Consider the following 144,179-nt stretch of genomic DNA (forward strand, 5'->3'; position numbering starts at 1 on the left):
CAAAAGCCACGAAAAAAACAGTAGACAGCATTCAGATGGAGCTAATAGCAATCAGAGCCGAGCAAAGCAGAGCCAATGGCAGAATTGACGAGGCAGAGAAGCGAATAGGCATGCTGGAAGACAACGCAAACATAACACATAAGGACATGGGGCTTGTGATAAAGAGAACAACGGCACTACAAAAGGCCATGGCGGAGCAAGAGGACAGGAGCCGCAAGGGGAACATAAGACTCCTGGGAGTGCCCGAAGAGGAAGAAGATACACCGGGAGCATGCGCCCTGATGCTGGAGGCCTTAATACCTAAAATAACGGGACTCACCTTCGACAAACCGCTGGAGATCACCAAAGCGTACCGCATACCGGCCAGGAAGCAAATGAACAGCAACGCCCCCAGACCCATAATATGCAAACCACTAAGAGAAAATCAAACAGAGGCGATATTTGCGGTAGCCAGGAAAGGCCGTCCGATGATGATAAACGGAAGCAAAGTAACCATCACCCAAGACTTCTCCAAACTAACAGTCAAGGTGAGGAAAGGCTTCCTAGCCCAAAGGGAACATCTGCGAAAAAAGAACATTGCATTCACATTTGCAGGTCCATCCAAGATGAAAGTGACAGATAAGCACGGAAGCAGAATCTTCGATGACCCCAACGACCTACACCGATACCTACAAGGTCCGGAACCAGAAGAGATGGAACTACCGAGCCCTGGGGCAAAGAGAAGGGCATCCTCTGACGAAACACACGAAGGAGGCGAATAAGAAGGAATGTTTGAAGTAGCACGCATGTGCAACCAAGCTCCGACACTCGGAACCTAACAATCTGCCTCAGACAACCATATACAAGAACAACCGCAGCCACCGAGACTCTGATCACAACGAACATTAGGCTTGGAGTAACAAGCATGCGCAACGATGCATGGACACTCTGACATTGACAACAACAACCTACCTCAACAACAACAACATCCTACCTCAGACAGTCACAAAACGAGATAGACCACAGCCACCGAGACACGAACAATATGCCGCGAGCATTCGCACAGCAAGAACAACCATACCTACCTCAGCAAAGCCACCGCGTCCACGGGAAGAACAGGCAAGACACCGACGACCATATCCTTTTTCTTTTAAGCAACCGCGAGGGCGGAGGGTCGGCTAACACTAAAGACTCAGGAAGAACTTGGGGGGGGAGGGAGTGTGAGGACCCTTGCTGTCGCACACCCGGTTTACTACTGATGGGGGGGAGGGGGGAGGGGGGAGGGGGTCGGGCTAGGGGGGGGAGTGAAGACGGCGGACAAGACAGTACATGGCAGAGCCGCCGTTTGTGTTATGAACAAAGGACCTAGAATGTTGCCTTTCTCCACAGGCACCCTATACTTTTTCTATCTCTCTATTCCCATCCAACGCCCCGGGGGGGGCCGCAGAACGCAAAGCACAAGCGATGCAACCAAACCACCATGACAGACCCAACAAGAACGGGCCTGTCCACTGACCTGAAGATAGTGTCCATGAACGTTAAAGGACTGAACCACCCGGTCAAACGAAGGAAAATCCTGGACTACTTGTCCAAACTAAAGGGAGATGTATACATGCTCCAAGAGACCAAGCTCTCAAAAGATGAGGCGAAACTACTCAAAGCTAGATGGATAGGGGAGGTACTCTGCTCGCCGGCAAAAGGGAAGAAAAGAGGAGTCATAACCATCCTGAGCAAGAAGGCCAACCTAACAACACTAGCAGTGGACACTGACGAAGATGGCCGCATGCTCATAGCAAGCGTCCAGAGAGGAAGCGACACAATCCACATGGTCAATATCTATGGTCCTAACTCGGAAGACAAGCAATTCTGGCAGGGAGTGGACAGCAAACTATCAGACCTCCCCCAGGACGACCTCCTGATCACAGCTGGGGACATGAACAAGACAATGGACCAGGCAACAGACAGACACCCAAACAGACCAAGCCATAACTCCAACAATAACAACAACACCCTGAAAGACCTATGCGCTAAACAACAACTGGCAGACCCGTGGAGGCTCCAACACCCGACAGCGCGAGAGTACACTTTCTACTCACACCCACATAACTCCTACAGCAGGATTGACTACATACTGATGTCCAACACACACACGCACCTCATAGAGGAAACGGAGATAGCCCCAATCACCGTCTCGGACCACGCCCACATAACACTCACTCTAAGTGGGAAACACAACGAAACCCCAACGAGGAGGTGGAGGCTGAACGATGACATCCTCCAGAACGGAGAGAACGTCAAAGAAATTGAAGCCACAATCAAAGAATACCTCGGACACAACGACAATGGCGAAGTAGGGAAAGACACCGTATGGGACGCCCTCAAAGCGACACTAAGGGGGAAACTGATAAACATCAAAGCCAGGATGAACAGAGGAAGAAACAAGAAAATCCTTGAGCTCGAGGAGGAAATAACAGCACTGGAGAGAGGTCACTGCGCAAACATAACGGACAAAAACACGCTCACCCTGCTCACAAAAAGGAAATACGAGCTGAACAAGATCCTAAGCGAAAGAGCGGGTTCCTGGCTGACGAAGTTCAAGTCAGTCAACCTATGCGCAGCAAACAAAGCAGGGAAGCAGCTGGCGTCCTACTTAAAGGCAAAACAAAGGCAACACACAATAGCAGCAATAACTGATCGCACGAACACATCCCAAACAACGAACAAAGGAATACTAGAGGTCTTCAGACAATTCTACCAAGAACTGTACACTGAAGATCAAACCCTAAGCAAAGATGCAGGACGAGATCTACTCAGTAAAACCAATCTGCCGAAACTAAAGGAGACGGAGAGGGAGTCGCTCGAAGCCGACATATCGGAAGAAGAGATTGAGGCAGCCATATGCCAACTGAAACGGAACAAAGCGCCAGGACCGGATGGCTACTCTGCAACATTCTACAAAACCTTCAGCGAACACATTAAGACACTGATGGCACAAACATATTCCACATGCATCCAGAACGGGAAGATGACGGAGTCCATGTGCGAAGCCAACATCACCATAATTCCCAAGGAGGGGAAAGACCCACAATATCCCCAGAACTACAGACCAATATCGCTAATAAACGTCGACTGCAAGATCTACGCAAAGGTCTTAGCCAACAGACTAAACAGGATCCTGCCAAACATCATCCATACCTCACAAGTGGGATACATAAAAAACAGATTGTCGCAGGACAACACAAGGCTACTGTGCCACCTGATCAACCACACAGCAAGTAGCAACGAACAGGCGGTCATGATAGCGCTGGATGCGGAGAAAGCCTTCGACAGAGTTTCGTGGCCCTTCCTGGGTAATTGCATGGGAGCCTTTGGCCTAGGCGGGAAGTACACGGCAATGGTCATGGCCCTCTACAACAAACCGAAAGCAAAAATAGTGGTAAACGGGAGCGCATCCGAAACGCTCACGCTGGGCAGAGGCACCAGACAAGGATGCCCCCTCTCCCCCGGACTCTTCCTGCTCGCTCTAGAACCCCTGCTAGCCAGAATCAGGGACAACACAGAGATAACGGGCGTAAAGCTCAAGAAGAAGACCGTCAAACTAGCGGCATACGCCGACGACATCCTAATCACAACAGCAAACCCCTCCACGTCAATAAAAGCTCTGATGGCCACAATAGGTGAATACGCAGAAGCCTCAGGCTACAAACTCAATAAGGAGAAATCGGAGTGTAAGCCAATGAATGTCCACACCACAAGAGAAGTCCTAGGCGAATCCGGCCTGGCATGGCAGACGAAACCACTGAAATATCTAGGGCTCCACTTTGGGAGAGACCTCACGTCAACGCTGCAACACAACAAAGACCTCACGCTGAAGAAGATAAAAGAGAGGCTGGAGTTATGGTCACCAAAGTACATCAGCTGGTGGGGACGCATTGAAACGATCAAAATGATGATAACACCGGTAATAAACTACACGCTAACAATGCTACCACTCCCAATGACAGAGATATTCCACAAAAAACTGGACCAACTCATAAATATCTTTCTATGGAAAAACAAGAAACCAAGGATAAGCCTACAAAAACTAAGACTGTCAAGAGACCTCGGAGGCCTTAACCTGGCGAACTTCAAGACATACCAGACGGCATGTCTGGCGAGACAGGGTATCACTTGGGTAGATGCCACACAAACGTACATGCCAGTATGGCTAGAGGTCGAGCAGGACATCCTGGGAGGGCTCAAGCCAATAGCACTCCTAACCGCGAACCGGCACCCACTGAAAGCCAGCGCCATACTAAAACACACGAGAGACGCCCTGCTGAAAGTGGACAGGCACATGGCGCAGAAACTGAAAGGCACAGCATGGGAATCCATCTGGTTCAACACTAAAGTGACCTACCAGGGAGCGACATTGCATAACGACACGTGGATTGGGAAAGGCATCAGCACACCCAGCCAAACGGAGACCAGGCAAAGACCGCTGACGTTCCAGAACCTACAGCAGCTACATGACCTCCCGAACCAAGAGTTCTATAACTTCCTAAAAATTAAGACAGCAATAACAAAGGCCAACCTAGGCGGAGGAGAGCCGGGAATCATCAAGTACCTGCAGCTCCTCAACCCAACAGGTCACCAAACGGCAAAGATCTATAAGCTCCTGAGCCCATCCAAGCTGGCGCAGAACAAAAAAGCTACTAACACATGGGAGACGCTCCTGGGCAGGCAACTGAATGAAACGGAGCGAGCAAAAATGTGGAGCTCAGCGACAACAAACAAAATTACCCCACAGCTAGCGCAAACAAAATATTGGCTACTCCACAGCGCCTACTGGACGCCATCCAAACTCCACAAGGTCGGCATCGCAGACTCAGACAAATGCTGGAACTGCCAGAAAGAGGAAGGCACCCTCGAACACCTCATCTTCACCTGCGTGAAAGTCAAGAAGTTCTGGGCACAAATCAACACTTTCTTGAACGATATGCTCAAAACAGATCTGGAAATCAGCTTCGTCAGCCTGGCGACTGAGCACCTAACAGCGAACCTAAAAAGTAGAGAAGAGAGAGAACTCCTAGACCTACTCCTCACAGCAGCCCTTAAAATAATCCTAACGAACTGGAAAAACACAGCCAAAGCAAACTTCAAAACATGGATCAACTGGGTCACCTTCCTGAGAGGAGCCGACAACATTACAGGCACTTTCTCAAAAGAACATAAAGCCAAGCTGCACATGTGGGACCCGCTCGACGAGCTCCTGAGGAAGACCCAATAAAGGACAATAAAGGACAATAACGTGCGCACCCCCCCCCCCTCTCCTCTCCTCTTCTTCTTTCTTTTCTCCTCCAGTGGAGGGAGAACAATCGTGCTGCCACGAACGGACTGTCATAGTTGTACCATTGTACTCAGACCTGTATGTATATATTTTTGTACGACCTTCTTTTGTATGCCAATAAAAAAAATTAAAAAAAATTCTAAATAAAAAAAAAAAAAAAAAAAAAAAAAGAAAATCCATCATTAAAATTCCTCATTAAATCTACTGCCGCCACTCCGCAGCTTGGGGCAACAGACTGTCGAGTGACCTGTTCTAACATAGACTGATACTCTCAATGCTGCCAAACTTTACTACACACCTGTCCCCACCCCAAAATGGCCACCTACTAGATCAGTGAGGTCAATCTGATCGAGTCCAGAGTCGTGAAAAGCCAACCCTCGCCATTTCAGCTGCCAGCAGTCTGGGGCAAACAAGCGCAGCTCACCTGCCAGACTGACTCGCCTGTACAAAGGCTGTCAATTTCGAGCAATGCTAAGTTCAAGCAATATGCCTGTCCCGAAAATGGCCGCCAAAGAGGACACCGGGGAGAAGCTACCTACAACACTTCGATCTAAGGCTGAATGCCAACCCTCAGCAGGACTCATGGGACTATGATATTTAATTTCCCAACAGCTATTAACTAATAGAGTCCCAAACCAAGAATAGCCAGCAACAATCAGAGGCTGGTGCAACAACTGAATGTGACGTGTGCTCGTTCTGCATAGACAGCAAAAGGGTCTTATGCAGCGAACAATTAGCAAGCAACAGAGTTGCGTGCATCAAATTAATCTGTTACGCTTCCCTTCAGCATAGACAGCAACAAAGGACCAAACAAGCGATCACACAGTACTGCCCAATACCAAGTCTAAATCAGCTCTTTACAAACACACACCCCCGTATTACTCTCCCCTCTCCTACGAGAGAATCCCCTCTTTAGAGACAACCCCTCTCCCACCTCAAGTAGCAATCCCCCTCCTCATCTCTCTTCCCCCCAGCCGAACCAGAACTTATTCCCCTCTCGTCAACAGCACTCCTTCCCATCTCCCTCCAGTTTAAACTCGACCCCCAAAATGCCACCGAACACGCATCCTGCTGCCACCCTGCTAACTACAAACCTTCTAACTCCCCATGGTCCAAACTCTTTTGCAATCACCTTCCCCCCAAATCTCACTAGTAAAGCAAAGAAAATGTTCAAACACAGACTTCTCAGACAACATCCCGAGACTCTATTCGCTGACACCTACCACTGCATCTCTAGAGGGCAGATCAAAATGGACCTTATTTTCACACAGACTGGCCGGACTTCTGGCACTCCACTCTAAACACACATCTTAATATCTGCAAAACTACCACCACTCCCTTGAGTTGCAAATTGACGACTTCCCTCCCGAATCTCCAGTCAAAAAGCGGATATATCGCCATCTCTATTTTCACGAATGTCACAGTCCTAATCCAGGCCAAAAACGCTCACCTAGAGAGCTTCGATTCAATCATTCTTCCACTAAAAGAAGCCTCCTTGTCCTCACCAGGTCTCGGATTCACCCCAGCCTTTCTCTCAGATAAGCAACCACGACAGGAGTCGATTCAGATCCCCTCTGCAGCTGCCCAGACATCCACCTCGGCTTCATCACAAGGCTCCCTGCGCAACTCCATTCTTCCTTTCTCCGCTCAGTACCAGGTCATTAGACAGCATCCAACCAGAGTCCCCCACTGTAACTCTTCCCCTCTTCCTTCCACTTACCCTCCGTCATCCAGACTACCTGGACACCCAGGCTCCTCCTCACCTACTCTGCTGTCTCCTATGATGGAATTCCATCCTCCAGCTCAGCCCACCCTCATCCCCCCGCCCCTGATTATCTCGGGATCTGGCTCCATTCTCGAGACAGCATTCCCATTGAGTAGACTGCTTGCCCATCCATGCCCCTCCTCCCCTCCTCTACCAACCCCCAATGGGGATCATCACCTTCCAGCTCAGCCCACCAACCCCCCTCCGTCCTCTCGTCACCTGGGTCTCATCACATGCCTTGAGGCAGCATTCTCCTCCCCATTTACTCCTACTACAGATTATCTAGGCAGCCCCCTTAATAATAATCTTCCTGAACAGGACTCTCGTCCCTCTTTAAACCACCCTGACCCACCCTCAGTCAGCAAGGACATTATGGCCTCTGACACCCTTCTTCACCCCTTGATCCCTCCTCCCTTAGTCCCTTCCCCCCCCACCCAATACCACTCCGGATTCAGACACCCAGCGACTCTTCATAGACAGCAGGCCGCAGCACCTCTCCTTACTTGAAACTCAGCTGGAAATACTGGTTCGAGGCCTGAGTGAAATTCTATCCTCCCTAACCCTTACCCGAAAGCCCTCACATTCACCCTCAGAGCAAGCCGATCTCACCCATCCAAGCATAGATAAGACAACACTCCACTCCGAGCCACAAGCCCCACCCAGACCCAAAGTCAGTTCCCCTAGTAAAGAGAAGATCAGCTCCTTGGACACACTCTCTAGAACACCCTCCTCACTCTCCTCACAGATAATGATTCTCCCTGAGGCACCGCTAGACCTTCTGCTGAACTCGTCCCCAAAATCGACGGTCCAAGTATTCACGGGCTTCAGAAGCAAACACCCTTCCCCGAGAGCACCCAGACCCCCGTCCCACCTTGCCCTCCTTCCTAAAGCCCAACCGAACGAACACAGAGAAGAATCCCCCATCAACTGCATGCTCATAAACTGCAGATCAGCCTCTAAACATACATCCGAACTTTCAGAAGCCATTCTCTCCCATGACATACAGATAGCATTCATAACAGAAACCTGGCTCAACAACCTCTCCTACCCTATCATGCACATGTTAGTTCCCCCTGGTTTCACGATGACAACAAGGATAGGCTAGGGAACAGAGGAGGGGGCATAGCAATCATCCACAAGAACAACATCACCATCACGGAAATCTCCTCTTGCGCTTACAGCTCTTTTAAATGCCTCTCAGTCAACATCAAAACTCAGGATTCCAGACCCACACTCTGCCACCTTTTCTATCATCCCCCGGCAATTCTTCAGAATTCACGGTTCACCTTTCATACTTGATTGCCCACTGCGCACTAGGCAACTCTAACAACATAATCCTGGGCGACCTCAACCTAAGGTGGAATGAAACCAAGAACCCACTCATTCAAACCTTAAACAACCTACTCCTAGCGAACAATCTGACTCAACATTGCTTAGATGAAACTCACCACAAAGGAGCCATCCTTGACGCCATTATTGATGAAAGCAAGACTATCACCATCGATCACATCCTCCCAGTCGACTGGACCGACCATCACTTAGTCCTCTTTCACATCAACCTTTCAATCCTGGACAAAACAATTCTAAAACGAGACACTCCCAAACGGGTTAGGAACACAGCTCAAATTCCACGAGCGGCCCTAGAAGAAAGAATCAGTCTGCTGCTCCCCTCTGCCACTGACCACCTCTCAACCAACGATATCACCTCTCTCTACAACACTAATTTGACACTTACCCTTGACCAAATTGTTCCCATTAATCTAAAGAAAGCTAGGAATATTCCCTCTAGAACATGGTTCACCTCTGACATCAACGATGAAAGAAGACTTTTAAGAGCCGCAGAAAGAACATGGAGGAATGATCCCTCAACACTCCACCGTGATCAACTCCAAGCAGTCCACAGGATGTACAAAAATCATATCAAGAATAAAAAGTCAGCTTTCTTCTGCTCTGCATTAGATAACGCAAAATACAGGCCTAAAGATCTTTTCAACATCATCAAGAATCAGACCTCCAAACCAATACCCCCCTTAACTCAAGCATCCAAAGCTCGGTGCGACAGCTTCGCAACCTGCTTTAACGACAAAATCGTCAAGATAGACCTAGCATTGGCATTAACCCCCTCCTCCCTCAATGAGATAAATACGCCCAAAACCCATGTCAACGCTTCCATGAAATCTCCACAACAGTGGTCATCATTCACTCCCATCCAGGCAGCAGAGATAGTCAATCTAACCTCCAAAGCCAAGCCCTCAGCACACGCCCTGGACCAGCTACCGCCTCTTCTGACCAAAGAACTAAAGCGAGTCCTAGCTCCAATATGGTGCAAGATCATCAATAGCTCTTTGAGCTCTGGATCTGTTCCAGACTGCCTCAATGTAGGGCAAGTCACACCACTATTAAAGAAGCCAGGTCCAGACACAAAAGATCTAAACAATTACAGACCGGTGTCGAACCTTCCTTTTTTGGCTAAAATCATGGAAAGATGTGTTCTCCCTCAGCTAACCCTTCACCTTGAAAACATCAAACTTCTAGATCCCCACCAATCGGGATTCAGAAAGGGATGCAGCACTGAATCTGCAATCCTCAACGTCATAGACGCCCTACGCAAATCACTCGACTCAGATCAATGCTGCCTTCTCATCCTCCTAGACCTATCGGCTGCATTCGATACAGTCAACCATAATCTACTGCTAAGGGTCCTTCAAGAAAGAGCTGGTCTACAAGAGATAGTCCTTCAATGGTTCTCCTCCTTTCTTCACAACCGATCACAGAGAATAAAAATCAAAAGCTTCGAATCCGACCTCCACCCGCTCATCAGAGGTGTTCCTCAAGGGTCTGTACTCTCCCAACAACTCTTCAACATCTATATCGAACACCTCACCTCTCTACTTAGACAATCCAACATCCCCTTTCACCTATATGCGGACAACACGCAGCTGTATCTGGAAACAACCTCAATTGAGGACATCCAGAGACTAAACAACACGCTCAAGGAGGTTCAAGCCTGGCTCCCATCCAATCACTTGAAACTGAACCAAGATAAAACAGAAATACTACTTATTTCCAACAAAGATGATAACCCTCAAATCATAGAATGGCTCAAAGCCATCGATGCCCTCAATGGTAACCTCTCCCTAGCAGACTCTGTGAAATTTCAAGGGATCCCCTAGACCCAAAACTCGACATGAAGAAACACATCTCAAGATCTGCTAAAAGTGCATTTCTCAACCTTAAGCTACTATACAAAATAAAACACTTCCTCTGACCCAAGGACCTTCAACAAGCCACCCAGGCTCTAGTCCTCTCCAGAATAGACTATGGAATTGCGACCTTGACAGGGACAGCAAAATCCCACCTTGCCCCCTTTAAGACGAAACTCAAAGCAGCATCTAGAATGGTCACCAGAATTAAGAAATTTGAGCACATCTCTCCAGCCCTCAAAGAACTCAGATGGCTCCCAGTGGAGCTACGAGCCAGTTTCAGAACAACCTGCATCACGCACAAAGCCCCGCATACAGGTAAACCAGAATACCTGTCCGCCAAACTCAACAGGGCAGGCCAGTCCAGAAACCTCAGGAGCTCTAGCTCTCTACTGCTCATCCTGGACAAATCTCGCAAGCACAGTACTACAGCCAAATCTTTTGCTGGAAACGCTCCCAAAATCTGGAACTCCATTCCTCCCCACATCAGAATAATCTCCTCATTTTCAAAATTCAAGAGGCTCCTCAAAGACTTCTTCCTCGACCGCACTTGAGGGATCTGAGAGACCCTGGACTGCCCCATATTCTGTCACTCCAGCTTTACCAAAATTCCGAGTCTGACAACAAGGTCGCAGACCAAGATATATTCTGGATACAAACATTTTATCAACAGACTCTGTATGTTTGATTTTCAGTCTGCTCACTATTTTATTTGCTGTATATGTTGTGAAGCGCTCTGATACCCTTTGGTCCAGCTAGCGCTATATAAAACAACTAAAATAAAAATAAATAAATAAACACCACACATGCATTTTCTGATTCACCCACACAGGCAGTCATCTTTTCTTTCTCCTCCAACCATCTTTGCTTCAAGCAGCCATGCATCTGATTCCTTCCTATCAGCCACCTGTGCCTGCATTCAAAAACACGTATCATTCTTTACAGTCATAAATGTTATGCCTCGCTCGTCCTTCCTTTCACCCTTCTTTCCCTGTTCGTTCATCACATCCCTCAATTTCATCTGATATGACTTGGCTTCACGATAAAAGTTTCCCAGCTGAGTTGAAGTCAAATAGAGGGGTCCATTGCTTACTCGAGAACTATCGCCGCTAATGCTATTGCTAAGTCAAAGGTGACTGTCTTCTCCGTGATTGGCAAAAATGTAGTTCTAAATTAGTAACTGTTCTTAACAGTACAGTGTACTTGTACTAGTGTACTGTCTACTGTACAGTACATCATACACTCCTTTGCGAGCCTACTCTAAAATGTCAATCAGTAAGGAGTATAATAACTTACCACCGTCCGCCACTGCTGAGCCATCCCCCACAGCTCCTCCTGGTGGCACTTGTGGCGCCGCCGCATCAGCCTCTGGAGTAGTGGATGCCTCTGCGCTGCTGGGTCCAACACTGGTGGTAGGAGGTGCCGCATCAGATGTTGTGATGACGCCTAGAAAAAACATGTCATATTTTTAGATGCCATACACCACCCCCTATTTCGTCTCGTAATGGAAGAAAAAAATGTTAATAAATAACCAATTTTTCATTATTGGGAATGAAAAAAAGTGTCGATTTTGGGGAGGGTGTTAACCATTAGCCATTGCATGCTACACTTTTTGGCACAACAGATGAATGCTTGCTTTTTAACGTGCACCATTTTTCTAATTACAGACAGAAGATTCCATTGCCCTTCTGCCAACAAGAGCTTTTCAATTCGCCACCTACTCCTCTTCACCACCAGTACTTGAAAGTCAAACATGGTGAGGGCTCCCGCACAGTTATTCTAAGATTTAGATGTGTTAAGTTGAAGTATATTGATTCTAGGGAAGGGTGTTTAAACTTTAACAACATCTATCACCACTGCTCGCTCGGAATACTGCGCTACTAAAAATAAAGAATTTTTTTTTTATTTCTTATTTGAAAATAAAACCTTAAAACTAAAAAACACTGCGTGGTTTTTGTTCACGAGTGAGTGAGTGGGAGGGTTTGCACTACTGCACTTTGCAGGCATGCTTCCGTGACTCTGATAGATCGGGACTCGGCGATAGTCTTCTTCTGTTCTTCTGGGTCGTATAATCATTGGTCAGACACACTGGATAGTCGGTCAGGGGATTGGGGGTTCAACTTCTATTCGGACTGAGGTATGTGGAAAGTCAAACTGCACCTATCATCAACAATGTCCTATTTCTTTTGTCCATACTTCTGTATGTGCAGAATAGTCCCTGAAACACTAGCGGTATGGTATGTGCTCCTATCATATCAAAAAAGCCAACTACTAGCTTATTCTTGGTGGACACATTGACATTTTGTTGTTGGAAATTGTCAAACCACTTACATTGAGAAAACTGGAATGGACAGCAAGGCCAACCCTGAGGACTGCACTCAGTGCCTAGAGCTATTGCTGGATCAGAGTTTTGTTTAACACCGTTTGACGACTGGGCAAGCTTAGCTACCTACACAGACCGAATCATAATTAGGGCTCCCGGTTTTCCGTTTAAACGGATTTTTACATATAAATACAGACAGAAAACAAGTTTTCTTTTATCTGTATTTATATGTAAAAACGGGAAAATACTAGTACTTTGTGTCATTGGCCTCAAAGGATTCACACCTCCAACCATCTGCTGTCTCCCCCTCCTTCGAGGCGTCAGCCCAGGCTGAGACAGCTCCAGGGCACACACACAGCCTCACCCGAGTACTTCATAGGTCTTTGAAAGACCGTTTACTTGTTAATGAGGCTTTATTGTTCTTTCACACCTCAGTCCCTGCCTCTTCACTCTGATGATTGCACTGAAGGTCGCTCGGCTAGCTGCGTGCACCCCAGCTGGGCCTGCTTCGAGGCCGCATTTACTCCTCTACATGAGCACACAAGGATTGTTTCTCTCGGCTGCACCTTCGTTTGTTCTTGCATTGTGCCATGTGGATTGTGCGTGTTTGCACTCTGCATAGCGCTCAATGCAGCAGTGTTCTTCTAACCACTGTAAATAATAGGTTATTTTTACTCAGTCCAGGATCTATTCACGTCTGTGGGGGGGGGGGGGGGCAGCCACACTGACCTGCAGGTCACACCAGAGGTCAGCAGAGGGTGCTGCGCCTTGAAGACTTGAAGATAACATTTGAAGCGCCAGCATCTTTGTGAATCCAGCAAAATGTTTGTACTGGATCCCTCTGGAAAATGTCAGCATTATTTCTGGGTCTGGGGGTGTCTCCCCAGCAGGTTTATGTTTTAAACTAGCATGTCCACCACTGAATACCCGTTTTTTCGGTCTGACTAGAGATCCCACTAGCAGTAAGCCATGTCTCGTGATGGCAAAGAAATATACACAGAGGGGCTCTTCCTGTTGACTTCAGCCCTTAACGTCTTGTGTATTTTTGAATTGGTGAGGCAGATTCAAAAAGTAGATTTTGTACACGATTGCTCCACAGAGCTGCCTTCACGCAAACGCAGCCCCTGGTGTTGGTTCATATTTACAGCAGTAACAACTATGGCAGTGACAAAATCTCTTTTCCTTGCTCCAACCGATATGGATAACCAAAGCAGCTGCTGTGTGGCAGCTGTTGCGCCTCTGGTCACTGCCGTTGTCCCTACAGTGGTCGCAGCTCTGGCATCTTCTGTATTTCCTGCTCTTGTAATAGAAACATCTTATTTGCAAAGTTCTTCTTCTTATTTACCACAAGGTGTTAGGTGTCCCTGTCTTCTGGTTTTTGGGGCGGGTGGCTATGGTCCGCGACGTGGCCTGTCATTGGCAGGTCAGGTGAAGGGTCATGAAGGCCACAAGATATTTCCTCACCAGATTCCCACCAGGAATGCGGGGGATTAAGAGAAGTTTTCGAGATAGGATTTTAAAAAAATGAGAAACAAACAAAGAGCTTTATTGTGCGTGGGCTGAGAAAGGAGACAAGAGGCAAGTCGGTTTAAACACCACAATGAAATGGATCCAAAAAAAGAAGAAACACTTTTGCTGCAAATGTCTTTGTCTGACATTTTTCTACTCGACAACGCAGCCTCAGGAGGAAAAAAAAAAGGTTTTAAAATACAAAGAATAAATACATAAATAAATAAAGCAAGACAGAGTAGTCGCAAAGTGGCCAGATTGGTTTCATTTACACTGAAACACATTACAGGCACCTTACAGATTTTGCCAGTGAAGCGCTCCTTTTTTTTCCTTGTTGTTAGCTTTTCAAGCAAAAACACGCATTGATTTCTGAAAATGATGATGGTAAAAGCTTTAAGTTGTATTCCCTATAAGTGTTTGCTTTTTTCCAGTATGTTGTTACTTTTTTTCAGGCAGCATATTACTGTAGTCTAGTGCATAATTTTAATTGAATTACTTCCTGGTGTTTAAAGCGCGGCACAATTGGGTTGCAGCTGAAGGCAGTGTGAGTTTCTCTCAGTGGGGCAGTATGGTGTTCAGTGGGGGAGTGGATGTGTCACTCTGCCAAAGACAGAAACTGCAAGGCTCTGATACAAATGGCTTGTGATAGCTCTTTTAAGCATATTTGGGACATTCAGCAAATGGAAAAGTTTTCAGATGAATGTATAGTGTTGACCAATAACAACCAAGCGCATCTGTGCATTGTCAATTTAAATAAATGTGGAAACATACTAGCTGTATCGTTGTCTTTTGCTTGTGGCAAAAATAAATGTGGATAAATACAGAAAAAATGCCCAAAAAATAAATATGGATAAATACAGACGGAAATGGAAAAAAATAAATACCATAAAACCGGGAGCCCTAATCATAATACTAGTAGATAGTAATAGCACAGAGAGTGATAGTAGAGGCAGGATAAGAATGTAGAAACAGTCTACAAGAAGATCAAAGACTATTTAAAAAAAAAAATTAGGAAACAGTTGGAATGAATAGGTGCTGTAACAGTTAGGGAAGTATAATTATTAATATTAATATTAACATTACAACAGAACAACTTACTGGGGCCATCAGAAGAGACCTCGGAGGACTGATCCTGCCCACCTTGTTCCACCGGCGTCGCTGTCGTCCTCTTGCCCCTGAGAGTTGCTGCTGATCATGAAATAAACAGAAACATGGATGATTGTGTTTTTGAAATATTTGATTTCTTTGAACAAAGTCTAAAATTATCTTGGGGAAACAAATTACCAACAATTGCACTACATGTATTGACCTATCTGATCTGGTCAACTAGGAGGATAGTACAGTATTGCTGGATTTACAGACCGTCTACTTGGAAAGTTATGGAAATCGCTAACTAAACCAACAACAAAAAGGTTCTACTATGACTGCCAGCACTCAGCAGCACACGTGACAGACACAGTCCGTCATCATGATTGCAGCCCACTGAAAAATGTCCTACTACTAATAACAAGTCATAATATACTCAACCTATCAATCCACCACTATCTCTTCTTCTTAGTGGCAGCAGGAGTACAAAGGAAGGACTAGACTTGAGTCTGTAGTCTCTCTAGCATTACGCAGTTCTGTAAAGTACTAATATCATACATAATCAGACCAAATGAGCACAAAGTTGCAAACAAGTAAGCATAGTAGCAATGCCACTGAGCAGGCGAGCACCAGGCTGCAATCACAGAAGCTATAAACATTAATTTACCTGCAATGTAATCGAATCGGCAGAATTCTTGCTCTTCGCGGAAAAACATATATTAGCAATATAATAACACAGAGCAGAAGAAAACAAAGTAGTTATTAAATAGCTACTCACCAAGCCCAGGGATCTCCACGCCTAGCAGGTCGAGCAGGTCCTGCTCCCGGTCAAGGAGGTCCGCCCACCGGTGCGTAGCCTGATGGTAGGTGCGCCGGACCCCGACTCCCTAAACATGGCCTGGCACACCTTATCCCAGAGCTGGGGAAGCTCCAGGAGGCCATACCCTGCACCGCGCCTGCCACCTGCTGCGATTGTATTGGGGATGCGGCGCTGAACATAAAAGATAAGTGCGGCCATCTCCACGGTGCTGAAAATCTCCCGGGCCAATACATCCTACCCCTTTATTCGGCCGCAAGGGAGCAGGGTACCGGGTGCGGGACCCTTCCCCCTGTTCTTCCCTGCTCTCTTTGCCATGGTCCTGGACAGGAATGGAAATAATAAAAAGAGAATAGGGAAAAAGTAAATATAAGAAAAGAGTTAAAGAAGTAGTTTTAAAGTAACCAATAGAAGAAAAAAACACAAAATATAGATGTAGAAAAAGAGAGGGATAGATAATGAGTAAAAAAGATTAAAAAAAGTTCAAAGAAACAAAGGATTGCAAAGATTAGGGGAGGATTGAAAAAGCATGCCCAGAACCATAGCAATGAATGAAAAACAAGATGGCCACGCCCATTGAGGACCGCGTGGGTAAGTTTGCGTGATATTTCCCCCGCGAGCACGAAAAAACGCATGTGACCATGTAATCGCGCCCCGCACACAATGCAAGCATGCAACTAGCGCCCGGAAACGGAAATACGCAACGCGAACAAGATGGCCACGTGGGTAACTTCGCGGTCGGCCCTCGAACACGCAAAGCGCCCCGCGAACACGCAAAAAAAAAAATCACAAATTTGCGGATTATGTGGAATGCAAATTCGCTTTCGCATGAATTTGCATACCGCAAATTCGCAAATTTTGCCCATACTTAGTTACACCGCACATAAAGCTGGGTCAGAAGCCAGAGACCCAACATACATGGAGCCTTTACCATACACCCCGCCAACTGGCGCGTTCACTGACATAGTGCGCTTCAACCGGCGGTATCGCTTCTGGTGGGGACCGAGAACACCGATTTATTAAGAAGCACTGATTGGATGTCCTACGGCCTTCTATCTACCCCTCAGTGAACTGCTACTCCGACTATTACAAGACAGTGCTGGGGCTTGCCTGGTCCTTGGGGGCCCCGGTTCTCGTGCAGTCGATCTCCTGACTGGGCTGTGGATGGAGAGCTAGACATTGACAACCCGGCCCGCCAGACATAGACCTCACTTTCTCCCGGCCACTAGGAGCCACCTGGAAAACTGACAGGCCGGCGGTGGACAACCCTATTCTCCGTGCAGGCGGTGGCCTTTACAGGTGTGCTCCCCTCAACAGCGGCGCCAATAGCCTCAGATATACTGCTAATGGCTAACAACAGAGGCTCAAAGACTCAAGTTAAGAAACAACTGACTAAGTTTGCCTTGACTAAGCAAGGGGCAGAAAACAACATGGTGTCTGGCGATGATCACAGGGCTTCACAACCACGCCCCCCAGCTAAAACCCCTACTCTGGAGGACGTGATGGAGGCCATAGCAGGAGTGCGGTCGTCCTTGGTAACACGTATTGACTCAGTGAACATCGAAGTCACCCTCATCAGAGCTGACTTTAAGAAAATGGACTCTTGAGTTAAAGAAATTGAGACTACTATGGCGGCCCTAGTGTCCGACACCTCCAGCCTTCAGGACCAAGTTGCGCAACTACAGAGCCAACAAAAACAAATGGAAGAGGTCCTGGATGACTACGAAGGAAGGGCTTGAAGGAACAATGTTCGTATCCTCGGCGTGCCAGAGCGCATGGAGGGGCCTGCGATGGACCTCGTTGTGGAAGACCTAATCCTCAACAAACTTCAACCTAAACGGCTATTGACCTATTTCTCCATCGAGCAGGCTCACTGGGTCCCCGGGGGATGCCCCAAACCTGGAGCTCCTCCACGCCTCATAATCGCTCGAGTGTTTAATTTTCGGGACAGGGATGTCATCTTACAGACAGCTAGAGCCGGACCTCCGGTGGAACTCTATAACGCAAATGTCACATTCTTCCCAGATTTCACAGTTAAAGTCCAAGCACAATGACAGAACTTCACAGCAGTCAGAAAAGCCCTTTGTGACAAAAACATCAAGTACTCCATGCTGTTCCCGGGCAAACTGTGGGTAGAATACGACGGCGAAACCTGTTTTTTCCTTTCCCCGGAGGAGGCCTGGGACTGGGTGGAGGGATGACGCAGAGTTGGGAAACAGTCGGATGGAGGACACAGTAGCGGTCGGTGGGGGGCATCCAGAGGGGGACCAGGATGATGTGAGTTGACTCTGATCAGGTGATCACATTGCCTTTGCCTGATTTTGGTGGGTGGATCTACACTTATTGGATGGACCACCAACATTCCCAAGGTAACGATTCTCTGAGCTCGTACAGACTTTTTTTTTATAATTGAAGTAGACCGCCATAATTTAACACGCGCCTCAAGGTCTTGAAGCCAGCGTATAATGTAATGACGGATTGCACTGTATTGAATAATGTTTAATTAGTCTTTACAACATTATGTTGAAGGGCGGAAGAGGGAGGTGGCTAGCCGAACACCTCACATCTGGGAGGAAGGGCGAAAGGCACTCTGACTTGATGGGGAGTTGATAGTTTAGATTCCACTGGCAGGGGGGCGGGGAGGGTGGTTCAGGAGGGGGGGTAGTTGGGAGTTGGGTTGTTATGTTTTCTTTGCCCAGAACACACATGTAGGAAGATCTTTACTGGTCCACATGGCCATACAGCAATGCAGGATGATAGATGGGTGGATTGCTATAGTGCAGTTCCCGCCATCACTCTGGCCATGTGCCATTTCACACCATTAACTTCACTGTCTATGCCATTGTCAACACAGCAGGGCTCCGCGGTTGTTTCCTCTAATCACTAGCCATGGCAAATTCTAAAGGTGTTAAATTGTCCATCCTAACCTAGAATGTGAATGGACTGGGCAGCAGAATTAAGAGGGCATTGTCTTACAATTTCTCAAGCGTCATTCGCCAGACCTGGCCTTGCTACAAGATACCCACCTGGTGGGCAATAGCTGCAAAGTTCTCCACCGGTGGGGATACAAACTGATGGCCCATGCGGGGTTCACTTCTGGTTCTAGAGGTGCTGGTATCCTTGTCAGTAAAAACCTGGCTCTGACGCCTACCTGTGTCTGGGCTGGCCCCCAGGGACGATTCACATTCCTGGAGGCGACCTGGGAGGGCAAGCAACTGAACTTCGTTTCAGCCTATCTCCCGCCGACATTAGGTAAAATAGCACTACAAGACCTAGGCAAAATAATTATTGACCTCCCCCCAGGCACTCTTAAACTGGGGGGAGACTTCAATATGATAATGGACGACACACTAGACAGGTGCTCCCCAAAACCGCTCTCCAGGTGTAATACCTCCTTAGCAGATTTCACAAAGGCCTTGGGATTCATAGATATAGGGAGATCACTAAATCCCAATAAATCCTACTTCACTCACTATTCCAACGCTCAAAATAGCATGCCCCTCATCTCTTTAAGTTCTCCGCAGACACTGGGCATTTCCGACATCCTCAAGGACTCTCACGGGGCATCTCTGATCATTCTCCCCTAGGGATTGAACTCACTTTCTACCAGCTCTTAGCCGAGGCCCTATAATTATAAACCTATGGCTTCTCACAATTCCCGATATCAAGGAAGACCTTCTAGAACAAACAGAATACTACTTTACGGAAAATATTGGATCCGTAGAATCGGCAAACAACATTTGGGAGGCCAATAAGGCAACAATTAAGGGTCACACCCTAGCTTTGAAAATGGGGTATCTTCGAAAACAGAGCGAAAAGCTGACCCAGATGGAAAGCGACCTCCTCCAGCTTGAGACGGCGCATAACGCCTCTCCCACTGATGCCACGGCCCCGAACCCCCGAAACAAGCAGTCGGAGTATAACGCCCTCACGTGAGAAAAAGCCCAAGCCCGGCTGCTACAGACACGCCGCAAAGTATACGAACTTGGAGAAAGGGCAGGTAAGATGCTAGCATGGATAGAAAGACGAGTTCAGGAGGCAAGATGGGTTCCTGAAATACTACTAGACTTTGGAAGGCAGTTGACAGATCCTCAAGATGTAGCGGGGGCATTTGCTGATCAACTGGAGATTGTACATACCTCTAAGACTACCTACTCCTCCAGGGACTCTCGTCAGCTCTTGGAGGAAATGAATTTACCTACACTATCCGATACTGACAGAGATGCCCCAGATGCAGATATAACTGCAGAAGAAGTCTGCAAGACTGTCTTTGCTATCCACTCAGGGAAAGCAATGAACCCCATTGAATTCCCTAATGACGAAAGTAGAGAGAAGGGCATTCTTCCCTTAGACCAATGATTTGCCTCCATAGTCATTCACAAACCAGGCAAACCAGGGGCGTATCGTGGTTCGTACAGACCTATCTCTTTGATAAGTTCAGAGGCCAAAGTGTTCGTCAAACTTCTGGCCCATAACGGTACTCCCATCTCTGGTTCATGCTGACCAATCGCGGTTTATACCGGGGCGGAACACTGCCCTCAAAATATTCAACGGGTCCACAATGTCCTAGGTAGGCAGCCCTATCTGCAAGAAGATGTGGTATTCCTGTCCTTAGACGCCACTATTGCGTTCGACTCGATAGAGTGGCCCTTTCTTTTTGAGGTCTCAGCGAGGTTTGGCTTTGGCCCACGCTTTCGAGAATGGGTGGCTATGCTCTCTACAGACTTGTTGGCCCACCTTAGGGTGAATAATCGCACTTCCCGTACATTTGCCCTGCAGAGAGGAACAAGGCAAGGTTGTCCCCTGTCCCCCTTATTATTTGTGTTGACCCTTGAACCACTAGCTCATTGGATACGGCGAGATAAATCTATCAGAGGATTGAAATGGAGCGTAGAAGTAGAAGACAAAATATTGCTCTACGCAGATGATATGCTTATATATCTGGCATCCCCCCGGGCCTCCATTAACAGTTTACTTAATGTTTTCACTAACTGGCAAATATGCAGGATACACGTCAACTGGTCCAAATCGGTACTGAATGTACTACACGCTCCCCACCTCGTTTGCCCCGAGGGCACACAATAGAACTAGCCACAACAGGTTTTCAATATCTGGGCGTTTTTATTACCCCCGATCCCAAAGTGTTCTATGAACGTAATCTTCTGAGCCCCCTTAAACAGCTACAGGAAGATGTGAGACATTGGAAGTCGCTGCCCCTGTCCCTCTTGGGTATTTCAGCTCTTTTGAAAATGCTAGCATTGCCCCGATTTTTATACGCGCTCCAAAACTGCTCATTTGCTGTAGATGATAACTATTTCACCACCATAGAGGGGGAACTCCGCATCTTGCTATGGGATGGGAGGGCACCCCGAATTGCTCTACAGAAGCTTACTAAGGGGTGGTATGACGGCGGTATTGCCCTTCTAGACCTACGCCTCTATTAATATGCCTCGCAATTGGTAGCAGTCAACTACTGGATCTATGGGTCCCCGACAAACCCGGCATTCCACCTAGAAAAGTACCAAACCAGATGAGAGGGATATTTGGGGGCCCTCTACAGTAAGGCGTGTAAGGGCCGATACCTGGGACCTATGTCACAAATAGTAGATATATGGCATAAGGCGAACAAACGCCTGGGTTGGCTGAACACACTCGCAAAAGCTACACCACTGTGGTCATCGCAAACATTGGGGTCCCTCTGTTTCCAAGCAGGATTTGATAGATGAGACACCATCGGGATCTCTACTATAGGAGACTTGGTCAACAAAGGGAAGATCCTCACCTTCAAGGAGTTACAAACTAAATACGCTCTTGCACAAGGAGAGGTTTTCTGATACTTACAGGTCCGACACACCATCCTCACAAATATCCCGATTTCCCCTCCCTGCCAGACACTTCCCCCATAGAAGATCGATTACTCACCGAACCACTCTTGACTAAAGCAATCTCGTGCACTTATCGTAAACTCTGCAATAACTTACCAGACTCCTTTCAGGCACTTCGGGACTGATGGTACACAGACCTGGGGTTAATAGAAGATGAGGACTGGCAAACAGCACTAATGTCCCCCAGGGAGATGGCTATAAACCACCGCTTTCGCCTTATACAACTAAAAATACCCCATCAGTCCTACATCTCTGGAGTACTCCTGGCCAGGATAGGCAGTCGAAGTGATCCTCTATGGCTCAGGGGATGCGGCTATAATAGCACCTTCCACCAAATCCTTTGGGAATTTCCCTGCATACGCCCTTTATTGGATAAGACTACAAAGAAAATGATCAACACATTGGGTAAACACATTCAGTTAACACGGCCAAGGGGGATTTTGAACATATGGGACCCTACTGACTTGACAGAGGTGGAACAACAATGAGTAGCACTAGGATACCCATTGGTGAAAAGAATCATAGTGAGACATTGGGGATCCAATCGATTGCCGCTAATAATAGGGTGGGTAGCTGAGATGGACAGTTGCGGAGAAGGAGGTTTACAAACACAGAGGCTGCCCTAAAAAGTGGGATAAAAAATGGGGAGGTTGGAATGGCTACAGAGGGAAAATCTGTACCTCTACAACAGCAGATATGGCAATGCGGCGGACTGATCATGGTGACCCCTTACATCCTTAGTAACTGTAATAACAACTGACATAACAATGTACTGTATAACATTTGATTCAGAAAGTGATAATGTAATGTTGATTCTGTGCTTTATGTTTAATACAATTTTACCCCAAAAAAGTTTGCTAGAAAAACTATCACAGGATTCAGATGATCTCTCAAATGCAGAAACCCATGATCCTTTGAACAATATTAGAAGCCCATTATCTACTACAATTACTGGCCTGTGATTTCATCCAGAAGTTACTTAGTAAGATTTCATTGGATACACTTTGCCTTTAAATATGCTTACCTAAAAACCTAACCCATTCTGCCACTTTAAAAAGAGTGGCTGACAAGGCTGCACATGAAATTATGGCACTTTCTTCTGTGTAATACAATTGCAGTTAGGAACTTGACTGCGCAATATCCACATGTTGGACAGCATGCACTGACAGGGTATTTGGAGCTGATACTTTTGGTTATGTTACACCTGACGTGCAAAGACAATACTTACGGTGGAAATAAACCACCACCAAGGTGTGGCTTCACATCCTGTTGATCACACAGGAACATGCAAGGCAGTTACAGCAAAGGTGAAGAACATACAGACAGAAGAAGAAAGGACAAACATTTAAAGTAATAGAAAGAGAAATGATAAGTATTGTTTTGCCCCAAATAAGCAAACGTCACGTTATATTCCTGGAAGCTAAGGCAACAAAGATAAAAAGGCATTGCATAGGCAATGCATGTGGAGAAGTGTGGCTCACTGGTTAGAGGAGGCAGACCTGGAAGCAGAGGTCAGCCCGGGACCAGGGTTCAATTCCCGGCTTGGCGGGGTCTTGAGTCCTAAAATGTCGATGGACTCGACAATTCTCGCTCTGGTGCCTACTCGATTCACGGGTTCACACTCTGCGACTCTGGGCAATAGCTTGCTTAATCTCCACAACGGCCCCTCGCGGCGGGATGCCTGGCTTTCACCTTGCGGTTACCCTGCCGGGGTTATCTCACAGGGGAATACCAGGACGGGTTCCCTAAGCAAGCGCTTAGAAACCGCTTGGTGATTTGCGCTATATAAATTCCTGTACATTTACATTTACATTTCCTGTACATTGGGAACTCTGGACTAAGGAACAGCGAAAAGTAGCAAGGACTGACCCAGGTGTAGCTACAGAATGCTGTCAGAGTTCAAGGAATCAGATTGCACTGAATAGTTAGCTCACGCAGCAGGTAACACTGCAAAACAGTGTAGGCTTGGTAAACAAGACTAAAGTACAAAATACTGCAAATTCAAAAAAACTAGGATGTGCTGCAAGACAGTGATGGTTCAGGAAAGAACACTACTCTGAGCAATCAGGAAACAAAACTACACTGCTAGGCAGTGCAGGTTCAGGAAACAGTTTTTTAATAGTCTAAGAATTGGAAACATTGGAAGATCTTAATAAGCAATTGGAAACCTACACTAAAGAAATAAGTGTAAGGAAAATCAGGAAATTTAAAAGAGACACTATTGATTACAAACTCAGAGAGGTTTACAATTGGGTGGATGTCTACGCCCAGAGGAGACAACAGAGAACGAATATTGGACAATTTTCAGATACAGATGCTTCCTCTTCAGATGACACGCAGCAAAGAGATCAACCATCCACAGGACAGGGTAAACAGAGACCTGAAAAAGAAGACCTCTACACATCAGGAAACACCAATGGTAACCGGCCTTTTTTAGAGAGAGGCCAAAAACCACTGGACGAAGCAGGAGGAGAATCTCAATAAACAAAACAGCAACCAGTTGTGAAAGGTACACAAAGTCAGAGACTTTAGTTATCATCATTTCAAAACATCAGTTAACTGACTTTCAAATTACAACTTTACAAAAAAGGATTGTCTTACGTACCGACTTACCATTCTAACATTTTGGAATCGGAAAACAGTTTATACAGATTCATGCGAACATTAAGACTGCAATATTTTTTCACAAACATGGCAGAGGAGAATACACGTCCACAAACCAATACCGTACTAGGATTACGTAACAAAAGTACATTCATCGCTCCAATCAGCAAAAGGTGTTAGGTGCCTTTGAGACAGTGGTACAAAAGGATTTGCGTCACATCTTCAGAGAAACCGAATCTAAATCTTATAACTCTACACAAAAAGAAAGATAAACCTTATCACAAATTGCTTCTAACCCAGAGGATACCAACAACTACATGATATTGATGTTTGATCCCACCAAAGAGTTTCTCCAAATTCTTTCAAAGATTATAGAAGACACAATGGATAAAGGTTCAATAACTAGATAAGACAAGACCTACCTCATTAAAGATAATCCTCCAATACCATATAGATACATGATCCAATAAATTCATAAACATGCCAATAAATCTCCATTCAGAACCACTGTATGTACTGTCAACTCCATACACGAACCCATTGGCAAATATTTGGACAAACATCTCCAGCCTCTGGTACATAGCATGACCACTTACATAAAAGATACCACTGATTTTTTAATAATTTGGAATCAAATAAGACTGAGGTTACCACGGATGCCATTATGTGCACCACTGATGTCAAATCATTATATACCTCCATTCCTCACAACTTGGGTACCTCAGCGGATGAATCATTCCTTATAAACTTCGAAAAAGATGAGCATCTGAAAATCTTCTTGATGGAACAACTTCACTTTACATTATTCCACAGCTACTTCAGATGGATGGATAACTTTTATATTCAATCTTCCGGAACATCTATGGGCAAATGTGCTGCGCCGACGTATGCCGACTTCTTTATGCACAGATTCGAATTGGATCACATATTGAATCAAGAAACATGGACGGAACATCTCATTATATATAAAAGATATATCATTGAGATATTTGTATTATGGAAAGGGTCACAAACAGAGTTATTGAACGTTATTGAAACCCTTAACAAGGTAGATGAAAGAATCAAATTTACTTCATCGATAAGTACAGAACAGATCACTTTTCTGAATACATGTATCATTAACAAAAACAGAAAATTGATTACCAGCATTTACACCAAACCAACTGATCTGAATATTTTTTTACATTTTCACAGTTTCTATCAACCATCTTTAAAAAACATCTTCCAAACTCTCAGCTACCTCAATTAAAAAGGATTTCATCCAATGATGACTTTTATACTGAAAGCATGGTTACTTGCATAAAACAATTCAAAGAAAGAAGTTACCCAGATCCCATACTTCAAGACGTGATTGCTAATGCCAAAGAAAATACAAGGGAAAGTTTAGTAAAAAGTACTAACCGAAAAGAAAACTGTAACAGAATGGTAGTTGTGTCCAGATGTTCAACTCTCAGCCATCAAATAAAAAAAACTGTATTAAAATATTGGCCCATGTTGAGTACGGAACCTGACTTCAAAGGCATTTTTGAGTTGCAACCAAGATTCGGTTACTTGAGGACAAAAAACCTGAAACAGATCCTTAATAAACGGATTGACACATGAGAAAAAAATTCAAAGGTACACTATATTGTCTTAACTGTGGGAATTGCAATTCCATCATTAAAGGTGACACAGTACGACATCCTAATGGAGGAACCTTAATGAAATTAAGGGTGACAGCCACATGCAACAGTCACAATGTGATTTACATGTTAAAATTACCATGTGGCTTAGCTTATGTGAGTAAAACCGAGCACAAAATCAGAGTGCTCCTCAATGAACATAAGAGCAACACACGTTGTAAAAATCTTACATCCACGGTTGCTGCGCAGTTACATTCAATGAATCACAATGTCAGTCAACTTACATTCTTAACCCCATCGCTGCTACCGACGTTCAGCGGACGTCGCGTGCACAACCCCGGTAGTGCTGCGCACATCCGTTGAACGTTGCGGCCCTGCCCGTGAATTAGAACGTTCAGCACTAGCGCGGAACGTTCAGGGCAGGCAAGGGGTTAATTCTTGAACAGGTCCTGATTCAGCAGGGATGTGACAACACCCAATTTCTACCTCAAAGAGAGAAGCACTGGATAATTTTTTTTGACACTCTTACTCCAAAAGGATTAAATAAATGTGTGGAATTTAGTTGCTTTTTGTGAATTAGCATCTGCTTATATTTTCAGATTGAACATACTTGGATATTTATATGTGTCCAGACACTTTCGTTAAGATATATGGTCATGTCATATTAGATTAAGATTTTATTTTTCTTCCGAAATCGGTGCTCCATTATTTGATATATGCTCAATGATTTAGACCGCATTCGTTTCTGGGAGCTTCGCTCCATGGTTTATACATGTATGATTGTTTTGAGATATTGTGTTTTGCATAATCATTAAGGTTTCATTTACTTCCCATGATCATTTTCATCCTTTAAGGGAATTATCTTGTTCAATTTACTATTTGACAATTTTTTATCAGTGCTTCACGCCTTCACTGACAATATGTGAGTTTGTATATCGATGTTTGACTTGATGTAACTTCACTGGTTCGCATCAACGATATCTTTCTTTCATTTCTATTGCTGTAGAAGGTTGTGACTTTGTATGCTAATGTATGATAATGGTGAAAGTTATCTTCTTTCAGTAACATGTTTTTGTTTTTATACACGTTCGTATTTAGGAAAAATGTGGTAATGGGTTGCACATGTATTGTACATACACTCCGTATATTTATTGATTGTTTATTTCTATCGCACTCGTAGTGTGTGATTACTTGTTGCACTTCCGGGTCTTTGGTTCTTTAAATCATACACTTGTTTTCCGCTAATCACATTCACGCACAGGGATTGGCTGCCCACCCCAAACTTAGGGGCAGATTTGCAAGCCCCTTGCGCCACTTTTGCATCACTTTTAACATGGGAAAAGTGACACAAAAGTGGCGTAAGGGGCTTGTAAATCTGCTCCTTAATGTTTAAATGGGTAAGCGTTGCTTGCTCGACTTTTTTCCCTATTTATTTGACCACATGTTAAAAGAGGTCTAATGTTTTCTTTATGAGTTCACTAATTTCCAGTTTTATCACATTTCGGATTAGCCATTTGATGCAGTATCAAGTAAGTGTGGTTTATACATCGACTCTATGCAGTTGGGGCACTGGTATTGTACCACGTTTACACTCTTTCAAATTAGTCACTTTATTTTCTTGTGCACCTTCTTGAGTATCCTATTTTTTTTAAACTCTGGTTCTGATTGTGTATATGTCTCATTTAGGATGAGTCATTTCATTTTCTTTGGCACTGTCTTGTGCACCTTCTTGAGCACCCTATTTTTTGAAAACTCTGGGTCCAATCGCATATATGGCTTGTACGTAAATTTTCAGCTCACAATATGGTTTCGGATACTCACAGTCTTCACGATTGAGGCACCTTGTCACTACTGTTTGCATCTCGCACTTTCACCATTGTTAACCGTCAGACTATTTCAATGCTCACCATCTTTTTGCTGAAGGCGCTATCATTCATCACTCGTTCTAAAATCAGGCAAATGTTCTGTTTTCTCTTCATGTCCCCACACAGATTTCAGGATGGATTATCATTTTCTTGTATTCGAAGATATGACAATTTATTTTATTGTTTGGTACTCATGCCATCATATGTACTGAACCCAGACTTTTCTATATTGCAGAATTTAGCCCCTGATTAAGGGCAACTGCCCGAAATGCATTGGGCATATGTAAAATTCAGCCTATGTTTCAAAAAAAGACAAAACATTGTTATGGGTGAATAGCGAATGAAATTACCAAGAACATTTAATGGATCTCAATAAATTTCACTGAATACAATATCAAAAAGTGGTTAATTCAAGTACTATTTTATTTTGAGTGCAAGTTGGAGACACACTGTGAGGTCAGTGCTTTTAATCAGTTCTTCTACTGTCAGTCGAACACCATCAACGATTTCTACTGTGATTTCACTGCCCTGGTGAAGCTACCTTGCACCAGCATCCACGGTATTGAGACACAGACCTATGCATTTGGATCTACTTTTGGGCTGGCGTCATTAATTTTTGTCATCACATCTTACATAAAGATCATCTCAGGAATCCTGAAGATGAAGTTTACAGAGGGAAGGAGCAGGCATGCCCCACATGGGTCTTCCTCCTCTCTGTGGTTCCTTAATTCTTTGGCTCTGTTTGTCCTACATACATGAGAAATTTTTCAAATATAAGAGAACAAGATCTGGTCTTTGCTGTACACCGCTCTTCCTACGTTGTGCAACCCTATCATATACAGTCTTAAAAACACAGGGCCTTGTTTATCAAGGGTTATGTCACTTTTACACCATTTTGCGTTGAAAAGCAATTTACCAAGCCACACAAGGCGCCGCCTTTGCATGGAACCGAGTGGCTCTATAAATCTGGTGTAATGCAATGCAGATAGTTTATTTGCATTACTCTACCCTGGGAAGGCATTCCATGGAAATTGCCTGGTTTGTCCAACGCAAGACCCATGTATTTCGATGCATTCCCAGATTTACCATTCCTGGTAGACCTGGAAATGCACAAAAATGCTACGCCTTCCAATGGGAGGCTTGAAGAGGAGAAATAAATGTATTTCTCCTTTTACTTCCTCTTTCTATGTCTGCTGCACATAGAAAGAGGAATGTACCTCAGGGGATTGTTTTTGTGCAGGAAGATGCCCCTTCCTGAAAATAAAACATCCTGCTTGCAATGCAGGGACCTTTGCATGATGGTGCTAAGGTGCCCGAGTTGGCGCAAGGCAGTACATTGTGCACCAGGTTTGGTCAAAGGCAGGAATGTGCCATATTGTGATAAATGCAGCACATTATTGCCCTTTCCCCGTTACACAGCACAGCAAGGTGACTTGCTGCGCTGCATTACATGTTACTAAACATGGCCGATATGGATTAAAAATGCTCTGAGGAAGAATACTGAAAGAGTATAGACAACAGAACCGTAAAAACTATTTTCCTGATGACAATATTTTGGTCATGATTGGTCTAGCTGGAATAGCCAGAGGTACATTTTACAATAAGCCTCAATATATTTGGGGGGGCATGGGTTAACAATTTATTATTTATTTTATTTTTTGCATTTGTATGGCGCTCAGCTACCCAACAAGGGTTTCCCGGCGCCGTGATGCTGCAATGTTCCTAGTCAAAGTTAGTTTAATAATTTTATGGCTAGGGCCTTAAAGGAGCATATGTGAGAGTGTGGTACCTCCAACAGTACCCCAGATACCATAGATGATGAATATTTAGAACTTCAAAACTAGCTTGAAGAGCAGCTCTTAAGGCCAAGATGTTAGTCATAGAAAAAGAAAGGATTGAGATAAGCCTAGGACCCATCTCTGGTGAAAGCAAAAACTTAAGTAGGGAGAAGAATGAAACTTTTGACCCTAAATCCCCAAAGAGATTGTCCTAAAATATGTAGAAGATGATCAAAACACCAAGTGGTTCACAGCCTTTGAGAGGGCTTGAAGAATGGGGATGCGTAGCCAAAACATTGAGGTTCTCTACTTTGGGAGCTGTTCTCAGGCAAGTGCAGGGAGAGAGTCCTTACACTTAGTGAGACAGATGCTGATCCAATGAGCACATGAAGGAGACCTTGATTGAGGGCATTCAACTCAACATTGAAGAATATAGTATTACGTTCAGGGAGACTCAGAAAACCTTGAGTCAGACCTAGGATGATTTGGGGGATTTTTCATTCAAGACGCTAAATGGCTGGTTAAGGGGTAACAAGGTGCAAGACTATGAAGAGACCTTCAATTTGATTACAAAGGAGAACATATTAGCAAACTGTACATCAGAATGCTACATCAGCATTATGGAGAAGTGTGGCTCACTGGTTAGAGGTGGCAGACCCTGAAGCAGAGGTCAGGCCCGGGACCAGGATTCAAGACCCGACGCGGCAGGATCTTCGGCAGAGTGTCCGTGGACTCGATAATTCTCGCTTAGGTGCCTACTCTAATCATGGGTCCCACTCTGCAACTCTGGGCAATAGCTTGCTTAATCTCCACAACGGCCCCAACAACGCTGGGATGCTTGGCCTCACCTTGGGGGTGCCCAGGAGTGGGCACTTCACAGGGAAAGCCAGGATGGGTTCCACAGCGTTATGCGTACCAGCGCTTTGAGACCCCCTGGGGGTGATATGTGCGCTATACAAATACAAATAATAATATTAATGTAGACACATTCATTTTTAGTCACAACGAGCTGGATATAAAAGCTAATGAATGGGCCAGGACTAGGATTTCCAAGAAGCATCAGCTGGGAGAGTCCAAGAAAGGGGGGCTAGACCCACAGAAGGAAAATTAAGGAGATTGTAAAGCCTCCAAAGAAACTATTTCTGATAGACAGGCCACTAACAAAAGTGGATGGTGCATCCCACATCTAGTGCTAACCAGAGCAGTGGGAACCCTAAGCTAAGAGAGTTCATAGACAGTAGACCCTGCTTTGATTGTGAGCAGGTTGAGCATTACAGAGGGGACTAAGCTTGTCCCAATAAAAAAGTGAACGCTTGGGGTGCCAGTATAGCCTTTGAGGAGGACTTCTCAGATGAGGACATCCTTTTAGCATTTGACGGGGAAGGAGGTCCAAAAAGTGAGTTGGCGATGCAAGAGGGAAGCAGGCACTTCTATCACCTCAAACTGAATGGAATCCCAATTACTGCCCAGAGGGATACTTCTGCCTGTCATGCCAATATGCATGACATGTTGGTATCCCCAGATCATACGAGTAAGGGATGTCCCAGGTGATGTTACTGTTTGGGCTGTGGCTTTAGAATCCCTAGAGGTAACTGGGTCCCGTAGTTGGTAAAGAGTGCTAGTCAGTCGCAGCCTATTCTTGGAAGTGACCTCCCAGTGGCTGGTTGGAGCCCAAAAGGGGTACTGGTCCAGTGACAGTCATCTCCCAAGGACTCTGATATGCTGAACATACAGTTAGTAAAAGTAGGCCCCATAAAAAAGGCAAAAGGAAGAAGTGTAGGAATAATGGGCAACTTTCCAGAGAAGATCCAGTGTACCAAGGAGATTCTGCTCCAGTAAGAAGGAACTCCAAAGTTGGCACTAGTGAAGCCTTAACTGCCCCCAGAAAAAGTCCTAGCTAGTCAGACAACTATTCAGCAGAAGATTGTGGCCCCTCAGCTAACAGAAGACAGAGTGGAAGGCAGGGGTTTGCTCCAAGGTGTAGTATCCCTTCACTCCAAAACAGCAGAAGGACTCTCTGAACCCAAAGAAACCTATTTGCCCATCCACCTGTCAGTGGTGAGCTAAAGGTATGGTTCTGGATGTAGACAGCTGTCAGTAGCCTTTGTTGGGTGTAGGCCTTTATGGATGCACTGTCTTTGGCACAGTGGGTTGACCCAAGTCAAGTAGTAGGTTTGGCTCTGCTGACCCTGCTGGTCATGTTGAGGTTACTCCTGTTCTGGGCAACCACTTCGGTTAAGCTGGGGGTTGCCCTGTCTAAGATAAGTTTAGTAGAGGTAGATACCTCACACCCTAAGTAAAGAGAAATGATTAAACCAGTCAACTCCAGTTTAAAATGGGTCCATTACTGTTGGGGTAGGTCAGCTGCCCAGAAGCAGTGACCTGGACAGAAGAATGTGAAGCAGAGTAGGCCCTATAACTATGCAGTCTGTTTCCTTACTACTTTCCTTGCCTGACAGATTAGGAAGACAATTCCAGGTTGTTGCTGAGTCTCCTGGGCCGTCTCTGGGGGGAGGGATAGGGGGAGTATAAAAAACTGGGTTTTTGTTGGTTTGTCCCCCCATTTTTTGCTCCTTTTTGGTAACTGGATGCTTGTTTTTGACTGACAATGCACCCAGGCCTGCTAAACAGACCTCAATGCCAGTGCTATTTCCTTAAAACAAGGTGATGTCTAATTGTAACCCGATTGGCATGGGCTTCAGTGACCCTGTCAGTCCCTTTTAATTGGTACACCAGGAACCTAGGGAATGGGTACTAAAGAGGGTCCCAAAGAGCTGCACCATATCTATATGCTACCCTTAGATATCCACACACAACATTCACACAAACTAACATTTAAGGCTGCGAGACATGGTGCAAACCCTGAGTGAAAAAATTAGTGCAAACATGCTGTGTGCCAGGTCAAAATCACTGCATTTATTATACATAAGTCACCGCTATAGCAGGGCTTTGAGCCCTGATGCAGGATGCATTATATGGTATGTAAATACATATCTTCATGATCCGATATGCCCCTTTAATATCTAGTTCTATTGCTGGATATTACACGTGAGCAGGGAAGCCACCTTAAGGTATGTACTGGGCACTTGTCAAAATGAGTTTCCCAGCTACATGATACTTTTACTGAAACATATGGTGTTTGGTATTAAATACCTTGTATTACTAAACCCAAACTGATCCAGTAATGGATTTATTAATACATGTACCCAGAGGGCACCTTAGAAGTGCCCCCTTAACCCTACTAGTCCTCTAGTGTGCTGGCTGAAAGGTCCTGTCCGGACTGCCTCTGACACCCTAGGAGGCAACAACCCCACTCTTACAGGTCAGAATCAATGTCTGCTCTGTCAGGAGGTGTTTACAACTCCTCCAGCAGGAAGGCTATTAAATCATCATATCAAGAGAGCGAGCTTCAAAAAGCCCTCTGCCTTCGACATGCGAGCCTGGCTTCCCCCATACCTGGAGAATACCACGCCCTGCTAGTAGGCACATTTGGCACCAGGACAGGTGGGAAATGTGCAGGAGGCGTGATGCACCCCCTGGCTAGTCACACTACTTATGTGGGCTACTTGAGGAGAACAAGAAATTGTGGCATTCACCACCTTGGTTGTGGTGAAATTAGGAACTCTGTGAAAGGGTGATGCCCACTCCCAACATAAAGAAGTTATCTAGGGGGTGTAGTAAATTGAATTGAGTATTTAGGTGATTCCCTGACACCAAAAATAATGTTGATTTGTCTGCCTAAAGAAGAAAGAAGGACAAAGAAGAGCCCACAACACCACAACATATGAGCAGCGACTGACTTAGTGCCATCCCTGCCAGCCTGTTGTCCCTGACAATTGCAAGGACTTGGCTCATCCTGAAAGTTGTAAAAGTTGTGTCACCTACCAAAACTGTGGAAGAGTGACCCGCAACTTTACCTGGCTAGCAAAATGTGCCTTAGATCAGAGGAGCTGCTTACCTGCAGTTTGCAGGCACCAAAGGACTGAAATGAGAGCCTCTGCCAGAGCAACCCCCCGGATGAAACAGCACTGCACAGGAGCCCCCGGGCCCGAATTGCTGTGAACAGACAGGGCAACTGAGGCATAAAGACCCTCAAGAGCTGAGCTCCTTTTTGGATTCCACCACACTGGCACCACATTACTCACCTGCAGACTGTCTTGATGGACAGCAGGAACCACAAGAGTCTTGGACTGTGAAAACCCGATTGTTGAGCCCAACAGCCTGAGGAAAAGTGGACCAACAGTGCAAATGGGTTTCTGAGACCTGCAAGAGAGTTTGGCCTGAACGGTCCTCCAAGCCTCACCCACAGCCTCTTTTGCAGGGCCTACCTACAACTGGGAGTGCCTCCTGCAGTGCGGCCCTGCTGGAGAAACCCCCACTGCAACTCAGCCTACCGGCCCGAGTTCCAGTGGTCTCTCTACGTGCCCGAGCATCTCAAGACTTAGCCCCTTGGGTTCAACCAGACTAGTTTCCCAGGCCCTGCTTATAGCCTCTTTGTGATCAGACCATTTTCCATTGACTTAGATAGGGCACCCAATGCTGAATTACACCTCTGCACCCGGATGTCCCTGAGATGCCTGCAGTGACCTATTGGTGCTGCCTTGGACCTTGCACCATACTTACCTTAAGTCCTGAAGAACATTCCTGTAAAGTACCCGTATGCAGTTTATGTTTCTTTCCCATACGCTAACATTACTCCTTCAAAAGATACAAGTGCCAGTGCACTTCTGTAGACTGAAAAACTGTGATCTCACCCAATGCAAGTGTATTTCTTTATGCTTCCAAAACAGGGATATCTCGAGGCAAAGTAATTTCCCCATTATGAAGTTGTTGTTGTTGTTAAAAATATATATAAAATGTGTTATTTCTCAAAATTGGTGTGGATCTCCTTTTTGAGTGTGTCCCTCAGTTATTGACTATGTGTACAACAAGTGTCTAACACTCCTTGAAAAGCCTAAGGCTGCTCGACCACACTACCACTAAAAGCAGCACCTTGGGATTTTTAAAACAAGCCTTGTCCACTCATAAGGAATACCTGAACTCTCTACAGAACATACCTCTTCTTGGTATATTGTATAAAGAACCAGCTTCCCACATTACCACAATCTTTCCCTAAATTATTTTCTCAACAACCTTTTCCATCATTTCAGTTGTGTTGTGTTGTGCAAGTCACTCTTTTAGTTAATGACCTAAAACATTTAGAAATACTGTCTTTTCCTTTGGGTTTTGTGACTTTTTTTTGAGAATCTTGTTACCTTCCAAACACTTTTCATGTTTTACTGATTCCCCTTTTTTTCCTGTGGTTTGTCAGCTTTGACAATTAGCCAGCTGCTTTTTATTTGTTTATCATTAAGATAGTAGTTTCAGAGAACCAACTTTCTGAATTCTCCCACAAATAACCCATTGCTTTTGCTGGTACTCCAGTCACCGAGCCACCCTGTGATTGGTCACCTCTCTGTTCTTTAAAGCCTGAAGCTTTTTGTCATTAAAGTTTGAGACTTAGTGGCCATTTAGACCTTCCTTGTCGATCTACGCCCTACCACAGTTGTGCCCCTGATCATGTGCCTAATGTTGATTAATTGATTCTGCATCATCTATTGAAGAACTATACTTGGTGGCGGCTGCACACTGCAGCACAGATCCTCACAGCCACCGACCATTCTTTACACCTACTCCCAGAAGCAGTTGACACATACTTACCCCCTCCTTATGGGTGGCCCGGAGTTTGGTGCAATTTTTATCACACCTGATAAATAACAATACCTTGGAGGTGCAATAATGTCTCCATTTGCAAGTTTCTTCCAAATAATGGGGAATACCATGAAGACTTTTAGTGCTTTTCTCACCAAAATCCACATAGCTCAGAGAGTAAGAGGTGTTTGTTTCCCTAAAGGACTGGCCTGGGTCATTCCGCTGGACTCTTTTTCTGCACTCCATCTAATTTTGATGTGAATGGTGAGGAGTTCCCACATGTAATGGAATGTACCAGCTCCTTGTCATGAGGGGTGTAGACTCCTCTGCAGACAGCAGTGGTCATTGTCACAATTTCCACATTCATTTCCCTCCAATCTGCTGAGTGAGGTGCACCTCATTAGACAATATTGCCCTTTTTGTCCACTCTAGTAAAGACTCATGTTTTCAAATTGTAAATACTTTTTAATGATCAGCTAACTTTTAATGACTTCGTCTCTGCACCTGTGCAGTTTCTGTGCTGTGTTCATCTTTGCGAATCATGTCCCAAGGGACCGTGTGGTGATGGGAACCAGCTTATATCAGGCTGCCTGTGAAGAAGCAACATAGGAAGCCTCTTCAGGAAGGTGAACCGTCCACACACCTGTACCTGCCTCATTTACTGCATGTCCAGCTCCTCTGTCTCCCTGGGTGTATCTGAGGTTGTTTCCCACTCCTCTGGGGCTGCAGAACATGAAATCCACTGAAGTCAGTCCGTGGACACCGCTGCCAACATCTGTCTTCAAAGACCCCGGCTCTGAGACCCCGTTCATTGCACTTGTGGCCCCCGCTGTGAAAAAAACCCTGCTTTCTTCTTCTTTCCAAGGTGAGTAGCCCCGCTTACAGTACATAATGCAGGATTACACGGAACTCATTCACATAGTCAGTGGCAAAGAATAAAATGTGTGCCTAGAAGCCGGAGCCTCGTCAGGTCCCAAACCCCAGATGCGCAGCCGGAAATAAAGAATTGACTGTCAGCAAAGTTCAGATGCAATCTTCCTTGTTTAATCCATTTGTTATCCAATTTAATTTATACTTTTTCATGCTTTTCGTTTTTGCACAATAAATTCCAAGGTGCCGCTCAGGCTTTTCATCAAAACAAATGGAGATTGCTGTTCTTCATAATTCCAAGTGATAAATGTCAAACCCAATGCATTTCGGACACTGCCCTTCCTCAGGGGTCACTGTGATACAAAACAACGACACGAGCATCAAACCCAGCTTCAAACATACTGCTTGTATATAGCTTAAAACTGCAGTAGTATCATCTGAACTCCACCACCTGCAGTCAGTGAATGAATGGCCACCAACACATGCAGGAATTAAAAAATAAACTACGATCAAAAATAAAGCTACAAGATTTACACAACATCAACAACAGGAAGTTGAAACTAATCATCAAATTTAATAGTGTACCTTCATATTTACGTAGGGCATTAAGTAAACGTACCCTGTACAATATATGAATGAAAATGAATTAAACAAGGAAGATTTCATCTGAAGTTTGTTGACTCTCACTTGACGTTTGACAACTGGAAATCTGGGGCCTCACTTATGAGGCTGTGCGTCACTTTTACGCCACCGGTGCGTCACTTTTTGTGACGCATCAGTGGCGTAAAAAATGCACCTTGTTGCATCATATTTACAAAGTGATGCATCTAGATAGATGCATCACTTTGTAAACCCCTGCACCACATTATACCTGCGCCAGGTATAATGTATGCAAGGGGGGCGTATTGACGCAAGAGAGGGTCGTAGAAGTGGCACAGTGAAAACTATGAGATTTCACTGTGTCACTTTTAGGACATGGTTGCGTCAAAATCTTGCGCCTGCCTCACAGCAGGCGTAAGACTGACACAGGCTCTTTCACATGGGGCTGGCCTCATGTGAAAGGACGCATTGCTGGAGTTGCGTCACTTTTGTGACACACTCCAGCAATGCGTCACTTTTGTGCTTACAGATACGTCAGAAATACTGACGTATCTGTAACTCATACATTTAATATGACGCATCAGGTATGTCGCAAGGAGTGTGCACTGAGAAGTGACGCATCACTGCTTTCACGCAGCGATGAGTCATTTCTCATAAATGAGACCCCTGGGTTTGGGGACCTGACGAGGCTCCAGCTTCTACGCACACACGTACGCGCATGGACAGAACACGCCCTAACTACGCCCTCGAGCATCATAAAATAGTGTTTAGGACTTTGCAATGAACATGATTTACATACTACTGCCTTTTTTTAAAGAGCAAAATTTGACATGTACCAGTGTTGGACACCCCTGACGTACACCCCCGCGAAGGACAGTTGTGTCTCTTGTGCCAGTTCTTTGTCCCAAGGCTGGAGATCCCACCTCCACCCACTGCCTGCTGACCAGGACTGCATAGTTCAGACCCCATCACACGTCCTGACCTATGCCTCAACCACGATAATAATACCAGACACAGCCTGCTTCAGCAGTGAGCGTTGAAAGTTACTACTGCTGTTTAATCATGCCAAGAATGTGTGTTGATGAGGCAAGAGTCACCCTCCAGTGGAATGGAATGATGTCAGGCTGCAGCATGTAACTGCAGTGTTAGCCAAACACAGTGCACGTGTCAATTCCCTCAGGAGAAAACATATAATGCTGTGCTTACAACATCTGTGTTAACCTCGTAGTACATGCCTGCACTTACAGCTGTGCTACAACAAAGTGAATGTGTTCATTACATGAGGAGAAAACATATAATGTTGTGCTTACAACATCTGTAATAATCAAGTATTACATGCCAGCACTTACAGATGTACTCGAACAAAGTGCGTGTGTTAATTCCCTCAGCAGAAAGCATTTAATCTTACAACATCTGTAATAACCAATGTATATTATGGAGAAACTTTGCCCAGTTTGCCCTTCATCCTTTTATTGCACTTTATTTCACTGTATTTCACATAAAACACGGGTAACCATAGAAAAACCTGTTTCCCTACCAAGCTTTACTCAGGTGCACAAACGTAATGATTTCCAAGATCAAATCCCTTTTGCATGTGCTCGACCTGCATGTGATATTTTGCCCTAAGGGTGTAATACTGCATGGGAGTAAATCTGCTTAGGGTTGGGGGTGGCCATTCCAGGACAGGAGGCCCTGGAGAATGTGTGCACACTCACAAACACATTCGAGTTTACAGTTATTAACAAACTGTTTTGCATCCGTTTCCAAGCTGAGAACACTTGGCGATTTGCTCCTCTCAAACTGAGAAGTCTTTTTTCCTAAGGGGGTGATTAGGCAAAGGTGCAATGTTTAAAAAACATTTACAAATCCATTATGGTTCTTTTTTAAATTACACATGTACATGTGATTGCGGTTTCGGGTAGATGAAGATTTTCAGAACTAGCCCTGACATTTTTGGAAAATTCCAAATAAAATGAAGTTTTCGCCCAAGCATAGGAGTAAACCTTGATTTATTAATTTTGCACCATTTCCTCCTCGTGCCAGAAACTGAATATATGTGCAGTGGTAGCGTTCCAATAATTCAATGTGTCTTATAAAGCATGTTGAATATGTGTAAGGCTGCCCGGGTTGTTGTCTTGTACTGTATACAAGGCCCATCTCACTCAGGGTTCTGTAATCGGGCACTAACTCGACCCCCGAAACACCCCCCCCAACACTCTCATGTCGTAAGAGAGAAGGGTCGGTAATACATTAAGGCTCTGATTACAAGTTGTGTGGAGTGAGGGAGTTTCCATAGTGAGCTATAATTTACCCGCTTGAGTGAATACCTCCTGTTCTGAGTCTTCAGCTAGGAAATGAGGCATAACCACCAGAGTCAGTACATACGCTTAATTTGGTATGTTTTTACCTTTTATCCCCCGGCCTTTTCTCCCAATTAATGTCAGTGGAAAACAGCGGGAGTGAAAATGATCAGACTTCTGAGTAAGTACAGACTTCTGTTTACACAGGAATAAGAAATTAGCCAAGAATGAGGTGCAAAATGCTTACTGTGAAGTGCTGTGCCCCCCCTTGAAAGTAGAACACTCTCAGAGGCGTAGCTAGAGCTTGTGGCACCCGGGGCTATCCTTCAGATTGCCGCCCCTCTGGGGGGGGTGCAGGGGAAAAAGGACAGCGAGCACCTGAAAGAGGTCCAAGAGACACGTATTATCGCCGCTAATAGTTACCTCGATCATGCAAGTTACATGAATATATATGACACGGGCCAGGGCTAGACAGCCTCCGTCCCCAAAACAGTGCCGCCTAGGATGGACCGCCCCCACCTAGCTGCGGCGATAAAGGAATAGCAGAAGGAAACCCAAAACTTATATCAGTTCTACCTATCCTGTTTGTGAAATCTCACTCATAACATCACAGCTTGTGCAGGACCCTTGTCCCCTGTCCCCCATCCAGGACCTCACTAATGTCTGCAGACCGGTCCACCACACTGGGTTTGACCACGATTGCCCTGGCAGCACCTTAAGGATACTACAGGAGACTCCAATGCACCTGATCACTAGACTAACTTGAGCTCTGCAGATGGGGCAATACCAGGCCGGATGAGGGGGAAGAGGGTTGGGAGGGGCAGTAAGTTAAAAACAAAGCTGGAAGGACAAAATATATTTATTCTGTCCCAAGTTTCGATTGTCTTCACCTTCAGGTACCAGCATATAAAATAAAGGCACACTGTATGTTTAAAGATAAATCCAAGTTAAAGTAATCGGTAGGAAATGCATTTGTTTGCATTATGATATGTAATTGATTAATTCAGTTACTACAGATGAGTGTAACCAGACAGTAAAGGAATGGATTCCTGGTGGTGGGTAAGGAGTGGTGGTTAACGACGTCTGTATTTAAAGTGCTACGATGTCCCAGCCTATGACTTAAAGCACAATGAATATGCAACTCATTATTTTAACACAGTATAAAATGTTTTTGAAGTGTCACATTTCGCACTGGAATGTCTTTCATAAGTCTGCATCAATGGAAATGTCACATTAGCAATGCGAATACTTGACAGCTATGATATTAACCACCTGCACTACCTCACACAAATGAAACCTGCCACTAGATGAAACTCCCATCTCTCTCCAGCAGGTAAATGAATCACCAGAGTTTACTTGACACTATGTGTTGCCCGAAAACTGCTCAATATACAAGGAACATTGTAGTACTTTTAACACCTCTGAATGATACAAAACTCCGATTCCGAAACAAAAGTTCCTTTACTGAAGAGAAGAGTATTTTGAAGTGCAGGCCCATTTAAAATACTGCCCCTGTTACTGTGCCGGTTTGTCACTGTGTCCAAGGCCAGAGCCTGCAACCCACTCCGTCTACACATAACAGTGAAAGCACCATAGCTGCCAAGGTTTCAGACGGCTATGTGTGACGTTTCAATGACAATGAGTGACATCCTTCACGAGAGTAACATTAAGTAATGAAAACAAGAGAAACACGCTGGGGTTGAAAAAAAATGCAACATAAATGAGTAGAAATGTTTTTTCCAAAAGCTAACTTGACTTCAACCGTAATAAAAATCATTAACCCCGAGCGGTCCGCACCCACCCCTCCCCCAGTTAGGGAACCTCTATCTGCCCAAGACACATATCACACCATGACCTCCACATGCTGTCAAAGCTACACTAGACTCTATTGACTTAAGTGACACATTGTGGCTCAGAAACCCCCAGCGGCCTATCATGATTTTAGTGCGGCTGCATGTGGAGTGGCACGTCTCGTGAAAAGGAGGGATTCAACAGACACAGGCTGTGAGTGACTGCAAAACTACATCTTGTAACAGAGCAGGCAGCTGAAGATAATCATGACTGTGCACTAGGCGCTGCTAGTTTAAAAGGCAAGCACATCTTTAATTTTATGAGAAACTAGCAGAGTGAGAGATACCATTACTTCACGCTATGCAGTGACTCGAGACGTGCGGCAAGTTGAAGGGCTTTCAAGTTGCCCGGCTTGAAAAGGTGCAGCACGTGCTACCTCGCAATGTCTGACACGGTTCACAGTACTTCATGTAAAAGTAGAACCTGGCTGTAATTACTCAGACAGGCAGCACTGGATGAAGTTAAACAATATGTCCCACAACCCTCTGGATGCGATGTTCACTCCCGACATACCCTACACAATGTGCTAAATTAAAAAGCGATTTCCTTGGACACATACCTCACAAAACTACAAGGCCATGTAAAATAGAACAGAATATAATGCATTGCATTTAATATGGAGTAGACAGGACTTCATATCCCAGAATGCATCTTGCATCTGTCATAGAGCGTAAATATGTTCAGAAGCCTGGGTTAGCATCATACACAAGGCAGCAAATGACAAGTCATAACCTGACACCACATACTACATGACGTGTGAACTCTCCTTTTCTTTGAGTCACATAATTATTACACCTCCTCTGGCTGTTAGGCACTGCCCTGCTTTGGTCAACTAAGCTCTTTTTCTGAAGTTGTGTATGGAAAGGTGGAGGCCTCAGACGGACACAAAACACAGGGAAGCTTCAGGAGGCTTGAGAATCCTCCTAACATGGCCATTTAAGGGGTGCAGATGGAGGGAAAGGGTGAGGTCTAGCTGCAGGGGCTTGGGGGAATTCCAGTGGCTCGAGACGGCCACACTTCAGTCAGACTCTGTGCTTTATGTCCAAGCAGCTTCACAAAATCGAGGGACCAGTGGAGAGGTAAACTGAGTCCTAGTGAAAAGCACTAATAAATGTGTGTGGAAAGTGGGGGTGATGAAAGCTCCAAGCCATGGTGTGGAATAAATATGTTCTAGAGCAAGGAGACTTCTTTCAAGTCATGAAAATAATAATTTCCGAAACAAGCATCCCCTATCTGGGTCCACCATGCTCACGGGCAGCTCCGCGCATCACCAACGCACCCTGGCTGTGTGTCCTTCGGCACCGGTAGTCACCGAGTGCATCAGGCGGGCGGTGGTCGGTCTCCCATGCCAAGCAAGCAGCCCCAGTCCAGCCAGAGAGACCGAAAGGATCTGATGCCCACACTCCACTGGGAATACAGCATGGCCGAGTGCCCAAGGACCGCAGCTAATCAAACAGGTGACCCGGGTGCTGGCCTCGCCATCTGGCCTGCCAGGCGACAAGCACAGGCCAGGGCTGGACTTTCTGCTTGTTTTTGCCAACACCCTGGGCAGCGCTGCCTTAGCTGCCAAGGTTTCAGATTACGATGCGTGGCATTTTCAGAATTTCAGTGTAATTATGAGTGACATTTCAACATCTATGAGTGACACTTTCTCAAGCGCAAAACCAAGCAATGAAGATGAGGGAAACATTTAAATAACACCTATTTGAGCAACCATAAACTCTTATGACCTGGTCCTACCTGGCAGCCAAGACATGGAACTCCCTCCCCACCCGCCTACGGCTGACCCCGGACCATCTCTCCTTCAGGAAACAACTCAAGACCTGGCTGTTCAAGCAGTGGCGACCCCCCTCAGCGCCTTGAGACCCTTATGGGTGAGTAGCGTGCTATACACATTTTTGTGATTTGATTTTTGATTTGATGATCATTTTAAAACTGCAGCAAAGCACCAGAAATGGAGGAGCTTGACATCATGGTTTTAACTAAGTTGGCTGAAAGAAGGAGGGGTCTCTTAAAGGGGCATGCATGGCTTATGTAATTAAGGGTATGGCTTAAACACAAACTATATTCCTCCACTGGCAGCACTTTGTAGGAAGAATTACTTCTAAAACTATTTTATTGACAGCTTATATAACACTCCACAACTGAGCAGGAAATGTACATGGTGCAATCACAACAGAATGCCTAATTTTCAAGAAATGCTTAGAAATTCTTGCAGTGTCCGGTGGCAAAAAGGTTACCTCTTAACTACCATGGTCTTCAACTCTTCCTTATGAAAATTAGAGAATGAATGAACATGTCTAGTTCACAGGAGTTTTAAAGTGATTACTATCTACCCCATTTTACTCAGCTGGGACACCAGCTGGCACTGCCCCTCTAACAAAAATCCCTTTTGACATTAAAAAACAATTTACTGCCAAGACAGAAAAACAGGAGGAGGGGGGATTTTTTATAGGGCTCAGTCTATTAGTGTACTAGCCAACAAAACGTTACCAATCAGAGGGGTCAGGTGACATTTCTCTCACTCACTCGAGGTGTCCAGTACTTATCACCAGCTTAGATCAGACCTTAGTTAGTTTTAAGATATATGTGCTAATATAGAGGTGCAGAATTGAAATATTAAAACTGTCTACTTTTAAAAAAACATGAAGCACTATCCAGGGTATAGCATGGAAAAGCAAAGCATGTTGTTTATGTCTCATTTTAATCACTCGACTATTGTGACAATAGTAGCCTCATTTATGTCAAAAGGGTAATTTAATTAAATGACACAGAGTGTCAAACCTCAGACCGAGAGAGCATCAGGTTCATATCAAAAAGTCGAAAAGTGGTTTGTTACTTAGTCTATTGACTGTTCCCCGGCTGGTATGCTCCAAGCAACAATATCACCTCAAGTAAACCACAAGAGTGAGGCAGAAGCGAGTGCCTTTCTGTTGTATTTGGGAAAGACACGCTATGTCAAAGCAGTTTTGGCTGAAATGCTTCCATATCTGAAACCACATTTTAAGTACAGATTGGAACACTTTTAGTTTCTAAATGCCGGAGTGCTTTCCGAAAACAGAAAGAACCACATGCTGGGGGTGCGGACATGTGCAATGTAATGCAGCTTTTCAAGCGATATGGCATTTTCGAATTATTAAAAGCATGTTTGTCGAGCAATACAAATCTGGTTGTACATAACTCAGTACGATAACACCACTCAAAAGTAATTATTTGAAATTAACCTGCAGAGCCTTCGCCGCCACAAGGAAGCCCTCACCTGGCAGGCTCGAGCGCGTTTGAGGAACTCGCGAGCTTCCGTAGTTAACCAACGCGCGTGGGAACCCTGGCCCAAGTCAAGTTGGGGTCAGGAGAGGTGCTGCTCGAGGGCTCCTGCTATGACGTGCGGTGCTGCTGCGCCTGCGCAGAGGAACAGCATGAATGTAACCGAAGCACAAGCATTCTAGAGCAGCGCTTGCAAAACAGCGGCCGCGCGGCACTTTCCCGTTGCGGCGGCCGTTATAATTTATTTACAGAAGTCAATGTCCCCAAATACATTATAAAGGCCGCCACAACGGGCCTGTGCCGCGCAGTCGCCGCCCTCAAAACAGTGCCGCCTGGGGCGGACCGCCCCCTCGCCCCCACCTAGCTACGCCAGTGAACACTCTACATCAGATGACTAAAGTAGGAGAAAAAGAAATGAAGTCATTGAAAGTGACTTGGATTGCGTTGTGCCAGGAAGGTGTTCACTATTGAAGGAATACAACATTGAGACTGTTCCCAGCTCAGGAGTTACCGAGGGAGTCATAGACAGCAGGACAGTGGCAGTCAGAGACAGCAGTGGCAGTCAGAGACAGCAGTGGCAGTCAGAGACAGCTCGCCAGTGGCAGTCAGAGACAGCTCTCCAGTGGCAGTCAGAGACAGCTCGCCAGTGGCAGTCAGAGACAGCTCGCCAGTGGCAGTCAGAGACAGCTCGCCAGTGGCAGTCAGAGACAGCTCGCCAGTGGCAGTCAGAGACAGCAGGACAGTGGCAGTCAGAGACAGCAGGACAGGGGCAGTCAGGTACAGCACTGGCAGTCAGAGACAGCTCACCAGTGGCAGTCAGAGACAGCAGGACAGGGGCAGACAGATACAGCACTGGCAGTCAGAGACAGTTTTTCAGTGGAAGTCAGAGACAGTAGGACAATGGCAGTCAGAGACAACAGAACAGTGGCAGTCGGAGACAGCAGTGGCAATTAGAGACAGAAGGACAGGGACAGTCAGGGACAGTCAGAGACAGCTGTGGCAGTCAGAGACAGCAGGACAGTGGAAGTCAGAGACAGCAGGATAGTGGCAGTCGGAGACAGCAGTGACAGTTAGAGACAGAAGGACATTGGCAGTCAGAGACAGCTAGCCAGAGCTGTTTGCACTGAGGACAGAGACAAGCATGAAATTAGTGTTGTTGTGTTCGATTTTAGATTCCGGTAGAATTTTTCGATTCATTGCCTTATATGGGTACAATTCGCGTGGCCCTTATATAGGCAAAGAAATCCAGTCCTTATTTAGGCATAGCCCATGCAGCCCAAATACAGGCATTTCTACTTCCATCCGTTCATTTACGTCACAACGATTTCTTGAAAAAACAGACTCTTAAGCCGTTAGGGAGTTCCCCTTGCCTGGATTTCGATTTCTCCAAGAACTCATTTATTATGCATGAACATCTATTCCTTAGGGGTTCATTCATGACGTTCATATGCCCGATTTTACATCCAATCTGGCATTCCTAAACAACTTCAAGGTATAAATATACCTTCACTTGCTATGGCAAAGCACATTGTGGTTCGGTGCAATTCGAGTACCTAATTGCACGACACAGCTCACTACAGCAAGTTCCGAAGGAAGCCAACTCTCAAGCTGACGCACTGACAAGAAGCTGTCCTCCTCCGCTGAGATTCCAGCTCCAGTGTTTCTGACTCCCCTTGCGGGGTGTTGGGAAATCGAGTCCATGAAAGAGATACCAACCTCTCTCATTCTAAGGTATGGAGCTCATTAGAACCTAGAAAAACCTTTGGCAATTCTTGGCAATAACTAAACCTATGCTAAAGATCGCACTTATTTCTTCCCTCGTACTAGACCTAGGTTAGGTACATTGGGGTAGGCGTATTTTAGAAGCACCAGTTGAGTATTTTAGTCTGTGGTATTTATGTATGTATGTTTATATGTCATTGCAACAGACAATGCTATTAAGGTATTATTTTATATTACTTTTTACGTACGCATTATACTTTGCATTCTGTCTAACGATTGTAGCAGTTCACCTCTCTTGCATGAAAAAGAAGACTGTTCAATAAACCCCTGTTATTGAAACGCCCGTCTCTCTATTTTCTGTGCAACTCTGTATCCTGGCTGATGAGGGCTGAAAGCCCGAAACCGGTCCTAGGATGCTTGTTTCCAGTCCAGGGAGGACCTGGCTTGGCATTTCGGGCTGGACTGTTCCCATGGGGCACAGGGTGAAGACTGATTTGCATATGGCTGGGTTCAAATTGGAAAGGCATGGTGAGCAAAAAAACAATGGTTTTACGCCCAGATCTCTGCACTGGGGTGAATGTATGACATTGTTCTGCATTCTGTCCATCCACTCTTGTTTTTGGATTTGTCACCCCGAGTGGTACGGGTATGCTCGGACATGAGTCCCGTGCTCTCCATGCCACTGGAATCAAGCTATCCTGGCTGATGAGGACTGAAAGCCCGAAACCGGTCCTAGGGTGCTTGTTTCCAGTCCAGGGAGGACCTGGCTTGGCAGTTCGGGCTGGACTTTTCCCATGGGGCACAGGGTCAAGACTGATTTGCATATGGCTGGGTTCAAACTGGAAAGGAATAGTGAGCAAAAAACGATGGATTTATGCCCAGATCTCTGTACTGGGGTGAATGTATGACATTGTTCTGCATTCTGTCCATCAACTGTTTTTTTCCACTCTGTAGAAACAAAGCATGCAAGATTGACTGAGTAAAATAGATATCTATTGATTCCACGACTATGAAGATACTTTTTTATTCTTGGGGAAACAAAGTTGTCATGTTTATGCAGTTGTCAGAAACGGATCCCTTCTTGTATATTCGAGAAAGTTTCTAGTGACCTCTGAGCTAGCTGGCACTCACAATTTAGTTTAGTATACTCGATATAGACATATTGACATCAGTCCTATGTCAAATCGATAGTGTATATTATTCCAATGCACAGAGCCTATTGGCAATATAGGAACTACACTACATGGCACCCAACGTTTGGTAAGGCACTAATTTAATGCTAGATACTGGAGTAACTCAGTCGTGCTTTTTTCAGAGACCCCTTTTTTCCGTAATTCTCCATTATGTGCCTTGAGTGGGTAAAAGCATAATATCCGCCATAGCTGAAAAATTCCTATGTATTCGTTTTTGTTTTGTTATTGTGCACCGTATCTTTGTTTCCTTGATACTTGCTTTGCAAACTTTCAGTCAACAAAATGGCCGACGAAGATAATCCTGGGGCCAGTGGAGCTGCGGCTGATCCAGCCGTTGCAGCTTTAAACTATTCAGGTTTCCAGGAAACCGACGAGGAGGCTATATGCATTCCTCTAAATTTAAGTAAAGCCTTCACTATAAAACTTATAAAACATGGCCTAACATCAAGACGTGGTAGGATAGTTTTTGTGATAGAGGCACATGAATATCACCAGACAGAGGTATTATATTCATGGATAGTCTTCCCTGAAGCGAATCCAATAACACATATGTTTCACTTCTACAAAGAAGATGATCCACCAGGGGAAACATTCCTTTCAAGGATATTGAAATTCCACTAACATACCAGGAGCATGCACTCTGGTATAAAGGCACCCTAAAACATTTAAATCACATTACCAGGCTCGGTCCACTAGGTAGACCAGGAGCAACATGGTCAGCTTTAACTAGCTACATACCTCACCCTGACATTGAAGCAATGTCGGACGAATTGTTACGCAGTAACAAATTTATTTATTTGTTTATTTATTAATTGAGCTTATTGAGCGCGACAGCTACAAAAAAAGGTTTTCCCGACACTGGATAGGCAGGGTGCTTGAAAGACACCTGACTCCGAATTTTACTGATACATTATAGGTTGAAATTTATTGGTCGAAGAGCCAAGTCTTAATGGCTTTATGAAAACGGGCATAGTTGGTTTCAGTTCGTATATTCGGAGGCAGAGAGTTCCAAAGTGTAGGGCCTAAGTAGGCAAAAGACCGGCCACCCATTCTAGCGAGTCTGATTCTGGGCACAGAAAAATAAGCCAGGGAGGAACGGAGGGTTCGTGGGGGATTGTAAGAATTGAAAAGGGATTGAAGGTATTGGGGAGCTGTACGTGCTTTGATCTTGAACATATAGCCCAGGGTTTTGAATTTATCCAACTTTCAACCCTGAGCCAATGTAGTTCTCGAAGGGGACTGGAGATATGATTGGATCTGGGGATTTTGCACAGCAGTCTGGCGGCGGCATTTTGGACTAGCTGAGGACGTCTAGTCACAGTTTTGTTGGCCCCTAGGTAAAGGACATTGCCGTAGTCCAACCGAGAAGTAATCAGGGCATGGATCGCGTTTTTTTGGGTGTCGGTGGGCAACATCCAGATAATTTTCTTCAGCCAGCGCAGAATTGTGAAGCAGATGGCTGAAACCTTGTTAACCTGATGTTGCATAGTCAAAGCGTTATCAATGGTGAAGCCTAAGTTGCGAACAGATTCGGATAGGCGAGGAAGGGATCCCATCTCAGAGGGCCAGTGTTTGGAGCTCCACTGATCCTGTCTTTGGCGCTCCAAACACTGGCCCTCTGAGATGGGATCCCTTCCTCGCCCATCCGAATCTGTCCGCAACTTAGGCTTCACCATTGATAACGCTTTGACTATGCAACATCAGGTTAACAAGGTTTCAGCCATCTGCTTCACAATTCTGCGCTGGCTGAAGAAAATGATCTGGATGTTGCCCACCGACACCCAAAAAAACGTGATCCATGCCCTGATTACTTCTCGGTTGGACTACTTTGGCCCAGAATTAAAACTTCAGTTTTACTTCCGTTCAATTTCAGAAGATTATGGTTCATCCAGTCTGCAATTTTTCTCAGACCTGACTGAAGGAGGGATGTAGAGCCTTGGTCAGATTGTGAAAGAGAATAAGCGATTTGGGAGTCGTCGGCGTAGGTAAAAAGAATAAGACCTTCTTGTACTGCTATTTGGGCTAATGGTTTGAAGTACAAATTAAAGAGGAGGGGGCTAAGTACCGAGCTCTGAGGTACACCATAGGGAGACTTGTGGGTTTTGGAAGTTGCTGAGTTAGAGAAGATTTGGAAAGTGCGGTTAGTGAGAAAAGAAGCCAGCCAGCTCCGAGCCGAATCGCCTATGCCCATAGAGGTAAGTGTCTCTATGAGGATGGTGTGAGAGATGGTGTCAAATGCAGCAGAGTTGTCTCGGTGGAGAAACCAGGACGGAAGCCAGATTGTGAAGGGTGAAGTATTAGATTTTCCTCAACAAACTGGGCAAGATGGGAATGAACGTATTTTTCCAGTATCTTGGAGAAGACAGGCAAAAGAGAGATGGGGCGGAAATTGGAGGGGACCTTGGGGTCGGCTGTGGGTTTCTTCAGAAGAGGTGATACCATAGCATGTTTCCATCTAGCGGGGACGGTGGAATCCCGTAGGGAAAGATTAAGGGTTTTGCAGATATTGGAAAGTTGGCCAGTGTCAAGTTGTTTAAGTATTGAAATGGGGAGTGGGTCATTAGGGGAAACTGATTTTAGACTTCCTAAAATCTTAGTAAGGGTCTCCAGATTGAGGCTTGGCCATGCCTTCAGGGTTTCCTGAGTGTGATGCACAAGGGGAGATGTGAGGCAGGTCGCGAGATTCAGTTTCGGTGATTGTGGAAGCTGAGTAACATACAAAACTTAATAGAATTATACATTCCAAAGTCTTTACTAAAAACATTCCTACTCTTTTTAAAAAGAAGTGGGAAAACACTAAACAAACTTCTAAAGAGAAGCGTTCTCATTCCAGAGGTAGGTCTCCTCAAAAGGAGCCCTCTGAGAGGAAGTATAACCTCAGGAACAGGGATAATTTGAGAAAACCTGATAGATATCAAGATACTGATACTCGTTCCTTTCGTACCTTTCAGACTTCGTCACAGAAATCTGAAAGAAGAGGACGGTCAGAAAATAAGGAAGAACGCGTGTAGTCCGAAGACGATAAACACGTTCAGAAAAGCAAGAAACCTCAATTCACCAAAAAGAAAGTAGCAGGTCTAAAAATCAGACATACCTAGGATCTTGAGGGCACAACTCAAGAACGGGGAATGGGCTCAGCCAATGTTGGATAGCGCAACAGAAGTCACCATAGCTCGCAAGAACTTGAAGGATCATCTGGAGACAGTGGACTTGAATGAATTCATTCAAGTTGAAACCACAGATACCAGGGTTAGTTCTCCACATAAGTTATATGAAATAACACTCTGGATGGAGGGAGACATACCAAGAAAAGTGTGAGCACTCTTTTGGGAACAGCTTTCTAAGGGTTATGACATTCTTCTCGTTGAACAAGACTAGTCACCAGAATTTGTCAGGGAGTGCCCACATGGCGATGACATCATTATGCCATCCTTCTCCAATCTTATTCCAATTCATTTAAAATATACCTAAGCAAGGAAATGGGCAGTCGCCCAAGCTCCAGCTTTATACAAAATCATGTAGGATGGGATGAGGATTCCCCTCACCATAAAATCCAATAAAAAAATCAACCGACTGCACAAAGGCAGTATCCAGTTAAGCAAGAAGCTAAAAAAACAGGTCAGGGAGATCTTAGATCAACTTGAATATCAGAGGGTGATTGAAACATGTACCTCGTCCATGAACAATCCTTTGTTTCCTGTCTCCAAACCAGACAATACACATCGTCTAGTTTTGGATTACAGACATTTAAACTCTTGTTGCAAAACTTTTGCAGTACAAAATGCACACAGTGCAGCATTAATGAATAACATTGTGCATAAAAAGTACAAAACAACATTAGATATTTCTAATGGTTTCTTCTGTCAAAACATTGCACCAGAAAGTTGGCTTTCTCAAACATGAGGACACAGCATCACTTCTGTCGTCTCCCTCAGGGATTTAAGAATAGTCCTGGGTTATTTTCAGCAAGGGTAACAGACTTACTACAAACATATGATGATGAGGCATTGTCATATGTAGATGACATCTATCTGACAGACGATGACTTGGACATGCACTTGAACAGGGTAAACACCATTATATTGGGCTTCGCCTCAGGAGGGTACAAATTCAATTTTAAGAAATCAAGAATTGCCCACCTCAACGTCCTTTTTCTAGGATATGAGTTATCAAGTGAAGGCAAAAGCCTGGCAGCCAACTTTTTAGAAAACTGTGCCCTGCTACAAACTCCAAAACGCTGAAAAACTTACAGTCCATTCTGGGTTTCCTGAACTTCGGAAGAACATACATTCTAAATTACGCAGTAAGGGTTAAACCTCTCTACGAATTAATCAAACCTGATTTTAACGGTTCATTGGACACAAAAACACACTGAAATTTTGCGTTCACTGCAAACAGACATTTTAGCAACTAAACATTTGCAAACACGCGTAAACGTACGCAACTTAGTGATCCGAATCATTCCAGGACAATGCGGATTCACGTACTTAACTTTTAACGAAGGTGAAAAAGTATCAATAGCTTACAAATCACACTTGTACACACAAGCTGAAATGACAGAAAAAAATCTGACAGCTGTTCAAACTGCTGTAGCAAAAGAGAGAGACCTCCCATAGGGTAAGCGCATTATGGTCGTTACACCTGTACCTGCTTCAGAGGCAGTGATGAAAGCGAGCATTCCAAATGCTAAAGCTTTACATCCAAGATGGATACAATGGGTTAATTTTCTTGCTGCAACAGATGTTGAATACCTGTTCGACCCGTATTTGAAAACACAAGAATTTCTACAATATGAACAAGAATGTCCTTTGCCTACTGAAATTTTGCCTTTAGAGCAGTATGAATATATAATTTATACTGATTGATCGGCTCAACCCGCTACAGGGGATAAACAAGCCTATATTGCGACATGTGCGATCGTTAAAGGTCGTTGGCGTGTTGGTAAATTCCGACCAATGGTAACTAAAACGTAATTTCTAGGAGATTGTACAGCTCAGCGAGCTGAACTACAAGCATTCAAGATATCACTCATAGGGGCCGATTCCGATCCTGGAAAAATGCTGTACAAAGCGTGGTATAGAGCGTTTTCCCCATACAACTCGTACTTGTAAGGAGGCCCTTCAACCTAGGAAGTACGATCCGTACAAATAGACGCACTCCATGCAAATTGTAAAAAAGACCATAGTACTCGTATATACAAGCGATTCCGATTCGGATTGCTCTGTACGCGACGTTCCCATGTATTCCTGGTAGCAGTTTACAACCCGGCAAGTACGATTCGTACAAACAGCACTCTGTACGGCTCTTTTTACAAGAGCCAAAAAGTGCCGGAAAAACCTTGTACGCCCTGAAAACAGTACGAGACAGACCCCCCATGTATGCATTGTACACCCACTTGAATACAGGGGTACGGTGCGGATGTACGGTGCGTACGGCTGACACGGAAAGTGGGGTACGGTGCATACATACGCGATTAAGGGGTACTGGTCGTGTACGCACCCTACAAGCACCGTACCCCAAAATGGCCTGTGTACGCACCGTACCCCAAAATCGCGTATGTGCGCACCATACCCCAAAATCGCCTGTGTACGCACCATACCCCAAAATCGCCTGTGTATGCACCGTACCCCAAAATAGCGTATGTACGCACTGTACCCCAAAATCGCCTGTGTATGCACCGTACCCCAAAATCGCGTATGTACGCACCATACCCCAAAATAGCCTGTGTACGCACCGTACCCCAAAATCACCTGTGTACGCACCGTACCCCAAAATCGCGTATGTACGCGTTGTACCCCAAAATCGCCTGTGTACACACTGTACCCCAAAATAGCGTATGTAGGCACCATACCCAAAAATCGCCTGTGTACGCACCATACCCCAAAATCGCCTGTGTATGCACCGTATCCCAAAATCGCGTATATACGCACCGTACCCCAAAATCGCCTGTGTACGCACCATACCCCAAAATCGTCCGTATACGCACCGTACCCCAAAATCACGTATGTACGCACCGTACCCCAAAATCGCGTGCGTACGGTGCATACATGCGTGATGTTGGGGTACGCACCATCCACACGCCGCGCATGTGGGGGGACCCCTGTACGCCTCATACCCCTATATGACCCGTACCCCGGTATGAGTCGTACCCCCAAAACGAGTCATACCAGGGTACAAGGCGTATAGGGGTCCGCTTCGTTGCCCGGTATGAGTCATTCCCCGTATACAGGCCATTTTCCAAATTGTATGGTCTTTTTTACAAGTCCGTGTCGTACAGCTTTTCCCGATCCGATTTGTAAGGATCGGGCCGATCTGTATGTATTTTTCCCGTACGAATCGTACTACACGGGTTGGAAGGGACTTTTACAATTTGTCTGGAAAAAAATACAAATCCTATTTGTATGGGAAATAAAAATCCAGGATCAGAATCGGCCCAATAGTGTGCGACTCGTATTATTGTGTCTAATCTTACAATGAATACTTGCAAAACTGGCTTCAGAACGGTTACAAAGATGCAAAAGGTGGCACAATCAAGCATAAAATGCTTTGGGAACAAGTAGTTCAGTTATGACAAGGACTACAAAACACTCACGTGATACGTACGCTGAGTCATCACTCGTTCAAAAACGATAATAGACGGCGAAAAAATACTAGCTGTCAATGCTTCAAGCAACGACAGTGGTAAAAAAACATTACCGAAAGGGTTTCCACTCAAATACTCGTATATAACTGAGGCGAACAATGTTCCTTTTGCTCGAATCCCTGGAGTGGGGGATAGAGTCATTCCAAAACATGGAACATAGATTAGGACTAATCCTAGCAGCATATAAAGGCTTTGCCTCTGCACATGCAGGTGTTTCCACCACAGTGTCATTATTAATATTAAAACAGAGATACTGGTGGCCACGCATGAGGAAAAAAAACAGAAACTATGTTTTGGAATGTGAAATATGCTAAAAGATGAAAATCTCTACTGTGAAACGTTGTGTGCAGATGCCCCATTAGCTTGCGTTTACCTGAACCACTGCGGTCCCTTACAGAGGGATGGTAACTATAAATATATCATGGTCTCAGTGGATTTTTGTCCAAGATTCATTTGGATGTGGCCTCAGCGCTCGGCTGACGCTCAAACTGATATAAAAGATTTGCGAGTCTTTATCGGCACATACGCAGGCGGCACGCTACATTCTGACCAGGGTCCTGCGTTTAGCTCTTGAGCTTACAAGGAGGCCATGGCCAATCTGGGCGGTGCATTGCAGTACTCTAGTCCATTCCATCCTGCGGGAAATTCGGTTGTGGAGAGAAAAAAACGGGATATAAAGCAATCTATAACAGCTAGGGTATTAGGTTCGGATGACGGGTGGGTCAAACATCTAATAAGTATCCAACATAGTCTTAACAACTTGCCAAGAAGTACTTTAGGGGGTATCACTCCATATGAGGTCCTTTTTGGGAATAGGATGCTGGTTGCGGATCTTGATTGTCAGACATCAGTTGTGGAACAAAAATCATTTGATATCAAAGATCGTTTGGCTGTTTTACAGGACTTAAAAGAAATAAGAAAGAAACAAAGTAACGTGATCCTGAAACCCACCACCACTGAGGAAAAAACAACCGTCCCACCAAAGCCTGTCTGGATCCCAAGGCTTGGTGATATTGTCAAAGACAAGATTTCGGACAAGAAGGAACTTAAGCCTTCTTACAGAAAAACAGTACCTGTCCTAGAAATCCACGGATCAAAAACAGCATTACTGCCGCCCCTTGCTGGTAAAAAGGAGAACAGGTTTGTGTCTATCGACCTGGTCAAACCACATCTTGTGACCGATAATAAGCAGTAGGCCAAGTGGACTCTGCCAATGTAGCAGACGCCCAGCTCTGGCTACTATCCAAGAGGTTCAAACTGAGAGACTCATCACCTTTGAAGAATCTGCAGTGCGAAATGAAGGACTAAGCAACAAAGCCATGGAACTTGTACCTCTTGAAACCCAAATAACAGTTCGTCAAGAACGCCTGTGGTTCCAGCAATTTCAACGAATCCTGATGCAATCCCAAGAATTGACAGAACTGCCTCTGGCTATTTCATTAACTTTGATACATTTTCCGAGGACCCCAGCGAGCCGGAAACAACGCCAGTAAAGAGAACTTTGAAAGAACAAGCAACAGGCCTTTTTCATCACCTGGAAAAGACTTATCTGGTTTCACCATGGATTGAACATTGGATTGTGTAGGGTGTAATTTTTCTTCTGCTTTGGTTGACTCTGGTAAGAACTATGTTAATGCTGATCAATGTAAGATATGTCAAAATGGACACAGCAAGTAAGAACATCAATTTACTCCTGAAACCACACAAATCATCCCATCGTGAACAAAGAGACTTGTCATCAGTGAATATCACAGCCGTCCCTATACCTGGTGGTATAGCTTGGGACAAAAGAGATTATATTTACCAAAAGAGAGGGGGGGGACCAAGGAGCTAATTAAGGTCCAGTGTCCGCGCTCCTTATAATAATCAAAAGGAGGACAAAGTTCCTATGCCAGGGTGCAAAAAGTCACTCATGCATCAGGGTGCAAAAAGTCACCCATACAGTGAAGGAGTAGAAGAAAAAGAAAAGTAAGTAAATCCTGGGTATAGAGGACCCATAACTATGAGAGGAAAAGTCAGTCTACATCCTCTGCTGCCCTCACACACCCCGAAGGGTGTCATGCTTCATCATCGGGCGTTTGCTCCTCGTAGGGCCGGAGCTGCAATTCCCTACGGGTCCCCCGAAGGGTCACTTTGTCGGAGATATTTTTGAGGATTGTCGGATTGTGCATGCAGGTGTGTGGGGAGTGGGTCAAAAGGAGGGTAATACCAATTGGTGCAAGTGCTGTAGAGTAAAATTAATTCAAGGGTAAACATGTTATGTTATGTTATGTTATGTTATAAAGGAATTTGTATCGCGTACTGCTACTAAAGAGAGTCCTGGCACGTGGGGGAACAATAACATGGGAGGCAGCAAGGGCTAGATGGATTTTTTAAAGAGATGAGTTTTTAGTCGCTTTTTAAAGGTGGACAGTTCCTTGGTGTGCCGCAGATCATCCGGCAGAGCATTCCACAGAGTGGCAGCCTTGACCGCAAAGGACTTCTCCCCAAGAAGCGCGCTCCAAAATATGGGGATCACCAGCCGTCTTTGCGAATGGCTGGATTCAAAAGTATACCCTTGGCAGTCAATACTGCTAAAAATTATTGACCCTAAAGGCCTACTTTGCCTAGGTGTCAATGATCAAGGCCAACATGTTTCGCTCTTCTGTTGCCCAAAGGTCAAGAGCGCTTCATTAGGACCATCATGTTAAAAAAATGTGAAGTGCACGTGAAACAGTGAGTGTAAATATGACCCTCTTATCTCAATCAGGGCAGGGCAGAAACCTGTATACCCTCATTGTGGTTACAGCTGCTAAGTTGAAGCCCCTCCTGAATGATACCACAAAAAGACAATGAAAATGGGGATGGAGGAGCCAAATAGGAGAGGAAGCACACCGAATCAGAGGACTCCAAGAGGATGCAGCAAGGGGAGAACGCATCCAGGAATAATAACAACATACAGTGTAGGGAAGTTCTGTCTTGATTGGCTACATAGATCAACACTTAAGGATGTAAAACAACACTTATCTTTACCTAAAGATGGCGCTGATCCTAGAGAATTCTTGCTAGGATCAAGAACACCGTGTCATAAACGTTTTATATATGCCAGTATCTATGCTGCTTATAATGAAGCATGGAAGATTACGAAGCAGAGACTGCAGAAAGAATACGAGAAATTGATTGTATTCATTTAGAGAAAACTCCCTCTGTGGTTAACAATTGGTTAACGACTCTGTCGTCCTGGATATATACATTGGACCGCATAGTGTCTTCTGCCATAGACGCCTAAAAACCACATGCACAGTCTACCTAGCTCTTAAAAGGACAACCGGCCTCAGGAACCCCAAATCACCATGACACCCGCACCACCTCTGGCCCATGGCAAGACTTGAGCAGCGGCCACCCATGCCTCCGACAGAAGAATGAAGGTGCCTACCCACGCTGCCAAGCTCATCTGCACCTAAAGCTCTCCCAAATTGGGCCTTGAGAGCAGGCTCGCAGGTCACACCAGACCACGCAGCATCCAGGCGGGTGGCTGACCTCTCCACCTAAGTTGGCACACAAGGCCTCCCCCAAGAAAAACCTGCATCCCACCATTCCCGAGCCATGCAACATTTGGACATCACGGGGTGAGGCACAGGAGCAATGTGCATCTGAAACCTGTAACCCTATGCTCCTTTTCGTTCTGGAAACCAGATCAGGAGGCTGCAAGTTGGGCATAGTTTGAGGGTAAGGGGCAACACAGGGGCAACAAACTAAAGTCTTGCTGCCACCCCAGGGATTAGCAAGCCGGGGAGGGGGCCTTTCCCCCCTCCGAGGCCTGTGGATGGTTGCAGTCCCAGGTGAGGGTGAGCCTTGTGGCACCTGCAGCTCTCTCCTCCAACACGACATGGGGCCTGCACGGGCTAAGCCCTGACCGGGCAATCCCCGTGGCAGTGCCAGTGGAGAAGGGGGTGGAATCCTTGCCCTCCCCAACCCATGCAATATCCAGCTAGAGCAGGCCAGAGTCCGGACCCGACACTGCTGAAAATAGAACAGCGGAGGGGATCCTGGTTGCTCTGCTATGACCCTGCAGGGGACACTGCTCCATACGCCCTGGGAGCTGACTTACCCACCCCCCAGACAGACTGCAGCCAAGGCGATGGCCGGGACCAGCAGCCCTGCCTAAGGGGAACGGGGGGTGTGGGGGTGGGCACTCACCACAGTCAGCTAATGAGATCCCCCGGGGCACGCCAAACGGTGTCAAGGCAGCATAACAAGAGGGCGACCAGTGGGCGGGAGAGGTATAAGTACCTCTCCCCTGCCCCCTCCTGCCCGGTAGTGAGGCAGGCATGGGGGACCCTCAAGGGTCCCAAACACTGGGAGGCTGACTCGTGTGCCATCCTTTGGCACTAAGGTGAGCTGCCCTCTTAGGAGGGCCCCCTTTGTGGGCCAGGGGCAGCCCTGCATTGTCGCGTCTACTCATCGTGGACTTAGGAGGCAGTGGTGGCTCCAGTTAAATTGTCTGCTTTACTTACAGCTCTGCTCGAAAGAGTTAGAAAAGTAGATTTTCCACTTTGAATTGCAATAGAAATCCTGGAAACACGATGCCTACCTGTAAATGTTCAAATTATTTTCTAGTTATAAGAAACGTGTCCACTTACATTTTCATTTAGGCAACAGTTCTTTGCAGATGACATGGGGGCACTAAAAGAATGACCCTTTAAGTGATTATCAGGCCAAACCCCACTTCTGTATTCAAATAGAGATGAGAAATAAAATATATAGCTGTGTAGATGTGTTTCTGAGCCAGAATAGATCTAACTAAAAAATTAAAGGTTTGTGGTTAAGTGTTTCAAATATTGTTAGTGATTAACAGTCATACTCAATTTACCTATCGTCATATATTAGGGGAAAATCAAAGGTAAATAAAGAGACATGTGGATGTTGGTGCCAAAAGTACCAAGATCCGCCAATAAAGCCCCTTTCGGCAGTAACCATAAATGAAAAAATACTATTTATTGCGCCTGATCAATCAATCAATCAAGCATTTGTATAGCGTGCTACTCACCCGGAGGGTCTCATGGCGCTTGGGGGCTCCTCTACTGTTCGAATAGCCAGGTCTTGAGTTGCTTCCTGAAGGTGAGGTGGTCTTGGGTCAGGCGGAGGTGGACGGGGAGGGAGTTCCACGTCTTGGCAGCCAGGTAGGAGAAGGATCTTCCTCCCATGGTGTCTCTTCGGATGCGGGAAAAGGCTGCGAGGGCGTGGCTGGTAGAGCGTAGCTGGCGGGTGGGAGTGTAGAAGGTCAGGCGGTCGTTGAGGTATCTGGGGCCTTGGTTGTGGAGAGCTTTGTGTGCATGGGTGAGGAGTTGGAACGTGATTCTCTTGTTGACGGGGAGCCAGTGCAGGTCTCTCAGGTGTCCGGAGTTGTGGCTGTCTCGGGGGATGTCCAAGATGAGTCGTGCTGAGGCGTTCTGAATGCGCTGGAGTCTTTTCTGGAGTTTGGCTGTGGTTCCGGCGTAAAGGGTGTTTCCGTAGTCCAGTCGGCTGGTGACGAGGGCTTGGGTGACCGTCTTCCTGGTTTCGGTGGGGATCCACCGGAAGATCTTTCAGAGCATGCGTAGGATGTTGAAGCATGACGAGGAGACGGCACTGATTTGTCTGGTCATCGAGAGGGAGGAGTCCAGGATGAAGCCCAGGTTGCGTGCGTGGTCCGTTGGTTTGGGTGCACTGCCGAGGGCAGGGGGCCACCAGGAGTCGTCCCAGGCGGAGGGTGATGATCCCAGGATGAGGACTTCCGTCTTATCTGAGTTCAGTTTCAGGCGGCTATTCGTCATCCACTCGGCTACGTCTTTCATCCCTTCGTGTAGGTTGGTTCTGGCGGTGGCTGGGTCGTTGGTGAGGGAGAGGATCAGCTGGGTGTCGTCAGCGTAGAAGATGATGTTGAGTTTGTGTTGGCGTGCGATGGCCGCGAGGGGGCTCATGTAGATGTTGAACAGCGTGGGGCTGAGTGAAGATCCTTGTGGTACGCCGCAGATGACTTCGGTGGCGTTGGATGTGAACGGGGGGAGGCGGACTCTCTGGGTTATTCCGGCGAGGAAGGAGATGATCCACTCCAGTGCCTTCTCCTGGATTCCGATGTTGTTCAGGCGCTGTACTAGGGTGCGATAGCAGACCGTGTGGAACGCCGCGGAGAGGTCCAGGAGGATGAGGGCCGCTGTTTCCCCGTTGTCCAGTAGGGCTCGGATGTCGTCGGTGGCTGCGATGAGGGCGGTCTCGGTGCTGTGGTTGGCCCGGAAGCCGGACTGTGAGTGGTCGAGGGATCCATTCGTCTCGAGGAAGGTGGCCAGCTGTCTGTTGACTGTCTTCTCGATGACTTTGGCAGGAAAAGGAAGGAGCGAGATGGGACTGAAGTTCTTGAGGTTGGAGGGGTCCGCTGATGGTTTCTTCAGTAGCGCGCTGAGTTCGGCATGCTTCCAACTCTCCGGGAAGGTGGCGGTGTCGAAGGAGGCGTTGATGATGTCCCGGAGATGGGGTGCCATGGTGGAGTCGGCCTTGTTGAAGACGTGGTGAGGGCAGGGGTCGGTTGGTGATCCGGAGTGGATGGAGTTCATCGTGCGGATGGTGTCTTCGGTGTTGACCGATGTCTAGGCACGGAGGGTGGTGGTGGGGGGCGTTGGTGCGTTCGTGGGGTGCGTCGGCTGCGTGCTGCAACTGTTGTGTATGTCTGCGATCTTGCTGTCGAAGAACGAGGCGAGCAAGTTGCAGAGTTCTTGTGATGGGGTGATGTTGTTGTTTCCGGCGCTAGTGTTCGAGAGCTCTTTGACGATGTTGAAGAGTTCTTTGCTGTCATGGGCGTTGTATTCTAGTCGTTCCTTGAATGCGGTTTTCTTGGTGGTGTGGATCAGCTGGTGGTGTTTACGAGTGGCGAGCTTGAGGGCGGTCATGTTGTCTGGTGTCTGGTCACTGCGCCAGACTTTCTCGAGGGCTCGGCAGTTCTTCTTGGAGCTCTTGAGTTTGTCGGTGAACCAGGATGCTTTCTTGTTGCAGGGTCTGACGGGGGGGGGGTCTTCAGTGGAGCGAGGTCGTCTGCGCAGTTGATGATCCACCTCGTGAGGTTGTCGGCGGCTTGGTAGGGGTTCGCTGAGCAGGCGGGAGGGTTCTGGGTCAGGGATGAGGCGAGCTGGTCAGCTGTCATCTTGTTCCATTATCGCCGCTTTTATCGGCAGGAAACTGCCGATAAAACGGCGATAATGGGCTTGATAATATACTCTATAGAATTCCTATCGAAGCCCATGTTAGATGTGAAGACATCTAACATGGGCTTCGATAGGAATTCTATAGAGCATATTATCAAGTCCATTATCGCCGTTTTATCGACAGTTTCCTGTCATGTGAAGACATCTAACATGGGCTTCGATAGGAATTCTATAGAGCATATTATCAAGTCCATTATCGCCGTTTTATCGACATTTTCCTGCCGATAAAAGCGGCGATAATGTATCGCCCGTCCTTGATAATATGCCCCTAAGTTTGTGAGAAGCCTGGTTATCTCCATAAAGAACACTTTTTCAAGACAACACAGATTGCCCAAAAGTTGAACAGGGATCATGGCAAAACTAACATTTTAGCAATGGCCACCCATATAATGGATGGGAGGGTAAGCCTTGTCCAAAAGAATGCTAGATTATCTTTTTCTTAAGTTTCTCATTTCTAGATGTTCATTTCTGTGATGGATTTTTACACCCTAAATACCTAAATGTATTGTATTGTGAAGACATCTAACATGGGCTTCGATAGGAATTCTATAGAGCATATTATCAAGTCCATTATCGCCGTTTTATCGACAGTTTCCTGCCGATAAAAGCGGCGATAATGTATCGCCCGTCCTTGATAATATGCCCCTAAGTTTGTGAGAAGCCTGGTTATCTCCATAAAGAACACTTTTTCAAGACAACACAGATTGCCCGAAAGTTGAACAGGGATCATGGCAAAACTAACATTTTAGCAATGGCCACCCATATAATGGATGGGAGGGTAAGCCTTGTCCAAAAGAATGCTAGATTATCTTTTTCTTAAGTTTCTCATTTCTAGATGTTCATTTCTGTGATGGATTTTTACACCCTAAATACCTAAATGTATTGGGTTAGATGTGAAGACATCTAACATGGGCTTCGATAGGAATTCTATAGAGCATATTATTTAGTCCATTATCGCCGTTTTATCGACAGTTTCCTGCCGATAAAAGCGGCGATAATGTATCGCCCGTCCTTGATAATATGCCCCTTAATTTGGGCAACCAGGAGAAAAAGACTGGCTATAACTAAAATGCTGAGGCTCCTAAATGGAATGGGAGTGCCTAATCTGGAGGTGTTCTACTGTGCAGCGCAGTTATTGTGACCAATCAGATGGACTTTGGAAGCAGAGAATCTGGAATGTTTAAAGATCAGAGCCATTGTGGGCGAGGCGGGAGTTGAGAGGGTACAACTTGAGAAGACAAACCAATTGAAGAGATATACCACAGCCATTCATGTGGCATTGTTGGCAAAAGTATGCACCATTGTAATGTTTACCGGGCTACAAAGAACTGGTGCACACTACAATAAGAAACCATGGACAAAAGCTGGGATTCAAGTTGTGGGCTGCTTGTAACAGGGTGACTTGCAGTGTACTGTTGAGAATGTAACGGATGGAACTGGTTGTTGGAAATTGGGTTGCTTGTTGAGGGGAGTGAATCCCTGCTCAAGTAGCAATAACACTCTCTATCAGTGTGAGCCATACTTAAACCAAGCCGCGGTCGGCAGTAGGAGTTCCTGCAGGGCGGTGATGTGGGGAAGGTAGGGGCAGGGTGGGAGGTAGTAATGTAGGGATTACAGAGTTTAACAGGTAAGTAAACATATAAATAAATAACATGAATTTTGTTGCATGCACTGCATCACCAAATGCTATGCAGTGCGTGCAACGAAATTTGTTTTATTTATTTATATGTTTACTTACTTGTTAAACTCCATAATCCATACATTACTACCCCCGCCCTGACCCTCCACCTCCCCACGTCACCGCCCTGCAGGAACTCTTACTGCCAACCGTGGCTGCGTAAACCCCAAATTAACCAGTGACCAACCCTCAGGTAGCTTGGCACACAAGCAGCCAGACATAACTTAGAGGCAATGTGTAAAGTATTTAAGACAAACAGTAATAAAGTAAAAACACAACACAGGAAAAACTCCAATTTAGAGTAATATATTGATCAATTATTTGGAGATCAAGGCAACAAAAATACAACTAGTAGGACAGGAGATATGAAATTTTTAAGATGTAAGCATAGATATTATCCAGAAGCGCAAATGCTAAATGTGGTTATCTGGTCATGCCGATTCGGGACAAAGTTAAAGGATCAGGCCAAATCTGATGCAGTGAGCACTGGATACAGGGATCAAGTTAGCCCAGCTGAACAAAGTACCTTAAACCCTGGTTGCGGAGTGTTGCATGTTCCTGTATTGAGATGTGTCACGCATCAGCGTTTCCAAGGAGCTCCAGGGTTGCAATGTGGAGTACTGCTTCGTTGTTGAGGATGTCATAAAGGAGCGGCTTGCAATGTAAAGTCCTTCATCAAGAATGTGTCGCACACCAATGGTTGTGAAGAACCTGTGAGTCTGCGATGCGGAGCCCTGCATCATTGTCGGGGTGGGTGTCGACGAGGGGCTTGTGATGGGAATTCCTGCATCACGGATTCATTGCGCATCAATGGTTCCGAACAAGCTGTGGGGCTGCGATGCAGTGTCCTGCATAATTATCGAACATGCCATTGACAAGGGGCTTACATTGTGGAACCCCGTATCAAGGATGCATTGCACAGAGACGGTTCTGAGAATACTGTGGGCTATAATGCAAGGCCTGGCACTGAGGGTGTAGGGTGCTGTGGCAGTTCTGGGGCGGCATCGAGGAGAGTGGTCATGCTATATCTGTTCTGCTGTCAGGACCACAGCTGGACTGTCAGAGCACCTTTAGGCTCACTTCCATGCAGCACTTCAAACAGTGATAAAGTGAAAACAGAACACAAGGAACATCCCGCACCTATTAAAATAAATAGTGTAAAATGTATTCAATTATTTGAAACTAAAACCACAAAAATCCAATCAGTAGAACCATTGATATACAATTTTATATATTTAAGTGTGCCTACTGGGGTTGTCAGTTCAGGGTGACCACAATGACGCATGTGTCGGAGAAAGGGACCAAGTCAGGCCCGCTGAACAGGAAACGGTAAATCCTGTTTGTATGGCATATCAAAATCCCACTTTGAGGATGCGTCACACATCCTCTGTTCCAAAGAAGCTGTGGGACTGCGATGTGAGGTTTTGCATCATAGTTGAGGATGGCGTCAATGGGGGCTTGTTATGCAAAGCCCTGCGTCGATGATGTGTTGTACGGCTGTTTTTCTGAGAAGCTGCATGCTCAATGTAATGTTCAACATTGTCAGTGAGGATAATGTCGACAGTGGCTTACAATGTGATGTCCAGCACGTGGAATGCATCACACAGTGGTGCATCTGAGGAGCTGTGGCCTGTGATGTTATGTCCTGCATCAATGATGCATCACTCAGCGGTAGTTCTGATGTGGAGCTGCTAGGAGATATGACATACTTCATCAGTTCTGCTCAAAAGATCACAGCTGGCCTGGAAGAGCATCTTAAGGCTCACATCCAAAGGTCAAAGACTGTGGTGGCAGAACTTGGGAGGTAGACAGAGTCCAGGTGCTGGGTTCAGGGTGATTGGAACCTGTGCTCTCCTTGACGCTTTGATGAGGAGGTCCGCCAACCAGCCGTTAGAGTCGCTCTGGTGGCCCATGTTTCAAAGAGCAGGTCCAGTCCTTTTCACTCTCACTCGGGGAGTATGCCAGCAGAGTAACAGACCATCTTGCAAAGCAGCACAGCAGCCCTGAGTCATCCATACCTCCAGAAGCATGCTGAAGAGTTGGGTCTGATGGTCCACTATTCATACCTGGTGCCCACTTAGAATTTGGGGACAGGCTCTGGAGGCTTCCACCCTCAGAGATGTTTGGAATTTCCTGCCTCACTTCTCTGGCCCCAGCATGTCAGGGGACACAAAAGACTTGTGTCACCATCCTGTGTGAGTGTGCTGGGCTGAGCCTTTGTGATGTGGTAGTGTGATAGGTTGCAGTTCCTACACCTCATCAAGTCAGAGATGGCCTATCCTGCCAACACCTTTTCTCCTTTTCTCACTGTCTGGGAACAATACACAAATATGAAGTGCCAGCTACGCCTAGTCACGTGACCCAGGATACATGCCGCATGTACCAAACAGTGGAGACAAGAAAATGGCAACTTTATAAAAGTGGCATTTTCAGGATGGTGACACTAAATCAGATTTTATCATTGAAGAGTGTTATAAATTGCAATTGTTAAGACATGAAACAAGCCCCAGGCGTAAAACACCATGCTGTTTGCGGAGTTTGTGGAAATCGGGCACTCCATGAAGGAACGCGGAGTTCTTGAATCCTGCATTTTGGGCACAAAACAGATGTTTTTTTCCGTTCACGCCCTTGAATTTTACTTTGGCACTCAATCGCGAGGACCAGGATACTCTCGAGATTCACTCACACTGCTTCCGGCTACGATGGTACAAATCTAGTGGCAATCGCAAACGGAGTGCTCAAGAAGCTTTTGTGCTCAAGGTGCAGCTGAGATACTTTTGGAGTGGATTTTTTGTGTGAAAAGCCTTTTTTTGTACTCTTTCTTTCAAACAGGAAGGAAGTGCCCCAGAGACTCCAACTTCCTTTTCCTGTCCAGCAGGCTCCTCCCAGTGCTTTATTTCTGGTCACTTTTATTTGGATTTGGAGCTGGAAGGATCACTCTCCTTGTCTACTGCATATATACAATTGGATTTAAGGGCTTTGTATTTGAGATTTCACAAGTAAGTTGAACAATAGGTGTTTAATTGTGTAATTTGTTTGATTGGGGGCATGCATCGGGATTTTCTGTACTTTAATTTGATTTTTAAAATTCAGCGTGGTGGTTGGCCTGCAGTGTTAGTAGGGGCCTAATTATTTTTTTGCATGTAATTGTTCTTCTTTTGTAAAAGAAACATGTTGCACAGTTCACTACATTTTTCTCATGTGTTTTATTAAGTTTGCAAACTTTATTTATGTTCACTATGTGGCCTAGTCTGCCAATGGGAATTCCAGCCAGTTTTCCCAGTACTCGTCATGATTGCAACTGTTTCTGTGGTGTCTTTTGGAATGAATCATTTAGGCCATACATGGGATTGGATTAAATTGCAACATGTTATTTTGGGGATATTTCACATTTTGTTCTGCATACAGTGTATAGGTTGGGTAATTATATATGATGCCTTTGGAGGTTGTGTGCTGTTGTAAAATGTCTTATCCCAGTTAATTTTAGTTTTTGGCATTGCTGAATTAATACTCTTTTTTCTTTGTTACCAATCCATGCCTCCTTTCTCTGGCCAGTGCGTGAGTGTGTTTGCCATAGGCCAGCATTTGTCTTTGTTCCCCATGCCATTTGGCCAGGGGCCATTTGATATAGTCAGTGCCCATAGGCCTGCATATCTTCTTTGTTGCAGCCATGCCTCCTTGTTTGCTATTTTAGCATGTGGTCGGTGACCATTTTCTGTAGGCAGCCTGTGTGCTTGTGCTATTGGCCTGTATGTCTTTTTTGTTGTGGCCATGCCTTCTTTCTTGCTGTTTGACAGTGTGATCGGTAGCCATTTTGTTTGGGCAGCCAGTGTACTTTTGCCATAGGCCTGCATGGCTTCTTAGTTCCAAATGCCTTTTTATCGCTTCTTGTTGTAACCATGAGGCTGAAGGCCATTTTGTGCAGCCAACCAGTGTGCTTCTTTGATAGGCCTGCATGTGTTCTTTGTTGTGCCCATGCCTCCTTGCTTGCTGTTTCACCTTGTTGTTGGTGGACATTTTGTGTAGCCAGTCAGTGTGTATTTGCCATAGGCCTGCATGTTTTCTTGGTTCCCCATCTTCTTGCATGTTGATGTGACCATATGCCTGGTGGCCATTTTGTGTAACCAGTCAGTGTATTTTTGCCAGAGCCCTACATGTCTTCTTTATTCCCCATGCATTCTTGCTTGCTGTCTGACCATGTGGTCGGTGGCCTCTATGTGGAACCAGCCAGATTGGTTTCTCCACAGGCCTGCATGTCTTCTTTGCTCCCCATGCCGTCTTACTTGCTTGCAGTTATGACCATGTGGCTGGAGGCCATTTTGTGTAACAAGCCAGTGTACTTTTTTCATAGGCCTCCTTGTCTTCTCTTTGTTCCACATGCCTTCTTGCTCAGTGTTGTTGTTGTTGACCATGTGGCACTGCTGGCAGCCATTTTGCGCACCCAGCCAGAGTGCCCCTTTTCAAACAGTTTAATAAGTTATGTGCTTGAGGATATTTTCACTTATTTATAAAAAAATATATTCACATTTTTAGATGTTAGGTTTTTTAATTTTAATGTATCTTAATTAAAAAAAATTGATGTTTTTTAAATTGTGTTTTTTTTAACATCCATCAGCAACCCCATGTCTGTTATAGGTGCACAACAGCATTCAATGTTTAAGGATTATGACATTGTCACCTTTACCACCCTGAGTGCCACATCCTAACTTGTTGCACATAAAGCAAACAGTTACATCTGTATGTTGTTGCTCATTCTTATCCTTCCTGAGTGTACACCATGAAAGGTTATATTGGTGGGTTTTATGCATAGATACACTATATTGTTAATTGTTTATAATAACATAAGTATCCACACTAAATGATATTGTTTGTTTGTACTACTAATTGAACTGAAACAATGCCATGTTTCACTAATGTTCTTGCTTGCATGATTTTGGGTGAACAAGTGAAGAGACATTACCCACAGTACTGCCAGACAGAAGACCTGTACACGACGTGACCAATGACGGACTACGCAACAGGGACATCATTTCAGCTTGTGAAGCTTAGAGTCACTGCCAAATGAAAGCTTCAAGATGGCCCCAAAGAAAGGTGCTGCCAAGAAAGTGGCCAGTGGGTAGGAGAAGAAGCAGATTTCTACCACTGGTGTGCCGACCAGAGCCTTTTTCAGAAAACGTGTGCCTGCATCACCGGCCCCCGGTGAGCAAGCTGAGAGCAGTACTTCTGCATCAACATCACCACCCTCAACGTAAGCCCAGGACCATGGCGGTCAGTAAAGGAGCCACTGCAATTTATCATTTATTATTTATTATTTATTACTGATATTTATTGAGCGCGCGGCTACCCCCAACAGGGGTGTCCCGGTGCTGAGGACTGCAAACGAAAGGAAGCCAAGATTTAACAGCTGGAGAAGAGGAATGTCTTCAGCTTTCTCCTAAAATCAGGTTCTGAGTCAATTAGACAGAGAGTAACCGCTATGGAGTTCCAGAGTCTGGAGGCTACCACCGCAAAAGCTCTACCACCTTTTCTAACTAGATGGAATCTGGGGGGGAGCAAGAGACGGCGGTGGTTAGATCTGAGTGCCCGTGTTGACTGGACGATCTTCAGCCTATGTCTGAGATATCTAGGACCCTTTCCATTCAGTGCCCTGAAGACCAGTACCAGAGCCTTAAATTGAATACGTGATGAAATAGGCAGCCAGTGAAGCTTCTTCAGATGAGGCGAAATGGAATGACGGTATGGGACCTTGCAAATCAGCCTGGCCACAGCGTTCTGAACAATCTGCAGCCGGTGGAGGAGATAGGCTGGCACTACCAAGTAGAGGCTTTTGAATAGTCCAGATGGGAAGTGACGAGAGCATGTATTACTGTCTTCATTGATTCAAGAGGGAGGTAGGGGGAGATATTTCTAATCATATGTAGCTTGCCAAAGCAGGCCGAGGTGACTTTAAGAATCTGGGTTTTATAAGATAGTTTGTTATCAATTTGGACCCCGAGATTGCGTGCAACTTTAACAGGGGAGGGAGCAGGGTTCAGCTGAGCTGGCCACCAATTGGCAGGTAATAGGGGGGACGCTTGAATAAAGAATAGCACCTCCGTTTTATCGGTGTTAAGTTAAAGCATGTTCTTAGTCATCCATACAACTATATTGGAGAGGCATGTTTTAAACTTCTCCAGTTAGTGGACCGAGCGGTCTCTGAAGGAAAAGACAAGCTGAGTATCGTCAGCGTAGGAGACCACTCTGACCCCGAGTGCCTCTATCACCTTTGCTAGGGGTGAAAGATAGACGTTGAAAAATAGCGTGCTGAGAGCCGATCCTTGCGGAACGCCGCAACTAAGGTTTTTTTTTTCTTTAGACCAGAAAGGACGACACCACACCTGTTGTGTTCGGTCTGTAAGAAAATATGTTATCCACGCCAGGGGGGTGTCACCGATCCCAACGTCCTGGAGCCTATCCAGCAGTATATCGTGAGAGACAGTATCGAAAGCTGCGGACAGGTCAAGGAGCACTAACATGGCTACCTCTCCCTTGTCCACACTTTCCCTTATAGTCTCAGTGACCTCCAAAAGGGCAGTCTCCGTACTATAACCGGACCTAAATCTGGATTGTGAATCGTGTAGAAGCTTATTAGACTCTAAGTAGTCCGAGAGTTGTTCTTGGACAAATTTTTCCCAAATTTTAGCTGGTTTAGGAAGAAGCAATATTGGGCGATGGTTACTATACACCGGCGGGTCCACCTCAGGCTTTTTCAGCAGACAAATCAATATGGCTTGTTTCCATGCCTCAGGGAAATGAACCGACTGGAGAGAGGTGTTCCATAGAGTTGCCAAAGGTTGTACAACTGATGGTGCCACGTCTGTGAACACCTGTGCGGGCATGGGGTCTAGCGGGGAGCCAGACTTGCAAAGCTGTATTTTTTGTAGGGCCAAGTCCAGCGAGATAGGTTTGAACATGCGTAAACTTTTATCCCCAGTAGTTTTAGAGTTTAAGGCGGAAAAGTCTTCATTTGTCCTATCAGCCTTATTGAAAGATGAGAAAATGTCAGAAACTTTCTCGTGGAAAAAATTCGAAAGACCGTCACAGAGCTCTTGACAGGGCTCGGTCGAGTGAATAAGGGCTGTGGGTTTGGTAAAATCTTTCACGATCTGATAAAGGGTTTTAGCCGAATTGTCCGCAGAAGTAATTTTGTCTGAAAAATATTCTTTCATAGTAACTTGCTTAATTTTATGGAACTTTTTTAATGAATCTTTGCAGAATGATTTGTCAACCGGATCATAGGTGCGACGCCATTGGCGCTTAAGCTTTTTACATTTGCTTTTTTCTTCCCGTAATGTCTGGTTAAACCACGGTGCTGACGGTTTAGTTCTAGCCGAGCAAAAGGTACTTAGTGGGTCAATCGACTCAATGGCGGTAGTGAGATAACGGTTAAAATTCTTAACGTCTACATTCAAGTCATAGGAAGGTTGCCAATTGAGTGTAGCCGCCAGAGCAGGTTCAAGCGTGCCGCATGTGACCTTGAACCATTTTCTTCCTACATTCTTAGTCCTACCATGTGAGTTTAGGGGGCAAAGAAATTTAAGATTGAAAGAGATAATAAAATGGTCTGACCATGTCAAAGGAAGGGATGCTAGGATGGTGATACCTGGTAGGTTAGAGAAAATAAGGTCCAGGGTGTGGCCAGCAATATGGGTAGGACCTTGTACTTTCTGAACCAAGTTTATACCTGCCATCATTTCTCCTAGAGACCTGGATTTTGCGCACATATTGTCATCTATGTGCAGGTTAAAATCACCTAAAATAGTGAAGTGGGGGTGTTTTAAGGAGAGATCTGCCAAGGTCGTAAGTAGATCTGTAATAAGGGTAGGCCGAGTGTTGGGCAATCATCTTGACACCGACAACTAGTAATGTTGAATTGGATTTGTCCCTTCCTCAAAGTAGTACACAACTGTTTCCAGAAACAGAGCATTGTGGATAGCAACCACAGTCACAGCCATCAATAGTACATTTGCCTGAAGTTGGAGCAGAACAGGAGGTTGAGCTTCTTTTAGAATCATAGGCTCGCAGAGCTCCAGCAAGGATAAGGAAGGATACTACTCCACCAATTTCTCCAAGCACCACTTCTGATGGTGATGATGGGGACATGGAGTGGACCCCTGCAGAGTCCAGGAGACAACAGGAGAGGCAATGGAAAAGAAAAGTTTCAGAAAGACTTAAGATTATGGAAGACTATGATGAGGAGGTTGATGACGACAAGGCAGTCATGGTGGAAGGTGACATAGAGGAGTCTGACATTGCTATTTAACTGTTCCAGGGGTTTTAGCACATGTAGCACCACCACCAGCTCCCATATTTGCAAAGCCCCAGCTGAGACCTGCACCAACCCCTACCTCAGGAGAAGCAGAGAGCCAATCGATGACACGCCCACCTACCTCCAGTTCTTTTTCAGGCATTGGCAGTGGCACAGTAAAAGAGTACTCCTCTCCAGTTTGGGACTTTTTTACAGTTACAAAAGAGGGGGAGCACATTGCAGTCTGCACCATTTGCCATGCAAATGTTCGCCGAGGTAAACCTGGTACACATTATGGTACTGGAGGCCAAATGGCCCATATGAAAAAACACCACACTATCAATTGGGGTAGAACCTTAAAAAAGTTGCTGAACCTGGTTGTGGTGGTGAAGAGAGCTAGGGAACATCAGCTACAAGTCCAATCATGGTGCAAGATAATAATGAGGAAGAAGAGGGTTACATCTTCATGCAATGCAGCCAGGTCCCCAGCAGTGCACCAGCAGATTCACACACCTCTGCGACTTCACGTAGGCACAAGATTTGGAGTAAGAAGAAGACACCATGGCATACAGTGACTGCCCAACCATGACGCACATTGAGTCTACCACCACTATCTACTTCTCGAAAGATGTCAATGTCAGTGGCCCCAGAAAAGAAGAAAATCCAGGCTACTATTACAGGCATGTGTAGGCAGGAGAAGCCATAATAGCGGAACCACCTAACCGCACGTTTGTACAATGGGAATCTGCCAAAAATGCTACAGCTGAAACTCATCCCTTTTTAATTTGTGGAAGGAGTGGGATTCTTAGATATCATGGCAGCCATCTGCCCAAAAAGGATGGTACGAAGTCAGACCAATTGGACAGATTTGCTGTTCCAGTGCTGCATCAAAGTCTTGTTCAATCAATCAATCAATCAATCAATCAATCAGGAGTTGGTAAAGGGCAGCTACTCATCTGCAAGGGTCTCAAGGTGCTGGGAGAGTGGCTCCATTGAGTGCTGGGGGCATCCGAAGAACAAGGCCTTGAAGTCCTCCCTGAACAGGAGCAGAGTAGGAGGGGGAGGTCATTCCAGACCTTGGCTGCAAGGTAAGAGAAGGAATTTCCTCCAGTTCTGGTCTTGTAGATGCGTGGGATGGTGGCCAGAGAGAGGTCAGCAGATCAGAGGTGTGTCTTGGGTGCATGGAAGGAGAGACAGTTGTTAAGGTATGCTGGTCCGATGTTGTGGAGGGCCTTTTATGTGTGGGTGAGGAGTTTGAAGGTTATTATTCCTTCAATGAGGAGCCAGTGGATATCTAAGAGGTTTTGGGTGATGTGGTTGAGACAGAGGGTGTATGGGATCAGTCTGGCCAGTCTGGAGTTTGCGTAGTAGTTTCTAATGATCTGGCGTAGAGAGCGTTGCCATAGTCTTGTCTGCTACTGATGAGGGCGTGCATGAACATTTTTCTAGATTCAGATGGGATCCATCTGAAAGTTTTTCAGAGTATGAGAGGGTGTTGAAGCAGTCCGAGGATACGGCAATGAGCTGGTGGTCCTTTGTGAGAGATTAGTCCAGTATTATGCTGAGGTTTTGTGCATGGTCTGTTGGGTCTGTTGGTTTGGAGGGGGTGTTCTGAGGGTGGGAGACCACCAGGTGTCATCCCATGCGGATGGGATGAAGCCAAGGATGAGGACTTCTGCTTTCTCAGAGTTGAGTTTCAGCCAGCTCTTCTTCATCCAGATAGCAACGGTTTTCATCTCTTCTTGGAAGTTGTGCTTGGTGATGTTGGGTTCTTAGGTTAGGGAGAAGATGAGCTGGACTTGTTCACACCATCGACCTGATGAGAGACATGTGGACCCATTGTCAGTCGACAGATTTCATGTGCATGACTGCACACCGGATCTCCATTGCGGGGGTAAAGCAAAAGATATCTGCAGGTCTTAGCCCTGAAGAAAGTTTTAAGAGCATTCAACGGCATGAAACAGTGGCCATATTTGCATTGAGAAATCGCATACACCTGTAAACATCTTAGAGGAATTTAACTGAAAGGTGTATGAATGGGTGTTGTGGTACTGAAAATTCTGGACCCATGTCATAACCATCGTCGTAACATGACGATTTTGGTATCAATAGACAGAGAATGGCGAGTATACTATCCACGAGTATTTTCGTCATGTTCGAATGACGAAATCACCCTGAAATCATAGTTTTCGTCCTGAACCCTCGGGTTTCATTTTTTGTACGGCAGCCATTTTGTGAGTTGCCCTCACATAGGCCAATGACTAAGGACAAACACGCTTTTGAAGGACACGTACACCTTTGCTGACTTCCCTGTGACCTGGAAGAGCTGAGTCGACTGCCCAAGGCCAAACCTGTTCGGTCAGTTCCTCTCCCAGTGGCCGAACGAGATAGCATCAAGGCGCAACATGCCATAAACCTTTCATCGCACACGAACCATGCCTAATCTTACACACACCTGTCCCTGTTTCCTACTTTATGGCTTGCTTTACGAGGAGGAGGTGCCCGTTTTTATTGGGGGTCCACCAATATCTGATGGAAGTTCTGGGCCTTGCCGGGTAATTCATTGTGGGCAGGACAAACTGAAATGTGGGTTTGTCATCATGACTCTGCTTTTTCTTTGTAGTGAAAATATGTGAATGGTCAACTGTAAAACAAAGAATGTTTGCCTAAAGCGTAATATTTTGTATAAAAAGAGAAGGCTGGCTTTGTAAGATTCAGCAGTCTCCTGAGAATATACACTGTGTTGTACTTCTAGGACGCCTGTTACTTGGTTGCAGCCAATAAATTTGATCTTTGACTTCACCTAGAAGACTCTGTGTTTCTGTAGTCTGGAACAGGAAGAACCCGAAGTCTTAGGGTTTTGTCCCTGGCACCGCTGGGTTACCGGTTTAGTATCGGTTCTGAAAAACCCGGTACTTCAGTTGGCACCCAACGTGGGGCGATTTCAGCGGTACCGGTCTAAGCCAGAGGTTCGTGAGGAGCTTTGTGTGAAAATTCTGGAGGAAGGCCGCCACTTCATCGACCCCTGCATGTCGACGTGGTCCGAAAGTCTTTGCTGCGAAGTTCCCCGCTTCCCGACGGCTACGAAGGACTGCTGCCCTGACTATCGCCCTGTTATGGACCCTTGATGATTGGTAGAGCGAAACGATAGACGAATCTTTTGGTGACGTCATCGATACCTCAGTTAAGTATAAGTGGAGCGTCTCCCAGTCCTTAGTTTGGTTCTTAGTTTGGGTATCCCTTCGGGATCTTTGATTTGGAACTTGCAAGTACCAAAGCCGAAGGACTCGTGTATTCACAAGAATATCGTATTCGATAATCCTTTGAAGTTTGAAGCTAGACTAGAGAGCAAAGATGCCTGGTCTTAGCAGACTTGGAAATTTGTTTTGTCTTGGTTGTAGTAGGGATTCCCGATTGGAGGACTCATGTCCGGTTCCTCCGATTGGAACTCCAACCTATGAGCTGTATGTGAAACATGGAGTAGACCCCATCACATACAATGAAGTGAGGATCCGTAACACCCGCAAAGATGGTGTTTTAAAATGGCCCCAATATGGTAGCTTTGACACGGAGGTTCTAGATAACCTTGAGGTTAAACTTTTTAAGAAGAAAGCCCGGCCGGCGATTTTTGACTCTTTCCGCCTATGGCGTAAGGAAGCCAAACAGAAGGAAATTAAATTAGCGAAGAAAAATAAGAGAGAAAGGGGTATTTCGATAATGCAAGCTGCTATGCAGTTTAAAGATAATGAAGAAGAACAGATGAGTGAGCAGTTGCACAGGCAACGTAAAATGGTAATCGATAAATGTTATCCAGCTTTGCCGCCTCTTCAGCAAGATGCAGCAAAAGATCTTGAAAAAGACTCCCTAATGTCGCATTTACTGAGTTCGCCACCCCCCTATGCGCAGAGTGCTACAGCACCTCCGTAACCTTTAGTTGTGCAGCAACCTCCGGTTGTTGTACCCCAGGTTCTTCCACAGTCACCAGCTGTTCTCCAGTTGGCTCCTACTCTTCCGGTGCAGCCTCCTCAGGGGCCACCGACTTTGACATCTGCTCTGCCTTTACTTCCTACAACTTTAACCACTATATCGACTCCCACTCCTGGTATTCCTTCAGACACTGCCTCTGCATCTGCCTCGCCTCACCCTGCTTTTCCGCTTGTCTTTTCATCAACTTCTCCCTCTGTTCGACAAAGAGTGACTAGCACGCTCTGAGGTAGGGGTCTTTGGGGCAGCAAGTACGACCCCTACCTCAGAGTGTACACAGTTGCGTAGTCAACTGCCTGATTCTAGGGAGAAGGAAACGTTGAATTATTGGGCACGTAAATAGGTTAATGACTCAACGGGTTACGACCTAGGGTCTGTTATGGATGTCTTCCATCAGTGGGAAGCACCGAAGCAGAGATACGTTTTTGAGAAAATGTGTGTTTTTCGGTGTGAGGATTTAGAGGACAATGATTTGGAGCCTAATCCGCCTGAGTTGTGTCGTGTCCGGTTGAGTTTGCAAAAGGCACAATTGTGGGTCCAGATGGTGAGAAAGCAGTTGCAACATTGTTATCCTTCAGGAGTGAAGGCGTTTCTTGTTCATTGTTTGACTCCTCTGTTACAGAGAAGGTGAGACAGTACCCCATGAGAGAAGTTCCTCCGGTACTGAAGGAAGCAGTTCAGGACGATGTCGCTCATAACATTGATGCTGTACCTGCACATTTTCAGCGTGTTTGGGTACATGTTCCTTGGAAGCGAGCTGAAGTCTTGGCACTTAAACAGACATTGCCTGATCCCCGTAAGAATCCTGCAGGGTATTACAAGGAGTTATCACAAACTGCAGGTTCATGCATCATGAATTTAGCGGACATAGACATGTTGTTTGGAAATGTTGTTCCACAGCCTTTATGGGGAAAGATTCGTCATGCGGATCACGATCAAGAGTTAGGTGACTCATGGGCTAATATTACTGCTGCAGATGGCCGACAAGTTGGTGGTGCTAAACCTGAGCCTTTAGTAGCAGACCTCCCTGGTAGGATTATAAATTACATGAAAACTTTAATGCCCGCTATGCGTGTGAATTGGGATAAGTTGTCTGCGTGTAAGCAGAAGAAAGATGAAACGGTGTCTGATTTCTTCACCAGGTTTGAAGAAACGTTTGTCGACCACAGTGGTCAGGATATGAGTACAGAAGGTGGTCAACGGTTGTTCGTTGACAACTTTGTGCACAATTTGTTACCAGAGTTATGTAAGAAATTAAAGGATTCAGAGAGTTCGTGGGCCGTCTCCTCTTCAGCACAGATATTGGCTACTTCACAGTATTATGAAAATCGAGATAAAGATGAAATGGATAGAGCAGAGAAGAAAACCAAAGAGTTAAATATGAAGGTTCTTTTACAGCAAGCGTATCCGCCACGCGATGGCCACAATAACTATTAGCAACCCCAACAGTATCAGAGAAACTCGCAAAGAGTCGAGTTTTCTCAACCACGTGCTCCTGTAGGTCCCAATCAGTGTTCGTATTGTAAAGCGGAGGGTCATTTCAAGTATAGTTGTCCTGTTTTGTTACAGCGTATGAATGGTGTTTCTGGTGCAAGAGGTCGAGGTGTTCAACAAGCGCCTAGAGGTAGAGGACGTGGTCATTTCCCCCAGAACACGCGTTCCCTTCCGCCTCAAAATTCAATGAATAGGTTTGATCAACAGCATAACGCGTCTGGCAGGACAGCTCAGTACTATGCTGACGACTACTATGCAGAAGATGAGAATATGGAAGGTAATGATTGCTAGGACAGCCACAGACAAAGAGAGGGAGTTGTTACAGTTCCAGTAGATCAGAGTGGACCTTATGTTGAGGTGATTACATCAGGTGTGTCAGAGCCTTTTCTGTTGGATACTGGTGCTACAAAGAGTTCTATAATGCACTCTAAACTCCCTGGCGCACCTTTGTCTGGTGAAATGAATGTTTCAGTAGGTTTTTCTGGCGCCCCGGTTAGGAATCCGATTTCTAGTCTTATGTCCCTTTCTGTTGGACCTTGTGAATTCGATGCACCCCTTATTTTGACGACAGGTTGTGGTGAAAACTTGTTAGGACTGGATTTGTTGAAGAGATTGTATGCGACTTTGTATTGTTCTCCTTCGGGAGTACAACTTACACTGGGTAAGAAAGTGGTCTTTTCAATGTACTTGTCAAAGGATGAACTTCCGACCGAATTGTCATCTCTCTCTGATATTCTTTGGGCTACTGGTCCTAATGATGTGGGTCTCTTAGAAATACCGCCATATGTTGTGACATTGAAAGCCAATGTTAAAGTGCCACGCATTCCCCAGTACAAGATTTCTAGCGAAGGTGAAAAAGCATTGCTAGCGATCATCTACGATTTGATTGAAAAAGATGTAATTGAAGAGACAAGAGATAACGTTTGCAATAGTCCTATTCTGCCTGTTTTGAAATGTACTGATCCTTCTCAGCCACCTGTCTAGAGGTTCGTGATTGATCTTAGAGAGGTGAATAAAATAGTTGTACCACAATTTCCAGTTGTTCCTGACATCACTGCCCTATTGACCATGATTCCAGCTTCTGCTACTTGGTTTTCGGTGATTGACTTGAAGAATGCTTTCTTCAGCATCCCGATTGCCGAGGAGAGTAGGGATATTTTTGGTTTCAGTTTAGGAGGTCGAAGCTTCCGCTTCAAACGCGCTCCCCAGGGCTACTGTGAAAGTCCATCGATACATAGTCAAGCATTATAGACACAGCTTGATACGATTGTTTTACCTGATGGTGCTACCCTTGTCCAGTACGTTGACGATTTACTAATCGCTGCAGATACTGAGGAAATTTGTAAAGAAGCCACGTTGTCATTGTTGCGTCATTTGTGTGATTTGCACCACAAAGTGTCTCTTTCAAAATTGCAATATTGTCGACAAGAAGTGACCTTCTTAGGTAATCTCTTATCGAAGGAGGGAAGGAAACTGACCCCAGAAAGAATTCAGGCAATAGCGAAATTGAGTGTACCTAGGACACAGAGAGAAGTACGTGCTTTCTTGGGTATTACATCCTATTGTAGACAATGGATACCGATTTTTTCTTAATTGGCCAAACCTTTGGTGGCATTAACTTGTAAAGATACACCGAATCCTATTCCATGGTCTGAAGATTGTCAGAAATGTTTTTCCGAATTGCGCGATGCATTATGTTCGGCTCCTGTGTTGGGTACCCCTGACTACAGCAGGCCCTTTACATTGTATGTGCATGAGAGAGAAGGTTGCGCATTATCAGTGTTGACACAGTTGTTCGGAAACAAGCAACGTCCATGCGCGTATTTTTCGTCGACTTTGGATCCGGTAGCTAAAGCGTTGCCGAGTTGCTTAAGAGCCACAGCGGCAGCAGCTGTTTCCATCCGACAGTCTGCTGGTCTAGTGATGAATAACACATTGATTGTGATGGTTCCACATGCTGTGGACACATTGTTAAACAGGACCAAGACACAGCACTTAACTAGTGCTCAGTTGTCAGGTTACGAGTTAACCCTGTTAGCGAGTCATGTGCACATAAAGAGATGCAGCACGCTTAATCCAGCTACGTTGTTGCCGATTGTAGCAGAGTTAGATGCCTCTGAACAGCATGATTGTTTTCTAAGGACAGAAGAAGAAACGAAAGGAAGAATAGACCTTCAAGACACTCCCCTTGTAAAGTGTGATGGTACCTTATGGGTGGAGGGTTCATGCTTCAAACTTCCGAATGGAGATACGACTGCAGCATATGCTGTCACGACTTTGCATATGATTGTTGAAGCTGCACGTATTCCACATAATTCAGCTCAAGCAGCGGAGTTGATTGCACTTACGAGAGCGTGTGTGTTGTCGAAAGGAATGAAAGTGACCATATATACTGACAGTCAGTATGCATTTGGTGTGGCTCACAGTTTTGGACGATTGTGGAAAGAACGTGGTTTTCTGACTTCACACGGAGCTAATATACAGCATGGTCAATTGGTAAATGAGCTTCTCGAGTCACTCACTTTGCCGTTGCAGGTTGCGATTGTGAAATGCAGTGCGCACAAAAAGGTTACTGACGATGTTGGTCGTGGAAATGCATTTGCTGATGAAGTCGCAAAAGAAACAGCAAGGGATGTGATTAGTCGAATGTATGTTGCAAGCCCTGCAAGATGGATTAATGATGTTGGAATGTGTGAAGATACGATAGAAAGCGTGAAGTCTATTCAAGCTGAAGCTACAGAGAAAGAATTGAGTGTGTGGAGAGAAAGTAAGGGTAAATTGGATGCAAATGGTTGTTGGGTTGAATTGTCAGAGCATCAGAGATGGTTATTGCCCGATGCGTATGTGCTTGCAGTGGTTACAATGGCTCATGGAATGGCGCATATCAGTGTGAAAGGGATTTGTAAGTTGTTGGCTCCGGTATGGCAAAATGCTGGAATTCCTAAGTGTGCAGAGAATGTAGTCAAGAATTGCATGGTGTGTCTGAAATACAACCCTGGTAGGGGAACCCCAACTCCAGCTGGTCATTTTGCGCCTCCTACGTATCCGTTCGAGGTTTTGCAGCTAGATTTTATCCAGATGGAAAGGTGCAACAATCTAAAATACGTACTCATTGTTATTTGTGCCTTTTTGAGATGGGTAGAAGCATATCCCCTGAAAGACAACACTGCCTTATCCACAGCTAAAGCCCTTGTCAAAGAGTTCTTCCCTAGATTTGGAATGCCGAGAATGGTCTGGAGTGACAATGGGAGTGAATTTGTGGGTCAAGTGATGAAGAAAGTATGTGAAGGGCTAGGCATCCACTAGAAATTTCACGCTGCAAATCACCCCCAATCAGCTGGACTAGTAGAGTGCTACAATGGCACATTGAAACTAAAATTGGCCAAGATTCAAGCGAGCACCGGCCTTAAATGGCCTGACGCCCTGCCTTTAGCATTCCTCTCAACCAGAATGACTGTGCATTCGTGAGTGTGCTGCTTTATTACTTGTACGAATTGACGGCTAAATTGCGTGTTTTACACCAACAGGTTCACGATACTCTGCCTCAAGTCTCTGAAGCTCCAGGACATCCGATCGATCCTGGATCCTGGGTGCTGGTAAAAAAATTTCAGCGAACGAAGAACGACCAGCCCCGGTGGACCGGCCCTCATCTCGTCCTTCTGTCTACGAGATCAGCTGTTCGAGTGGAAGGAAAGAAGCACTGGATCCACGGTGTACACTGCAAGAGGGTACCTTTGCCTCTGCCGTACGACCGGTGGGTCCAGGAGGGCGTCGCTGAATCAGAGACTGAAACTGTGCCTCGTTTTCTGCCTTTTAGTGATGCACGTATAAAAGGAACTATTACTGAGAAAGAAAGCGATAATCTCTTGCAAGCAGCTGTGCCACCGTCAATTCGATTGGACACTACAGAACCTGAGCTCCTTTTCCAAGACCAGACAATACCTGGAAAAAGAAAATATAATCTGAGGCCGAGAACTATGAACTAATAAAAAGATATTCCTTTTCTACTGCTATTTTTGAAAGTGCAGCCCTCCCATCTGAGAAACTTTTTATTTTTGTTTTTCGAACCACCATCCGGGTTCCGCTGTAGGGTCGCGGTTGCCCAAAGTCTTTGGGGTGCAGTTGGAGACGTTAGGTCGACAGTTCTGCTTGGTCTAAGGGAGGTGCCCTGGACTGACAGAAGCATTCCTTAGCATAGAACACCCAACCATCGCGAGCAGCATATTAGAGAGGATGGAGTTTTTCGAGATGGAGAGGCCTGCCAAACCAATGAACTTTAAAACCAGAATATGTAAAATAATGACCACGAAACGCTTTTTGATATTATGTATTTTTACGTTATTCAGTACAATGATGTTTTTTATAGGATATGTTTTATTCTCTTTTCAAGTGACATTTGCACCGACTACATCGCCCACACCTCCTCCTTCCACTGTTTCCTCGCATTCTTTTCAACCTCTTCCTGAACATGAGTCTGCTAGAAGATTAGAGTTTATTAATAACTCCTTTGTTCAGCTTTTGCACCAACACCAACTAGTAATAAACACAACTAACTGTTGGGTGTGTGGCCTTATGCCTCATACAACGGACAAAGGTATCCCCTATCTGGTCCTGCCATTTAGCCATAATGGTTCTGTGTGGGCATACAGAACAATGTTCATCTACGCACATGAGACCTACCCCCTACGTTCTGTGACAGACAATCCTAAGAATAGTGTTTTAGTTAAGGGTATAGTAGATATGATTAAGGAAGATATTTCCTATGAGACTATCCCGAGAGATGAGACACTAGTATACATAGGTTGGAACGTGACCGGATATGGAGCTACTCTGAGTGAGAAACAGCAAGCTATGAGATCTTCCCCGATTTGGATTGTACCCCATCAGGGTCACTTATGTCTGCAAGGTATTGGCAAGAATCCAAGAGCTCAGTTAGGGAAGAGTATCTGTACTGAAACGTATGTTTTTGCGTCTCAGACTTCACCTTCGTTTCTAGCAGCTAAGGGTACCTATTTCATCTGCCATGATAGAGCCTATACATGGTTGCCCCCTGACTTTTCGGGCACATGTTTTGTTTCGTTCCTGTTGCCTCCAACCTACACCGCTACGGCAGATTACCATAAGACAAGGATAGTTAGAGGTGTCTTCAGCAAAGAAGATACTGCAGGACAAGAATTTGGAGACTTTGTAAAGGGTTTTCTGCCGTTCTGGGGACCCATGGTTAACAGCAGGAACATTAGGCAGTGTACGAGGGTGGTTGAGTCCACCGTAGTTGAAACTGCCGGTGCCCTTAGTAACTTGACTGCTGAGCTCCAGTCGGATCGTCTTATGACCCTTCATAACAGGGTCGCGTTAGACGTCATCCTTGCAGACCGAGGTGGGGTATGTAGAGTGATCCAATCGAGTTGCTGTGTTTTCATTCCAGATAACGCTCCAACAGTGTACCAGGCCATTTCCAAGCTGCATAAGATTTCCGAATCTATACATGTGGACAAAGGAGATTGGTCGTTAATGGGATGGTTCTGGGAACTGGTATCCGGCTGGGGATGGAAAATTCTGATGGTCATTGGGATGGTCTTAGCCATTCTTTTCCTGTTCTGTCTGTGCGTACAGTGTGCTCCTGCAATATGTGGTCTCTGTGCTACATCGTGTGTAAGGAAACCTCTATCGAGGGACGAGCTAAGTAATAGGATGATGCTACAGCAACATCTCATTGACTTTACAAATATAGACCTGGACTCAGATTAGCGTGAGTATAGGTTTATTGCCTATGTAAGGGCAAAAGGAGGGTCTTGGATTTTGGTATCAATAGACCGAGAATGGCGAGTATACTATCCACGAGTATTTTCGTCATGTTCGAATGACGAAATCACCCTGAAATCATAGTTTTCGTCCTGAACCCTCGGGTTTCATTTTTTGTACAGCAGCCATTTTGTGAGTGGCCCTCACATAGGCCAATGACTAAGGACAAACACGCTTTTGAAGGACACGTACACCTTTGCTGACTTCCCTCTGACCTGGACGAGCTGAGTCCACTGCCCAAGGCCTAACCTGTTTGGTCAGTTCCTCTCCCAGTGGCCGAACGAGATAGCATCAAGACGCAACATGCCATAAACCTTTCATCGCACACGAACCATGCCTAATCTTACACACACCTGTCCCTGTTTCCTACTTTTTGGCTTGCTTTACGAGGAGGAGGTGCCCATTTTTATTGGGGGTCCACCGATATCTGATGGAAGTTCTGGGCCTTGCCGGGTAATTAATTGTGGGCTGGACAAACTGAAATGTGGGTTTGTCATCATGACTCTGCTTTTTCTTTGTAGTGAAAATATGTGAATGGTCAACTGTAAAATAAAGAATGTTTGCCTAAAGCGTAATATTTTGTATAAAAAGAGAAGGCTGGCTTTGTAAGATTGAGCAGTCTCCTGAGAATATACACCGTGTTGTACTTCTAGGATGCCTGTTACTTGGTTGCAGCCAATACATTCGATATTTGACTTCACCTAGAAGACTCTGTGTTTCTGTAGTCTGGAACAGGAAGAACCCGAAGTCTTAGGGTGTTGCCCCTGGCACCGCTGGGTTACCGGTTTAGTACCGGTTCTGAAAAACCCAGTACTTCGGTGTGACCCAGAGATCATAGAATTGGATTTTTTGCCACAGACACTGGACAGTAACATATTTAAGGCCATGTCAGACGGAGGCTATTTCAGGGTCCCGTGCTTGGCCCATTACATCAACCTGGTGAAAAAAGTAGTTAGTGAGCAACATTTGACCACCTGTAAAAGAATCTGTGCTCACTTCAGCCATTCGTTTGAAGTATAGAAGCAGTTGCAGATTATTCTGCGTAATAGTAAAGCACAAGTTAAAGGAGGTGTCAACACATTGGAAATCGCCCTATTACATGTTGCAACGTCTGTTTCAGCAGTACAGACAGATTAATGTCTATGTCATTCAAATAGGAGGGGATGCAATTGATAAAGCTATGACCATGGATACGGACAAATGGGACCTTGTCAATGCCTGACACAGTTGCAACTCACTTTTGAGGTTATCACATGGAAAATAAGCAAGCAGGGCAGTACGATGGGCCAAGCTTTCCCATTGTTGCATCTCCTACATGACCAGGGTCTTAAAGGTTCAGCCCCACAGGTGTGAATGAAAACGCAGAAGCACATGTCTTGGTTGAGACCATAATCCTTTGCTTGTCTCGCAATACAAGGCTGCAACATGACATCATCGTTTCCAAAGAGTGCATCCGTTCCACACTACTTGATCAATGGTACACAAAAATTCTGCCCTCTTTCATTCCTTTTTCTGAAAGCGATGTTTTAAAATACAGGAGGTGGATTGAAGAGTAAGCTGGTGACGTGGAAGAAGAAGTGCTGGAACTTCGAGGCCCACCCCGCATTTCTGGGGTGCCGCCTTCAACTCTCAGAAAGGGCAGTCTTGTCTCACAGCAGCCAATAATACAATCAATCAAAGCACAAGCAACAACAGCAACAGAAGAACCAGACCCAACCTTTACATTTTATTGGTTTCAATTGGCAGGTCTCTAGTTGAGTGCAGAGGCAATGGCAAAACAGGTTGAGTAAGTGGCAGCACAAAAGACCATCTACGGGATGTTCCAGAAGTATTTGGATGATCCAAAAGAGATCTTAGTGGATCAAAATCAATGTATGTATTGGTATGGGAAGATGCAGCAATGGACAGAGCTCAGCAGGCTGGTAATAAAGTATCTAGCTTGTCCTGTCACCAGTGTGTCTGCTGAGCGTGTGTTCAGTACAGTTGATGCAATTGTTACAGTGAGAAGGACCAGACACTCACCTCAAAACATGGAGAGATTGAATCAACATTTTATACAACACAATTACACCATTCTTGAAACAGCACAGGAGGAGGGTGATTGGTCCAGAATTGAATCAAATGTGTTAGCTGATCAACTTCTTAGTGAACCACCTGAGTCTGAAGATCAACTCTACTTCCTGGACTAAGTATGCCACTAATCCTATAGAACGTTTTAATTATTTCATTTTGAAATTCTATTTCCATAGAAGACATTTTTTTTGTGAAACTTTATTATTTTGGTATAAGATTCATGGTGTCCCACAATTTTTTTATTCACATATATTGCTGGATTTCAGCTGGACCAGTGTACATTGAAGAAGCCACCACAATTCCTTCATGACATTGGAGACATTCCTGCACTCATCGCAAGCCTATTGCCTATCCCTTTTTGCATCACTTAGTGCTAGAAGCTCTGAACCAGAAGATTGTTGATTTACAAGACTGCCTGTTAATGCCAAATTCCAATGTGTTGCCTACATCAAAGAAGAATGCCTTATACCTAAACTCCCCATGTTCGGATTGGAAGAGGTAACTGTAATTATTGCAACAGTGAGTGAGTGATTGTGTGAGTGACAATGATGATTGATGATTCAAGTGGTGGCAGACAGTGAGGGAGTATGTTGAATTGTAATGTGGGAACTTGCCTGAGATATTAAATTGCGATGTTTGGGGCCTGAGTTATGGGTTATAATTTTTTCCCTGGAGGAGATAGGCCTATACAAACTTACTTTGTGAAAATGTATTTGCATGTATGGTCCACTCCTATGTCCCTTCTATTTTTTTCATTATCTATGATGGCTACCCAGACAATCGTTTGATTTACAAGACTGCCAAATTCCAATTTGTTGCTTGCATCAAAGTGGAGATAGTGTACCTACCACCTTGTTTGGATTTGAACAGGTAACCATTGCACTAATAAGTGCTCAGATTATCGAGTGACTATGAGTAATGATCATTGAGGTGGCTGACAGTGAGGGAGGCCGTGTTGAGATGATTATTGATTTGCAATGAATGGGGCATGCGTGATTGGCGTTCATTTTGTTTAACTGGAGGCTATTGGCCCTTTCACACTTAGCTAGATTTAACTGCAGGGTCCTCTCCTTTTTTTCTGTTTCCTCAGAGACCGGAACAGTCACTTTAGTTAACAAATGAAAACCTATGTAAAGTACTGCAAATCTGTTTCTCTAGAAGTTCTTCAACAGCAGTACACTACACGTGTATCTTGAGCAGGTCATGATGATGCCTGGTCTGGGAAAGAGTTACTCTGAGTCAGGACTCAGGAGGTAGATGGCCAAACTCAGGGAGGGAGCTGCAAGACTACCTTTCATCAACAGCTGTAAGCAAGATGTTATCAACTTCAGGTCAAAGGTAAACCAAGGGTCTGAGGCCTAGTACTCACCTATGTAGAATGGAGAAAGGTATGTTTGTGAAATGCTGTGGTGTGTGTGTATGAGTGTGTATTGGACTTGTGGCAAAGGTAAAATTCATAGGGCTAGATGTAGATAGCTAAATACTGGTCTGTAACGGACGAAAATCGGTAATTATCCCATTACCGGACGGTATTTAGCCTTTTCTAATGTAGGAGGCAGGTTTTAAGGATCTGGTAAATTACTGATTCCTTATTTGAAGGAATCAGTAAAATACCTAATCATTATTTTAAGGAATCGGTAAATTACCGAATCCTTAAAAGCTATGTAGGAGGCTCTCAAGTGAGTACATGTTAGCTTTAAGGATTCGTTATTTACTACCAACTACAGGTTGGTGGTAAATACCGAATACCTTACATAAAGCATTTGTTTTGCTTTTTTCTCAGTGCCATGTGGCAGACATACATGCCTTAGGAAATGTATGTGCGCCACATGTGCACACATGCACGATTCAGGGTTGCGACAGGGTGTCAATGTGATACCCGGCAACCCTTGAATATGCTCCCCAAATTACTGATTCAGTATTTACCGAATCGGTAATAGTGAATGGCTTTCCATTTATTCCTATGGACCTCCAAGCCCATAGGAATGAATGGGAAGGTGATTCCTTATTACCGGATCGGTTTTACTGATTCGGTAATAAGGACTATTACCAAATCGGTAAATGTTACCGATTTATTACCTACATCACCATTTATCGATTCTTGAATACTGAAGCGGTAAAATTTGGTATTTAAGAATCGGTAAATTGTGATTATCTACATCTAAGTCTTCCTCTTTTCTTTTGTTCTGCCTCTGAGTCTTCTTAATACACTCCCCATGAAGCTTGCCTTCTTTCTGTCCTTTTCCTTGGCTCTTAAAATATAGTGTCTCTTTTACAATCTGTAGTCCTTCTAGTCTTCTGCATGAATTAAAGGCAAAAGCTGAGCTCAACAACACTCCTGACTATCTACCGGACTAGTTCAAGCAGGCACCCAAGAGTAGTCATTCACGTTGAAAATGAATATGCACCACCTAATTTTGCAATACAGTATCATTTTTCTATGAACAATCATATTTGGAGAACTGGGTGGGTGGGTTTACCCCCAAACTAGAAGACAGAAAATTTAGATATCTGATAACTTGGGTCTCCGGGACCCATATTTTAGATATAGAATGAATAACATCAGTTTTCAGCATCATCATTCAGGACTTGTGTTACATAACCAAAAATGTGTAACCTAATAGTATCCATGGGACTTTTTAGTCATCTAAATGATTTTAAAATTGAGGTAAACCCGGCCAGCGATCATAACCCCCTAACCCTGAGTTTTATCATCGCTGCTGACCCAAAATCGTATCAGGAACAACCAGTAGCATATCATAAGAATAAGGGTATTACAGTGAAATGGAATAAAGTAGCCGTGAGGGAACTGGAGATGGATATTTTTAAGGAAAATGTGGCTCAGATAGACATCTGCCTATCATCCAATCCCGACCCAGTCCATATAATCACGAGCTTCGAGAAGCTAATGGAAAATGTAGCTACACATTTACTAGTAAAGGTAGGGGGGGAAGAATCAAGATCAGGGGCCCAAATGGTTTAACGCAGAATGTTCTGCAGCCCAAACTATCTTAACTAAAGCTCTGCGCCAAAATCCTAGAGATAGAAATATGGTCATACTAGCTAGGAAACAATATAGGCAGGCAATTAAAAAACGGAAAAATGAACTGAAGTCTAAAGCATGGGAAGATTTAGATAAGGCAGTTGATTTAAGGGATAATAGACTCTTCTGGGAAGTAATAAATAGGCCCTTTTTAAAATCAGGGGAGGAAAATACTATTCGAGTTCACTTACCAGAGGAAACCTGGGTAACTCATTACAACAAAATTTTTAATCCCAAAGAGATATTATATACTGCTACCTCGGAGGAGGATGATTCCTGTTATGTTAATATGGACTCAGCTAAGAAGTTTAGCGAATCAATAACGCTTGCAGAAGTAGAGCTAGCTCTGACTATGGGGGCATCCTCAAAGGCCCCAGGCCCTGATTCAGTACCTCTAGATCTTTTTAAATGTAATCGAGAGTTTTGGTCTCCTCTACTTATGAATGTTTTTAAGGCACTAATACTTGGCCCTATTCCGACCTCATGGAAAGAGGCCGTTTTGGTCCCAATTTTAAAAAAAGGTGACAAGTATGATCCAAGATGCTATAGGCCAATATCGCTAATAGACTCAACATGTAAGTTGATGGGTAGGGTGATATTGGCACGGCTGGAAACATGGGCTGAGTCATCAGGGGTAATTGTAGAATCGCAATATGGTTTTAGGAAAGGGAAAGGAACCACCGAGCAGTGTCTGAACCTTGCTTTGATTATGGGCAAGTACATGGGTGCCAAGAATGGTTCTATACACTTGGCATTCATGGACTTGTCCAGCGCCTTTGATACAGTATGTAGGGAAAAATTATGGCTTATGATGGACTCCATGGGTTTTGAAGAACCACTGGTCACCCTGCTCCGCAGGTTACATACTGCCACAACGGTTAGGGTTAGATATGGCCGTGGTGGAGAGAAATCAGAACCCATTTTATCCACTGAAGGTGTCCGACAAGGATGTATTTTAGCACCTTTTTTATTTTTGGTCTATACAAATGGCTTAGAGGGCTTTTTGTTAGAAACATCTGCTGATTTTCCAAAGATAAATGGAAAAAGAATCCCAATGTTGTCTTATGCAGATGACACTGTTTTAATGGCACTTACCCCCAATAGCATGCAGATCTCTCTGAATGCTTTTGACACTTTCATGGGCAATTTAGAATTAGGTGTTAATTTTACTAAATCTTTTGCCATGACCTGTGGTCAAAAAAATGTTAAAACACGGAAATATGTGGTAAAGAACGCTACTATTGAGAAAGTGGATAACTTCTGTTATCTGGGTAACCTCTTTAACAAAAAATTGAGTTGGGAACCTTTGCTGATAGCACGGGTTCAGAAGGTTGCACAGTTAATTGAAGCTCTTTTCCGCTTTTCTAGTAAATTAGGCCAGCCACGTGTAGCAGAAATTACATCATTATATAAAGCCAAGTGTGTTTCTGTCTTGACCTATGGTGCAGGGGTCTGGGGTTCGCATAAATGTGATAAAATACAAATTGTGGAAAACAAGTTTGTTAAACGTTTATTATCTGTCCCAATGGGCACATCTAATATATTCTGCCATGGAGAAGTTGGTATCGAGTTTATAAGTGATATCATTCACGTTGCCCCTTTAATACTATGGGCCAAGGTTTGGCAATCTGAAGATCTGAAACTAACAAAAGATATTATTCAAGATTGTCTTAAGCTTGATTATTACACCCAAATCCCGTGGCTACGATATGTTAGAGAGACTTTTTATAATATAGGTTTAGGTAAAATGTTTACAAATCCTGAATTGCTTGGTAGGGATGCCAAGGAGACCATTAAAAATGCTTTCAAAATTAGTTTGGGTTATTTTAAGACAAATGATCATGCATTAAGTGTACGGGGAAACCAGCTCGCCAGTTTTATTTGTCATATATTATGAACACGCAATGGCGTTTTTATCTTACAAGATTTCGCCTTGGTACCCTACATTTTTTGTTTGCTTTCCCAAAGCAGGGGGGTTGGTGGGAAAAGTTACCCCACTGCCCCTGTAACAATAGGGTTTCACAAAATACTCTCCACCTTCTGCTTTTTTGCACTTTGTATAAAGTACCAAGAAACACTTTCCTTAAACCATTATTGGAATCATTTGAAACGCGTTATTATAAAGAAGCGTATGATTGTTTGTTATCCCTGTCAACCGCACGTATTTGTAATGCCGTTTTAAATTTTATTAGATCAGCTTTGGTGATCAGAAATAGATATTGATGGTATTTGGTTTTAAGAAAAAGTATGTAAACATGTACTGTGATTGATTAATTTTATTGTCTTTTTAAAATTGTTATGTACACTTTTATGGTTTCTATATGAAATCGAAATAAAGTTTTGAAACGTGAACGTGTAACCTTAGCTTGTCCACTCCAGTCCATTTTTTATAACTCAAGGACTTTGTAAATAATTCTACTAGCTCCCCATTAGCCAAAACCTACTAGTATTGCTATTTGTTGTATTTTAGCACTATCAGGAATTCTTGCTGCGTCATCATGTCGTACTGAGGTGTCAATTCTTTGTAAAGCTTTGACAAAATATAACCCACTAACTCAGTCTTTTTATTTCCATTTAGTTGCCTATGATGGACAATCAATCATTCATATTAATCCTACAGTTGGGGCTCACCTGGGTGGATCTGGAAGTGGGACTTCTCTTGTGAAGTTGTGATGCCTTCCCTGTTAGTGCTTCATCTATATACAGAAAAGACAATTAGTATGGAGTGAAGTGAACTAGTTAATTTAGTCAGTAAGTAAATAACAGCTACTATTGTTGATTTGGGTGGATGTAGACAATATAGGTCATGTCAGCACTCCCCCTAATGGTCAAGATTGTCAGAGAAGTATAAATCTATAACTACGTACTACACTCTTCTTACAAGCACATGAACAGGCTGTGTAAAAGCTGAAGGCAGCAGCGCAAAGTAAAACAAACTACTTCAGGCATACATTGAGATTAAATAAAATTGCCTGGATGTTTTGTCAGTATGGGAGGGGGTGGCGGCAGGTGAAGGGAGCTGGTGGCGGTGCCAAGGATGAAATGGCCAGGAGAGCGGGGAGACCAGCTGCACAGGGGCCCATATGAGAGGTGTCTGTTTCCTCCCCCTCTTCCAGAACCACAAGCCACTTTCTTGCTGGATGCACTCCAGCCTCTGCCACTGCAATAGGTGCAAGTATCTACAAGTGATCTGGCTGTCCTGGCTACCCTAGAGTAAAAGTTTGGTGGAATAATTGCTGTAAATACAAGAAGCTGCTACTTACTGACGGACCGGCTGTGTTGAAGCTGGAGCCGAGTGCGGATGCTTTCGTAGCGGGGCGCAGTGCTGGGAACAGTGTTTGGAGCTGAAACTGAGGCGGAGTGAGACGGCTGCCGTCCTGGCCGATTACGAGCCAGTGAGGGGGATTGACTCACTGAGTGGGGCCGAACCGTTTGGACGCTGGATGCTGGGCTAGCAACACAGGCTAGCTGGAGTCGAGTGTGTGGATGCCTTGCTGCGGGACGCAGCGCTTAGAACAGTGTTTTGGAGTTGGGCTGAGGCGGAGTCGGACGGCTGCTGTCTCCCTGGCCGATTACGGGCCGGGTGAGGGGGATTGACTCGCTGTGGCTGGAGCCTGAGGAGAACTGAGAAAGAGGAGAGCGGATGCGGCGACTCCGGCTGATCGAGAGCCGGGTGAAGGAAGTGCTTCGCTCCGCACACCTGCAGCGGCGTTTGCACCCGATAGCGGTGAGCGGCCGGGCTGTAATTAGCTGGCTTAACGCGAAGGTTAACTGGCACTCTGCTTCTTCACCCTCATTGAAAACGATAGTGGAGTGTGGGAAGCTGGCACCAAAGCCCCCAGCAAGGAATACGCGTTTGACGACAGCGGCTATGGCAACGACAAAGCAGACGGCACTGACCACTGTGGAGAACACACCAGGAATTTCTGGTAGGCAAGAGAGAGTGGAAAAATACTCTGTGACTGACAAACTAACATCTCGTATGTCTATTAATGTTAATAGTGGTAAAAGTGACCTTGCCTTGGATACATTGATACATAGTAGCCTTGAGGTTCCTCAGCTAAGCAGCTCTCTCGTGACCGGCTGTATCATTGTAAATAATGAAGAGATACAGCATGACGTTGGTAAAAATGATACAGGCACTCTAACTCCTGCAGTGACCATCACAGAAAATAGTGCCACCACTGAGACTTCTTTATTAATTACTGCTGAAAGCAATATAAGTTTGAATCATGCTGTAAGTCTCACTACTACTACTACTACTATTCCGGCAGTAAGAGATGGAGAGGTACAAAGTAATGACTCAATAGGGTATAAGGAGAATATAGGGGAAGAGCTCGTGGAACATCTGGAGCATACAGATGGAGCAGAATCTGATGAAGAGTATTATGACATTTCCGACATGGGTAGTAATAAAACCTCACCCTCTATTAAAGATAATGCAGCCGGTATTAAGAAAGGAAGAGGCAAAAGCAAGAACAAAACTAAAAAGGTATTAAATAAACCTAAAACTGCTACCATGAAATCGATTGCGGAGAATAGCCCGATAAGACAATGGGTACAATCTAAGGGTGGCGTGAAATCAATGGCACTTCGGCTATCTGGAAATAGCCCAGCTGAATTAGGCGATATCCCAGCAGTCGTTAGTGATTCTACTACTACGATGGATGTGATTGCTAGTAAAAATCTAGTAAAAGGAACTGCTGATGGTGGCGCTGTAACACAGATATCAACTCCATCCTCTTGCGCCTCTATTTCTGCATCAGAAGGGATTGTTGAGCTGAATTCATCAGGGGAGACTTCACCCCTTCCTTCTATTATTTCTAATACAGAGACTGCTCCGAATTTTAAAGCTCCGATCCTAGTATCTGCTTTAACAACAGTACCTTCTGAGATAACTACATTATATAATAATACTTCTTCCACAGACTGGACACTTCAAGGGGAGGTCTCCTCCTCATTTCAAACGATCCTACAGCTTTTGAATGAGCAAAAACAAGAGGCTCAATCTCATTACCAACAGATGAGGGAAGATAGTAATAAGACCCAGTCCTCTCTACAGGAAATGTCATGCAAACTTGGTGCTATCTCTCAAGAGATGATAGAGCTTCAGCAAAGAGTTGTGTTAACGGAGGAGAAATCAGTCTGTACTGAGATAAATGTAAATAAACACGATTCTCAACTGCGCCAGATGCGAGCTAAGCTCGAAGATTTCGAAAATAGGCAGCGGCGACAGAATCTACGCTTATTTGGGATTGCGGAAGGAGCCGAGGGAGCTGATGCTAGGGCATTTACTATACATCTGCTTCAAAAAGCATTTCCTGCATTATCTGATTGGGACTGGGACTCACAGATACAGCGTGCTCATCGACTTCCGCTCTTTCAAAAAAATAAGAATAGTAAATTCCCTCGGCAAATTTTGATATATATTGGTAACTTTTTGCTACGTCAGGCTATCTCCCTAAAAGCAAGACCAAATACTCCTGTTACTATCGAATCCATTACTTTTTTTGTAAGATCTGATTTGAGTAAATCTTCTATGGAACGACGATGGAAACTGAAGCAATATATAGATCCAATCAAGGAATTAGGTGGCCAAGCTTACCTGCAAGAACCAGCTAAGCTGAAAGTGCTTAAAAATGGCCGAACATATTATTTTTTGGAAGAAAATGAAATAGAAAGAGCATTGGCTGAGTGGAAATTGGAAAAGAGAGCTATTACTGAATAATTCTTCCCTTCCCTCTCTCCTTTTTCCTTTTTTTTCTCTTCTCTATTTCTCTCCCTTTTCTCTCTTTTTTTTTTTTTTTTTTTGATGGCTGTAATGATTATGTAATAACAAAGATGTAAATGGGATTTTAGATAAAACAGGAATGTCTAATTTAAGGTTATGATTGATAGAGCAGATAACACAGAAAAGCGAAAACTTACTTTTTAAGTTCAGACATGGCCTTCAATAAATTTCTATTAATATTTGAACGCTCAGACCTCGAGGCGGTTAACTCCGCACTAAAGCTGCCAATAGAACGGCGGCTGTTTCTATGGGGGGGCCTGCAGGTAGGGGTGGGGTGGGATGGGTCAGGACAATGCCTGGCAAGGGTAGGATGGGGGGTGATTTATTTTGAGGAAAAAATTGCATCACGGGGTTAAAAATGTATATTATTTGGAGTTACAACAAGATGGATATGGGAAAAAAATTAGGGGAATACTGTAAGAATAGGGATTTATATTTTGTTCAATGCATTCAATAAAATGTTTAGTATGGAATGTGGCAGGCCTAAATAATAGGAATAAACGAAATTTGGTGTATGAAGAACTTAGGATGTACAGCCCACAAATTGTGGTTATTACGGAAACACATATAGCCCACAAAGATAGAAAATTATTAAATCAACTTGGATATGACACTATGGTCTGCACGGAATTTAATGCTCCTATTCGCGGGGTGGCAATATTAAAACATAAACATTTTAAAGCGGAAAAAATAAGACATTAACTGATAGGGCTGGTAGATGGGCAATAGTACAGATAACATGGGAAGGTCACAAATTTACTATCTGTGGAGTGTATGCTTCAAATCAGGATGAACCATATGTCATTGATCAAGTGAATCTGGAATTGCTATCATGGGATGGGGAATTTATTGTACTTGGTGATTTTAATTGTATTATGAATTATAATTTAGATATAACTAAAAAAGGTGTATTTCAAAGAATGAAGACAACTAGGGCGGCAATTCTAGATCTAGCTAGAATTCACTTACTTAAAGATGCGTGGCGATACTTACACCCTCTGATACCGGGTTATACGTACTATTCTGCTCCACATAAATTATGCTCACGGATAGACATGGTATGGACTACAGATTCTATCTTGGAAACTAGCAATATCATAATATGTCCGAGAGTCACTTCGGGTCGTAATCCTATTATTTTGACTTTTAAGACATCTACGGATCGACCATTACCCCGTTCTTTTTCTTTTCCTAGACAGCTATTCACAAACATTAATTTTATTAAGCAATTAAAGGATCAAATAAAGGAGTTTATAGATATAAATATTAGCTCAGCTTCACCCTCAATAGTGTGGGATACATGTAAGGCCAGTATACATGGATTTACACAACAATATATATGGCGGCAAAATAAAGAACTTCGAGCCCGAAATGAGCAAATGACTACTGAAATATGAAATCTTGAACACCAACTCTCTGAAACTCTATTAGCTGGGGCAGAAAACTTAGAAGCTTTAAACTTGAAATTGATTGAACTAAAGGTAGCGATGAAAAATATTTTCATGGAAAAAAGTATTATCAAAATGAAAAAATAACAACTTAACCAATATGAAAATGGGGAGAAAATTGGTAAAGTTTTAGCTTATAAAGTAGCTGAAGACCGTGCTCAAAACGTTATTAAAGAAATTAAAGGGGACAGTAATCAGATATTCCAGGACTCTAAGCTAATACTACAACAATTTGCATCTTATTATCAAAAACTCTATACGCCAGAAGTTGTAGTTAAAGAAGACAATATCAAAAACTACATAACACTAAATAAAGTTAAGACTTTGGCGGTGGAACAATCCGATCAACTGGGGTTGGATATTACAGCAATAGATATTAAAACAGCTATCAACTCGCTAGCAAATGGTAAAGCTGTGGGAGAGGATTGCATCCCATTAGAGCTATATAAAAACTGCATGGAAGAGCTAACTCCATTGCTTATTAGGGTTATACAAGCTATTGGTAATGGAGAACAAGCTCCAAAATCATGGAATCTCACCCAAATTTTTTTTTTTTTAAAGAAGGGTAAACCATCTCAGGAGAGAGGTTCCTATCTGCCAATTTCGCTTATTAACAGTGATGCAAAAATGTATGCCAAAATATTAGCAACCCGACTTGCACCACTAATGTCTTACATGGTTTCCCCTCAACAACATGGGTTTATACCTAAAAGAGACACCACGGCACATAGTAATATGGCCATTTCTGCGTTTGACCTGGCAAGATCTGTACCCACCTCACTCGGTATGATTTTATTAGATGCAGAGAAAGCATTTGACCGAGTGGGGTGGGAGTTTATTTGGGCAGTGCTGCAAGCGTTTGGCATACAGGGTAAATTTCTAAGATGGATTCAATCGTTATATGATTTGCCGCTGGGGAAAGTCTCCTATATGGGCAAATGCTCTTCCACCTTTATGATTGGGCGAGGGACGCGACAAGGGTGCCCTCTTTCACCCTTATTATTTGCTCTAGGTATGGAACCTTTCCTTATTGCACTTCAAAATCAAGCTCTTATTCAACCTTTTGTAAATAGTTTAAATTCTTTGGATATAACTGTGTATGCGGATGATATTGCCGTCTTCTCCACCAATATTCCTGAAACTATGACAGGCATTTTGGTAGAAGCAGGAAAATATGGCTTAGTTTCTGGCTATCGCTTAAACACCAGTAAGACTCAAATTATCCTGAATCATCAATTACCATCATCGATGACAGGGATATGTAAAGTAGCAACTTACCTAGGGGTTAAAATTTCGTCAAATATAGATGAAATTGTAGCACTAAATTACGAACCGTTACTAAAGGAAACTGCTATTTTATTTAAGAAATGTCATAAGCTCCCACTTAGTATTATGGGCCGAATAAATTTGGTCAAAATGAAAATATTGCCTAAATATCTTTTTCGTTCTATTCCCTTAAGGGTAAACAATTCTTATTTTTGTAGGCTTGAGGGCATTATTAGCGGCTTTATTTGGGGCTACAAGAAAGCTCGACGAGCTATATCTCTTCTTAAAGCTCCTTATAATGCAGGTGGATTAAATCTTCCAGATATTAGATATTATTATTGGTCTTCTTTTTTGATTCGCTTTCGTAGCTTGCTGATCCATGATAAATGTCTCTATTTTCATAAGTTTTTGTTAGGAGCAGATGCAACTATGTTTTTTTATAGATTTAATGACCCCAATTACTTTAAACGAGTTAAATTTAAGACGGTGCCGGATACCACTTACATCTGGCGCTCCATACTTACTAAAAGCAAGATATCTCTTTTTCATGATAAAACTCCTCTATGGTCTAATCCTGGGTTACCGGAAATATTTCAGGATATAATAGGCAGTGCATTTTCCAAATCTGGCATTAATTCTGTTGGAGACTTATATGATCACAGGGGATTTTTACCGTTTGAAAAATTGAAAGTTTGTTATAAATTGCAAGAAGAGGCAAGATTTAAATATTTTCAAATCAGGGAATATTTTCTGAGGGAGATAGAACTCACTTCTTTGACTGAATCTGAAGTATGGAACTGCTTATATAGGGAAGAAGATAAGGCATTGATTAATATAGGGTACAAAATATTCTCTGGTTATAGTGTTAATGACGTACAAAAATTAGCTGAAAAATGGACTAATAAGCTTACAATGGAAATTACATCAGATTTCATTACTTCCTCTCTAAATAGCCTTAATCTTGCTGTTCAATCTTCAAATCTTAAACTACAGTTGTTTAAAACTATATGTCAGTTGTATTACACACCGGATCGGATTCTCAAATGGGTATCGAATAACAATCTTAGTGATCGTACAAAATGTCCCAAATGTGATTTGAAAGGAGCTGATATCATTCATATGTTTTTTTCGTGCCCAAACCTTGCTGAATTTTGGAATGGAGTATCGAAAGCTATTTCCACTAAACTTGGTATTCCTATTATGTTTTCGTTAAAAGATGTATTTATAGGAGCGTCAGGGGAAAATAATATATTATGTGATTTACTGAATATCTTAATTACTTGTGCTAGACTGACTATTGCTAGAGACTGGGTTCAGAAAAAATCACCAAAGGTTACTGAGTGGTGGAGCCTTGTTAAAGAAATACACAGTATGGAATATGCTTTGGCTAATACTAGGGGTCTACAGGCTAAACGGAAAGTGGAGAGAATATGGGTATTAATTATATCATAAAATTATTTCTGTGGCAAATTATTATTTCATTCATGTCTATATCTTGTTGTATAATATGTTTGATGTACCCCTGTGATGCAAAATAATAAAAAGATTTCGTCGCTATCTCCTGTTTGATGGGTGGTCCGGTTGGACCAGCAGGAGCAGCTCGATTGAAAAAAACATCAAAGACAAATTGTACATAATGCTCTGTGCACACAATTGTTTTAAATTACTGGGTGGCACAGTAGCAGTACATTCCTGGTACCCTACGGACCATTGGAATTTGATGTGATTATGACTAGGAGAGTCACAAGGCCAATTTTACATTTTACCTCAAATTAAAAGTCTTAAAAGGCCGAATAACATCAGATAACAAAACAACTGTGAGTTGATTATGGTTCCTACTAAAGGCTTTTCTAGTAAGTATGAACTGACAGTTTGAGTTAAAAAATTAATGACCTCTCATTAATGAGTATGGCATTATGCACTATGGAGTACAAGTTGTGTGTTTTGCTGAAATAATGGAGCCACACTCATTGCTAGCCAGTGTCTCAGTTAGTTTGCTACCGTCTGCAGCCATGGCAGCTGGAGTTGAAAATTATATATTTTTAATTCCAATAGCCCTATACTCCAATGCAATTCTCTTTCTACCATGACTCTAAAGAGGCAGAGGAATTAATAAATAATATACTCCGTCACAAACTTCACGTATGAAATGCAGATATTAATATTATCCTCTCTGTAGGCGTTGGGGAAGATGATGGACTGCACTACAGACCAAAAAAACAGGCTATATTGATTGTATTTGGCACAATCTTCACTGTGTATCCCATGTGTGAAACTTGTCTGTGCAGTAGCCAAGGAAAGGAAATTTGACCTACAGAGGGGCCACTACACTGATCATCGATTCAACAGCTTTGGCTTATCCAATCACTGAACAAGTCGAAAGGGAAAAATCAGAACGGATGTAAAATAAATGTATTATGGGAAACCATAAAATATATTCTTGAATCTCTTCACTTCATATGGTAATAAAATGAAATGGGGCGCAGGCCAGGAATGGATTTTCAAAATGTTTGGTTGACCGGGATAGAAGTATTTATGAAAAAATAAAGGAGTGAAGTTCTAAGAGGTAACTGAGTGGGTGTAGGGAAACAACAGACCACGTGTGTTTGGTTTGGAATGATTTGGAAATATTGTAAATGCCCCATTAACAAAATCAGATGCACATTGCACAGCCAACACTGCAGTCACAAATTGACCCATACTGCACTTCGGTCATAGGTGGCAAAAAAATGCCATAGGCTGGGGGGTGATAAATGATGGGTGGGATACATCTGATTCACTTAACAAATACAGCAAATCAAGGGAATAGAACAAAAAATACAAAATACCTCCCCTTTGAACCATAGCTTTGATAACCCTACATGAACAAAGTAAGCAAAGTAGGTGAGCAGCATGCTCCTCATGACGAGTACTGCTCACCTTATTCTTCCAAACAACCCAAATATGTATTCCTATTTTCTTTCTAATACGCCCATTGCCACTATGATTAAGGTTTACCTTCTCTCATCCAGCCGTTCACCAAAACCTCTGATCCATTATCTAGCCATTGCATCATCCACCCTTTCTTCTTACCAACATTACTTTCACACACACACACCCTTTCACTCATATAACATTTCCTTTCTTTTAACTCTCCATTCTTTCATGTTTCCCTCAAGCCATCACACTCATCATGTGATATTTCAACCACCACTGCAACTGGTAAAGCTGGGGGAGGGGGTCACGGTCACGTGGTAACGACGCCCTGGTACTTGCTAGTGAATATAGTAATTGCACGATAAAATGTGACTTACCTGTGTCCATTCCTGCTGCTGTTTCTCCCCCTCCAGCTAAATTGTCTCCTTCTGTAGCGGCACTGGAGCCAGCATCACTGGTGTTCTGTGTGGATGGAATAAAACATTATAAATATTGTAGATGTCAGATATGCCACCTCCAAATACAACTGCAATACATCACTACAGTTTGGTTAGCACTGCAGTATCTTCTAACACAAATATCCCTCTTGGCATTTGATTGGTTCAGAAAGTTAGACAAGCCAGGGGTAGAATAATGACCAATGAAAGACACATGGTGTTGGTTGGCAAATGCAATGGGAGTGGGACCTCATGGTTTTCCTGGCATGCTGCACTGTCATGGGGAACTGCTGGATTACTGTATAAATTAATGAGACAGCAGCACACTTCACTGGAGTGGGTGTTTCATGATGACCATGGCCAATCCCTTATGAACTCAACTGTTAGAGCAGGAAAAAGAAAGCCTTCTCTCAACAAACAGACATGGTGAGTAGTATTTCTAATACTTGCTTCCTTGGGCCTGCAATCTTAATGCCAGACAGTAGAGTACCAAAATGTGTTCTTCTTAATCTTACAGTACCACACAATATATAAGAGAGAGGGAAAGATTGCCAACAAAGCAGAAGATAAGGGAACTGTAGACTAGAGTAGAGTACGTAAAAAGTCAGATACCAAAAACAAAAACCATGTAATATAACAAAAAAAAGATTATACAGGGATAACAGGAATTAAACAACAAGCATTTGCAATGCATCCATTCTCGCCATTAGGACCTTATAAGTATTTATCCATGCTGCACATTATCCTGGGTGCTGAATCATCCACTGTTCTTTAACAAGGAAGCGTTGACACTAATAGGCACATTATCATATAGCTTTTAGCTGATATCACTCTTTCAGCCATCTAGACCCACATTTTAACATTGACATCTGATCGCCGGCCTGCAGCACTCACTATGCCTGACACCTGAACCTTGCAAAAGGCACAACAGTTTGGCAGATGCCGTTCAAGGTAGCAGGGGACCTGTCACAGTTAAAGTTGTGCCGAATTCAGGGGCATTGGTATGATCAGTGCAGCATGTGCAATGGCACTGGGGCCCAGGGGTAAGATGCGCCCACAGCACACTAAATACGACAAACATTTACTAGCTAACCAGAGCACCTGAGGCATGTCTTCCTGTTTGCAATGGTCACCAGGAACCTTTACAACACAGCATATTTACAGGGGTGCAGTAATACAGATCCAAGTCACAGGAGGAATACAGCGCAGACTGGGGCACGTAAAGTGGGGCATGGTTAAAGAGCGGGGACAAAAAAAATATTCTGCTAACTATTTTGGCACCCTTGGTGAAATCTGCACAACGGGTGACATGGCCTTATGCAAATCAGTCTGACCCTGTGCCTCATGGGTACAGTCAAGCCCAAACTGCCAAGCCATCTCTTCCCTGGACCGGAAACAAGCATCCTGGGACAGGTTTCGGGTTCATAACCCTCATCAGCCAGGCTATCTTGAATCCAGTGGCAAAGTGAGCAAGGGACCCACGTTTGGGCATATCTTGCCAATTTAGGGCGATACCAAAGGGGATGATGGACGGAGCGTTTGAGCAAATCAAACATTCACCCCCAGTCAACTGATCTGGGTTTAATCCATCACCATTCTTTCGCTCACTCCACCACACCAGTTCAGACATGGCCATATGCAAATCAGTCTGACCCTGTGCCTCATGGGGACAGTCCAGCCGGAACTGCCAAGTCATGTCTTCCCTGGACCAGAACCGGTTTGGACCGGTTTCAGGTTCATAACCCTCATCATCCAGGCTATCTTGAATCTGGTGGCAAAGTGTCAGGATATATCCAGATCAGGGATTCCAGTTTGAATGCGAAAGTGAATACAATAAATAAAGGGGGAGGGTCAAAAAAGCTTTGATATGCCAATATGTTTGGCACCATTTGACACATCTGCACAGAAGTAGAGCTCCTAGAATTGGTAATTACTTGTAAACGGCATGGTCAGTTTGGGATCGGGAGGTTGGCTGCCAGCAGCATCTGTCAGTTGTGCACGGCCAAAGGATACGTGCAGCAAGCAGCGAGTTTTGTGGAGGGCCTGGCCTTTGCCACTGATAGGATTTCTTCAGTTTACATTAGTTCACATCTGGCCGAGTGTTTTTTGTTGTTGTGAGGAATGCCTATCACTGAAATGCATTTACTGTGACATTGCAAATAAATTATGCAGGATGACGGGAATGTATGCTGGCTTTCTTGGCTGCAATTGCAGATCAAGATAAAATATTTGAAAAATGTTAACAAAAGTGCTTGGACCTTTTCCTTTTTTTTTTATTTTTATTATTTTTATTTTTTTCCGTTCTTTTACAGCTCAGCACATTATTTACCGGAGCATAGTACAAAGTAATATTAAATCCATTCCTTTACAAAAAAGAGACACAAAAGTAGTACATACACAGCCTATGTGATTCATACTTGAAAGCATTTTAACATTAAATACCATTAAACACACAACAGTTCCCTGCATTCCCATCTAAGTTTTTAGTTTCTTCAAATATATTCTTCAGGTGTATGCATCCTATCCTATCCCACTACGCCAATCTGCTATTGGCTTCCAAATACGCAACCCTCTTTCCCTTCCCCTTCTGCCTTTCCTTGCATATATCGCCTTTTCCAAGTTATACGAGGACAACAAACTGGCCAGCCATACTTGTAATGTAGGAGGGTTAAGATCTAACCATGCCCTGGCGATGCATAATCTATATACTGCCATAGCTAAGAAAACAAACTCGTGATGCCCTTCCCCTTCTTCTGGTACAATTCCTAAGAGTATATGTACTGGTTTAAGTTCCAGCTTAATCTTTAATGAAAACTCTAAGAAGTGTTCCAGATTTCGTAATAATGTATGTAGCTGTGGACATAACGCGAACATATGTATTATGTCGGCATCTCCTGAATTACACCGTGGGCATGTTGTACCTTCTGTCCCTCCCCACTTTGCTATCCTTGCTGGAGTATAATATGGAGAATAAATGGTTTTATAGTGTTGCGACTGTAGTGACGCTGAACAGAGAACTGTGCGCCCTAAATCCAATGAGTTCTGAAACCATCCTGCATCCCCTTCTAGTTTTTCTACCCACTTCTTGCTATATTTATCCATATCATCCTGCATACCACATACAAAACTAGCATATAAACCTCCTATTGAACAATCCCCCCTGCTCTTATTTTTTCCATAATCTCGACTTTATTATACCCAACCGACCCACCTTGCTTATTCCCCAGAAAGCTTCTAATTTGCAGATACTTAAAAAAATCCTTATTATTCAGCCCAACCTTAGTACTCAATTCAACAAAAGTAACTAAACCCTCCAGTCCCCGAAGATCTCCAATGCTTATTACCCCTTTTTGCATCCATCTCTCCATTACTATATCCCCAAACACCTCGTTTGGGAATGACCTATTTTTGAACAACCTGGTATATCGATTAAACCTTCTTAATCCAACTTTTTTCATAAATGCCGTCCATATCTTAACTTCTGCCTCCACCGTTTTATATCTAGTCCTTTTAAAATGCCCATATTCTACTCAAGATATAAAGCAATTTTCCACCTCTTCACCAAGTACGACCTTATAGATTCTAGAGGACCAGTCCCTTACCCTTGGATCTTCTCCCCCCCCTAATAAGCCTTGCATACATTGAATAGCCACAGACCAATAATACAATTTAAAATCGGGTGCCCCCCAACCACCTCTTTCTCTAGGAAGTGTCATATATCGATATGCCCTCCGCGTTTTGCCATGGGCCCAGATGAATTTATTAAGGATTCCTTCCAATGCCAGACACTATTTTGCTTCAAAAAATAGCGGAATTGCCCTAAAATAATACAAAAATTTTGGAAGTATGAGCATTTTTATTACGTTTGTACACCCAACCAAGGACAAATGTAAATTATTAAGCCGTTCCAGATCCGATTTTACCTTCACCAATAAGGGAGAAACATTATTCTGCACTACTACGTCTAAATCCGCGGATATTTCCACCCCCAAATAAACTGCAGATTTTACCATCCTTGTATCTATACCATATTGTGCATATTGATTGCAGACTATTTGGGTCTTAGCTTTATATAAGCTATAGCCAGAGACTCTTCCAAAAAGTTCTGCCTCCTTCTCTATTTCCACAATCGCCTCCTCCGGACAAGGGGTTAAAATAGCCACGTCGTCCGCGTATGCCAATGTTTTAGCTTCACATCCGTTCAGGCTCATCCAAGGAATCCCACAATTCAGCTCCAGGCGACGCAAGAAAGGATCCAAATATAGAGCAAATAAAAGGGGTGACGATGGGCATCCCTGCCTTGTTCCTCTTTCAATACTAATTCCTACTGAGTGCCCCCTACACACCCTAATTCTAGCTGTAGGATTTTTATAGAGCGTCTGGATTGCTTTAATGTACTTATTACCAATGCCATTCCACCTCAGTACCCCCCATAGGTAACCCCAGGAGACTATCAAAAGCTTTTTCAGCGTCTAAAAAAATTGCTGCCATAGAGTCTCCTGGGATACCCGCTGCATCGAAAAAAGTTATTACCTGCCTCGTATGTTGAGTAGTCCCCTTGCCTGGTATGAACCCATGTTGGGAGTTAACGACTAGTTTTTCAATAACTCCTGCTAGCCTTCTCGCTAGGATTTTAGAATAAACTTGTCTGCTGTAATACTGTAATGTATATTAGTTTACGTGTACAGTAATTGATGTATTAACAAAATAAGCACCATGAATCTTCAGTTAACAATTAGCAAGGTCGTAGATCCTGTGCCTTTTTAGTTAAGAATGCGGTCGCTATCTCGCGCTCCAGTTAAATATCGGAAGATAGATATATAAATCAAACAAAAAAAACAACAACGAACGTAGCAGCCACACATTTGTGGTATTTACAACGGGATTTGGTCTTCTGTTTGTCTATCAATGTTGAGGGCAGCTTTCTCGTTTCAGTTAGAAACTCAAACGCATTTGTGTAAATCTCTGCACCCCTCCAAACCGCTCAAAGCGCCTCCAGCAATCCCCTTCGCAGATCCGGGAATCGGATGGCTTCAGTTATGTTTTCTTTAATTTACGCTACTTGCAATATTATAGCGCCCCTTCGATATTTAGTTTTGATGCCTATCGAAAAAAAAATTAATTGTTAATGAGGGATACATTATTTACCACTCTGTGGATATCAGAGCCTGTTTTATTATGTGTTTTCAACATGTTTACTATTTACGTGCACACAGACTAAATGTTGTGAAATAGACATTTACCAAGTAATCACCCTTATTTCCGCCAGATTTCTTTTTTTTTGCATCAAGAGCCCATTTTAGGAAGAACAGAGGGCTCGGTGAAAGATAAATGAAATGCGTACTTTTCGTAATCAATTAAGAGTGGTAAGAGTTAGAGGAAAAGATAGTGACACCTTTCAATATCAGAGGGTTCAAACAGCATGTAAAAGACATCCCTGTAATATCGCGTTAGATGCCTGCCAGATGAGAGACTGTTATGTCCATCTCAGTATGGTCATTGATTTGCGTGTATTCCCCTAATTCCTGGGAACCTCTTTTAGCGCAGATGCGATGCGCCGGGTACCACAGGGCCCTGCCGGCCCTTTCAATTCTTGTAACAACACGCGAGGTGTAAGATGGAAAGTGCTGCCCCTCTGTATTCACAGATGGGTATCATTCTGTCCGGTCAGATGTCAGTGCCAAATATAGCTTCCCCCTTTCTGAAACTGGTCGTTGAGTTTACTGCTGTAGTTTATGCTCCCACACTTCAATCCATAGCACAAAAAAACAGAGCAAGCAATAATTCTCAAATTTTGTATTTCTTTGAAGATTGAGACTGACCCATGAGTATGCTGTGATAAATTGGGTTGCTGCTTGATTGGGGTGTGATCCCTGGTCTTGCAACAGCTGCAACCTCTGGCAGGGTTGACCACAAAAAGTCACTAAATTAACTGGTGATCAACCCTTGGCACAAAAAGCTGTCAGGCTTAACTTAGAGGGAGAGTGTGTAATATTTATGCATCAAACAAACAGTAACAAAGCGAAAACACAACACAAGAAAAATACCACACCAAATTTGAAAAATAGAGTAAAACTTAATAAATAGTTTGACACCAACATTCAATTATTAGAACCACAGTTATGAATGTTTAGTTTTTAGTAAAACTAGTGCCCTAAAGGTCAAATAACTAACTGTGCACATTTATTTGTGCAAGGCAATGTCGAAGCCGACTGCGATAGAGCGTGGATCGGATAAAAGAAGTGGATTGGGCCTGTTCAGTGCTTATCTTCAAACTTAGAAGAAATTTTAAGAAAATTGTTCTTATAAGGTAAAGTTCAGCGAGGCAAGGCTACAGGCGGTGTCAGAGTAGGGAGAATCATCGTCAAGGAGCCTTCTGGTCAAAGCCAAGGTGCAGATTTCTACATTCAGGCTTAGTATCTTTTTTGAAAGTTGAAAATATTCAGCGGGACTCGGCAGATGTCTATAGCAGAGGACAGATCCAGGTGCTCGGATACCCCTTTGGCAAGAACCACTGAACTGGATTTTAGGCGGCAGAGAAGAGCATTGCGGAAGCAGCCGCGAAGTCAGGCAGACCGGCGATGCACCTGAGGCAGATTGACCAGCTGGTTGGTCCCGGTCCTCCCTAATTTCTCAAAAAGGTTTTTAACCAACATATTTATGTCCTCAGTTTGGGATTTTGGCTCTTTGGGCACCTTTAGTACCACAGCCAAGGGCCTAGGACACCACTTGGAATTCAAACTCACTCACGCTGAGTCCAGGTATGGGTTCATGATGGTGGGAGCCTTTTTATGTCACTGTGACTATGAACAGGAGGTCAGAAAACTAGCCCTTGGAGTCACTCTGGTAGTCCTGGGTTTCCGGGTACAGCAAGTCAGTCTTGCAGAGTGAATAGCAGGTCACAGAAGCAGGCATTCCTCTGAGAATCCTTCCACATGTTCAGAAAGTGAACTCAAGAGTGGTTATGAGGGTTGTATTTGTATTCCAAGTGCCTTCTTTGAGGTGGGAGAAGTTTCTAAAGGTTTCTTCTGTGAAGTGCTTGGAATTTTCTCACTCCCTTAGGTCAAAGCTGACTGCAGTGACAATGTGGAGGTTATAAGCCCCTTGTGTGGAGGCAGAGTATAATCTATTCATTTGCAAGATAGGCTGTGCCCAGGTCCATCCTGTCAGCAAATGGCCCATTCAGGCACACCTAATCCCTCTATTGTGGGACTGTCTGAGAGGAATTCACTAACTCTAACTGTCATTATACCCGGTCATGTAACCCTGGAGAGGGTGCAGGCACAACATGGCTAAGGAAAGGAAAATACCAACTTTCTAAAAGTGTAGTTTTCAAAATTGTAATGTAGAATCAGGCTTTACCATTAAAGAGAAATTTTCATTTCCATTTCAGATACTAAACATGAAATGCTCATCAATCCTCAATCAAAAATGTGCACCTATTACATGTAATAAGACAACCCAATGTTATTCTGTGGGATAGACAAGCCTTCCAGTAGTGAAAAATAAATGTAGGAGTTTTTCAATACTAGGACATGTAACACTTTAAAGTACATGTCCAACCTTCTGGTTACAATGACATCTGCCCTATGGGCTACCTAGGGGCTGTCTTAGGGATAACATTTATGTAATAAATGTGGAGTTTAAGGCTTGACAATGCGGTTAGCTTGCAAATTCGAATTTTCATTTTAAAACTGGATTCATGCTACAATAGCAGGCCCGGGCCATGTTTTAAGGAGCTACTTCGGTGCTTAAGTAGAGGACACAAAACGTGCAGCAGGCCCACAAGTAATTATTTAATTCACAGGCCCTGTGTGTCTGGTACACCACACTATAAGGGACTTATATGTAAATTAAATATTACCATCTGGTGAAAATCAATTAAACTATGTTTAAGGGAGAGAGCATGTGAACTTTTGAATTGGTTAGCAGTGTTAAAGTACATAGAGACCTAAGGCCAACATAAACAAATTCAGCAAAAAAGTGAAGGGTAAAGGCAAAAGGTTTGGGAGTGTCTCTGCAAAGACGGCCAGGTCAACCATATGATGTCCTGTTTTAAGTTAAAACGTTAAATACCTACCTGCTAATACCCCATGGAAATGGAAACAGCCCTCATCAGTGTTAACAATTAAACAATGATAAACACCAGCAGAATCACAAACTATAATGCCATTCAAAAAAGGAAAGTGAGGTAGAATGAGTCATTTTCATATATTTCTGAAAAAAATGTCCTAACCATTTTTCCCATTTCAGGGAAGGTTGGTTTTGGTCTATTTAAAAAAATTGAGGTGGTGGGTTTCCACAAGTAATAAGAAATTAACTGATGTATATTTTTTTAATGAAATGGAATTAGACAATTGTGCACAAAACCAGTAATCACAGAAGAGTTGTTGGTGAAATGAACACCTAATAAATAAAGAAATAAATATGGCATTCAAAATGCACGTCTGTAGTTTGAAATGAAAGATGTGTTCATCACTGATAAATAAAGCATGTCTTTAGTACATGGTAAAAGGTTTGTGTATCATATGGTGAGTGCTCACTACAAACTTACATAAGATGTTGACTTCCAGCAACTACTCCTAAGGTGTGTGTGTCACCGTTGTGAATGCTCACTACAAACTTACATAAGATGTTGACTTCCAGCAACTAATTCTAAGGTTTGTGTAACACATGGTGAATGCTCGCTACAAACTTACATAAGATGTTGACTTCCAGCAACTACTCCTAAGGTTTGTGTCTCACGTGGTGAATGCTCTCTACAAACTTACATAAGATGTTGACTTCCAGCAACTACTCCTAAGGTTTGTGTATCACGTTATGAATGCTCGCTACAAACTTACGTAAGATGTTGACTTTCAGCAACTAATCCTAAGGTGTACGTATCACGTGGTGAATGCTCGCTCCAAACTTACATAAGATCTTGACTTCTTGACTTCTAGCAACTATTCCTAAGGTGTGACACACCATGGTGAACGCACAGCTGACAACTTACAGTACAGGTGTATGCGCATCACTGCGGTTCGCATAGCTGTTTAAATGCCTCCGACCTGTTTTCGTTTCAAAATCCGGTGTTCATCATGAAGATATGCACAGACCAACGGCAGCGTATGCACAGTTGCACTCAAGATGGCGTTGAGGCCGGTGACATCAGATCAATTGGTGGAAACGGGCAGCTTTGGGCGGTAGCACAGCCCAGGACAGGTAGGTTGTCCTGATTAGTTGGCTACCGGTGCGAGCGCGCTGAGCGTGAATATTCTAAATGCGCAGTTAACTGGAGCTGGGAGCGAGGCAGGCACCACTTCTTGTGGCAGAGTTCCTGAGGTGTTGTATTGAAGCAAAACAGTAGCAGTAAGCGCATTAGCACAATGGCAGAAGCGGCGGCTTCTATAAAGGAAGCTTTGCATATATTATGTGAAGCCGGGAGGAAGGACTTAATCCTTCCCGGCAGGTTGTTACTAGCTTGTGTTGGGTTAGCATAGCTGCCAAGGTTTCAAATCGCTGTATATGACATTTTCATAATTTCAGCGTCATTATGAGTGACATTACAACGACTATGAGTGACACTTTGTCACAAGCAAAATTAAGCAATGAAGACCAGGGAAACAAATAAATATTAGAAATTACACCCAATTAAGTAACAAGAAACACTAAGAAGGTCTTAGAACTTCTGCAAATCACTTGAAATGGAAGGGCAGGAGAGGCCCACTCACAGTCAAAAAGACACACAAATAAAAGAGTAAGTTGCACAGCCTTACTAGTCCTATAATCAATTATTCTGATCGACACGGAAAGACTCCTTGTGGGCGGACGGACCATTTTGTGCTTTACCCTTATCTGTGCCTGTAACTCGCCGGACCCGCTGCGCGGGTCCCGCAGCGCACCAGACCTGCGAGGGGCTGATTTGACCTTCCACGAGCGTCACCTGATCGGGGCTGCGAGCAAGATAGCAGGGACTCCACTGTCCAGGAGTCCCTGCGAGCCCAATCAGCAACACCTGGGCTGCTCTCCCTGATCGCCACGCCCACCCCATCCATCACCTCCCTATTTAGGGAACGCATCATCCCCGCTGCGCGAGAGCGTGCGAGAGCGCGCCGGGAGAAGCCCGGGACATGGGCGGGGCCGTTTTGTGGCCGTTCGGGGGCCGAAGGAGGCCGGGCCGGCCCTCTAACTTCTACTGTCCCCTTAACTCCGTTTTCTACAAGTAAGCCTGTTACCTTTGTTTTGGCTGTGACTACTCTTGTCACGTGCTTATATTGTATCCATTTTAGCGGGATTGTCTACAGCCAGATTTGACTTTTATACACTGTTTCTTTTAATCCCCATGGCTGCAATGCATGAAAAAATCATGTCACCTGACTTTGGGAGAAACAACAAAGGTACTTTGGATAATTATTTTAGAAAACCGGTTGGTGACACAGATAGGGATTGTGAACTGGCAGAACGAAGGGCGGAGGGATGACGCTCTATTGAATCTATTAAAAATAGATCCTCTGGTGTTGTACCCCCCCAGAACAATCATTTGGGAGTGGGATTGTTACAAGGAAATGAGGATCCGCTATCGACGCAGGGATATCCCACGCTCCTGCGAGAGACGTCCCCTTCACTGTCTGCCACCAACAGTACGGAAGAAAATAATATTGTAGTTACTAATGACATCACCACTTTAACTGAAACTATACCTGAAAATTCACGAGTACCATTTGGGAAAAAGAAAGTTGGGAAGCGGGGGGCTGTTAAAATTGTCGGACCGCCACCAAATAAGAGACAGAGGAAGGGAGGTGTTCAGCAAAGAGCCAAGATCAGTCATACTGACTTTGGAAAGGGTACAATGGTTATTCCTACTCCTGTACCCACAAAAAATGTTATATTACCTCTTGATTTGGATCAGGAAGCACCACATGAAATATCATCCTCCCTAAACACCCCTATATTGACTGTAGTCAGATCCAACTTAACATCTAGCAGTAATTGTCCCCCTAACGATCATTTGTCTACACTCTCCCTCGATAGCATTGAACACTTACTCAGGGCATTTACATCCCCTATTCTAGAGAGGTTGAAGAGGTTAGAGGAACGACTGGGGGCTATAGAAACGGCTATTACCAACAAAGCAGGCCCCTTAGAAGCACCAGCAAAGCCAGCCTTATCTCTTGTAGCTGCAGTCCCTACCTCTACTACTCCTATACAAAAGGCTCCAAATCCATCAAGTATCCTTGCGAGCTGCAATCACCAAGGGGGGAATTCATCTAAGGCAGCTCATCAATCCACCCAATTTATTTATAAGGATAACCAGAAGGGGGCTAGCACAGTGGACGCTGGAAATAAGCAGGGGGGAGGGTGGAGGGAATACTCAGTTAGAGCAGGAAACCAGAGGGGCCGCCAAGTTGAACTACCACCAGAGGCGGTCCCTTATGTGGTTGTACTTACGGTTGTCCCTACTTTAGCAGAAAATAAGAGGGAAGGCTTCAGCCAACTAAAAAATAAAACTATACATTGGCTCGGCCAGCACAGACCGCTCCCATGCACTATCAATAATGAAATCGTTCACGTAAGGCGACTCCCCTGGTTGGGGAGCAGAGTGAAGGATATAGAGGGGGATTTAATAATTATAAATTTTAGAGACCCAGGGGCGGTTACACACATCCTTAATTGGATGCCAAGGATCACTGGTTCACTTATTGTTCCTTGTGATCTAACCTACTTCTATCCCAGATCCCAGGTGTCTGCTATAACGTCTGTTGGGGTACCTTTTGGCCCTATGAATAATCCTCACGGAATGTTTAACAACCAAAATATGTGGCAGGACCCCAATTCCAAAATGTCAAAAAATGTATTTGGATGGAATATTGTACCAAACAGGGAGAACAGAAACAGTTATAGAGGGCTGGATCATTCGCAAGGCATTAGGGGAATGAATCATTTGCTGCCATTCACTCCTTTTGAGACATCAAATAGATTTGAAGCATTTTCTGGTCTAGATGACTGCGAATGACGGTTGGGGCCCTCCCTTGTTAATGTTAATGTTAATGTTAATAGGTATTTGTAAGCGCTCGTACGCCCGGGGGCTTCATGGCGCTGTAGAAAGGAGCTAGCGCAGGGTCACAGGGAAGGGAGCAGCTCAGCAATGCGCCTGAGTGAAAAGCCAGGTTTTCAAGGAATGTCTAAAACTGAGGATGTTGTCATTCAGTTTGAGATGGAGGGGAAGGGAATTCCAAAAACCAGCTGCAAGAAGGTCAAAGCAACTGCCTCCAAGACGCTTCCTTTTGTAAGATGGAACAGTCAGAAGAGATTTATGAGTGGAGCGGAGCTTACTTGAGGGAGTATATCTCTTGAACATGTCTCTGATGAAAAGGGGGCCAGAGTCATGCAGAGATTTAAATACAATGCACCCTGTTTTAAACGCCACACGCTGCTCCACAGGCAGCCAGTGTAGCTGTTACAGGCCGGATCTTACAGACTGCCTCTTAGAGAGGTTCAGGAGGAGTCTGGCGGCCTGGTTCTGAACCAGCTGAAGGCGTTTGAGCTCTCCAGCTTGAATGCCAAGGTAAAGGCTGTTGGAGAAGTCAAGTCTGGACAGAACCAGCGAGATGACTATCTGAGTGAGAGCGGCCGGGGAGAAAAAGCTAGCAATTTTCTTAATTTTCTTCAGCTGGAAGAAACTAGCCGAGACAACTGCCCCGACTTGTTTTTTTAGGGAGAGGTCTTCGCTAATGTGTATTCCCAGACTCTTGACCGAGCAGGACTTGGATGGGGGGGTTCCCATACAGGAAGGCCAGAAGCTGGGGTTCCAGCTGAGGGCGCTCAGCCCCGGCAAGACCAGTTCGGTCTTGCCAGGGTTGAGCTTCAGATGACTGCAGTTCATCCATTTTAAAATGTGGGACATAGTGTTTTGGAACTCAACTACCGCATCCTTGGTGTTTAAAGGGAAAATCAACTGCAGATCGTCTGCATAGTTGAATATCGTTACCTTGGCCCTCCTAAGGGAGTGCAAAAGGGGGCGTAGATATATATTAAAGAGCATGGGTGATAACGAAGAGCCCTGCGGGACTCCGCAGGTAGAGGATATGGTGGGGGCAGTGAAAGATCCGAGTCTGACAGCCTGAGTGCGCCCCGTAATAAATGAGCGGATCCAGCTCAATGCCAGGCCCCTGAGACCTGCCTGCTCGACACGGTCGACCAAGATGTTATAGTCGACCGTGTCGAAAGCGGCTGAGAGGTCCAGCAGCACCAGAGCCTGATGTATTCCCTCATCCGCATTCCGTCTCAGGGTATTCTGCACCGAGAGGATAACTGCCTCGGTGGAATGACATGGGCGAAAACCGGCCTGGTTCGGTGCAAAATACTCTGATTCTTCCAAGAATTTGGAGATGCTGTTACAGACATGAGCCTCCAAAAGTTTGGCGCAGTAAGGCAGCAGGGATATAGGCCTGTAGTTTTGCAGGTCCTGCGGATTAGCACCTACTTTTTTTAACAAGGGAATAAGAAGGGCTTTTTTAAGATTTACAGGGACTTTACCCTGAGAGAGAGTGCCATTCAGTAGAGCGAGTATACCCTCCGGAACACTGGCTCCCACTTCTCGCAGGATGAAAGGGGGGCAGATGTCATCGGGAGAACCTGAGGTAACTTTGGAGAGAAGATTGAGCAGCATAGTGCTGTCAACTGGGGGAAGTGAACTCAAGGTCGCAGTGTTGTGATAATTGTCAGTCAATGAAAGCGGGGACTGAGTAATAGGGATGCTTTGCTTGATAGCACTGATTTTATCCGAAAAGAAGGAATTTAGTGAGTTACACAGCTCCTGAGTAGGGGCTATCGGGAGGGACGTTCTATCGCTCGCACTAAGGTTCTCTACGATGTTAAACAGCTCTTTAGATTTGTTGTGAGCATTAAGGATCTTTTTAGAGAAGTAGTCAGTTTTGTGTTCCTGAAGCAGTTTTTGATATTCCTTACGTATCTTGCAATAATTAACTCTGTCTACTTCTAAATAGTCTTTTCGCCACTTGCGCTCCATCTGACGAACACCAAGTTTAAGACTTTTTAAATGAGGTGAAAACCACCTGTGAGCGTCGTTGGGACGAGAGCGGGGAAAGTTAGTGCACGGAGCATAGACATCGGCTGCCTGAAGTAGCCACCTGGAGAATGCCGCTTCCATTTCTTCAGTGTCCTGATCTAAAGGAGGGCAAGAAGATCGTAAAGTGCCAATAAAAGCCGAAGTATCCACATTCTTCCAGGTTCTAGTTTTGCCTCCTGGCTTAATAGGAGGTTTCCAGTTGTTTTCAATGGTCATGGTGAACTTGACCATAAAGTGATCGGACCAGATACAAGGCAAGATGGAGTTGATGGCCAGAGGGATGTTCTGAGACCAGATTTGGTCAAGGCTATGACCCTTTATATGAGTAGGGAGGTGGATTTGCTGAGTGAGGTTCATGTCTAGAAGGACATCTTTCAACGCAGCTGCCTGAGTACCTAACTCCGCCGAGTCCAGCCAAAGGTTAAGATCACCTAACAGCACTATTTTTTTATGGGAAATTATTAAGGGGGCGAGCTGTTCTGCTAAAGCAGCCGCAAAGCTGGGCATATTTTGAGGGGGGCGGTAGATGAGGATCATAAGTAGAGTGCCGCAATTGTTGTCAAGTTTGATGATCAGATTATCCGAGCATGTAAGGTTCAAAGATGGTAGAAGAGTGACTTTATGAGACTTGCGTAGGATCACGGCGACCCCCCCGCCCCTTTTGTCCGTGGCCTAATAGGCCTGACTTGAGGCGAGTCTCTAGTACCCCTCTATTACTCCAACCGCCCTCACAACTGGATCTAGGAAGGAGGAGGATACAGCCCCATGTAAATTTGTTAGTTGGAATATAGCATGCCTAAGAGCTAAAAGGGAAGATCCATTATGGATCAACTTTATTGCTTCTTTTGATGTGATAGCCATTCAAGAGTCCTGGGAAACCTCAGTAAATGTTTGGCTGGATGGTTTCGCTACTTTTTTTGTACCAGCGACACCCAGCTCAGCGGGGAGAGCTAAGGGGGGTTTAATTTTCCTTTTTTCCCTTAATCTTGCGGGGTCTTTTAAGCAGCTAGAATCAGGCTCCCCAAATCTTTTGATTATGGAATGGACTGTTTCCTCGATCTATTCCATTTTATTAGTTAACTTTTATAATTCCTGGGAGAGGGCAATGGACATTGATCACATCGCACACCTAGAGAAATTCTTATATAATTTCAGTCTTAATAAGCACACTGCATTTGAGCTCATCGTGTTAGGCGATTTTAATATTCATTTATGCAATCTCCCCTGTTATTTAGGTGAACAGGGGGGTCCTTTAGGGGTGTCTATACCCCACTTTGAACATACAAAACTAGGCGAAGCGCTGGAAGTTTTATTGGCTAGTTTTAACCTTTATGAGTCTCTAAATTTAGATGGGAGGGAAAGAGTTCCCACCTATAAAGGAACGTCGCAAGGGTTTATAATCGACTATATACTTACCACCCCGGTGTTACAAACAAAGGTATTAACCTATAGAACAATTCAGTCACCCTATAGCGATCATAACCCTGTGTTATTGGAGATGCGTTGGGGAGACCTTAAACGCGAGGGCTTGGGCCGCCCACATGCGCAGGCGGTACTTGTGCCCTCTGATCAGGGCAGGCGACTCAAGTGGGGTAAGGTAATCCCAGATGATTTTATGGCAATTTTATTGCCTAAAATTGAGGCGGACATAGAGTTATGTGTAGACCAAGAGGCCTCCAATAGCACAATTGTACGAGCTTTTGAATCCATATGTGCCCAAATAACAAAGGACCTGACAGTTAAGCCCGTTAAGAGACTTCCCAGAACTTTAAAGTGTTTTGACGCTGATTGCTCACGAATACACACCCGTTTAATGCACGCATTAAAAGCAATACCAAGGGGTAGGTTGCTTATTGCCAATTTGAGGAGGGAATACAAACGGACCTTAAAGGGGAGAAAAGATGAAGTTAAAAGTGAAGCGTGGGATAGACTTCTCTCCGTTGACGTGTTGCGTGAGAGCAAGAAATTTTGGGAGATTATAAATCACCCTTTTTTTGCGGGAGGACAAAATATAGCCACTGATGTGTCATCCCAGACGAGAAGTGGGTTCTTCATTTTAAAGACGTCTACGGCGACAAGAATAGCATAGCCCAGTGCCGCCAAACGTTAGCGCGGGTCTCCCCCCAGATAGTCTTTTTAGAGGAGGAGGTGCTAAAGGCTATTCTGGAGACCTAAAAAAAAAAGGCCCCGGGGGCGGATGGCGTACCTGCGGACCTATATAGATATTCTCCGAAAACCTGGTCCCAGGTACTAACTAAAGTCTTCAGGGCAGCAAATGATAAGGTGTTCCCCAATACCTGGGCAACCTACATTATAGTGCCAATTTTTAAAAAGGACAACGTGAGGATCCGGGGTGTTATAGACTCATTTCCCTCCTTGATTCGGCCATTAAAATTTTAGGCAGAGTCTTATTGGCTAAACTTAGTGTAAATTTGGAGGCTTGTGGAGGGCTTTCTAACATACAATATGGGTTCAGAGAGAAACGTGGCACCCTGGACCAATGTTTGAATTTGCACCTTTTAATTGCCAAATATGTGGTGGCCGGGGAGGGGTCTCTTTATCTGGCCTTTATGGACCTCTCCTCGGCCTTCAATTTGGTAAACAGGTCCAAATTGTGGTCAATCCATCTTGAGATGGGGATAGACTCTTCCCTTGTTACTTGTATAGCCTCCTTACACCAGGAGTTATTTGCTAAAGTAAGGGTTACAAATGAGGGGAGGTGCACGGGTACTTTTAGGTCAGAGAAAGGGGTTCGCCAAGGGTGTATCCTGGCCCCCCTCCTTTTCACCATTTATATAAATGGGCTGGAAAAACATCTAGAGGAGGGGGGGCAGACTTCCGCGTGTGGGAGGGCAGCAGGTCCCGGCCCTCCTATACGCGGACGATGCGGTACTGATTTACCGTACGGGCATCGGTCTACAGACACTATTGGATTGTTTTGGCTCCTTCATGGAAAATCTTGACCTAAAGGTAAACGCGAAAAAATCTCATTCAATGATAGTGTGTAAGCAGAGAGGGAAATTAAGATCCAAAACCTTCATATGCAAGGGTGAGGTGGTTTCCAGGGTTTCAGTCTTCCCCTACTTGGGGGTCCTTTTCGATGAAAGGGGGTCCTGGGCCCCCCAGATAAAGGCGAAGAGCTTAGCCTTGGCCAGCTCGACAACTGCCCTGTTGGGTTTCACAAAAAGGCTGGGTGCTAGGCCAATGGAAGCACTTTTGAAGGTTTGTAACACCAAGTGTATTCCCATCACCACCTATGGGGCTGCCTTGTGGGTCACGTTATTCAAGATAAAATCCAAAGGGTAGAAAATAGGTTAATTAGACTATTGCTCTCAGTTCCAAAATCGACCCCTACGTTTTCCATCCACGAGGAACTGGGTTTGTGTTACATTACAGATAAGCTGAACCTGGCACCCCTCTTATTTTGGGCAAGGACATGGCTGAACCCAGAATTAACCTTGAACCATCTTATTCTGGAGGACGTCATGTCTTTGGACCATGCCATAGAAATACCTTGGTTGAAGTATTTAAAAAAGACATTATCAGCCTTAGGTAGACCGGAACTTTTTCTATCCCCTTGTAATATTAGGAGAGAGGACGTAAAGTGGATCAAAGTCCATTTTACAGATATGGTCCGCCTTAATAGAGAGGGGAAGGAAATAATGAAACCTTCAGTAAGAGGACACTCTATGTTAATCACTACCCCAACCCTGGAACCATACCTGACCCCTTCATAAATTTTTATTATCTAGATTCAGGTTTAACTTGATTCAATTTTCTTTGGGTTACTATCCATCTTGGACCATTCGAAAGATGCCCCCCCTTGTGAATGTGATAACTTTTCTGAGCAAGATTACATGCATTTTATGATGTTTTGTGGGTTTTACACTGCTGCTAGGAAAAAACATCTGTTACCTGTGCTGAGGGAGGCGGGCTTCATTCAAGTGAGACCTGCATTAATCTACCTCCAGATGTTGGGCAATGTTCACATTACTTTTAGTGTTGCCAGTTTCCTAGCAGAAGCTTTTCGTACCAGGAATAAACGTGTACCACTGAACATTTTATTGTAAATAAGGTATCTTTTTAAAACAGTGTCAGACACAATGTAGTTTAATCAAATATTGGCTTGCCGTGCTTTTGTATAAAATATGAAATGTGATTTTAACGTATATGTACTGTATGTGCTTTTTATGGTTTTTTAAAATCGAATAAAGCTTGCTTTGACAGACTGAGTGACATTACAACGACTATGAGTGACACTTTGTCACAAGCAAAATTAAGCAATGAAGACCAGGGAAACAAATAAATATTAGAAATGACACCCAATTAAGTAACAAGAAACACTAAGAAGGTCTTAGAACTTCTGCAAATCACTTGAAATGGAAGGGCAGGAGAGGCCTACTCACAGTCAAAAAAGACACACAAATAAAAGAGTAAGTTGCACAGCCTTACTAGTCCTATAATCAATTATCACATAACTTGTGGCACAAACAATATTTAATTAGGATAAATACACTTTACCTGCGCGCCCTTGTAATGGAGCATACAGACTCCTCCTCACGGTAGCTGGTGAGGCGGCGCCGCAGCCCAGTGGGCTGGGGTCACTGGTGACGTTGAGTCCCTCCCGTTCGTATGTTCAGTTACACTGATGTGGCCTAGATTTGTTGCACTAGCTTCCCTTACAAACTGTAGTAACAATAGCCTACCTCATACTGTGTCTCAACCGGCGCTGGTGGGCCTCAGATCGAGTGCGGGCGGAATTTCATATTTCCGCAATATTAACAAATTGTCGTCAATTTATTACTGGCTAGGGTGGCCACGGCGGTGAGCAGCTGCTGGCAGGCTGTACCTTCATGGCACCCAGCACTGCAGGTCACCTACACTAGACTGTGGTGGGTTCGAACAGCGAGGTAGGAGGAGCTGCTCTGGAAACACTCAGTAACTACTTGATCCCTGAACGTCAAAGCACAGCTGAAACTTATGTCACCCGCTTGCACTGCAGATGGGCTGAGCAGGAGGACAGACCTGTGACTCTTCACGTCCATGTAGTTCACCAGTGGCGGTCGTCATGTGATCCGGTCGACACGCGGGATCTCAATTTTTAGGTAATTTCTCATCCGTGGCACATGAGGTGCAAGCACAGTCTGACTATATCTTTATTCTGTTGAACTTCTGGGGCGCAGCATGCGGCAGCGTCAGGCTTTGTCATAGGTGTGAGTCATGTCCTCAAGGATATAATAAACACGCACGGCACAGTGTCAGGTCAATATTGTATCATTGTGTCACAGTACAAACAGCTAGTGCCACAGACTCTGAGCCAGCCCCAAGCATGCCAGGGGTAGCGTGGATGGCACGCTGCCTCTCCAGTTTAATTTCAGTCTTAATGGTGCATGAATACTAGAGCTCCAGCTGTACAGCTGAGGGTGCTCTATTATGACTTGTGTATTTCAGTGCGGTGGTGTGGAGCACCACACTGAAATGCGTTAGTATCATGCCTGATGAGTGATACTTGGCAGGGCTGGGTTAGAGAGGCAAAAAAGTAAAGCAGCAAGCAGTGTATATGCTGCAGTTGCTGCTTATGTGTCTAATGAGGTCGACCACAACATTCTTCTCGACCGTGTCAGATCCGTGGGCATCTGCGGCCTGGCACACGATTGGATTAGATCCTTTCCGTGCGACCGCACTCAAGCGGTTGGCCTACCCCCTTTTTCATCTCACAAACTCCAGACTTCCTGTAGAGTCCCCCAGGGTTCCTCACTGTCACCTCTGCTGTTTAATATCCACGTGCTCCCGTTGCTTCAATCTTTTCAATCCTTTAAGGTCACTACTTTCAATTATGCAGATGATCTGCAACTCACCTTTACAATTGATAACTCCCCGAACTCGATCCATCAATTTCAAGATACTATGCTCCACATCTGTCAATGGATGGACGAGAACCAACTCAAGTTAAATCCGGGCAAGACGGAATTAGTCTTGTTCGGCAATAGTCAATCATTTTGGGGCCCTCATTACTGGCCGTCTAAATTGGGTCCTCCACCTGTCCCCTCTAAATCAGTCAAAAGCCTAGGGGTACTCATTGACAGCGAGCTCTCCTTAAAACCTCAGGTCAACTCTGTTGTGTCCACCTGGTGCTGTCTCAATTATACTACGCCAATGCCATCTACCTTGGCCTCCCTGTCACACTCAGTAGACGTCTGCAGATGGCACAAAATCAGGCGGCTAGACTGATACACCGCCTCCCGTGATGGCAGTCAGCCAGACCTCTGCTGAGGCAACTTCATTGGCTCCCTATTCAACACCGTGTCACCTTCAAATCGGCCTGCATAGTTCTTAAATCTCTTCACACTCGTAGTCCTAAGTTCATTCAGAAACTTCTTCTTAGATATACCCCCTCCCGCAGCCTCCGGTCTGCTTCTCATACCCTTTTGATCACCCCTCGTTATAAACTAACACGCAAGGGAGGCTGCAGGTTCGCCACCCTTGCACCTAAGCTGTGGAATTCTCTTCCCTTGGAAATTCGTTCTTGTACCTCTCTTCTTCCATTCAGGAAGCTACTAAAGACATGGCTGTTTATCCAAGCAACGGCCTAGTGTATGATGGTCCCCTCAGTAGTGTTTGTGTCCTGTTGGTTAGCGCCATGAAACCCTTGGGTGTGCGAGTGCTTTATAAAACTTTGATAAGATAAGATAAGATAAGATAGTGAGGGCTCACCAGTTGAAGGCAAAAATCTTTGGAAGTTATTTCACACGAGGAAATTTCGAGCCGTCAGGCTCCTCATATCTCTGCCGCACCGGGGCTCTTCTCTTCAACAAAGAGAGGGGCAGAGCTCACACACGCACAGTGCAGAGTTCTGCTCTATATAAGTAAAGGCTCCTTATATGGGGCAATGTTAATTAAACAAGCATTTGCAATGCAATCGGTCTCGCCTTTGGGACCTTATATGTATTTAGCGATGCAGCACCAAACTGCATCACATGCCAGTACAGGAACACACGGAGGGAAATACTGCCTTTGACCTGGAAATGATATAGTCCAAAGCTCTGTTTTTAACATAAAAAGCAGGCCCTTTGGTGGTCATATCACTTAAAATACAAGATAAAAAAACATAATATTGTCTACGGGTGCTAGTGGAAGACAATTTCTTTGGACTGAGAGGACGATTCATCTGAAAGGTTCGCAGGCATGAACTGTGGCTGGATTTACCCCACCCCTAAATACTTGCCTTGCAAAAACAACGTTCTATCACAATATATCCTGATATTCGTACAGGGCAGAAAGCACGCTGTAGCACTGACCGAGAACATAGCCATCCCTCTGTGTTTTCTTCCCCTCAGTAAAAATCTCCTTCCTGAATTCTCTGGCCCAGGGCAGCACGACGTGTTTACATACCCTGACTTCTCTCTGTGGACCGTGGATCGCTAGCAGTGGCAGCACAATATCTGATTCCCTTCTCCCGCCTGAAGGGGGGAGCTCTAGGGAGCAGGAGAACGCGCTGGCAGGTTTGGCATCTACTTCCGGTGCAGTCCTTTGAGGCTGAATATGCTGGGCATTAAGTGCTATAACAGCAAATATACGTACTCAACCCTTTGGTAGTTCAACTGGGCCGGTGGTAATGATCATATTACTTTATCATTACTACTAGTAATTCCAAATTACGCTACTGATATTAATAATGAATAAGAATACCAATAACATTACTCATTAGCCCCTTGCGTGCTTCTGTCGGCCAACAGCCGTCACGCGCACTACCTCCGTAGTGCTGCGCACGTCTGTTGGCCGACGCGGTCCCGCCCACTCTGCTAAACCGCTGCACCGCGGTGGAATTGCCACCGTGATTAAGCCGTTAATAATAAATATGATTATCAACTGTCCCATGTGGGGAGCTTTGAGGGAGTTGACATATAATTTGCGGTTTGTGTTTTTTTTTCTCACGCACTACTCTGTGGTATTTTTAAAAGGCGCATATGGTAAAGCTTGTAAGCACTGACAGCAACTGTTACATGGACGTCCCCACGGAAAGAAGTTTGCCTAGAGTCGACGGCACATTCTATTAGTGCATCTGTTTTAAAAACGCCAAACCATTTACCTGCTGCCAGTCACGTGACTGTTCGGTCCAAAGCTGAGATTAGGGTAGTTGAAGTAATGCACCCAATCGCCTGCAGCTGTAACCCACGAGCTTCTTTCCTGCTGCGTCAGACATGCCCGATGGGTCTATGCCCGGCCAGGCTGCAGGCATCGCCTCAAGATCGAAACACAAAAGAGAAAAAAGGGACTGTCGGCTCAAGTTCTTCCTCTGAGCACTCGTAAGTGGTAGCCATCTTGTAGCATTGACGCTGTTCGGGCTTTTAAGTATTTGTTAGCAGTTGTCTGTTGACTCTGTTTAGTCTTAAAGCTGATAGTCTAATTTTGGTCACTGCCACCGAAAACTGTCGCGCATAAAGCATAGCCAAAGTTCAATATTATACAAACTAGTGAGACACAGGAGGAGGCGGCTCGGGAGAAAATATAACATAAAAGCGGCCAGGCTGGCTGTGTGAGAAGACGCATTCACTGCACATGCAGAAGATAGCTGTCAGCAGATTCGAGCCAAAAAAAGAGTGCAAATTCACCCAGCAAATCCCATGACAAACAGGCATTTGCAATGCAATACGACTTGTATTTAAGAGAAACCTATTGCATTGCAAATGGGAGTGCGGGCGTCCAAGAAGGTACAAAGAGGGGTAAGGGGGGAAAGGGGGTGTCGAGACGTCACGGACTGCGGGAGGGGGCAGGGACACAGTGCAGAAAATAGTGTTGGAGTAAAGGGGCTAATAGCCAACGAAGGATACAAATGACAACATGGCCATCAGGAGGAGGGACTAACAAGCCTAAAACCAACCAGAAGGCAGCATTTAGGAGGTAAGCCAATCACAAAGATGGGCGGGGAGTGGTCAGAGCTTCCAGAAAGCTTCCATTCTATAGTGTATACTGCATGCCTCGCAAAGTGGGCAGCGCATGGTAGGCGAGACCTAATGACTTCTAGAGACGCCACTGAATTGTGCAGGATCCTAATGGGCTCCCTGAATAGAGGGTTCCGATGTACCCTATTGCCATTTTCCTGCCTCCACTTGCTGTTAAACGCTGATTTTCATTGGAACATCCTTTACACATCCCTCCTTTCTCCTTATTCTGTATCGATCCCACAATGCACTCCTCCCTAAGGGCTCCAAAGTAAGGTGGATGTTAGCTTAGTAGGAGTATGGGGAGGAGTATGGGGAGGGGGGGATGTCGTTCCCCTTAGCAACGGTTGCCATGTATGAAGGATAAAATGTTCTATCTTTCCACTTAGCTTTGGTAAATTGCCAGTAAATAGAGCTTGAGGTCCATGTGTCCGCAGTAGTAAGACTGGCGAACTGTGCAGTATGGCGCATCTGTTTGATTAAATTGAATAAAGGGCAGAGCACATGAAAAGGAGGTCTATCCCTAACCAGCAAATCATGTGTTCCAATCTCAACGGGCCTATTCGGCCTGCCATCCTACCATACACAGTAGTTCAAATGAGTACTTTTGCGTTGCCTAAAATTGTGTCTACTTTAAACTAACTGTTCGTACACGAGCACAAAGCATTGTAAAAGAAGCACCTTATGGAAACCACAACCCCAGTGCCACCTGCTGTCCCGACAGGAAGCCATTTAAGGAAGGGGTCCTTCAGAGATGTAACTACAATGGCCGTCAAGCCCTGGCCTTCACTCGCAGAAGCGATGCGAGTCTACAAGTTGTGGAGTGGGACTGAAATTTTTCAGACGCACGCAAAGCACAGACACTACGGTAGATAGAAAGTGCTCTGAAATCCCTCTAGAAGTCTCACAGTCCCCATGCGTGGGCACACTTATGAGCCATGAGGGCAGCTATCTTTTTATAGGGTCTGTATCAATCTGGCACACAGGCAAACTGTGCAAATGGACACAGAAACACTATGCACAACATCAACAAGGCATGTGTATCGGATACAAAGACGTAACTTGTGCAAAGACAAAACCAGGCATATACACAGACACATAAACAGGAGGCATACAGACACACAGGCATGCATAAAAACAAGATATCCATAAAGACACACATGCATACGATGATCATAAACACACAAACAATGCAGCCATCAAAAACACAACCCAGATATTCAAACAGACACAAAGAAGAAATGCATAAGTTACATGGACGTGTGACATGTATATATACACATAAAGAAGACATGAAAATTGACTCTCAGACGTAAAGCATGTACATGGACAAAGAATCAAGATATATATACCACCTCGCAAACAGGAGATGCATGTAAACAGGCAAACAAGACATGCAGCTAGCCACGCAGGCATTAGACATGCATGGCGACCCAAACAAGATGTGCATATAGACACACAGATCTACAATGCGCATACAGACACAAGGACATAAGTTAAGAATATCTACACACAGACCCAGCACATGCATAAAGATACACAAATAGGATATGAACAAGTCAAACAAACCTGACATGCATAACAAGTCTAACAAACCCGACATGCATAGAGAGGCACAAATAAGAATGGCATACAGAAAGTATTTAAGCATACAGATGCAAATGAAGTATACATAAAACAAACAAAAAGATATACATACAGACAAGCATACAGGCACAAAATCAAGACAGGTATAAAAATACACTGACATAAAAAATGCATGCAAGCACAGTGGAAACACAGGCTCGTGTGCATTAAAGGTGCATATGGATGCACATAATTAAGATATGCAACTGACACACAAACCAGACATGAGTGCAGAGTCACACACATAGGCCATGGATACAAAACCATGAAATACACGCAGGCACAGAGACATAAGGCATGCATACAGAGACACAAACTCAAGATATATACAGAGGCATATAACATAGACTATCATTAGGCCAGAAGCAAGGCATGCATACAGAAGACACATAGGAACAAACAAAGGCAAGATATGGTCACAAAAGAGCAAACATAACACATGCAAAGATAAACAAAGACATAAAAGAAGCATACATACACACCCCAACAAAACATGCAGACCGATGAATACACAAAACAATGTATCCACGGAACATATCTACACAAAGTATAAACACAGACAGCACCATCATACACATATACACAATGTACACAGGCACAGAGACAACACTTACACACGGAGAACGTGCAGTCAGACGTTATACAAAGAGACACCATAGACTGATACACAAACACACAGGCACACAAACATAAGAAAAGCACACAGACGCACACAAACATGACACAGTTCGACGCTGGGCACATAAACAGATGCTCAGACCTGGGATATACGAATACATAGTCAAACATACATGAAACGAGGAGCACAGAGGTGAGCACAGAAACGCCAACAGACACCACACAGCTCAAATGCATAACATATACAGAGCACGGAGAGCCCTGTGACAGTGGCAGACACACGTTACTCACTCATTCAGCGCTCCAGGGCAGTCTCCTTTGAGGCACAGTTCCCGAACGTGAGCCTTCATTCTTGCTGATAACAGAAACCTGCACAGTTCAGTACACCCGGAGACACCGATAGTAACACCATATGTGCAAACGCCATTAACAAGATGTACTGAGACAGTGAGGACGGGCATTGGAGACACACAGAGACAGAGCTAACGTACATGTACACACAGCAGGCTACGGGTCATCTTTCCATATCGTGGCCATATGAAAACACATTAGACTACTATATTCTCGTGACAGAGGTTACCTATCACACATCCTGTGTGACACTGGCCATGGGCACAGGCTTACATGCTCCATGACACACAGCATGCCTATAGAACTCGACTTACCCATCCTCTTTGCAGCGGAACCAGATACACGAAGGCTGATGGCACAAAGACCACAGTAGACCAACGGGTTGTCGGTTGTCATCTCTTGCCCATCTCAAGGTAACTAAGACACAGGCACACTGTACAGTAACAATAGACTACAGTGTATGGGGCATTGGCGCCTTCCTCGAAGTGTGGAGCTTCGGGGTGTCGGCCTGTGCCAACCACAGGAGCAGAAAGCGACCCCCTACTTTTCACCACCACTAGCCACATCCCAGGAGACCCCATGCAGGTGTTTCTGAACACATTCACCATCAGCCAAGAAGACACCATGGACAAGCATGCACTTCCTACCCCAGGAGCCTCTGTGGACCTGGTGGTACTGCTTCTCACACCAAAAATCGAGAGAATTAGAACACTACAGTCTGTTGTGCAGTTGCCCACGGCAGGTGACAGCAGACCCCCGGCTCGGCTCTTAACCCATCCCCTTCACCAGGAACTTTTCTGCATTGCCCACGCCCCAAGCACACACATATACTCGTACTCATCAGCCAGCCAGGCCATGGCAGGGCACCTCTGCAATATTGCGTCTATCTGTGTTTTGCATTTGTGTGAAATGAAATGAATGAAATGAAATGAACTGATTTATAAAGCGCATGGATACCCGAGAGCGTCCCAGAGCTATAGAGCAGAGATTACTGAGAGAGGAATACTAATTTAGGAATCCTGGGGAAATAGGAGGGTTTTGAGAAGCTTACGAAGCCTCAGGTAGCTGGGTTCGGTTCGAATCGTGAAAGGAAGTGCGTTCCACAGAATCGCCGCATTAACAGAGAATCAATGTCCTCCTGTTCGAGCCCTCTTTACTCCGGGAATGTTGGCGAGGTGCCCGTGATCGGAGCGGAGGGCCCTATTGGCCTTGTAGGGATGAACTAGACTCCTCAGGATGGGGGGTCCCTTGCCCTGTAGGGACTTGTGGACAATGCACAAGGATTTGAACTTTATCCTCTCACGTATTGGCAACTAGTGGATTGATCTCAGAGCAGGTCTGGCTGAAGACCTGGCAGACGAGCCAGTGAGCAGCCTGGCTGCAGAGTTTTGGACGCGTTGGAGAATGTTAATGGTAGCTTCTGGAGCGCCCAAGAGAAGGGCGTTACTGTAGTCCAGCCTTGAGAGGATTAACACTTGGATGAGAAGCTTTCTCGAGTGGGGCGGTAGTAGGGGGAGAATTTTTCGAGCTGAGCGAAGTAGGCCAAAGCATATGCCGGCCGTTTTTTTTGGGCCTGAGCTCTGAATGAGAGGTCCTGTTCGAGCCAGACCCCTAGACTTTTAATTTCATTTTTTGGGGAGGGAAGAGCCCCCAGACAGGCAGGCCAGATGGAATCGACTAGAGATGGCAACTTATGTCCTAAGAGCATAAGCTCAGTCTTGGCTCCGTTCAATTTACTCATCCAGGCATGTATTTCGGAAAGACAAGCATGGAGATTTTCAGGACACTGATCCACTTGGGTGAGCGAGACGACTAGTTGGGTGTCGTCCGCATAGGTGACTACTTTGATCCCAAAAGGAATAACCACATCTTCCAGTGGGGACATATATACGTTGAACAAGGTAGGGCTCAACGAGGAGCCCTGCGGCACACCACACTGGAGAAGGATAGAGTTGGACCGAGCGTTGCCTTCCCAAACCTGGAACGTTCGGTTGTTTAAAAAAGATGTCAGCCAAGACAGGGCTGAGCCCGAAACTCCCATATTCATGAGGCGCTGAATTAGGATGCGGTGGTCCACCGTATCAAAAGCTGCACTTAGATGCAGGAGCATCACGACAGCTGATCCTCCTGAATCCAAGATGCACCTTGCCTCTTCGACAACCGCTATAAGGGCGGTGTCTGTGCCCCGGCCTGGGCGGAAGCCAGTTTGAGAGCTTCACAATAGCTCATTGGTTTCCAGGAAAGATGACAATTGCTGGTTGACCATTTCTCCTCAATCTTGCTGAGACCCGGAAACAGCGAGATAGGCCGAAAGTTGGCCAAATCGGCCGGGTCCAGCTGTGGCTTCCTTCCAGGTGGGAGGGACAATGCCTTGAGAGAAGTAGGCATTTATTAGGTCAGTGGCCAAGGGGGAGATGGTGGATGCTATGTGTTTTAAAATGTGGATAGGTGCGGGGTCGCTGGGGGAACCACTTTTCACGGATGCCAGCACTCTCTGAAATTCTTCTCTGGAGACTAGGGCAAAGGAATCCAAATGGGGGTCGGATGTAGAGGCCCTGAGATTGTCGAGACCGAGAGGACAGTCGCTTAGCGGAAGAATTTTTAAGATATTTTGAATTTTACTACCAAAAAAACCCGCTAGCTGATTACATTTGGCCTCTGAAATATCCGGGACGGGCGGAGGATTAGGGACCTTCAGGAGTTCTCTCACTATTCGGAAGGTTTCTCTACAAGAGTGAGAAGAAGTTCTAATTTTCTCTTTGAAAAAAGCAGCCTGGGCAAATTTAAGCGATGATTTTTAGGATCTAATGGCTGATCTATATGCAGCTTTGTTGTGGCTGGACTGATCTTACCGCCGTGCGCGTTCTAATTTTTTACATCCTTTCCTTTGATCTCTAAGTTCTAGCGTATACCACGGGGATTTAAAGACGCTACTCTTTTTTTCGACTCTTTTCCTTGGAAGGACGAAATCAAGAGAGCTTACAAGCCAGTTCGCAAAGTTTTTGTCGGCCACCAAGGGATCTGGATCGTGGCGGGGAGCCGTCTGCTCCATTCTGTTGGTCAGGTTCTCGAAAGAGAGCTTAGACCATGCTCTCTCTAGCGTGCGCACGACCGGAGCACGGAATGTGTCAAAGGAAATTCGCCATGTAAACGGGATCAGAAAATGATCAGACCAGGGAAGGGGAAGTGGGGTGTCAGATTCCAGGTGTAAAATGTTAGAAAATATGGGGTCCAAAAGGTGACCTTTATTATGCGTGGCGTCTATGTTTTTAAGTTCCAGCTCGTAAGATTTTAGATCCAGCTGTAGTTCGGCTGCCACTTCATCACGAGGGTCGTTAAAGTGGAAATGTAAATCCCCTAATAGGATGAAATTAGATGCGGTGGATGCTGAGGCAATAATTGTTTCCAGTAACGCACTGCCGAATTGACCTGGGCTGCCCGGGGGACGGTACTTCAGGAGAACTGATATGGATTTGATGAGTGAGATTTGTACGAAAAATTGGGAACCCTCACAGTCCGCAATGCTGCTGACTGCCATCCTACAGGTGAGATGATTTCTATAGACTATGCCTAGCCCGCCCCCTTTCCCCTTAGGCCTATTCTGAGATTGAATGAGATAGCCGTGGGGGAGCGCGCTGACAATGTCTGAATCCGAATTTGGAGACAACCATGTCTCCGTTAGGAACAGTATGTCGAGTTTATGCTCCTGGATCAGTAAATTAATCTCAATGGAATGTTTAGGCAGTGACCTGCAATTCAGTAAGTCCATGCGTAGATGAATCAAGGCTTGTTCAACGAATCTTTTTTCCAGTATGAGAGGAGGGCAGCAGCTACAATGGACGTAGGGGCCGTCCGGCCTGTGCAAGAAGTGGCATGCGGGGTTTTTCTTTAGTCTCAATAGAAGGAGGGCATCGCGGGAATTGGTGATAGGGTGGGTGGGGGAAATGGCCAGGGTTTCTGGCCCTGGGCCCGTGCTGGCGCAGATGGGCGCAGACGGGCTTGCCTCTGGCACGCCTCCCCCGCGCCATCAGCGCGCCTGCTGCGCCCGCCCGCTGCGCGGAGGAGAGGCGTTGTTCATTTTATTGTAGTGGTCTAATCACGAGCGCAGCACTAGCCTGCCAACCTCAGCCTCCACCCAAGATGGCGCCCGTGAGTATGGGCCGGGGTGTTCGAACCCGCGACCAGAGAGAGCCCAAAATCGGCCCCGGAAGCGGGATGAACCCCTGAGGGATCAAGTGAGGTGAGTGGGGAGGAAAAGTGAATTTTAAAATGAACAGAAAATAGCAGGAACAGTGCGTGAATTTAAAAAGCACAGAGCAATACACAGAGCAATAAATTCAATATTGTTAACAGCGAGGATACCCTGACTCCCGGCTTCTGCCTCAGGAGTCTCTAACTCTAAAGAGAGCACTTGCAACCTGTGTCCTACTCATAGTGCCAGGCCCGGGTCGGGCACAGCACTAGCCCGCCAACCTGAGCCTCCACCCAAGATGGCGCCCGTGAGTATGCGCCGGGGTGTCCGAACCCGCGACCAGAGAGAGCCCAAAATCGGCCCCTGGAAGTGGAATGAACCCCGGAGGGATCAAGTGAGGTGAGTGGGTAGGAAAAGTGAATTTTAAAAAGGACAGAAAATAGCACGAACAGTGATTGAATTTAAAAAGCACAGAGCAATACACAGAGCAAAAAATTCAATATTGTTAACAGCGAGGATACCCTGACTCCCGGCTTCCGCCTCAGGAGTCTCTAACTCTGTGTTAGCGCCTATGCCTACAGCCCGCACCCCTAACTCCCAGGCCGCGTGACTATTCGATCCGATGCTGAGATTAGGGTAGCTGAAGTAATGCAGCCACTTGCCTGCAGCTGTAACCCACAACCTTTTATCCTTCCGCATTAGACATGCTCGGCTAGACTGCAAGCTTCGCCGCACGATCAGATCAAAGCACAAAACAGAGAAAAAGGACTGTTGGCTCAAGTTCTTCCTCTGAGCACTTGTAAGTGGTAGCCATCTTGTAGGGGTGACGCTGTTCAGGCTTTAAAGTTAACAAGCAAATGGTCTTTTAAAGACCTGTAAGTTAACAAGCAAACGGTCTTTTAAAGACCTGCGAAGTGCTCGAGTGTGGCTGTGTGTGTGCCCGGGAAGCTGTCTCAGCCCGGGCTGACACGCATGACGGGGGAGGGTTAGGCTCTTTGAATCCAATGGGCGTTGCGCGCCTGCCGGATAGTGGTTTTCAATCCTGTTCAGCCCTGCAATACTGGTAAGCACAACGGAACTGGTGACTCTGTGTTTACTATCTAAAAAGTGAAACTGCTCCTCTCTGCAGGCTAAATGTTGATGACAGATGAGCACGACCAGGAGTGCCCGGGAGGGGGGCGGGCCCCAAGATGTCACAGATTTCGGGTGCGGGAGGGGGGTAAGGAGCGAGGGGATGAAAGTAGTCTGTACAGTGAAGGGGCCAGTAGCCATGGAAGGATACAAATGACTGACATGGCTGTCATGGGGAGAGACTAACAACCTTAAAAACAATTGGAAGGCAGCATTTATAACCTAGGCCAATGAAGAAGATGGGCCAGAGAGTGGGCGGAGCTTCCACGAAGCTTCCACACTATAGTGTAAACTGCAAGCTCGTAACGCTAGGCGAGACCTAAAACTATGGTCCAGGTAAAATATATAGTACAAATGCTCCATCTAGTGGCATTGCAGAGCATTGCAGATATTTATCTGGCAGTCAGGTAAAAGGGACAGTTGAAACAAAGAAAGAAATACATATTTTTGGCAGAAGGCGTCAAAATATAGGTAATTACACAATATATTCGTCAGCAGAAAAGAATCTGGGCCATATGTATTAATCCTTTTTCCCGTTTGCGAATGGGCAGATTCTCAGAATCGGCCTGTTTGCGTATTGGAAAAAGCCTTTTGGGATATATCATTCCAAAAGCCATCGCAAAATAGAGAATTGCAAAATTTGCGATTCTCTATTTTGCGAATGCAATTGAGGAATTGCAAATTGCGATCCCTTAAAAGCAATTCTGGAAGCACCAGAAATGTGCTATTTGGCATTAAGGAATTGCAAATTAATACCAATTTCAAGTTAGTGTTAATTAGGTATTTTCTTTAAGAAAGCACTTAGGGCATGTATGTGTGCAACATGTTCACACATGCATATTTCATGGGTGCAATAGGGTGTCCTTTTGGCACCCTTGCAACCTTGAAATTGCATTCTCAATTTATGATTCTCTAATTGGTAATCGCAAATTGATAATGTCTTCCCATTCATTCCTATCGGCCTCCTAGTCAATAGGAATGAATGGGAAGGTATTCCTTAATTGTGAGTCTCAGTTTGCGATTGGCAAATAAGGAATATGTAGAATTCCCAAAATTGTTTGCAATTCTTACATATATTGCATTTTGTGATTCTCTAATTGTAATTCGCTAAAACTCGCAATTTGAGAATCGCAACACTCTCTTTTGATACATATGGCCGTCTGTCGCCAATGTTTGCCAGTGAGTCTGGGGACGCATTATTGAAGCCTTTGCTTATGTCTTAAAAATTAGCACATGCTGGATTATGTACTAAACAAAGTGATTTTACCCCAGCTATACGTCCTGAGCTGGGAGATTGTGATACAGATAAGGCAGTTTCGGGCACAGAACCTACAAATAAAAGTGCATTTTTGGATGAGACCGACAGCGAACCCAAATTTGAGGGTAATTGGATATGGATCCCTAATGAAATTAATAATGACGGCAGATTAGCTACATTGAAGTACAATAAAGAACAGGATAGTTCCTGAGACAGCAAGCTCAGGCGGCTTGCGGTCCCTGAGGGGAAATATGTGCCAAGCAAAATAATGGGCTGTAATTAAGTTTTTGACAGGTCCCTAGCATCCTGCAACAAAACCAAGTGAATTTTGCTGCACCTATGGATTCAAATTGAGCGGCATACTATGCTAAAGCAATACATTGGAAAGTATGTGATGGGGGAAGGGGATGGGGAATGTCCGGGGAGCAGTGCGAAAGGAAGGAAAGGGCAGAGTAAAAGGGTGGTAGGTACTGAGTGAAGTGATGAGGAATTTAAGTCCTTGGAAGAGGGGGAGATTGATGATGATGGGGAACATTTTAAACTGGCAACAAAACCGTCGTGGCGTCAGGGGGGGTACATTAAAAATTTCTCCAGAGATTATTTTTCACAGGATAAAGAAAGTGAACGGTTCGTGTGCAAGGAAAATGCAAAGTATAGTTGTCAGGATGATAGGAAGAAGAACAGATCAGCATTTGAGGAAGACACTGCTTTAAGAGCAGGTGAGGTTCACAAAAGGGGGTTTAATATAAAGTTATGTGTTGACAAAAATGTGGGGACTGAAGAGAAAACTAAAAATGAGCATTCTTCAAAGGTTACAATTCAGGCACGTAAAGGAGGTGAGTTTTTCGACGGTAAGGTTAATGCTGGAGAAAGCACCGAAAAGGTTAACAAAATTGAAAGTGAGAAAACAAATTCATTGAGTCTAAGACGTTTACCCTACATGGGGTTATCAATGCCTTTAGGTTCTCATTTAAACAAGGCTACCAAGGAAAAAAATTGGAAAAGGGATTTTGTAGATATTTTTAAATTACTTCATAGAGAAATTCATTCAAAAGAAGGTTTGAGAAAAGAAGCGTGGGAATTAGCCAAGAGACCAAGGGTACCTACTAATATCTATACATGGACTTCTGCTTTCCTTATTTTTGTGAGCGTGTAATGCAAAAAGTTTCCTGAGACATCTGTTGCAATATTTAAATATCTAGACACAAAACGAAAAGCTTATACAGAATTTGGAGGCTATGCTTGGCTCCATTATGATGAGGAGTTCCGAACCAGACTTGTATTAATACTAGAAAAACAATGGGGAGAAGTAGACAATGAATTTTAGGTTCAGTGGATGTACCTACAAAGGCCTCCACCTTCCATGCATACTGCTAGTGGTCTGGCTGTTGCTCATCAGCCGTTCCAAGGCAGACCCACCCCGGCGGGGTGAGGGGTGAGGAACTGGAACAAACCTCAATCTTTCGTGTCAGGTGCCTGCTGGAATTTTAACAGGGGCTACTGCCAGAAGAACCCTTGTAAATATAAACATGAATGCCACAGGTGTGGCGGAAAACATGCAATATTGCAATGCTTTGGAGATCAGTCCAGCGGGGGAGGTTTTAGCCAGAACAGAGGGAGAGGATGTACATTTCAACCTGGAAACAAGGGCTTTTACACCAATTAACGTGGAGATTTTTTGCTTTTGTTTAAAATTTTACCCTGGGGCAAACAAAGCACCAACGCAAGAATGGGGGTTCAAATAAGGTATTAGGTTAGGTCCTAAACGGCCTAGATGCCGCAGATTTGCTAGAAACTTAATATCAGTAAATGAATTCCCGCAGTTGGTGAGAAAGAAATTAATTTTAGAAGGGAGGATGGCAGGGCCGTATGAATCATGGCCATTACAAGACCTCATTGTTACTCCCCTCTCTGTAATGCCTAAGAAAACTGAACGGGAATTCAGAATGAAACATCATTTATCCTGGCCTCAAGGTCTCTCTGTTAAGGATCTCATTGCTAAAGGAGATACCATGGTCAAGTTTGCTTCAATTGATACAGCCTGGAGCATGATAAAGAAAATGGGTGCAAATACCAAGCTTGCAAAATGTGACATTAAATCTGCTTTTAGGCTATTGCCAGTACAAACATCAGACTTTTAATTACTGTGTATCCATTTTGAGGGACTATTTTTCGTGGATAAAGCACTTCCGATGGGGTGTGCGATTTCCTTCAAATTGTTTGAGACATTTAGCACTTTCTTACAGTGGTGTTTTTCATTCAGAACAGGTCGTATGGATGTGACACATTATCTAGATTACTTTTTATTTATGGGAGCGGCTGGTTCACAACAGTGTAAAAAAGCCTTAAGACATTTTGAAGTGGTAGCTAAAGAATTGGGAGTACCATTGGCAGAGGAAAAAACTTAAGGTCCGAATTGTTGCCTGACATATCTTGGTATAGAAATAGATACAGAAGAAATGGAGCCTAGGCTTCCGAGCAAAAAGGTAATTGAAATGACAAATATGTTAGAACATGCAAGAGAATCTCACATGTTGACATTGTTTGAAGTTCAGTGCTTATTGGGTCATCTGAAATTCGATTGTTGTCTTGTGAGGGCAGGTAGATCTTTTTTTTAGAAAGCTTGGTTTTTCCATGTCTGGTGTCAAGTTGCCCCATCACAGGATAAGGATATCTGCAGTTATGAGAACCGATTTTGAAGTTTGGCTGCTGTTCCTTCGAGCTTTTAATGGAGTCACAATTTGGTCAATAGATGACAATTTTGTTGGGGAGATGCAATTATTTTCTGACGCTTCTGAAGCTAACGGATTTGGTCTGTTTTGGGATGGGAAATGGTGTGAGGAACAGTGGCCTTCTAAATGGATAACAAAAGAAGAAAAGTATTGCCTTTTTAGAATATTTTCCATTGATATTTGCATTGGCTGTTTGGGGGAAGAATATAGCTAACAGAACAGTGTTGTTTAATGTGGATAATAGAACAGCAGTGGATGTGGCAAATGGTCAGAGAGCAAAACACAAACATTTATTGAAGCTTCTACAAAGATTCATGTTGGAGTGCTTAATGTTTAACATAGTGTTTAAAGTAAAGCACATACTTGGAGTTGACAATACCATTGCAGATGCGCTGTCTTATTTTCAGTGGCAGAGATTCTGTGGTTTGGTGCCCGGAGCGGATCTGCAGAAGACTCAGGTTCCCAAGCAGGTATGGGATCTAGCAAACTGAAAGTTAAGCAACTCGTTGAGCATTTTTTCGCAAAAAGCACCAAATTGGCTTAAAGGAGAGCTTGGTTAGAATTTTTAGACTCAGGGGCTTCTTATAGAGCTAGTAGCCCAGAAGGGATGGAAGAACGCTGGGATGACATAAATAACTTTATAATGTTTAACATAGGAAGGAACATTTATTCAACAACAATAGCGGGTAAATTAGCAGGTGTGTCCTTTTATGGGAAGTTCTTTCGGGGATATGCACCTTCAGCGGGTGAAATGGGGAGATTAATTCTTCAAGGATTGGCAAAAATAAAAAAGAGAGGACAAATGCGTCAAGAGCCAATTTCTCTGAAACTGTTATACAATATAACAAGAAGCTTGCAATGTGGTGGTTTTTCTGAATTCAGATTCAGAATATCTGAATTACTAGGCAAAGCAAAATACGAGTATCCTAATGTTGACAATGTTTTTATTTTTAAAAATTCAGTAGGTATTTTCCAAAAGAGAGCAAGTTTGTAAAGGTGCAAAATTAATTTTGCAAAGACTAGGAGGTCCATTATGCCCTATAAAAGCTTGTGTGGAATTCATAGTGCTGGACGGTACTGCTTTCCAATTTGTTTTTAGGCATCAGGAGGACTCTCCTCTCACAGCTCCCCAAATGATAGCAGTTATGAGAAAGATTCTAAAAAATGTAAGCAGAAATCCTTTGCATTTTGGTATACACTCATCTAGAATTGGAGTGGCATCAGGCGCTGCCAGGTGGAGATTCTCAGTCAGTGAAGTGAAAAAATCGGGGCATTAGTCTTCAGACTGTTGCAAAAGTTACATTAGAAATTTAGATGCATAAGTATTTTTCAAGCGTATTCATTTTTATTTCTTTTCAGGTGTGACAGTGGGTTCCTCACTTCGCAAACAATCAGTCTGGATAGTGGGACATTTGATTGTTAAGTGGGCTGCAAAGCAAGTGGAAAAGAGACATTTTGGGAAAAATTGGGGTTTTTGTTCAAAGTTTCTGTCTTTTGGTTGGGGAAAGGTGGCATGAAATGGGGCCAGCTGAAGCCTTTGGTGAGTGAACTGTCATCTAAGAACCGCCCTGAAGTTATACTGATTCACCCATGTGAAAAATATCTTGGGCAGCTATCAGGTTTGGGGTTGCTTATAGAAACAAAGGCTGATTTGGGATTGCTTGCAAAGTTATGGGCCACAACGAAAGTTATCATGACAGCACTGATGCCACGAAGAGTTTGGAAGGGCGCAGAGGGATTCACTGCTGTAGAAAGAGCAAGGAGAAAAGTGAACAGGGATCTACACCGGTTTTGTTCCGTTAATGGCATTTATTGGTTGGCACACAGTGACATTACAAAAGAGGATTATCAATTTTTTCGTCATGATGGGGTGCACCTTTCTTTTAGAGGTAATGAGATTTACATTTTGAATATGAAAGATATGATTACAAAAATCTGTGTATTAAAAACTTGGTGTTAACAAAGCTTTTGGGCGACAGCTTTCTTCTTTTTTATTATATCAATTTTCTCTCAGGCTTTACCCTCCTTCCCCCCTTTTTTGCCAAAACTCCTCCCGCCATCCTGCCACCCATCTAGCCAAGGCTTTGATCAAATTATTTTTGGAACTGATTGTTGCATCAATCAGAAAAAGGTTTGTCATGGCTTGTTTAGACAGTTTAATAATGAGTGCTTTACCTGTTTGACTGACAGTGTCTTTTTCTAAATGTAAAAAAAGAAATTCATAAAAGTTTGGATTTCAAATTGAAAGGGGGGACAGGAAAAACACCTATGTCAGGGGTTTTCCTGGTAGCAGAAATAGAAGAGAAGAAGACAGGCAGGAAGCGTTGTGGGCGTTCTGACTAGCTTCGGACAGAGGGAAATAGGGGAGCGAGGAATGAGGCAAGAGATAGGCATGTGACAAAGATAGGGGTTGGGAAGGAGGATTAGTTAGAACAATGTTGGGGTAGTTTGTTGTGGGGAATTGTTTATGTGCGGGGGTAGTAGAATATGAATATTTATTAGCGAGGTCTTATTTGCATATCTATAAAATATAAACTGCTTACCTGTCCAATAAATCAGCCTTTTACCCCATGTTGGCCTGTGGACTTGCATATTGTCTGAGCATCACAAGTAACCTTGGCACGCTGCCTTTCTCAAGCGACAGTAGACTGCTATTCAAAGCCTACCATTTTAACACCCCGCCATCATCAACTGTCAATTGGCTGCTGTTCCTTTGCCAACTGTAAAATATCAGTGTCTGTGTCACGATCTTGCCCAGCCGTGCCTGCTTGGCCTCCTTAAACTACAATTCCCATGAGGCCATGGCGAGAGGCACTCTATGAATAGAGGGCGGGGCTGAATTGGCGTTGTGCATGTTTCTGATTGTGTTGGCTTTTCCCTGTGGTTCGAGTTCAGGCGAGTGAAGGGTTCCAGTTCCAGGAGCTCCGGGGGACCCTTGCGTCTGGTTGTCAGAGGTACTGTCTTACGCGCTCGAGATTTGAGAGCATTTCAAACCGGCCCGACCGCCTCATGTTTATGGATTTAGCGGTATGCGGTAAGGTACGAGGCAAATGGGCAGAGAAAGTGGAGAGGCTTCTCCGTCTATGAATCAAGCCCGAGATTGCTAGGGATTTGGTAACGGCTATTACTGTAAGTCCATTTATATTGCGAGAGCGGAATGCAGTGGATTCTACCACGCATTGCTGTTACGAAGAATCTGTGAATATCTGTTTGGTGTGGTCTTGTGGAATATAATTGCAAAAGCGGAAAGCAGTGGTATCTCTTACTACGCTTCGCCGTGTTTGGAGGACGTGTTAGAGAATATTGATGCTCTTATTCTGAGCCCGGTGGATTACAATTGCCAAAGCGAAAGACAGTGGTGCCTGAAACTACGTCTTGCCGTGTTTGGATTTCTTCTTTTGTCAAATTACTTGATTTGGGGCATACCATAGTTAGAGTGGTGAAGGAACCTCTTTGACTCAGGACTTCCTGTTTTTTTCTTTCTGGGAGCTTGGAAGGAAGGAACCTTTTTCGAGATTGTGTCAGGTTATGAAGTTCTATTCAATACTTAATTCTTTGTTTGAATCTTTGCCTGCTCTGATGAGTTGTATCATATGGAGGAGAGTTCCCATTTAACTTTGATTTTCAAGTATCTGGGGGTATTATGGGAGATACTACATATAATACTTCTTAGCAGGTACTCTTGTTGAGATTATTAACCTATATTTTGTGTTGCATAGGGGAGGAAGCAATTTTGAGCTCATTGGAACCGCTACAGAAGCAGGAGTTATAAAGGGAGTGTTCAATGTGAATAGAAGTACACTAGTGAGAATATATGATAGTAGTCTGTATATTGCATGACTTATAATTGTGTACTTTCTCTTACAGATTTCCTTTCCCCTGCTGTTCCCTTCCTTACCTTCCCTCGCCTGATCACTCGAAAACCCTGTATAACTTTTATGTCAGTGTGTTGGTGAGGTCAGGAGGTGGACCATTTTTTCTGCACCTGGATTATGCGGAGTGTGACCTGACAGTCTGGATGCTTCCTCTGGGTTCCTCTAGCTCGTCATCATATATGCTGTGGTTCAAATGATGATGCCCTCACAAATTTGCAAGAAAAATCATGTCTATTTATTAGAAAATTCAAATGCCTTAGTAGCAAGATCACAACTGTTCCTCACACCCTTTAAAATATGAAACTTAATACAAGTATCAACACTCTTATCCCACGGAGAGAAACAGGTAAGAATACATGTGATGTAATAGGAAAGAATGAAGAACCATTACAAAGTCGACATTCTACTAAATTAACTTACCACAGATGATCAATCAAAGTGATGCACTCATTTCTTATGACTGTGATGATGTCATTTGTGTGGCTCCTTTCACAAATCAATGTTAATTAAGCACTTCAAGATTGGCATACACAGGGCTAGAAAAACGATCACAGGATTCAGATGATCTCTCAAATGCGGAAACCCATGATCCTTTGAACAATATTAGAAGCCCATTATCTACTACAATTACTGGCCTGTGATTTCATCCAGATGTTACTTAGTAAGATTTAATTGAACACACTTTTCCTTTAAATAGTTTTACGTTAAAACCTAACCCATTCTGCCACTTTAAATAGAGTGAGGCTATGATACATAAGCATAATCATAATGTAGAGGGTTAGATAATGGCATAGCACGAAGGAACAACGAACACACCGATTCCAGTGTAGTATATTTTATGGATTTTTTAAACAATAAAGTTAGGAGTAAACATTATACATCAAAAGAACATTTGTGCATAGTCTCCCAAGTGACAAATGGAACCTAAACCTAAGTTACAATTTGAATATTATATATAAGGTTTCCACAGTTTGTACAAGTCGACCATTATCAAAATAATTCTATGTGAAGCGCAGCTATATGTAATGATATTTGCTGGTAAAATGGTTCGCTTCTTTTGTTTGTCTGCAGCGTTTCGACCCTCAAAACAATGTGGGGTCTCTTCAGGACTATTGATGAAGGGACATCTGAATTTATGATTGCACAGCCTTGTGAAAATGATGTGCCACACGTGAAGAATAGAGGAAAAGGGTTTACTCACACGAGGACCCGTCCAGGTACTCAATGTGAGGACAGGCTGTCAATCCAATGGGGTATGTAGGTGGGCCAGAGGGGTTCAATTAATTTTACGCCACTGCCGTAGCATTGTAGAAACCCTTTGTGGATTAACAGTGACAATGCACTGGGAGTTTCTCTTGGTAGAAGATTAGAAAAGCGGGACAGCGCTCCGCATGTAGTTTAAAGCTGACTGATGCAGCTTTTTCTAAATCTACACGCGGGGGGCAGTCACTCTCTTGAGCGTCCTATTTTTCAAAATCTTTGGTTCCGATTGCGTATATGACTAATTTCAGATGAGTCATTTCATTTTCTTTGGCACTATCTCGTGCACCTTCTTGAGCACCCTATCTTTTCAAAACTGTGGTTCCGATTGCATATACGGCTCGTATGTACATTTTCAGCTCACAATATGGTGTTGGATACTCACGGTCTTCTTGATTGAGGCACCTTGTCACTACTGTTTGCATCTCACTATTTCACCATTGTTAACCGTCAGAGAATTTGAATGCTCCCCACCTTTTTACTGAATGCACCATCATTCATCACATGTTCTGTTTTCTCTTCATTTCCACACACGGATTTCAGGATGGAGTATCATTTGCTTGTAATTGAAGATGTGACGATTTATTTTAATGCACTTATGCCATCATATGTACTGAACCTCAGACTTTTCCATATTTCAGAATTTAGCCACTGATGCATTAGGCATATGTAAAATTCAACCTATGTTTAAAAAAAAAGAGAACACATTGTTATGAGTGAATAACAAATGAAATTACCCAAGAACATTTAATGGATCTCAATAAAGTTCATTGAATTCAATGTCAAAAACTGGTTCATTCATGTACTATTTTATTTTGAGTACAAGTTGGAGATGCCCCTCACACCGTGAGGTCAGCGCTTTGGATTGCTTAATTCATCCTCATACTCAGGAGGATCCCCCCACATGCACCATGTACATTGTTGATTTATGCACTGTTCATACGAAGGTGTGTGCCTTCTCTTCCAATCATTAGATTCTACAATTTATTCTGAGTAACTAGACGATGCACCCAGGATAATGTCTTATGAAGAAATCGCTAAACTTACAAACCAAAGAGAAGAAACTCTGGGATTTACAAATGATGAAAGTCAAAGTATTTATTCTCTGATAGAAGAGACGGAGGGTATCAGTGCAAGTACTGGTTCTATACATTCAAACATGAAGCAACTATAGTATATTTCTAAGAGAGCAATCAAGTCAAAAAGTTGAAGTGCAAAGTGCGGAATCCTGACAGGATGAAAACAAAATAACCTGTTTCATACAGATAGATAAAGTGCATGGTGCTATTGGACATAAAAATAAAAGTAAAAATAAAAAGGGTATATAACAGGCTACATTTAATCATCGGGGTTTTCATTTTGCAGAGCATCCAGGAGTGTATAGGCCTTTCTTCTCCTTATTGCCAATTGTATAAACAGGATAACAGCATTAATAACTTTTTCATTGACCAAGCTACATATAAAGTTAAAAGCATGTTTGTGGTGGAGAAACATATTACATAAGAACTGAGGCTTTAAAATTGATTTTCGTATATCCGTATAAAAACTACAAAAGAGAATAAAATGCATTGTGAATTGGGGTGTTTTACCATCACATGGGCAATTCAGGAGTTTATGGCACCACTTTTCCCTTTTGGAGAAAGCTGTTAAGTAGTGGAGCATGCCAAATCTAAGTTGTGTTAGATAGAATCTGTGTTGTATATTTCTGACCTGTATTAAGTACATTTGTGGACCCCTTACAAGTATAGGTTTACAGTAAGAAATAACGCTATGCATTGACTAACTTCAACCTCCATTACGCTTTCCATTGTATTCATGTATCTTAACATTAGATCTCTTTTACTAAAATCCTGGATAGCTACAGGGTTCTTTCTATCAGTTTCTATCTTGCAAAATTTCAAAAGGGTATAAATATGCTCCAACCATGGAACTTTTTGTTGCTGTAGTCAAGAGCTAAACAGTCCATAATTAAATCCTTGGTGAATTTGGTCTCGTCTTTGCACCATATTCCTTGCAAAAAGGTGAGAGCTTGCCTATTTATTAGATCGCAAAGGAAAGGAACAGATAATTCTCTATGAGCTAAGTTATTCGCGGTAGATCTAGGCACTGCCAACAGTCTTTTCAGGAATTTATTTTCTTGTATTCAAAGGGAGGTGATGTTAGCTCTCCCCATAAGACAGCAATTAACCAACGCCTTCATGCAAGTACCTTAATCAAGTACCACAAAGTACAGCGCTTCCGAAGAGGATTGAGATCTCTTTAAAATCCACTCTGTGTAAGAGTAACACTAGGTTTACGGAAAAGTGGCAGGCAATCCTCTACAAATGCTCCTTTGATCATTGAAGAGTTATCAAAACCTTGGAAGATATAAATAAAAAGATATACCAGCTGAAGCAAGAACTGACTGAAACCATGTCCAAAGAGAAGTGGGATGAAACATTGGAAGATCTTAATAAGCAATTGGGAACCTACACTAAAGAAATAAATGGAAGGAAAATCAGAAAACTATCGATTACAAACTCAGAGAGGTTTACAATTAGGTGGACATCTACACCCAGAGGAGACAAAAGAGAACAAATATTGGACAATTTTCAGATACAGATGCTTCCTCTTCAGATGACATGCAGCAAAGAGATCAACCATCCAGAGGACAGGGTAAACAGAGACCCGAAAAAGAAGTCCCCTCCACATCAGGAAACACCAATGCTAACGGGCCTTTTTTAGAGAGAGGCCAAAAACCACCAGATGAAGCAGGAGGAGAATCTCAATAAACAAAACAGCAACCAGTTGCGAAAGGTACACGAAGTCAGAGACTTTAGTTATCAACATTTCAAAACATCAGTTTACAGACTTTCAAATTACAACTATACAAAAAGGATTGTCTTACGTATCGACTTACCATTCTAACATTTTGGAATCGGAACACAGTTTATACAGATTCATGCGAAGATTGAGACTATAACATTTTTTCACAAACTTAGCAGAGGAGAATACACTTCCACAAACTAATACTGTATTAGGATTGGGTAACAAAAGTACGTTCATCGATCCAATCAGCCATAAGGTGTTAGGTCCTTTGGAGACAGTGGTACAAAAAGGCTTGCGTCGCATATTCAGACAAACCAAATATAAATCTTCTAACTTTACACAAAAAGAAAGATAAACTTTATCACAAAATGCTTCTAACCCAGAGGTGACTATCTGTCAAGCGGAGAAGGGTGGCGCCATGGTCCTCTTGGACACTTGTTTTTATTTGGAAAATGTGGAAGAGGATGTGCAGGATACCAACAACTACATGAAATGGACGGTTGATCCCACCAAAGAGTTTCTCAGAATTCTTTCAAAGATTATAGAAGACGCAATGGATAAAGGCACTATAACTAGAGAAGACAAGCCCTACCTCATCAAAGATAATCCTCCAATACCATATAGTTACATGTAGGCCAGGGCGGTAAATTCCGTTCCGCTCGTGGAATTTGGGTAATTTTGCAGTCAGCTGAAAACTTTTTTTGCTTGTTCGAATTCTCAAAAGCGTGCTCGCGAGATATTTCCCCCCGAGCACACAAACAGCGATTGCGAACAGTAAAAAAGCATCGCAAACAAGCAATTCCGCGTGTTAGCGGAATTTCTGCATGTTCGCTGAGATTTTTTACCGCTTCGCAGAGATTTGCGTAACGTGATTCCGCAAATTCCGCCCACCCCTAGTTACATGATCCCAAAAATTCATAAACATGCCCTAAACTTCCATTCAGAACCACTGTATGCACTGTCAACTCCATACATGATCCCATTGGCCAATATTTGGACAAATATCTCCAGCCTCTGGTACAGCGCATGACCACTTACATAAAAGATACCACAGATTTTTTTAATATTTTGGAATCAATCAAGACTGAGGTTACCACGGATGCCATTATGTGCACCACTGATGTCAAATCATTATATACCTCCATCCCTCACAACTTGGGTATCTCAGCGGATGAATCATTCCTTATAAACTCCGAAAAATATGAGCAACTGCAAATCTTCTTGATGGAACTACTGCACTTTACATTATTCCACAGCTACTTCAGATGGCAGGATAACTTTCAAATGTAATCTTCCAGAACATTTATGGGCAATTGTGCTGCGCCGACATATGCCAACTTCTTCATGCAGAGATTAGAATTGGATCACATATTGAATCAAGAAACATGGATGGACCATCTCATTAAATATAAAAGATATATTGATGAGATATTTGTATAATGGAAAGGGTCACAAACAGAGTTATTGAAAGCTATTGAAGCTGTCAACAAGGTAGATGGAAGAATTACATTTACTTCATTCATAAGTAGAGAACAGATCACTTTTCTGAATATTAACAGTAACGGACAATTGATTACCAGCATTTACACCAAACCAACTGATCGGAATAATTTTTTACATTTTCACAGTAGGCCGACCCACACAAGTGAGGTACCATTTTTCTCGGAAGACTTTGGGGAACGCTGGGTGTGTGGAAATTTGTGGATCCACGCATATTCCAAAACTTTCCACAACAGAAAAATGTGGGGAAAATGTGTTTTTTAGACAATTTTTTAGGTTTGCAAGGGATTCTGGGTAACTGAACCTGGTGGGAGGCAGTCAAGTCACCCCATCCTGGATTCCCCTGGTTGTCTAGTTTTCGAAAATGTATAGGTTTGCTAGGTTTCCATAGGTGCCGGCAGAGCTAGGGTTCAAAAACTACAGTTAGGCCCTTTGCCAAAAATGGGTCATTTTTCACTCCGAAATTTAGGTGTGACCACG

This window comes from Lissotriton helveticus, chromosome 7 (genome assembly GCF_964261635.1).
Source record: "Lissotriton helveticus chromosome 7, aLisHel1.1, whole genome shotgun sequence".
Classification (NCBI taxonomy): Eukaryota; Metazoa; Chordata; class Amphibia; order Caudata; family Salamandridae; genus Lissotriton; species Lissotriton helveticus.